The 108,469-nt window shown below is 46.8% G+C and overlaps 3 protein-coding genes and 1 non-coding gene across 6 annotated transcripts; 2 read left to right on the top strand and 2 right to left on the bottom strand.

Annotated features, from left to right (window-relative positions):
* Positions 1 to 3,052: 3,052 nt before the first annotated feature.
* PARS2 (prolyl-tRNA synthetase 2, mitochondrial) lies at positions 3,053 to 4,480 on the top strand. The gene has a single exon (XM_065898053.1). It carries the CDS (start codon positions 3,053 to 3,055, stop codon positions 4,478 to 4,480), a length of 1,428 nt encoding a protein of 475 aa, XP_065754125.1.
* Positions 4,481 to 13,647: 9,167 nt separating this feature from the next.
* Positions 13,648 to 51,963, bottom strand: TTC4 (tetratricopeptide repeat domain 4). Of its 2 annotated transcripts, XM_065886129.1 has the most exons (10): positions 51,853 to 51,963; positions 51,100 to 51,217; positions 49,518 to 49,679; positions 45,918 to 45,995; positions 44,355 to 44,479; positions 28,112 to 28,198; positions 26,162 to 26,379; positions 25,500 to 25,581; positions 15,811 to 15,893; positions 13,648 to 13,750 (listed from the first exon to the last, which is right to left on the bottom strand). In XM_065886129.1, the coding sequence occupies exons 1-10, from the start codon at positions 51,961 to 51,963 to the stop codon at positions 13,648 to 13,650; spliced, it is 1,167 nt and encodes a 388-aa protein (XP_065742201.1). The 2 variants fall into 2 exon arrangements, with proteins under 2 accessions (XP_065742201.1, XP_065742209.1); XM_065886137.1 differs by lacking the exons at positions 25,500 to 25,581; positions 26,162 to 26,379.
* Positions 21,665 to 21,737, top strand: TRNAE-CUC (transfer RNA glutamic acid (anticodon CUC)). The gene has a single exon. It is a non-coding gene; the product is annotated as a tRNA-Glu (tRNA).
* Positions 51,964 to 56,260: 4,297 nt separating the features above from the next.
* On the bottom strand, positions 56,261 to 99,906 carry MROH7 (maestro heat like repeat family member 7). 2 transcript variants are annotated; one of them, XM_065879047.1, is made up of 22 exons: positions 98,676 to 99,906; positions 89,525 to 89,598; positions 88,136 to 88,222; positions 87,135 to 87,214; positions 86,688 to 86,817; positions 84,382 to 84,477; positions 83,772 to 83,876; positions 83,424 to 83,559; positions 80,539 to 80,651; positions 79,955 to 80,131; positions 79,415 to 79,569; positions 77,121 to 77,259; positions 74,715 to 74,905; positions 72,588 to 72,725; positions 70,359 to 70,473; positions 65,091 to 65,231; positions 64,140 to 64,319; positions 63,393 to 63,548; positions 63,015 to 63,137; positions 59,170 to 59,272; positions 57,014 to 57,076; positions 56,261 to 56,484 (listed from the first exon to the last, which is right to left on the bottom strand). In XM_065879047.1, the coding sequence occupies exons 1-22, from the start codon at positions 99,904 to 99,906 to the stop codon at positions 56,261 to 56,263; spliced, it is 3,957 nt and encodes a 1,318-aa protein (XP_065735119.1). The 2 variants fall into 2 exon arrangements, with proteins under 2 accessions (XP_065735119.1, XP_065735128.1); XM_065879056.1 differs by lacking the exons at positions 89,525 to 89,598; positions 98,676 to 99,906 and having other exon boundaries at positions 87,135 to 87,211; positions 88,136 to 88,216.
* Positions 99,907 to 108,469: the final 8,563 nt, after the last annotated feature.

Raw genomic sequence — 108,469 nt, 5'->3', positions numbered from 1 at the left:
GTTCTGATGCTTGCTTAAATTTCAGAACCACTGGGCTACCGTAATGTAGCAAGCTGCACTGAGGGCCTTCTCAACCCAAGCTGAGAAAGTAAGAGAAAGAAAGGAGGGGGTGGACTTGAGCGAAATCTTGGAGACAGACTCAGTTGCTTGAGGAGGAGTCAGGGGTGAAAGAGTTTCTGGCTTGGGCCACGGGCCTGAGGTGGGACCTTAAGTGATGGCTCCAGGTGTCAGCCACGTGTGCCCTGCCTCCAGGCCTGCACTTTTCCGCGCAGTCACACTAGGGCTCTGTGGCCGTGCCTTCCAGCCGTTTTCAGGTCATAGGCCACATAGGAAATGATAATATTTGTACGGTGCCCAGGGGAAATGGATGAAGCTGCTTGAGGTTGGAGGAGACCGGCTGGAGGACTGAGGCTGCTGGAAGCTGGAGGGAACCACCTGGGGGGATTTGAGCTTCCCAGAGCTGAGGGAAATTAGTAACCTGTTCTCAGCATACTGCAGAAGAGCTTTGTCCCATGGGATTTGCTGAAGATTAGGGGTGCTCACTAAATTTGGCAACATAAATCAAGAACCTTGAAAGAGTTTATACCCTTTGACTCAATAATTCCGTTCCTGAAGATCTCTCCCAAATATATAACAAAAGAAAAGAAAGCCTTCTGTTGTAGATTACATACAACAGAGGAAATTAACAACTCTCTGGAGAATCATTTTTGATCTAGTCAGTCAATGAAGTGTTGTACTGCCCTTAGGAATGTGTGAATATTTTGTAAAATCATAAAGAAACCTACGTGCTCATTCATTAGACAATCGTCTAGTAAGCCCCTGCTCTGTGCTGAGTGGTGAGCCAGTCAGCTCCACAGAGCTGACTGCCTGGGGGAAGACCCAGCCGAAGGAGCAGTAACTCCAAAGAGTGATTGGTGTTTGATAGGGGATCAGGGGCTGCTGCAGGAGAAGCTGGTCTTTGGGGTATGGGGAGTGGGTCAGGAAAGGCATCCTAGAAGACAAGGTGGCACTCCTAAGGCCTGGAGGATGAGTAGATGTTGGTACGCAAAGGGGAGAGGAACATTCTACGCAAAGGGAACTGTGTTTTAATAATGAGTGTGCTGAAGCTGGAGCACAGAGAGGGCACTGGTGAGAGGAGGCCAGAGGGGACCGGCGGCTAGCTCACATGGGGCCATGTGCACTGTGAAGGTGAGAAGGTTAGACCTGATTCTAAGGGTAACAGGAAGCTGTTGGAGGATTTTAAGCAAGAAAAGCTGTTGCTGTATGTGTCTTGGAAGTATCCCCTGTGGCTACAGCGTGGAGAATGGATTGGAGGAAGGTGGGCCTGGAAGCTGGGAGCCCGAGTGAAGAGGCTGTTGCAATAGCCCAGGTGGCCTGGGCCTGGGTGGAGGCTGTGGAGGTGGAGAGAAGGAACAGAATCAAAAGCAAGTGAAGCAGTAGGAATCACAGGGCCAGAGGGGTTGGTGAAGGTGGGGCACAGAGGGAGCTCAGAGTGGATGAACCTGCGTTTCTGTTTTGGACAAAGGGTGGCTTGCACTACCATTCAGAGTGACAGGCAGCGCTGGACGGGGAGCAGGCTTAGGGGGAAGATGCCAAGCTCCCTGTGGGGTGCTGAGTGTGAAGTACTCATGCAGTGTGTTCTCTAGGAGGCAGTGGGATGGGTAGATGTGAAGCTTAAGAGGCACAATGTACAGGATGGGGATGTTGACTCAGAGCCATGACCATGTGGCCTGACCAGGGACTGTGTGCTGTGAGGGGGGAAGAGACATTAAGGACATTGAAGGCATGGGTGGGGTAGGGGCTCGTGGGCAAAGACGGCTCGCAAAATAGACAAGGGATTGTCAGTAGCGGTTGTCTCTGGGCTGAGAGATTATAGTTGATTTCCTTTCTTTTTTGTTTCTGTTTTTCTTAGCAAACTTAGATTCAGTTCATAGAATATACCAGATACTGTTCTAATAACTTCTTATAACTCTTCTCTAAATTCCCACAATAAACCTATATGGTGGGTCCCTTCATTTTACAGGTGAAGAAACTGAGCACAGAGGAGTTGAGTCACATGTCCCAAGCTACACAGGGTGCAGTTATTGGGAAGCTGGACTGGGATCCAAGCTGCCTGATTCCAGAGCCAGTGTAGACACCACGCATTGGTGTCTACACAGTATGCTGTTGTATTTTTATAAACGGGAAAAAAAAAATATATATATATATTTCTTTTTTTCGGTACACGGGCCTCTCACTGTTGTGGCCTCTCCCGTTGCGGAGCACAGGCTCCGGACGCGCAGGCTCAGCGGCCATGGCTCACGGGCCCAGCCACTCCGCGGCATGTGGGATCCTCCCGGACCGGGGCATGAACCCGTGTCCCCTGCATCGGCAGGCGGACTCTCAACCACTGCGCCACCAGGGAAGCCCCAATATATATTTTTTAAATTTAATTTATTTTTTTAATTTTTGGCTGCGTTGGGTCTTCGTTGCTGCACGCGGGCTTTCTCTAGTTGCGACGAGCGGGGGCTAGTATTTGTTGTGGTGCACTGGCTTCTCATTGTGGTGGCTTCTCTTGTTGTGGAGCACGGGCTCTAGGCGCACGGGCTTCAGTAGTTGCAACACGTGGGCTCAGTAGTTGCGGCACACAGGCCCTAGAGCGCATGGGCTTCAGTAGTTGTGGCTCATGGGCTCTAGAGCATGGGCTCAGTAGTTGTGGCACATGGGCTTAGTTGCTCTGTGGCATGTGGGGTCTTCCCAGACCTGGGCTCGAACCTGTGTCTCCTGTATTGGCAGGCGGATCCTTAACCACTGCGCCACGAGGGAAGTCCTGTAAACAGGAAAATATTGATTTTTTTTTAAACGGCAGTAAATGGCGAGAGAAGTACAATAGTACTTTGATCTGCAAGGGTATTAGAAAAGAAAGGATTTGCATCCACAAGATCGGTGATGGTTGCAGAAGTCTGTTGGAGAGCAGCCTGCGTTGACTGCTGCAGGGTGTTGGATCACAGTTAACACCTTCTGCTCGGCTCGTTTTTCTTCAGGCGCAGGTGCCCCCTTACGCTGGGCTGTGATGGAAGGGCTGCTGACAAGATGCAGAGCGCTGCCTGCCTTGGCCACCTGCAGTCACCAGCTCTCGGGGTACGTTCCTCACAGGTTTCACCACCGTGCCCCCGGGAGAGGGAAGCGCTTGGTGCTGTCCCGCATGTTCCAGCCCCAGAACCTTCGGGAAGACCAGGTGCTCTCTCTAGAGGGCAGAACTGGCGAGCTGACCTGTAAGAGCCAGCGGCTGATGCTGCAGGTGGGCCTGATTCACCCAGCAAGCTCCGGCTGTTACCACCTCCTGCCTTATACTGTCCGTGCCATGGAGAAGCTTGTGCGGGTGATAGACCAGGAGATGCAGGCCATCGGGGGACAGAAGGTCAACATGCCCAGCCTCAGCCCAGCAGAGCTCTGGCGAGCCACCAGCCGGTGGGACTCTATGGGCAAGGAGCTGCTAAAACTTAGAGACAGACACGGCAAGGAGTACTGCTTAGGACCAACTCACGAGGAAGCCATTACAGCCCTGATTGCCTCCCAGCAGACACTGTCCTACAAGCAGCTCCCGCTCCTGCTCTACCAGGTGACGAGGAAGTTTCGGGATGAGCCCAGGCCCCGCTTTGGTCTTCTCCGAGGCCGAGAGTTCTACATGAAGGACATGTACACCTTCGACTCCTCCCCTGAGGCTGCCCAGCAGACCTACAGCCTGGTGTGTGATGCCTACAGCAGCCTGTTTGACAGGCTGGGGCTGCAGTGCGTCAAGGTCCAGGCAGACGTGGGCAGCATCGGGGGCACGATGTCTCACGAGTTCCAGCTGCCGGTGGACGTCGGAGAGGACCGGCTTGCAGTCTGTTCCAGCTGCGGCTTTTCGGCCAACATGGAGACTCTGGACTTGTCACCAACAAACTGCCCTGCTTGCCAGGGGCCACTGACCAAAACCAAAGGCATCGAGGTCGGGCACACGTTTTACCTGGGCACCAAGTACTCCTCCATTTTCAGTGCCCAGTTCACCAATGTCCACGGCAAGCCATCCCTGGCTGAAATGGGGTGCTATGGCTTGGGTGTGACGCGGATCTTGGCCGCTGTCATTGAAGCTCTCGCTACAGAAGACTGCATCCGCTGGCCCGGCCTCCTGGCCCCTTACCAAGTCTGCCTCATTTCCCCCAAGAAGGGCAGTAAGGAGGAGGCGGCCTCAGAGCTCACGGGGCACCTGTATGACCACATCACAGAGGCAGTGCCGCAGCTCCGAGGGGAGGTCCTGCTGGATGACAGGACCCATCTGACCATTGGATACAGACTGAAAGACGCCAACAAGTTCGGCTACCCCTTTGTGATCATCGCGGGCAAGAGGGCCCTGGACGACCCTGCACATTTTGAGGTTTGGTGCCAGAACACCGGAGAGGTGGTCTTCCTCACCAGAGAGGGAGTCCTGGAATTACTGAGCCAAGTGCAGGTTGTCTAAACGCCCCCTGGACCCCTCCCACTGCATCTCACAGTCTCCGTGTTCATTCTAATGCTGCCTTTCTATACTGCTTTCCAGAGCTGGTCTCCCCAGAAAGAGGGCAGCTCATGGAAGGTGAGACCATGTTAGGAAAACCAGTTGTTATCCAGTCATCTGTTCGGACTATTTGTATTTAAAGTCATTATCTTGATCCCTTTGTCTGGCTGGCCCTGCTGCCACATATCATTCCTTTTATATTCTATTCGGAGGTAGTGGCTAGGAGGAGCCAAGTTGTCATCTTGGCCCTCAGGAGAGTCACTTCCCTTCTCTCAGTGGAGTTTCCCATGTGTAGGATGGGGCCTCCCCAGTGGCCGAGGTCCTTCCAGCTCCAGCAGTCCAACCACGGGCCTCTTGCTGCATTCGGTCCAGAGAGGCAGCCCGCCTGTCTTCCTCCATTGAGAAGTTGGCCTGATGGTCTGGGGAGAAGAATCAGGACACCTGACTGCCACTGACTCACTGGAGACTTGGACACGACCCCTCCCCTGCTGGTGCCTCAGTTTCCCCATCTGTGATGTGAGAAAATGGAACTAGATCTGTAAGGTCCTTACAGCTGTGACTGGCTGGTTCCCCAAGAGGCTCATGACAGGCAGATCAGATCTGATCTGTTCCTCTGATCCTCCATCGTCTAAGCTACCCAGAAGGTAAATACAATTAGCTAATTGCCCCCAAACCACCTCCAGAGACCTGGCCCTTCCTCTTGAGGCGGCTTAGCACTGAGGTCGTGTTACATTGATTGAATAAAGTCAAACTATTGGGAGGAGCCTTGCATGTTAATTGGAAACAGTGCTAACACCTGCCACGTTAACGGTGCAGCAGCTTCCTGCCTGGAAACGTTCCTTTTTCTACTCTTTCTCCACTCAAAAAAGAAAACTGGGTGGCTGGGAAGATGTGTGTTAAACCATTGCTTCCCACAAGTGTGAGGGGCAGCAGGCTTCGAGTGCCGCGGCGACTTCGTCCTGCGCGCAGAGTTGCATCCTAGTGCCACGCACGACAGCGGTGAATATCAAGGTCTCTGCCTGAGCCCTGGGGAGAACTGGCAGCTGGCTGGAGCTTTCATTGCTCCTGCTTCCAGGAGCAGAATCAGGTTCTCCATCCTCGGCCCCCAGGGTCATGGCTTGTCCAAACCTAACAAGAATCTCTCGGGGCCAAGCTCAAAGCCACCACCTCCTGAAACATGCTCGGCAGCTCCTGGCAGTGGTTCTGTCTTTGGCTCCCCCTATGCTCGCCTGCTCAGCACCGACGCCCTTCTTTTTCACTTGGCGGGCACAGCTCACTGTATGGCGGCCAGCCTCTTGTCGATGGTCAGCTCCCTGAGGCTGGAGTCCTAGGCTGATTCCTAGTGCACTGAAGTTCTTGTCTCGGCCTGTTGTTCTTCTTGCCAAACAGCTTCCCTGCAGCTTGTGGCCACTGTTCCTGCCAGAGTAACCTCACCCCCAGCACACACCATCAGGTTTCCTAATGACCCCCAGGCCTACCGCTGGGCTCTGCGCCAGCATTCAGGCCAGGAGACAGGGATTCTGAGAGCAAACCCAGAAAGGCTGGATTGTAAGGCGGGAATCTTCCCCTTGGCTGCACAGTGGAATCCCCTGCGTCCCACCCCGAGGTTCTGTTCTGGGGTGTGGCCTGGGCATTGGCGGTTTTAAAACTCCCCAGTCGGTGGAGTGCCTTCTGAGGCTACGTTGCAAGGTGGAGTATTTGAGTCATTTCGGTTGTGCGTTGTCAGATTGATGTGAGCTCTCTGCTTTCAGTGGTCTGCTCATTCATTTGTCGAGGGCCTGCACGTGCCACTGTGCTGTGAGGCCCTTTTATATGCCGTGTTCACAACTTAAAACTGTGCGAGGGGCTTCCCTGGTGGCGCAGTGGTTGGGAGTCCGCCTGCCGATGCAGGGGACACGGGTTCGCGTCCCGGTCCGGGAAGATCCCACGTGCCGCGGAGAGGCTGGGCCCGTGACCCATGGCCGCTGAGCCTGTGCGTCCGGAGCCTGTGCTCCGCAACGGGAGAGGCCACAGCAGTGAGAGGCCCGCGTATCGCAAAAAAAAAAAAAAAGAAAAAAAAAAAAAAAAAATTTAAAAAAAAAAAAAAAAAAAAAAACTGTGCAAGGTAGGTCCTGTGAAATCCTCATTTTACAGATGAGGAAACCTGAAACTCCATTTAAGCAACTTAATCAAGGATGCACAGCTATTACGTATCAGAGCTAGAATCTGAGTACTGACCAACACCTGTGCCTGTCCCACTATACCGCATGGCCTCTGCCTGGGCAAAATGATTCCAATAAGTAAAAGATTATTTATGTCTGTCTGATCAAGTTAGCCTGAAGTAGAGAAATTAGAATTCGTGCAAATGGGTGCTTTATTGTTCTGAATCTTTTTTTTTTTTTTTTTTTTGCGGTACGCGGGCCTCTCACTGTGGTGACCTCTCCCGTTGCGGAGCACAGGCTCCCGACGCGCAGGCTCAGCAGCCATGGCTCACAGGCCCAACCACTCCGCGGCATGTGGGATCTTCCCGGACTGGGGCACGAACCCGTGTCCCCTGCATCGGCAGGCGGGCCCCCAACCACTGCGCCACCAGGGAAGCCCAAGAATAAGCACTTTTAAAAATCAGATTCAGACTTCCCTGGTGGTCCAGTGGTTAAGACTCCACCCTTCCACTGCAGGGGGCACGGGTTCAGTCCCTCAGGGAACTAAGATCCCACATGCTGTGGGGTGCAACCAAAAATAAATAAATAAATATGCATTTGCCTCCTTATTAAAAAAAATCAGACTCGGAATAGAGAACCAATTAATTTAAAACGCTCATAAATGTGTATGACACAGAACGATTTGAGGGTGATGTAGAATCATGGACCTTTAGAATGGGAGAACTTGGAGCGTGCCTGTCCAGCCCTCGTTTCACAGATGGGAGACAGGCCTGCAGTGGGAATTAACTTGCCACAACCCATCTTACTGGCAAACCGCCTGATTGCAAGCCAGGTGCTACGTCTCCTAAGTTAGGCTACCTTGGGTCCATCTTGTTGCAGGGAGTGATGTCTGGCTGAGTCAGCCTTTGAGCTACAGAAGTGCTGTAGGTTTGAAACAGGTACCCATGCTCTGTTTTCCAAGGGAGACGCGTACAAGGAGCACAGTGATTTGCTCAAGGTCAAGCTGAACTGAAACCCAGGTCTCCTGATTACTTAGCCAGTGTCCTGTAGCCAGGGGCAGTATAATTTGGTGGAAAGATCAGAACCTTGAACAGACAGTCCTAAATCCACCACTTAGCAGGGATGTTATCTTAGACAAATAACTTGTCCTTTGTGCATCTGTGTATCTTAGATTCTTCATCTGTAAGATGTGCTCATGATAATGGTACCTACCTCCCTGGGTTGTCTAAGGGTTGGCTGAGCTGACATATGAAAAGCTTAACCCTTAGTGTGCTCTCAGGAAATGCTTCCTTTACATGGGATGACTTAGGAAATACCCCCATTGGGAGCTCAGGTTCTGCTGTTAACATTATCTCGAGACCTGGGTTTTGTTTTTTTGATATGTTGCTTCACAACCTTCCTGGGGGGTGCCACGAGCAAGAATTAAGTAACCTTAACCTTAAGATGGAACCTGCAGAATGGTTCCATCTCCTTAGAGGAAAGACAGACATTTTCAAACCGTGTACCTTCTTCTCTCCTTTCTGAACTTGCCAGTGTTACCTCTTGCCATAAATTGATGAAATGGGGTTGCTGGCAAAATAACAGGTACAGGCTGTATTATCATTGCTCATTCCTTGGGGAGATGGAGAAGGAACTGGCTGAGAAATGTTTAGCAGAAATAATACTTGAGGACAAAGGCTGGTGCATAACAAAACCGTCGTGTAAATCAAGTTTAGAATGTAAATCAAGCGCTCCATTAATATTCAGTGTTTTAATGGAAGAAACACCTGCTGGGCTATCAATAAAGGAGCTTTGCAGAAATCTCGAAATTGTCATTTCCTTAACTACTTGAGTGCCAGGCCTCTTCACAGAGTTCCCACTGTCCATTTCTACACCTAGACGCCAGAATGCATTTTAGAATTGTTACGCATCAAGGGCACACACGGCTTTGTTTTAGGGTTAGGAAGAGGATTTTTTTTTAAGTTTTCTATAATGTGGAAAATGGGAAAATAAAGATTTTTATGATGTTACTGTGAACTTTGGGGAAAAGAAGTCAAGGTACTTCACTTAATTTAAAATAATGACTTACATCGTAGTGACCCAGACTAGAGACTCTGGTGTCAGACTGCCTGGGCCATTTAGTAGCTATGTGGCCTGGTACAAGATACTTATACCCCTGTGCTTCCTCATAGGTAGAACGGGGACAGCAGTGCCTGTTCACAGCAGGTGCTTGGGAAGTGGCAGTTGCCCTTGTGGAAGGTCAGTTAGTCCTCTGTGCTCAGTAGGTGGGTGGGCAGTGCACATGGCCCACCACAATGGGGTGGCAACTTTAGGCTCCCACGTTCAGGCCCCTCCTCCGTGCAGGGATGGTGTCCACTCCTATTAAGCCAGCAGCTCTCAAGGCTGCTCATAAGCTTGTGGTTAAAACCGTGTAGGGCCGGGAGAGTGAGGTGGAGGCACTTACCGGTGAGGACACCCCATGTACAAGGAGAGAACCTGTTGCCCAGCTCACCCAGAAAGCGCGTGGTCTGACGGAAATGCCATGGGCAGGATGTTGGGTGCTGGCAGGGGTTTCTGCAGGCTGGATTCTTCTACGCAGGTAGACACGTCGGGGACGTTGCAGGTCACAGTGAGCACCAAGACTTTACCATGACCTTGGAGTGAGCAGGCAAGGGCCTCTGGGTTTGTCGCCAACTCCTGGAGGCAGAGGCCCAGTCTTGCTACTGTCAGTATCTCCTGAGGGGCTTAGGGGAGTCCTGAATTCAAGTTCTGGTCCACTCTTCACTAGCTGGCTCTGTAAGCTGCTTCTCCTCTCTGTGCCACTTTTCTTCTCAGCAAAATGTTGCTGAGCTCCTGGCCTCCCATAGGTGTTGCAAGGATTGAGCCCATCCACGTGAAGCACTCTAGGACGCTGTCTGGCATATCCTAAGTGCCCAATAGATGGCAGCCGTTACCACCAAGCCCAGCCAGCCCACACGCTACCCCTGGAATATGTCCTTTCAAGGCTCCTTGCCTTTGCTTGAAGACCCTCCCACCTCTCCCAACCCCACCAATCCCTTCTTCAACTGAACGGCCCACATCCGTCATGTGTGGTGGCTCCCCACACTCCATCTGTTCAGAAGTCATCACTCCTGCCTGTGTCATCAGTCAGTAATTATTTGTTGTGCACCTGCTGTGTGCTGAGCAGGTGCTGTGCTAGGTCCTGGGAGTACACGCACAGTTCAGGGTCCCTGACTCAGTTTCCAGAGAAGTGGGAGCAACTATCCAGTAATCAGACAATTACTGTGTAGTGTAAGTGTAGGGATGGTGCAGGTATCATGGGACATGTGATAAGCCAGGAGGGCTTCCTGGAAGAGGCACCTGGGCCTAATGGAAGACTAGGTGTTAAACAGTAAAGGGGGGAACAGTGGGAATGGAGGGAGGGGAAGAAGTGGAAGAAAGAGTCTTCCAGACAAAGGAAACTGTGCAAAGTCCAAAGCTAAGTGCATGGCAAGACTGGAGAATAAAGTTAAGTTCCATAGATTAAACAAATACTTGGTATGCGGCAAGCTGTGTTCCATGTGCTACACACAGATGAATTCATTTAATTCTCACAGCATCTGCATGAGGTAGATGCTGTTATCCTCATCTTGCAGACGAGGAAACTGAGGACCGGTACCCGAGGCCACTCAGCTAGTGGGTCATGGGGCTGGAATTAGAAGGCAGGCAGTGTGGTTCCAGAGCTGATACTCTAGCCAGTGCACCCTCCTGCCCTATAGCTGAACCGAGGCCAGGATGGCTGGGCTAAGGAGGCTGGAGACAGAGGGAGCTGCAGAGGTAAAGGGCCAGACCCTGAAGGGCCTTGAATGCCACACCAGGAGTGTTGATGGGGGAACAGGGAGCAGGGGCATGGACAGACTTGCTTGTAGTGGCTGCATTTCTCTTCACTGGGGCAGTTCTCAGCCCAGGGTTAGGTTTATGACACCCACTCAACAGCATGACCCTGAAGGCAGAGGCTGGCTGATGCCCTGCCCTTGGCTGGTGCCCATTAAATGTCTGTAAAGCAAATAGAATGAAAGGAACATGGCAAAGGAGGCAGGTGGGCTCTGGAGTGAGATGCTGGGGTTCAGATCCTGGCTCTGACACTCACTGGTGAGACTGCGTGCCCCCATCTCCTTATTCATGAAATTGGGATCACAGACCTGAGAGCATGGCTGTTAGGATGAGAGAATTCAGGTACATGGTTTGCAGTGCTTGCACTCCATATTGATGGCCATCATGTCTCTGCCTGCCCTTGGGCAACTGCCAGCAGTGTGTTTCATCAGGGTTGGCTTAAGAGGGCTTTGTTCCTCCACCCAGTGCTCCAGCTTCCACCCTAATTCCACAGAGGTAACCAGACAGGGTGTGGGGGGTCTCACCTCCATCCCTGACCCCTGGCCCTGGGAAGGGCCACACTCTAGTCTTGTGGGAAGGAGGGGCCCTGGGATGGTGGGAAAGGCTCTGCCTCAAGTCGGGGATGCCAAGGATGCTGGTTCCTTGTCCCTCCTCTGGGCCTAAGTTTCCTCATCTGTAAAATGAGTTGGCGAGGGGTTAAGAACTTGTGGGGAGCTCTGATTAGGCTCTGCTGGAATCCCAGGCATAGGCAGGTGGCCGGGGAGGCAGCAGGTGAAGGCCAGGCCCACAGGTCCCACTGCACGCATCCGCTTCACATGAGGGCCACCTGTCCCCCAACCCCCGCAGGCTCCGCCGCTGAGGAAGGGGAGTGCCTAGGGCCCTTCCCCCACACTCCTGGCTGTGCTCAGCTGGCCTGCGCTGCCCACCATCATAGCCACTGCAGTGGGGCAAGGCTGGGTGAGGCCTTGTGCTCTGGAAGGGGGTGTGGGCACACACGCCAGGCAGGTGGGGCTCAAGGGGCCCCCTGCTCCTCACGCCAGCCAGGTTCTCATCCTAACTTCTGTAGGTCACTCCTAAGTCCGAACTGGGTTCACTCACCTGGCGACCCTTAGAGGATGGCAGAAGTCAGAGGAGGCACAGCCATGGACTGGGAGGCCAGGAGCCTTCCTGGAAGAGGTGTAAGGTGGCCACATTGGGTGTGAGCTTGGGAATGCCTTTACTAGTGCTTGTGTGTATGCAAGTGGGGCCTTGGGACAGGACTCTGGCTAATTTCTTTTCATTCATTAGTTCCTTCATTCTTCCATCCACTCATCGGCACACACTCACTGAGTTCCCACTGTATGTCAGGCCTGGGCAGTCAGACCAGCCCCTCATCTGGCCCCTGCCCACTGAGAGCTTACCTTCTGGAAGGTTTAGTGCAGCATTTCTCTAAGTGCAGCCTTTCTCATTAAGCACTAGTGACAATTTGGGCCAGATATCTTTGCTGAGGGCTGTCCTGTGCACTGCAGGATGTTTAGCAGCGTCCCTGGCCTCCACCCACTAGCATTCCACCAAGTTGTGACAACCAAAAATGTCTCTAGATATTGGCAAATGTCCCCCCAGGATGCAAAGCTGCTCTGGTTGAGAATCACTGGTCTAAGTGCTACAGGTGTGCATGGATGTGCCCCTGCGTATAGTTTCACTGAGTTAAGAGTTGGTTATTAGTAATTATGTGCCAGGCACTGCACTGAGCACTTTGCACATGGTATCTGCACAGCAGGGCCTCAGACATGCCTGTGAGGGGGGAACAGGGACCATTCTCCACGTGGCCGTCCCTCACTCACAGTCACAGCAAGTCAGCAGCACCAGGATCCTACCTCTGGTCTCACAGCTCGCCATCCTAAGTCCCTTTTCTCCCCTTTCTGCCTGTGTCCCACCCCAGCTGGAGCTGCGGCAGGGACTGAAGAGAAGGTGGAGCAGAAACGACTGAGGACTTGACTGCCGGGAGTCTTACGAAAGGGCTGGGTGACGGGGACGATGGTCACATAGGCATCGTTCTCAAGGTGTGTATACTTGTGACCGTACAATAAACAAACATTTATTTCTCATTCATGTTACAGTCAATGGCTGCAGGCCAGCTGCTTCAGCTCTGCTCCATGTGTCTTAGCATCTGACACCCAGGCTAAAGGAACAGCCCCTCTCTGGGAACTATGTTCCCACAGCAGAGGGAAAAGAGCAAAAGCCTACCACGTGATGCTCTGTAAGCTCGGTCTGGACATGTCCACTCACATCCCTTTGCATCAGGAGCAGGGAAGTACACTCTTCGCTGGGGGACGGGGTGGGCAACGCAAGGTAAGGGCACATAAAATCCTCTAGGGAGGAGGAAGCGAAAAGCTACAGACAAAAATACAACGTATGACAGTGACTCAACATACAAAAAGATTTCCCAGTTTAAAAGGCATAAAATTCTGAAATGTAAAAACTGTGACATACTGTCCAAGTATGTCACAGTTCTCCATACTGCCAAGATCAGGAAAAGTGACAAACATTTTAGTGGTTCTGGAGGACCCCAGTTTGTAGGTCTTTATAGATACAGAAACAGGACCTGGCTTTCCTGGCCCCATCTCACCCCAAGGGATCTACAGCGTCTCCACAGAGCAGCCGTCTGTGCTCGTGAAGTCACGGGAGGCCCGAGTCTCTCAGCTCCGATACCTTACAATTACACGCATGGTTTGTGTATGTCTGCAGTGTGAGCCACAGCTTCTCTAAGGCCTGACTCCACAAAGGTTCAGAACCACGTCACTGGATTGTGAGTCAGCGTCCACAGACCAGTGAGTTCCTCAGGTCAGAGATGGAGGCTGGTGGGTAACACAGCTCACAGTGAGTCCAAGGATGTCATGACCAAGGCACGGAGTTTTGTACCAAGAGAGATGAGTGAAGACCAGCTGGAGCTCAGCACTCTGACCAGAGAGGCTGCAGTTCAGGAAGTCGGCAGCTCCTTCCCAACCACAATGCAGGGAATGCCTGTCCCCAGAGTGACAGAAATAAACCGCTGGATTCTAGGAGTAGGTCCTGCTGATTCAAGTGTGCTAGACCCCAGGCTGAGGAGCAGGAGGGAGGAGGAGGTCCAGGGGGCCTGGCTCTCACAGCATGGCCCAGTCACTTTACCTGGCGCACCTTTCTCCCCCGGAGATAATTCCTGCAAAAAGCAGAGGATCCTACACAGACCAAAAATGCTGGTGTCAGGGCTTTTACAAAGTACCTGCAGTGAACACAATAAAAGAGAGGGGTTAATTGAATTGCAATCTTAATCATCCATGGACCTTCCCAACAAGTCAAGGTGAACCTTTAGATATGAGTCAACATTAAAATGCAAGTTCAGCATATTTATTTGTCTGGTTGTTTATAAGTCTGCAAATTAGCATGACCCTCTCTCCCTTAGAACCTAGCGAGAACCTTTGGGCAAGTCCTATAGCATCATGTATGTCTATGGCTAAACGTGAAATAAAACAAGAACACGCTTTCAGTCCTTCATTCAACAGTGAGTGCCCAGGGTAAGCCAGGCCCCTTGCTGAAAACACACATTAAACAAAAAACAAAATTCACCGTCCCTCTCTGGGGGGAGGGAGATAAATAATGACAGCAAGGCACAACTGTCGAAGCATCTGTGAGGTATGGTGTTAGCCCAAGGGACGTGATTCCCTCTATGGGAAAGGGGAATCAGGAAAGGCTTCCGGGAAGCTGCCATGTCTCAGCTTGCGTTAACTGAAAAAGGGGTAGAGACGGGGCATGGGGAAGCAAAAGCCGGGAGGTGCGGGTCACTAGAGCGTTTGCAGCTGTTGGGCATAAAGCAATGGAGTGGGCAGGCTAGGCAAGGCCTTAGCCTCCCGGGTCCAGGGGTGTTAGCAGCACCCCATGGAGTTGGGTATGGGCACAGGAGCCTGTAGCTTGGCCCAGCACCCAGTTCAGGGTCTGAAGTTGCCAGTCACCCGTGCTAAGCCTCCTGCCTATGTTAGTCATTTAAAAAATAATCATTTCCAATGCATTTACACTTTCTGAGAAGCATGAAACTGGTTTTCCTCCACAAATCAGTCTGCTTTCTGTTTAGATTTCTCCCCCATTTTCTGGAAGACGGGGTAGAGTAGACCTTGGGCCTTTAAAGAATTCTGGGTAATCTAACAACTGAGAAAATGAACAGCTAAAAATTTGTCTCTAAACTAGAAGGGAGACTTAGGGCCAGAAAAAAGTGCTTCCAAGAGAAGTCATGGATCATATCTGAAGAAACCTTCACCGCCTGCCTGCCAGGCCGAAGCAGAAGCATCAAGGCCAGCTGGACACCCACACCAAGTCAGTCAGCACATCACCAACTCCCATCCCAACGTGCCTCCTACACTTCTCTCCAATGAACCCTCTATTCAGCCTTCACCACCGAAGAGTACACAAGCTCTGTACATTCCTTGGTAAATTTCACCTGAACACCCCCTGGGGCACCATACACCACCATCAGGACAGAGTTCGTGCTCCTCAGGGCATCCAAGGCTGTTGCACACGGCCCTAACCTGGTCCTCCAGCCTCATTTCCTACCACGCCCAACCACCCTCGTTGCCCTAGCTCTTTTAGCGTAGATGCAAGACATTTGCTTCGCTCACAGCTTAGGGAAAAGTAGCCCAAGAGTCACCTTACAAAGCTACTGAGGGCATTCCCTTATAGTCCAGGAACATCCCAAAGCTGAAGAGACAACTGCCAAATCCAGCTGGCTGCCGCTGCGACTAACAAAGGTGCCCTCGCACAGCAAGACTGCCCCTTAGTCCATCAGAGCTGTGACTCCTACTCTCTCAAATACCTGAGAAACATGTAGGCAACAGCTATTATCCCCATTTTAGAGATGAGGAAACAGCCCCAGGGAGGCAGTACGTGCTCAGAGCCAAAGAGCCACTAAATGACAGTGTCTGACTTCAAGAGCCAATGCTCTTTCCATGTGGCGATGTCAGGGGACACAGGCACAATCAGGAATAGGAGGGCCATCCCAGCTGTTTTTGGTACAAAAGCCAGGCAGCTGCTTCTTTCTCAAGCAGCCCCACTGACCTCTCCCTGAGGACGTCATGGCTGCAGTGCAATGGGTTGAGTCATCACACTGCAACCTGTTTGGCCGATGGTCCAGGACAGTCTCTGTGGTCGCTGTCTCACACAGTTTTGTATCCAGGGCAGAAGGGAGAGGAGCACAAGGCAAACACTCGGTGGTGGAACGAAAACCTGGCTGTATCCCGGGGATGGTACCTGAGCATCCTTCTGGGTCTGCGCAGCCCCGTGACGGTGACTCACCTGGGGTGCTGCAGCACCTGCAGCAGGGTGCTGTTGGGAGGCACCCGGTACAGTTCTGACCTGTCGCCATCCTCAAAGTAGACCTGCAGGATGAACGGGAGCAGGAGTCAGATACAAATAAAGGGCTTCAGCAGCACTAGGCATGCTGAGGCCAAGTCTGGGGAAACGTTAAAGACATGCAACTGTTATTAGCTGAATGCCTCCCTTAGAGAGTCGTGGAGTATAAAGCACTCAGTCCTCTCCCACGACACTAAGAAAGATATTACTGGCTCCATTTTCCAAAGACAGGACCAAGGCTCACAGAGGGGAAATAACTTACTGACTAAACCCAGCTAGTAAACAGAGGAGCCAAGACTGAAAGTCCAGGCCTATGAGCCTTCCCTTCCCTAACAATTCTGTGCAACAGCCATTAGGTGTGGGAAAAGAAAGCACTAGTGGCCCAGAGCAGGGGAAGAGAGATGTCCATGCAGGGGACAGCCCTGTGCAGGTGTCAAAGCCCAAGTAGGTTGAGGAAGACATCTGCATAGGAGGGATGCTGGGGGGTGAGGGGTATCAGAGACCGGCCAGTGGAGATAGGCATCCTCATTGCGGACTGGCCAGCTAAGCAGGGTGAGAAGGGCAGCCACTCATGGCAGGAGGTGGCCTGCTGAAGGGAGTGAGGACCCACGCAGGATGAGGAAGAGATTCATGCAGGCTGGTTAAGCAGCGTGGGGTGACAGAGTGCATGTAGGATGAGGAGGGCACTGGGCTGGGGCAGCAGCCTGATGGGGGGGAGTCAGGAATCCAAGTGAGGTGAGGAAGGTTCCCCAAGGGAGAGGGGACACTGGTGGTGACAGGAGGGGGATTAAATACAAATAAATAATATATTAAGAATAATAGAAGTTACTGTTAAAAATATAGAAAGAGATATAGAAAGAGATAGTGTTGGATTAGAACTGGAGATACCAGTGAGAGCTCATACACACACATACACAGCATTGAAGCAGTGAGCACCCTCCTTCCCCTCACCCCTGTACTTATGAATACACCTACTACTTGACTTCTAATATCATTTTCCACCAAAAAGAGCCAGGCCCTCCTTGGGAAAAATGGCTGATTCTAGAGCTAAGGCAAGGAAAGCACAATTTGAGCCTTGAACATCTTGTGACAGAAAGCAAGAAGTGCTCTAAAAATGGAGACAAGTCAAAAGGACACAGAAGCAAATTTGAAGGCATTCCCACTGACTAAATCTGAGAAAATTTGAGCATAACATAACCACAGTCATAGATTATAACTCAATGAATAAAGTAAGAAACCATAAATCCACTGATATAAATGATTATGTTGATGGTTTGATGAATAAGATATCTGTATCATTTCAAAGTACCTCCCTATAAAATACTAATTACAAAGGGGAAAAGAGTAACTTTACAGCAGAGAAGATTGGCAAACCCCTACCTCAATCAGGGGACTAAGGTGAACACCATCAGTAATGGGACATTTGAAATTATGTGCACCTGATGGGATGCAACAAGAATACAGCATTGCTTCTGTGATATTCCAGTCAAATATACATAATCCAGGTCATGGTCACAAGGAAACACACTGATGGACTTTCCACAAAATAACTAGTTTGTAATCTTCAAAAGTGGTAAGATCGGGCTTCCCTGGTGGCACAGTGGTTGAGAGTCTGCCTGCCGATGCAGGGGACATGGGTTCGTGCCCCGGTCCAGGAAGATCCCACATGCCGCGGAGCGGCTGGGCCCGTGAGCCATGGCCGCTGAGCCTGCGCGTCTGGAGTCTGTGCTCCGCGACGGGAGTGGCCACAGCAGTGAGAGGCCTGCGTACCGCAAAAAAAAAAAAAAAGTGGTAAGATCAAGGAAGCTGACGGAAGACTGAGAAAGTCTTCCATAGGGTGAAGGAGACTAAAGGGACATGAGCACTAGATACAATACAATGTGGGATTCCTTTTGCTATAAAGAACATAGCTGGGGATAGGCAGAGGGGGATCAAGACGGCGCAACAGGAGGACGTGGAGCTCACCTCCCCCCACAAACATCGAAAATACATCTACATGTGGAACAATTCTCACAGAAAACTAACTGGAAACTGGCAGAAGATTTCCTATACAACCAAAGCAGCAAGAAAGATCTCCATGTGATTAGATAGGACAGAGGAAAAAAAAGCATCAGGCTGGGACTGGCACCCCTGGGAGTGCTCTGTAAGGAAGAGAAGGTCCACATGGATGGATCCTCACCCTGGGAAGCCCCCTTGACTGCTGGGAAATCCGCTGACACAGATAGAGGGGCTGGAGAAGCCTAGACTCTACTCAAGAGGAATGCGCGTGTGCTGGCTTGCTAACAATCAGGGTGGAGAGAGACCTGCACTTGAGGCTGCTGCCTCGCTGCACTTCCCAATCCAAAGGGGCCAGTGCCTCAGCCACACTCACTCCACACCACAGCCTGGTGTGAGATCACGGCAAAGATTCGGTCTAGCTGCGCAGAGACAGACCAGGGTGCTTGGGGTGTAATCTGAGCACAACAATGGAGACCACTGTCTGTACGCACCAGGGTGGCGGGCCAAACCAAGCAGACACCGTCAGTGCACACACCAAGCGGCACCACAAGAACACACAGCGGCTAAGCACTGAATCTCAGGCAGGCAGATCCTGGGAGAGGACTCAATCTAGCTACAGAGACAGCCTGGAAGGCCTGAGATGTGATTTGGGGTAGCTGCAAAACCCAATGTCAGCATCCGAACAGCGGCAGCAAGTCTAGCTGCAGCAGACATTGTCAGTGCGCACACCGGGCAGTGCCACAAGAACACACAGTGGCTAGGCGCTGAATCTTGGGCACTCAGGCAGGCCCTGGGTGGGAGTATGCAGTGATGGTTTCCCGGTGGGAGCACCCTAGTTCTGCCCACTCCACACTGCACCTTAGCATCAGATCTGGAGTGGCCAGGTGCCGGGAGAGCTCTGCCACAGAGGCAACCCCAGGTCCCAGGTGGCAGCACGGCCACCTCAATTCCTGCAACCACAATGCCCTGACCCCCACTACAGCCTACTCCACACCACAGTCTTGCACTAGATCTGGGACGAACAAAGTGGAGAAAGGGACGTGACCTTGGGCTGCTTCTGAGTGAATCACGGATGCTTACACAGGTAGTGCACAAGTCCTCTGTGAGTACACGGGCCTCACCTGCTTCAGCAACCACCTCCCTTGGGGCAGGGCACACACTCAAGGGCAACAAAGCCTGAACCTGACCGTCATGGCTTCTACTCCAACAACGGAGGAGCAGACCCCGCCCCTGACAGGCCATGGAGCAAAGAGGAGGCCCCACCTCACATCCAACACAGGCTCTGGACACCGCAACACCAATCACACTCCCTATCAAGGGGATAACAGCCAGCACACTCTGATGAAAGACGTGGCCGGCATCCATACCAAAACCAGCCCTCACACCAAAAATATTGGACACACAGCCTATGCAGGGACACTCCTACATAAAAACGCCCTTTTAAGACCACAACAGATAACTGTTTTCCTAAATTCATAGAAACAGTGAAAGTTAAGTAAAATGAAAAACCAGAGGAACCACTCCCAATTAAAAGAACAGGAGAAATCCCCTGAAAGAACAAATAATGAAACAGACCTCACCAGTCTATAAGACCCCAAGTTCAAAAAGGAAGTAATAAAAATGCTGAAGGAGGGGCTTCCCTGGTGGCGCAGTGGTTTGAGAGTCCGCCTGCCGATGCAGGGGACACGGGTTCGTGGCCCGGTCCGGGAAGATCCCACATGCCACGGGGCAGCTGGGCCCATGAGCCATGGCTGCTGAGCCTGCGGGTCCGGAGCCTGTGCTCCGCAACGGGAGAGGCCACAACAGTGAGAAGCCTGCATACCGCAAAAAAAAAAAATGCTAAAGGAATTAAGAAAGATTATCGATAGAAATGCAGATCACTGTAAAAAGGAACTAGAAACTATAAAGACGAACCAATCAAAATTAGACAATTCAATTGCCGAGATAAAAACCGATCTAGAAGTAATGGATAACAGACTAAATGACACAGAAGAACAAATAAGTGATCTGGAAGAGAGAATAATGGAAACTACCCAATCAGAACAGCAGATAGAAAGACAAACAAGAAAAAAAAAAATGAAAGCAACATATGAGATCTATGGGCTAATATAAAGCGTGCCAACCTACACATAATAGAAGTTCCAGAAGGAGGAGAGAGAGAAAAGAGGATCAAAAATGTATTTGGGGGCTTCCCTGGTGGCACAGTGGTTGAGAGTCTGCCTGCCGATGCAGGGGACGCGGGTTTGTGCCCCGGTCCGGGAGGATCCCACATGCCGCGGAGCGGCTGGGCCGTGAGCCATGGCTGCTGAGCCTGCGCGTCTGCAGCCTGTGCTCCACAATGGGAGAGGCCACAACAGTGAGAGGCCCGCGTACCGTAAAAAAAAAAAAAAAAAAACAATAGAAAAGAGCAATAAAAGCAAGAGCTGGCTTTTGAAAAGATAAACAAAATCAGCATACTTCTAGCCAGGCTCAACAAGAAAAGAAAGGACCTAATTAAACAAAATGAGAAATGAAAGAGGAGAAATAACAACTGATACCACAGAACTAGAAAAAATCATAAGAGTTTACTATGAACAGTTATATGCCAACAAATCGGACAACCTAGATGAAATGAACAAGTTCCTAGAAACATACAGCCTGCCAAAACTGAGTCAAGAAGAAACATAATTTGAACAGACCAATCACTAGAAATGAAATAGAATGTTAATTAAAAAATCTCCCTGCAAACACAAGTCTAGGACCAGACAGCTTCATTAGCAAATTCTACCAAACAAACAAAGAACTTACACCTATCCTTCTCAAACTATTTCAAAAACTTTTAGAGGAGGGAAAACTCCCAAATTCATTCTATGAAGCCACCATCACCATGATACCAAAACCAGACAAAGACTGCAAGAAAATTACAGTCCAGTATCTTTGATGAATACAGATGCAAAAATCCTCTACAAAATATTAGCAAACCAAATCCAACAACATAAAAAGGATCATACACCATGATCAAGTTGGATTCATTCCAGGGCCACAAGGATGATTCAACGTATGCAAATCAATGTGATACAGCACACTAACAAAAGGAAGACAAAAACCATGTGATCATCTCAATAGACACCAGAAAAGCATTTAACAAAATTCAACATCCATTCATGATAATGTTCCCTCTATACCTACTCATCAAAGTAGGTACATATCTCAACATGATAAAAGCCATTTATGACAAACTCACAGCCAATGTAATACTCAATGGTGAAAAGCTGAAAGCCTTCCCACTAAATTTTGGAATAAGACAAGGATGCCCACTCTCACCACTTCTATTCAACATAGTATTGGAAGTCTTAGCCACAGCAATCAGATAAGAAAAAGAAAGAAAAGGTATCCAAATTGGAAGGGAAGAGGTAAAACTACTTGCAAATGACATGATACTCTATATAGAGAACCCTAAAGTCTCCACACAAAAACTATTAGAATTAATAAATGAATTCAGCAATGTAGCAGGATACAAGATTAATATACAAAAATCTGTTGCATTTCTTTACACTAACAATGAAATATAAGTTTAAAAAATCCCATTTAAAATCACATCAAAAAATAAAATAGAACACCTAGGAATAAACATAAGCAAGGAGGTGAAAGACCAATATGCTGAAAACTATAAAACACTGATAAAGGAAATTGAAGATTCAAAGAAATGGAAATATATTCCATGCTCTTGGATTGAAAGAATATTGTTAAAATGTCCATGCTACCAAAAGCAATCTACTCATTTAATGCAATCCCTATCAAAATACCCATGACTGGGACTTCCCTGGTGGCTCAGTGGTTAAGACTCTGCACTCTCAATGCAGGGAACCCAGGTTCAAACCCTGGTCAGGGAACTAGATCCCACATGCTTAGTGCAACTAACAGTTCGCGTGCCACAACTAAGAAGCCCGCAAGCTGCAACTAAGGAGCCAGTGAGCCACAACTAAGGAGCCTGCCTGCTGCAACTAAGACCTGGTGCAACCAAATATATATATATATATATATATATATATATATATATATATATATATATATACATATATATATATATACGTATATATATATATATATACACATATATATATATGTGTATATATATATATGTGTGTGTGTGTGTATATATATATATATATATATATATATGTAAAGTGCTAAAATAAGGACCCATGACATTTTTCACAGAACCAGAATAATCCTAAAATTTATATGGAATCACAAAAGACTAAGAATTACCAAAGCAATTCTGAGGAAAAAGAAGAAAGCTGGAGGAGTAACCCTTCCAGATTTCAGTCTATGCCACAGAGCCACAGTAATCAAAACAGCATGCTGGACTTCCCTGGTGGTGCAGTGGTTAAGAATCTGCCTGTTTGGGACTTCCCTGGTGGCACAGAGGTTAAGAATCCACCTGCCAATGCAAGGGACACAGGTTCGAGCCCTGGTCCAGGAAGATCCCACATGCCATGGAGCAACTAAGCCCATGTGCCACAACTACTGAGCCTGCGTGCCACAACTACTGAAGCCTGCATGCCTAGAGCCTGATCTCTGCAAGAAGAGAAGCCACTGCAATGAGAAGCCCATGTACTGCAACAAAGAATAGCCTCGCTCGCCACAACTAGAGAAACCCCACGTGCAGCAACAAAGACCCAATGCAGCCAAAAATAAATAAATAAATAATTTTAAAAATTAAAAAAAAAAAGAATCCGCCTGCCAATGCAGGGGACAAGGGTTCAAGCCCTGGTCCGGGAAGATCCCACATGCCGCAGAGCAACTAAGCCCGTGCACCACAACTACTGAGCCTGCGCTCTAGAGCCTGTGAGCCACACTACTGAGCCCGTGCCACAACTACTGAAGGCTGTGCACCTAGAGCCCATGTTCCGCAACAAGAGAAGCCACTGCAATGAGAAGCCCACGCACTGCAAGGAAGAGTAGCCCCCGCTCAACACACCTAGAGAATGCCTGTGCGCAGCAATGAAGACCCAACACAGCCAAAAATAAAACAAAACAACACAAAAAACAGCATTGTGGGCTTCCCTGGTGGCGCAGTGGTTGAGAGTCTCCCTGCCGATGCAGGGGACACGGGTTCGTGCCCCGGTCCGGGAGGATCCCACATGCCGCGGAGCGGCTGGGCCCGTGAGCCATGGCCGCTGAGCCTGCGCGTCCGGAGCCTGTGCTCCGCAATGGGAGAGGCCACAACAGTGAGAGGCCCGCGTACCGCAAAATAAATAAATAAATAAAAACAGCATTGTACTGGCACAAAAACAGACATAGAGCTTAATGGAACAGAACAGAGAGTCCAGAAATAAACCCACACACCTACAGTCAATTAATCTACAACAAAGGATGCAAGAATATACAATGGAGAAGATAGTTTCTTCAGCAAATAGTGTCGAGGAAAGCTACATGTAAACCAATGAAATTAGAACATTCCCTCACATCATATACAAAAATAAACCCAAAATGGTTTTCAGATCTAAATATAAAACATGACACCATAAAACTCCTAGAAGAGAACACAGGCAAAACATTATCTGACACAAATCGTAGCAATATTTTCTTAAGTCTCCCAAGGCCAAAATATAAAACCAAAAATAAACAAATGGGACCTAATCAAACTTAAAAGCTTTTTCACAGCAAAGGAAACCATCAACAAAATGAAAAGACAACCTATAGAATGGGAGAAAATATCTGCAAATGATACAACTGACAAGGGGTTAATATCCAAAATATACAAACAGCTCATACAGCTCAGTATCAAACCCAATCAAAAACAGGCAGAAGACCCAAATAGACATTTCTCCAAAGAAGACATACAGATGGTCAACAGGGACATGAAAAGATGCTCAACATCGTTAAGTATTAAAGAAATGCAAATCAAAAACCACAATGAGGTATCACCACACCTCAGTCAGAATGCCCATCATTAAAAAGTCTACAAATAGGGCTTCCCTGGTGGTGCGGTGGTTGAGAGTCTGCCTGCCGATGCAGGGGACGCAGGTTCGTGCCCCGGTCCAGGAAGATCTCACATGCAGCGGAGCGGCTGGGCCCGTGATCCATGGCCGCTGATCCTGTGCGTCTGGAGCCTGTGCTCCGCAGCGGGAGATGCCACAACAGTGGGAGGCCCGTGTACCACCAAAAAAAAAAAAAGTCTACAAATAATAAATGCTGGAAAGGGTGTGGAGAAAAGGGAACCCTTCTACACTGTTGGTGGGAATGTAAATTGGTGCAGCCACTATGGAAAACAGCATGGAGGTTCCTTAAAAAACTAAACATAGAGTTACCATATGGTCCAACAATCCCACTCCTGGGCGTATGTTCAGAGAAAACTCTAACTCGAAAAGATACATGCACACCAATGTTCACAGCAGCACTATTTATAATAGCCAAGACTGGAAACAACCCAAGTGCCCATTAACAGATGACTGGCTTAAGAAGATGTGGTATAGTTACACAATGGAGTATTACTCAGCCATTAAAAAGAATAAAATATTGCCTTTTGCAGTAACATGGATGGACCTAGAGAATACTATACTTAATGAAGTAAGTCAGACAAAGGCAAATAGTATATGATATCATTATGTGTATCTAAAATTAATACAAATAAATCTACATACAAAATAGAAAGAGACTCACAGACACAGAAAACAGTCTTATGGTTACCAAAGTGGGGGGTGGGGAGGATAAATTCGGAGTATGGGATTAACAGATACAAACTACTATACATAAAATAGATAAGTAACAAAGATTTACTGTACAGCACATGGAACTATATTCAATATCTTAAAATAACCTATAATGGAAAATAATCTGAAGAAATATAACTGAATCACTGCTGTACACCTGAAGCTAACACAATACTGTAAATCAACTATACTTCAATTAAAAGAGTTTTTTTTTAAATTAGTAGTGTGTGCCAAAAAAAAAACATTACTGGGGGAAAATCTGTGAAAACTGATGGAGTCTGAGGATTAGCTGGTAAGAGTGTGTTAAAGATAATTTCCTGATTTTGATGATTGACTGGAATCATGAAAGAAAATGTACTTTATGCAGGAAATAGACACTTAAGTATTCAGGAGTGATGGGGCATCAGTTGGCATCTTACTCTCAAATAGTTAGAAGATAAATTCTTTGTTCTGTAAAGTTGTGATTTTTTTTTTTAAGTTGCAACAACGGAATGTTATTCAGCCTTGAAAAAGAATAAGATCCTGACCCATGCTCAACATGATGAATCCTAAAGACATTACACCAAGTGAAATAAGCCAGATACAAAAGGATAAATACTGTCTGATTCCACTTATATGAGAGAGAAATTCAGAGACAGAAAGTAGCAGGGTAGATGCTATGGGCTGAGGGGAAGGGAAAATAGGGAGTTATTGATTAAGGGGCACGGAGTTTCAGTTTAAGATGATGAAAACGGAGACAGATGGTGGTGATGGTTGTACAACAATGTGAATGTACTTAGCGCTATTGAACTGTGCACTTAAAATGGTTAAAATGGTAAATTTTATGTTTTTTATATTTTACCACGATTTTTTTTAAAAAGGCAGTGAAACCTCACTGCACTCCCTGTTCCTCCCCACCCCAATTCCCATAGAGGAACAAAATAAAACTTCTCTTACCTCTAAATTATCAGGGCAGTATTTTTGCTCTAAATCCCAAGAGGGCGTTTCACCAAACATCACCATTAGATGATCAATAAATCTAAGGAGATATAACATGTATTTCTGGGTATCAATAACTCATAATATGTTTTCCTACATCCCATGCCCTGGACACCAATTCACAGAGATATCAAAAATGTATATAAATCATGAAATGCAGGCCTAATCCATTTTGACAGCAGTGCCCAAAATGTGTGTATCACTTGTCCTATTATGACATAGTAATTCTCTTTAAACTGACTCAGGATTAACAACATTCTTATATTCAGCCACATTCTAAGCATCAACCCTATGAAATCACATGTTAAAATCGCCAGACATACGTTTTCTAATAAATATACCCTTCAGTTCTATGCAGGTACTACCTCCAATGATTTCATCTCTCACGAGACAAGTACCAGCGCTTGACAAACACTGTACACAGTGCAGTCTGTCACTGCAAAGCTACTTAGTAAAAGGAGAAATCAGCTATGGAATAGAGAGGTTATACCAACCAGACTGTGTAAAACCCTCTAAAACTATTCTCTTTCCTCCACAACTAAAAATCCACCTGTCCATCCTGCGGAGACAGCAGGGAAGAGCGTGCAAGCATAGCAAAGGGCTCCTGGGGAAGGAAGTACCTGGAGTCCTCGTGAAAAGCAGAGATGAAGTCTGACTGGGCATACTCTGGGTACAGAAAGAGCACAGGCCAGCTCAGTCTTCCCCCATCATCTACACTCAGCCTGGCTCCGTAGAGATTCTCAGAAGTGAGCCCGTTCAGGATGAGCTCACCGAGACCTTCTGAGGCTGAATCTTCATCCTCTCCAGCAGCTTCAGACACTAGCCTGATGTTCCTAGCCTGGGTTAAAAAAAGAAAACACACACCTTATGTGTGGAAGGATGCAAACTCATTTCACTAAAACAAGGAAACCATAACACTGCGAGCTCCCTGAGAGCCAGCTCTACACATGATTCGTCTTTATTATTCCTGAGACTTGTTTAACTCACCTTGACTGGGCATCTACCACATGCTAGTCTCTGTCTAGCACGCTAGACATGAGCTAGACATGGTAATAAGTACAACATAAGGTAAGAAGTAAAACTGTGGAACTGCAGACCATGAATAATTAATTCAGCCTGGGGTCTGGAGGGGACTGGGGGATGCTAGGCCTTGAACAATGACTTTGAAAAGCAGAAAAGTCGGGGGGCAGGGGAGTGGGAAGGGCATTCTACCCCAAGTAACAGCCAAGGAACAGCATGTGCAAAGGTACAGAAAAGATGCAGAGAGGCATGTACGAACATGGCAAACGTTTCCATTTAGCTAGGACATGGGATAATAAAAATAATGCACACATTGACTTAATCTTGATTGTCTCATAGAAACAAGGATAAATCAAAGGTCTGAATAGTAGAGTCACCTCCTATGTACGTTGTGTGGAGTCTCCTAAGGCTAGCACACAAGAGGAAAATGATATGTAATCAAAATTACCTTGATGGTATCTCCTAAATCAGGGGTTGGCAAACTTTCCCTTAAAGGGGCGGATAAGAAATATTTTAGGTTTTGCGGGCCAAATGGTCTCTGTTGATATTACTCAACCCTGCCACTGTAGTGTGAAAACAGCCATTGGTAAGACATACACAAACAGGCAGGGCTGTAAGCCACTGGCTGCAGCTTGCTGACCTCTGCTTTAAACCACTAAAATGTAGTATATACGGCTTTGTTTATATTACTCTTGAGATTAATTCTTAAGTACACTGAAGTCTGAGATGCACAGTTAAAGGAGAGAACCAAAATAGGTCTGTATGCAAATGTCTGGGCATTGCAATATTCTACATTTTAGAAAATGACCAAATCCCTCTGGAGTATTCCCTTCTGTTTAATCTGTTAATGTGTTAACAGATTCTTTGTTGTGCGGAGGAACTAGTGGAGTGCATCTTAGAACTGTGATGTTCTCAAAGTCAACAAGTAATTTAAATAGGCACATAATTTAACTCGGCAAAGAATGAAACCAAGAACCTAACCAAGAACCTACCCTGCAATCTCATAGCCAGTATTACCTCCCCTGAGCAGCCAAGGCTCAAAGTGACTTGTGAAAGCAAGATTTGGATCAGACGACATTCATTTAAAATGCAGTAAAGAGAGGGAAGGGGAGATAGAATTTTGTGTTGTTGTTATAGTTAGAAGAGCTACATCCTAAAAATTCACTTTCTCAGGATGCAGTATAACACGGGCTGAGAGCAAGGACCTGGCTCTGATACATATCAGCTGTGTGAGGTTTCTTCCTATCCCTGAGACTATGTGCTCATCTAGCAAAAACAGGAGCAAGAAGACCTACCCCAGAAGGCTACTGTGAAGATTAGAAAATGCTTAACCAAAAGCTACTAAATTCAGTATATGTTACCTGAAACCAATACATGCATGCAAGTGAGAGAGCTGACTGAACTCAGGTCTGACTTGTCACACTGCTTCACCAAAAGCAGAAAGAAAATGTACAATTAATTCAGGTAAAGCATTCCCAGACACGTTCCCAACAGGCTTCAGGATTAGTGGATTTCACAAGACCAGAAGGGCCTAGAGTTTGAGAACTCACCATGATGGCCTGGAGTAAAGCCTCATTCTGATTCTGCTCCTTCTTTTCTTTCAACTTTGCTTTCCTTATATCCCTCTGTTCAGTTCGCTGAAAATGAAATTCAGATACATCAGCTCTAGAGAACTTGCCTCCACTTGTTACCCCAGCCTGATCCTAAATAGCTATCTCTGGTCTCTATTCAACCCAGGCTCCTGTATATCAAGGGATACCAGTGGCTGGATTCAGTTCAATAAACATTTAAGGAGCACATATCTGGATGCCAGGACCAGTGGCAGCAAAAATGTTAAAATCTACCCAAGGAGCTCATAGTCCAGAGGGGGACAGACATGTAAAAAGGTCTACGTGTTAGCCTGGTGGTATGAACTGAGTGCTATGATACACAGAGAAGGGAGTGACTGATTCTGCCCCATCGAGGAGGTGGGTTTAGACAGAAACCAGATGAAAGAGAGAGGGCATTCTTGGTAGAGGGACTGACATCAGGGCCAATGGGGCATTTAAACTTCTCTGTTATGGCTGGGGTTTAGGAAAACACAATGGAAAAACCCAGGCCAACAACTTATCAGAGGCTCTGCCTTTTGCACAATTACAGTCCATGAGAGAAAAATACCACCAGTCTACTTCATCTGGCAGAAATATAATTTAGATTTCCTTTTCCTGCTAATCTACCCAAAGCCAGGTGATCGTACTCCTACCTACCCTCAGGATTGTGATTAGTAGGGGCCAACTTTTTCTGTAAACGGCAGTAAATATTTTAGGCTTTGCAGACCATGTATGGTCTCTGTGGAACATTATCTAGCGTTGTTTGTTGCTTTGTTTGTTGTTCATAACCCTCTAAAAGTATGAAAAACATTCTTGGTTCATAGAATGTACAAAAACAGAACAAAGGCTGGATTTGGCCTGTGGGTCAGTTTGCTGAGCCCTGCTCTAAAATATAGCACCAACCATCCCTTATCCTCCCCACAAGGGCTAACACAGATCTTTTTCTTATGAACAAAGTCTACCCTTCCAGGAGACAACGGCTGATAATTCTTGGCCATCCTTCTCCAATCCAGTCTGCCAAGAGCTACAAAAATCCTTTCTGCTGTTAGGAAGTTTGATTGTACTACCAAGAGTAATCAAACCCATGGATACCACTACAACTATGTCCAATTCTGCCTTCACAGTTGAGCTACACTGGACCACAGTGTCTGGTCCACATTAGAGAATGATTAAGATGGATGATTAAGGATGACTTGTATTCTGTCCCATGTTGTTTTTCCTCTTGACTTACAAATGCAAGTGCGAGGATGTGGTTTCCCTGCTGTCTCACCTGAAGTTTGGGGTCTTGCAGCCCGCATAAAGCCCACATAACCCCTAGGTCAGAGGAGTCCTGAACTATGAAGTTTGCTGCCCCTTTATATACGTAAAAAAAGTCAACTCTGTTGAGAATTTAAGTGTATAGTTAGATGAGTTTTGACAAATGTATACCCTGAGTACCCAACACTCCAATCAAGATAGAGAACATTCTAGAAAGTTCCCTCATACCTCTTTGCAGTCCATCACCCTCCCATCCCATCACTGATAGGTCTGTTTCTTTTCATTACCAAGTCATATTCCATTGTTTGAATATACCACACTTTGCTTATCTATTCTCCTGTTGATGGACACAAGGGCTGTTTCTGGATTATTATGAATAAAATTGGCCACCAACATTCTTATACAAGTCTTGTTATGAACATGTTTTCATTTCTCTTAGCTAAATACCTAGGAGTAAAATTGCTGAGTCATAGGATAGGAATATAAAACTGACAAACTGATTTCCAAAGTGGTTTATATCCCACTGACAATTTATGAGAGTTCCAGCTCCCTCACATCTCTGCCAATATTGGGTATTGTCAGTCTTGTGAACTGGGATCGCACTGATGTTTAAGTTGCATTCTCCCCCCACATGACTAATGATACTATGTATATTTTTATGTGCTACTGTAAATCTTTTGAGAAGTGTCTGTTTCTTTGCAAAATTAAAAAATTTTTTCATATTGAATAGATTTCTTTATGTATTCTGGATACAAATCCTTTGTTAGATATACAGTTGACCCTTGAACAACACCAGGGTTAATCCATGTATAACTCATAGTCGGCCCTCTGTATCCTCTATTTCTCCACATCCTCAGGTTCAACCAACCATGAACCACCCACATAGTTCTGTGGTATTTACTATTGAAAAATATCCGCATATAAGTGGACGTGTGCAACTCAAACCCCTGTGGTTCAAGGATCTCCCATTCCATGGCTTGCCTTTTAATCTTCTTATTGATGTCTTTTATAGAATAGAAAATTTTCAGTTTTGACCAAGTCCAATTTATCAATAATTTTTTATTTCATGGTTAGTATATATTTAAAAAAATTTTTTTAATTGAGGTGAAATTCACATGACATAAAATTAACCATTTTGAAGTATACAATCCAGTGGCATTTAGTACATTCATTTTATTGTGCAACCATCACCTCTATCTAGTTCCAAGACTTTTCAACACCCTAAAAAGAAATCTCAAGCCCATTAAGCAGTCACTCAACATTTCCCCCTTCCCCCGAACCCTGGCAACCACTAATGTGCTTTCTCTATCTACAGATTTATGTATTTTGGATGTTTCATATACATGGAATCATACAATATGTGTTCTTTTGTATCTGCCTTCTTTCCCTCAGCATGGTATTTTTGAGGTTCGTCTACACTGTAGCATGTATTGGTACTTCATTCCTTTTTACAGTACTTTATTCCTTTTTTTCTACCATCTCTCTACCATGATGGACATTTAGATTGTTTCCATGTTTTGGCCATTATGAATATTGTTGCTATGTTCATTCACGTACAAGTATTTGTTTGAATATTTGGTTTCAATCCTTTTGGGTATATACCTAGGAGTGGAAGTGCTGGGTCATATGGTAATTTTATGGTTAATTTTTTTAGGAACTGTCAAACTGTTTTCCATAGTGGCTGTACCATTTTACATACCCACCAGCAACTTATGAGGGTTTCAATTTCTCCACATCTTCATCATTTGTTATCTTCCTTTAAAAACAAATTAGGGCCATCCTAGTGGGTATGAAATAGTATCTCACTGTGGTTTTGATTTACATTTCCTTAATGACTAATGATGTTGAGCATCTTTCATGTGTTTGTCGGCCATTTTTGTATTATATTTAGTGACATCTAGTCAGATCCTTTGCCCACTTAAATAATTGGGTTGTCTTTTTAATTATTGACATGTTAAGAGTCCGTTATATATTCTAGATAAAAGTCTCTTACAGATATATGATACAAATATTATCTCCCATTCTGTGGGTGGTCTTTTCACTTTCTCAATGGTGTCTTTTGAAGAACAAAAGTTTTTAACCTTTGATGAAGTCCAATTTACCTATTTTTCCTTTTGTTGCTTACGCGTTTTTGTGTCATATCTAAAACAACTGCCTAACCCAAGGTCATGAAGATTTACGCTGATGTTTTCCTCTGAGAGTTTTACAGTTTTAGTTCTTTGAACCATTTCGAGGTAATGTGTGTGTGTGTGTGTGTGTGTGTGTGTGTGAGGTAGGGTCCAAGTTCATCCTTTTGCACGTGGATATCCATTTGTCCCAGAATCATTTGTTGAAAAGACTATTCCTTCCCCATTAAATGGTCTAGGTACCCTTGTCACAAATCATCTATATATAAATGTGAATTTCTGAGCTCTCAATTCTATTATATTGACCTATATGTCTATCTTTACACCAGTACCACAATGTCTTTATTACTATAGCTTTATAGTAAGATTTGAAATTGGGAATTTTGAGTTCTCTAACTTTATTTTTGTTTTTCAGGATTGTTTTGGCTATTCTGGGTCCCTTGAATTTCCACGTGAATATTACAATCAGCTTGTCAATATTCTTCAAATAAACTAAATGAAATTTTGAGGAAGATTACATTGAATTTGTACACCAATTTAGGGAGTACTGTCATCTTAACAATATTAAGATCTGATCCATGAGGGACTTCCCTGGTGGTCCAGTGGTTAAGAATCCACCTTCCAATGCAGGGGATGTGGGTTTGATCCCTGGTCAGAGAACTAAGTTCCCACATGCTGTGGGGCAACTAAGCCCGCGTGCTGCAACTACTGAGCACAAGGGCCACCACTAGAGACCCCACACGCCACAACTAGAGAGAAGCCCACATGCCACAAGGAGCCCATGCACCGCAGCAGAGGATCCCGCATGCTGCAGTGACGATCCCAACAAAGATCCTGCATGCTGCAACTAAGACCTAACGCAGCCAAAAATAAAATAATAAATGTTTTTTTAAAAAGATCTGATCCAAGAATATGGGATGTCTTCCCATTTATTTAGGTTTAATTTCTTTCAACAATGTTTTGTATTTTCAAAGTATAAATTTTATGCTACTTTTGTTAAATTTATTCCTGAATATTTTATTCTTTTTGATGCTATTGTAAATGGAATTTTCTTAATTCCACATTTGGAATGTTCATTAAAAGTGTATAGAATACAGCTGATGGGTGTATTCTGACATATCCTACCAGCTTGGTGAACTAATTTACTAGTTCCAATAGTTTAGTGGATTCTTTAGGATTTTCTATATATAAGCTCATATCATTTACAAATAGAGTTTTACTTCTTCCTCTCCATCATTTCTGAAGGATAAGTTTGCTGGATATAGAATTCTTGGTTGACAGTCTTTTTCTTTCAGCACTTTTCATGTCATCCCACTGCCCTTTGGCTAACATGGTTTCTGATGAGCAATCAGCTATTAATTTTATTGAGGATCTCTTATATATGAAGAGTCACTTCTCTCTTGATGCTTTTAAGATTCTCTTGTCTTTGACTTTTAACAGTTTGATTATGATGTGTCTGGATACAGATTTCTTTAAGTATATCCTACTTGGTGTTTGTTAAGCTTCTTGGGAGAGTAGCTTACTATTTTCCATCAATCTGGGAAGTTTTCAGCTGTTACTTCTTCAAATATTCTTTTGCCCCTTTCTCTCTCTATCCTGGGACTCTCATTATGCCTATGATATGCTTGATGGCATCCCATAAGTCTCTCATCATCTTTCTTTGTTCTTTTTTCTTTCTATTCCTCAGACTGAGTAATCACAATTGACCTATCTTCAAAGTTCTATTCTTGAACCCCTTAGTGAATTTCTCATTTCAGTTGTTAATTTTTCTTTAATGATATTCCCTATTTGGTGAGTGTTGCCATGTATTTTTTAAAGTTCTTTAAACATTGTTTCCTTTCATTTTGTGGACAAAGAATGTCAACTGCCATTTCAGTAAACAAAAGATGTTGTAGTCATAAAGCCATCAGCCACTGTAGCCACCCCTGAGAGCACACCCTGAGGGAATTCAGGATGGAAAAAAGAGAATACTGGCCCTAGATATTTATGGTGCATAGCAAAGGAATAATTTCAATGAGCCCAGACTTTTACATCTTCCCATACATAGAAAAGTGCTAAATTCTTTAACTTGAAATGTGTGTTTCTTTAATTAGTAATCTTTTCATGTTCCACTACATGTGGAACAGTCCCTCAGAGCTATATGAGAGTCTGTATCCCAGGCTTAAGTCCTCAGTAACTCTGCTGAATAAAACATAATTCTCAACTTCTAGATTGTGCTTTTTTCTTTTCAGTTGACAGTTTTGGTGACCACAAAGGGACTCAGGGCAGACTTCTCTGCTTCACCTGATCTCTACAAGGAGCTGCAGTCTTGGTACCAGCAGAGGCCTCTTGTGCCCATCTGCCTCAGAGTCCAAACAAATTTGGGTGAGTCTCTCTTGGTTCTCAGATCTCCCAATTATTGGCTGTGAGTTTTATTCGGTTGTATATAACCAGTATCTGGCTCCCCAGCTGAAAGATACTGGGGGAGCCCAGTTGAAAGATAACAGGAAAAAGTACATCTTGGTTCGAAGACACTGCAAGTTGCTCAGTCAAGAGATACTGAGTGATCTGGACTGTGTGATTGGGTGAGAGGCTGGCCTAATATCTTTTCTAAATGAGGGGCATCAGAAAGCCAGCCTCCAACTTACACCCCAGCCAGGTTTTTGTACATACAAAACTTGTACTTACTTAATTGGTAATTAAAGGAAATCTCACCCTGAAAATGGCCAAGATGAGGTTCTTTTATTGTGTTTGCAGTTAAGTTAGAGAAAGACAGCTTGATAAAACATCTTTGCAGAATTCTGACCTTAAAGAAACAAAAGCCCTTCTAGAGGGAACTTGCATTTCTCTCCCTGTGCCTTTGAGATGAAAACGTTCTACCTGATCTTCTTCAATGTGGTGTGTGTGTGTGTGTGTGTGTGTGTGTGTGTGTGTGTGTGTTTTAATAGCCTGTTCTCTGACATCTGGAAGGTACACATATGGTGTACATTTCACAACCAATCGAACAGACTGGGATTCTGAGCAGTCTTTTGTCTGACTGTGCCAATTCTCAGGGGCTTTTGTCATCTGAACCTTATTTGCGTCAGCCTGTACAACAAAGGCCTTTACTTTCTTATGCTTTTTTGGGAGTACACTTTCTAGATCTTGTATAGGCAGCATCCTTCGCACTCTCCTGTGGGGACGCCTCTTGCATCTTATTGGCTTGAGTCACTATTAGGATATATCTAGTTAATGGCCAGACAATGGATCTTTTAAATTGGAGAAAATTCTAAATTGGTATATTTTTTAGAGAGCTCTCATTATAAACAGCTATTTTATTGGTACCTATGATAAAGCCAAATTAGAAGGTGGAAAATATATATATGTAAAATGGTTAACCTAAGAACTCCTTAGTTTGTTTATTTAATTTATTTAATTTTGGCCACATGGCTTGCAGGATCTTACTTCGCACCCGCGCCCTAGGCGGTGAAAGCGTGGAGTCCTAACCATTGGATCTCCAGGGAATTCCCAGAACTCCTTAGTTTAAAACAAACAAACAAAAAAAACAGTTTGGGAAGCCTTATTTGTGGTCTCTGCTTCCCCTCAGTGGGTCTTACAGATGCCAATAAAAACATTAGGATAATTAATGTTAATTAGGTTGATTAACAGGGAAGTAAGAAAAAAACTGAAAGAAAGTCTAGAGACTTCTTCCCAACAAGGTGGAAATTTTAAAGGGTCTCATCCCAAATGTATAAAGAAATCTTTAGACGGTTATTAAGAAATGGGATAAATAAAATGAACATTAATAGGATTAAAAAGGTTCTGATACAACACTACCTAAGGCTGGATGGGCCAAAGGGACCCTCTATTGGTCCCCAACATTAAAGGGCCCCAAACAAGTCTGTTCTATTTACCCCAGTTTAAAAACTATGTGTCGTGTGTGTGTATGTGTATGTGTATATATATATATATATATATATATATATATATATATTTATTTATTTATTTATTTAAAAGGCTAGAAAAAAAACTACACTGAGATACCTGACCAACTATTACTTGGGGCAACAATTAGGCCAATTAATCAAGTTAAAAGATTGACAAAAAGGCCTGAGTGCCTTGGCTCAATCTCTCACTGGGGACCCCAGAGCCTTTTATACAAAAATAGATTAAATGATTGAGGGATAAAAAGAAAAGAAAGCTTCTGGGACTGTTGTTAAGACCAAGGCTTGTCGATCAGATCCTGATGGAAACTAGTTAAAGGTATAAAAGATGACAGAATAGGGCTTCCCTGGTGGCGTAGTGCTTAAGAATCTGCCTGCCAATGCAGGGGACAAAGGCTCGAGCCCTGGTCCAGGAAGATCCCACATGCCGTGGAGCAACTAAGCCCGTGCGCCACAACTACTGAGCCTGTGCCCGAGAGCCTCAACTACTGAAGCCCGCATGCCTAGAGCCCGTGCTCTGCAACAGGAGAAGACACAGCAATGAGAAGCCAGCGCACCACAACGAAGAGTAGTCCCTGCTCGCTGCAACTAGAGAAAACCCACACGCAGCAACGAAGACCCAACGCAGCCAAAAATAATTAATTTTTTTAAAAAAGTTGACAGAATGGAGATGAAAGTTTATATAAATTGGTATATATTTAAATGGGTTTTATGTAAGATGGTTATATCCCTTTTGCCTAATTATATTGTAGGATAGACATTATGTCTCACTGGGGAATGCTTCCCCTGCCTATTTTAAGACAGTGTATATAAATCTGCCCCTCAGACAATATTAATTAAACATACTAAAAGAAACCAACAACGTTACCTGAGCCCACACTATATGAAATAAAACCTGGGAGTTAATATTCAGGGGCCAATAAAAATAATAATGGAGATTTTTGCTCTGCGTTTACCCTATACACTCAGAAAGAGAGCCTTGGTTGAATGCCTTGTGCAAACTTTTGAAGGCATGATAAATTGAACCCTAAAGTTCTAGAACACAGAACTCTTCATTTTCAGATAGTTGGAAATTTTCTCACTGATATAAAAATGCAAATTAAAGAAAACATAGTTGGGCCAATCAATCTTTTAATATCATTTAGGCAGCAGACTAGTTCTTTAGAGAATTTAAAGCAACTGTCTTTGTGTTGCAAACCTCTACAAATCAGAAATGTAAATACAGCCCACAAACACCTGAGACTGAGCCTAGTTAGCTCAATCAGGTAAAACCTGAAACCAAATGAGACAAAAAGGCTCTTTTAAACTCAATCTGCTGGAAAGGCTCCTTCACTCAAAATCTAACTTATAGCCTCCTTAAGGGATTTATCAAGGACAAATCCACATTTCCACACATAGTATAAGCCTTAATTAACTGAGCAAATAAATTTAACTTATTCCAACTGCTATTTATAAACTAGTAAGTTTATAATACCTGATTCATAACTACAAGTTAAAGCTATGAGATCTCTAGTTTTGTCTGTTCATGTCTGTGTGTACATTATATATACAGGATGTCTCTACCTCCGGAAAATATTATCAAAATTAAGTTTATAAAAGAGCTCATTTAATTGACTTAAAAGTAAGCACTTACAAATTAAATTTTTCTAAATATAATGGAAACTGGCCAGAATGAGTTTCAGGTTCACATGACCTAGGAAATATTCAATATTAAATTGTATCTGGTAATAGAGCTAGCTTAAGCTTGTTGGTTTAATCAATATAGACATAGACGTACCTTAATTTTATTGTACCTAGGTTAACTAAGTTCATGTTATTTCTGTTGCAGAGTTTATCAGCAAGAAAAAATAACTTGGTATTGTTGACTGAAAAAAATGCACAACCTAAAAGTTGAGAATTATGTTTTATTTGGAGGACTTGCTGAGGACTTAAGCCTGGGAGGCAGCCTCTTAAGTCCCGGCTGAGGACTTAAGCCTGGGAGGCAGACAGCTCTAGGAACCGCTCTGAAGAGGTAAGGGAGGAGCCAGGATATATAGTTTCTACATAAAACCAGGTAGTCGGAACATCGAAAGATTACTGTTAAATAAAAACAGACATCTCAAGTTAACGAATTTAACACTTTTCTATGTATGGGAAGAGGCAAGAGTCTGGGCTCACTGAAATCATTCCTTTGATATATATGCTATATCTTAACTATCTAGGGCCAGTATCCTGTTTTTTCCTCCATCCTGAATCCCCTCAGGGTACACAGTCAGGGGCAGCTGCAGTGGCTGATGGCTTGATGGCTGCAACTTCCTCTGTTTACTGATAATGGCAGGTGACATTCTTCACCCGCAGTATGATGATATCTTCATAAGTTATAAAGTAAAGGTAAATGAGACAAGAGTTTACAGGTGAACTCTTAAGAATAATTATGTTTTGGGTATGTCTATCTATAGTTTCTCCTGATTTTTGGTAACTTGAGTTTTGCTAAGTTAAATTAAATGATGAGAATTCACTGACTATCCAAGTCATTTCAAATAAAATACTGGAACATTAATTGCTAAACAGGTCTAAACTTACCTACTTTTGTCTCCTTACAAGAGGGAAACTAAAGATGTCTGGGTTTATTAGACACGTCTTGTACCACATTGAGGAAAGAAATTATGCTATAAGATATATGTTTCTAGAGGTTCTAGAATATTCCCAAATTTGCCAATCAGGAAATGCTAGTATAACAAACAGTTCACAATTACTTGCTGCTTGTCAGTTTTGCTAGAGATTAAGATTTTTAAAGGTTAAAACTGTAATATGTAATTAAAGGCACTAAAAACAACAAGGGAAATGTTTCAGTATGCAAGTAAAGTACGATGTGCGTTTTCAGCAAAAGAAGGTATGAGGAATGGAAATACATTTTAAGGGGAACAAGTGATTTTTTCCTAGAGCTGGCTGTTTCTAGATGGAAAAATAAGGAACAAACTAATATGGATACAGAAAGTTGTGGAAGGTTTGTAGAAAGGAAGCCCTGAAAAAGAAGTTTTGCACATGGTCAGGCTGGGATTAAATTAATGAGGTAAATGGATTTTGTTATTAAAAGTAGGTTGGGGGGCTTCCCTGGTGGCGCAGTGGTTGAGAGTCCGCCTGCCGATGCAGGGGACACGTGTTCGTGCCCCAGTCGGGAAGATCCCACATGCCACAGAGCGGCTGGACCTGTGAGCCATGGCCGCTGAGCCTGTGCATCCAGAGCGTGTGCTCCGCAACAGGAGAGGCCACCAACGGTGAGACGCTCGCGTACCGCAAAAAAAAAAAAAAGTAGGTTGGTGCAGGACTAGATTTGGTTCCTTTCTTTATTAAGAGAAAAAAATTTTCTTGGAATACTGTTTTTAATAACAGATTATACGGGTTTCTTTGCCTTTAGGTGATGTGTATTTCCTTTTGAAATCTTTTTTTTTTTGTCTGCACTGGGTCTTCGTTGCTGCACGCAGGCTTTCTCTAGTTGCGGCGAGCGGGGCTACTCTTGGTTGCGGTGTGCGGGCTTCTCACTGTGGTGGCTTCTCTTGTTGTGGAGCACGGGCTCTAGGTGCACGGGCTTCATTAGTTGCAACACATGGGCTCAGCGGTTGTGGCAAGTGGGCCCTAGAGCACGCGGGCTTCAGTAGTTGTGGCATGTGGGCTCTAGAGCACGCAGGCTTCAGTAGTTGTGGCACTCAGCCTCAGTAGTTGTGTCTTGCAGGCTCAGTAGTTGTGGCACATGGGCTTAGTTGCTCCACAGTATGTGGGATCTTCCTGGACCAGGGATCGAACCCATGTCCCGTACACTGGCAGGCGGATTCTTAACCACTGCACCACCAGGGAAGTCCCTGTTTTTGAAATCTTTTGTCACTTTGGTTAAGTGAATAAGTATTATTTCACAATGACCTATGATCTTATTTGACCAAGTCAGACCTTTTAAAATCTTTTTGATATTCTTTTTTTTTTTTTTTTTTTCTTTTTGATATTCTTGACACACTTCCCAAATATCTAATTCTAACTGAAGTTCTTTTGACCTCCAGCTAACTCTGGGAAGCTTCAAAGGAACCCTGAGGCATCTCAGAGGAATATTAAACTAATTAGGTTTATTTGGTATGTTAAATTACTTGAAAAATATTGTCAAGTGATTGGAAATAAACCTTAGATTATGCTGTGTGGGTAAATGTTAATATAGATATTCCAAATTTTATATGGAATTCCTAAAAATCTTATTGTCCTGGTATGTTATCAGTCATAATTCTAATTATTATCTTAGAATGTTGTATGTCACAGAAATAACCAAGTTTCTTGTCAATTACATTGTAATCAGATCTTTAACCATGCCATTTTAAGTCTTTTGTCATTTACAGACAATCACTATTTTACTTTGATGCTTTTATAAAATGAAAATCTTCAAGAAGATTCACAAGGACTTTGAAAAATATTAATTTCTGATAACTTTTAGATCATACCACTGAAATGGGTAAGAAATTACAAAAGGGGCTTCCCTAGTGGCGCAGTGGTTTAGAATCTGCCTGCCAACGCAGCGGACACGGGTTCGAGCCCTGGTCTGGGAAGATCCCACATGCTGTGGAGCAACTAAGCCCATGCTCCACAGCTACTGAGCCTGCGCTCTAGGGCCCGTGAGCCACAACTACTGAAGCCCACGCACCTAAAGCCCGTGCTCTACAACAAGAGAAGCCAACACAATGAGAAGCCCTCTCACCACAGCGAAGAGTAGCCCGCGCACCACAGCAAAGAGCAGCCCCCGCTCACCGCAGCTAGAGAAAGCCTGTGCACAGCAAAAATAAATAAAATAAATAAAATAAATACATTTATTTAAAAAAAAAAAGAAATTACAAAACTCTAATGGAAAACCCAATGCCTCCACCTAGATCAACAGGACATATTACATGGGACTGAATGAACTGATAAATATGATTTATAATTTTATGACTTTTTCTGAAATATACCAGCTTTTAATCTTGGCTTTCCAGAAAAGCTTTCCTCTTATGGCAACCATGACCTACAACAAATTGAGAAAGTATACCTTTGTAAACAAAGATGAAACATTAATTTTTTTCTCTCTACCTGATCCCTCCTGCATTTGGCTTCTCCAGCTGGCTCCCCTGTGGACCTGATGGCTTACTGTGACAACATTACAACTAGCTATACTAACCATTATTTTAACTTGCTCTCTTGTTGTTTTCAAATTATTTACACCTTGTGCCTCTCTTTGCTGCACTACAACTTTATTAATTTACTAGCTATATTACTTATATCCTGTCTGTTTTATAAGATTGTTGTCTCTTGCATTACCCAATGTGTAACCAGGCCTCCAACAAAATTAATGATGGTTAAACATCTTGAGGCAGTTGATCATATATACAACTCCACACAGAATAATTGTAATAGTGCAACTCTAGATATGGGAAGAAGCAACAAGGGAAAACATTTCCTAAATAACAGACTAGTAAGACAGGCGATCCAAAGAATTTAAGATTATCAGTAGGACCTGATCCAAAATTAGCACATTGAGTAGCCTACCAACAGGCTCTTTGCCTGATCTAGGAATGAGCCTTCCCAGCTCAGTGGGAAAAAATTGGTCATGAAATGCCTCCCAAACATTGGTCGAATTTATGATCAAGAGGAGGCACTGTGGACAAAGAATGTAACCTGCCATTTCAGTAAACAAAGAATTTTGTGGCCATCAAGCCATCAGCCACTGCAGCCACCCTGATGGTGCATCCTAAGGGATGCTCAGCTCAGCACGGAAAAAAACAGAATACTGGTCCTATAGTTAACGTGCATATCAAAGGAATAATTTCAATAAGCCCATCTCCCCACAGAGAAAAGCACTAAATTCATTAACTTGAAATGTCTGTTTCTTTAACTAGCAGTAGTCTTTTGATGTTCGACCACATGTTGTTGTTTTTTTTCCTGTATCTTTGCTTCTCCCCTACCTGCTCAGAACAGTCCTTCAAAGCTGTCTGAGAGGCTGTATCCCAGGCTTAAGTCCTCAGCAAGTCTGCTGAATAAAACTTAATTCTCAACTTCTAGATGGTGCATTGTTTTTCAGGCAGCAGTTCTTAGAACATATTTTAAATAGCTGGTTGAAAGTTTTTTACCTTTTAAGTCTCATGTCTGGGCTTCCTCAGGGACCGTTTCTGTTGATTTCTCTTCCTGGATGTGGACCACACTTTGATCCTTTGCATGTCTTGTAATTTTTTGTTGAAAACTGGACATTTAAAATAATATAATGTGGCAACTCTGGAAAGCATATGCTCTCTCTCCCCTCCCCAGTGTTTGTTGTTGCTGTCGCTATTGTTTGTTTAGTGACTTTTCTGAACTAATTCTGTAAAGCCTGTATTCTCTGTTATATGTGACTACCGAAGTCTCCAGTTAGCTTAATGGTGAGATAATGACTGGACAGATTTCCCTAAACGCCTGGAGCCAAAAAGTCTCCCAGTCTTTGCCAAGGGGCTCTGCAGGCATGTTTGGACAAGGCTTCAACAATCACCCCAGTAGTTAACAATTCAGCCTTAGCCTTCATTTCCTGCTGGCACAAAGGTTCCAAATCAGCCAGAGGTTAGAGCTTAGGACATTCTTAGATCTCTCCTGAGCACATGCATAGCAAGAGCACATATGTGACCTTCTAGATTTCCAGGAATATGTTGGAGCTTTTCAAAGCCCCTACAGAATCTCATTCCCCAGCTTCCCCTTTTAAGTTTTCTGGTAAGCCTATTATTTGCCTCAGGGGTTTTCCACTGCCTCAGGCAGGTGCAATCTTAAATAACTGCCTTAAATTGTTTTTAACAAATGCCTCCTACATCAACACTGTGAAAAAGCTTTTCCTACTGGGATAGCTTCAAGATGTGTCAAATAAAAACCACTTGTAAGTGGGATCTTCTAGATGGTCAAATAATGACAATCCTCTGGGAATGGGGCTTTGAAGGAGCTCTAATCCTGTTCTGCTTCTGGTGGCCGCCAGGCTGCTCATTTTCACCATGATTGTGGGCTGTTTGCTTTCAAGGCTACTATGCAACTAGCGAGGGAGGAGATGGGGATAGGGCAAGTTAAAAATGCCACAAAGCTTGCTGTTCTTACGGAGGTTCAGCCATTTTTCTTGAACCAACACTACCCAGATTGCTGCAAGCCTTCCATTCATTTCAGAGTTATGAAAAAGTTGATTGAGCATTTTTGTCCATTTTCCATGGACTTTATGGAGAAAAATTTTCCGGGTCTTTAGCTGGCTATTTTTGCTGACATCACTTCTCTTTACTGATTTCTTTATCTACTTAAGTCTATCAGTTACTCTGAAAGAGGGATGTTGACATTTCTACCTATTTATACATTTGTCTCTTCCTTCTGTGAGTTGTCAATTTTTGCTTCATACATTTTGAAGTTCTATTATTAGGTACATACACATTTAGAATTGTTAAATATGCTTGATAAGCTGACCCTTTCATCATTAAAAAAAAAATGCCTTGCTTTATCTCTGGTAACAGTCATTGCCTTGAAGTCTATTTTGTCTGATCTTAACATAACCATATGGGTCTATTGCTCACATATACCAAGCACATGGGAATCCAAAATCAATTTATACTCAGATAAAAGGGTATACTCCTGATACTCTGCAAGCAATGTCACCTATACCTAATGTCAGGCTTTTGGGCCCTGAAATCTCCCTTTAATTATGCTGCAGGACCTAAAAGCTTTCATTTAGGTCGAACAAGGGTTTTTCTGCAGATAAGCTCGGCGATGGCCTTCCACAGTAGCCCTCTAGATCTTCTCTCCTGTGTATACCACTTCTAGAAATTCTGGCCCTCCCCTAGTTGCCTAGGCTCAGAATTCTGTTATTGAGCCACGTGGGTCCACACATATCTACTTTTGTAGATACGACCAAAATGACCTCTGACTAAAAACTTATCCCTGTTCAGGGCCAGCTCTAGGCTCCCTTGGCACTGAAAATTCCCATTCCATAGTATAAGCAGTGAACCTATACCAGGAATCAAGAGAACTCAAGTCTGGATTTGTACTGAACAGACTTGTGAGGCAATAATGCACAGGACTAAGAATGTGGACTCTGGAGCCAAACAGCCTGACTTTGAAGCCCAGCTTCACCAGTTGTGTGACTTGGGCAACTTTCTCTGCTTTAGCTACCTCACTAGTGGAAGGTAAATTACAATAGTGCCTCTCTTATAGGACTGTGTGTGGTTCAGATGGATTCATATAAGTAAAAATTTTTAAATAGCACTTGGAACATACATACAGTAAGTGCTATCTAAATGTTGGATTTTTTTTTTTGGTAGTGTTGGCAGTCTGTTATTACAGACTACAGAGTTAATTTTATCATCACTGTTGCTGTTATGTGCCAGAAATGTAGCATTTCATGAGCAAGTTATAGGTGTCTTAATGCTGGGAGTTACACAGTATTATAGAAGCTTAAGATTTTGCTTAAATGTTTAACTGTCCTTTCCCCTCCTCTCTTTCAATAGCTATCAGTGTGCAGACTAGACTATGGCACTAATCTATTTATTCAAATCGTAATAGTTATAAATTTATCAAGTACTATGTATTCTTCCTTGCCTCTATCATATTATAATATTTATGCACTTGCTTGTTTATTTATCTGTATCCTCCAGAGTGCCAAGGGTAGGGACTCATTTTGGGTTTTGTTTGTTGTTGTTGTTTGGCTGGCTGTTGTTGTTTTGGCTGATCCCACACATGGCCTGTGGGATCTTAGCTCCTGACCAGGGATTGAACCGTGGCCCTCGGCGCCGAGTCCTAACCGCTGGATCGCCAGGGAATTCCCTGGGTTTTGTTTTAAAGAAGAAAAAGTTTACAATGACCCAAGATACAATCTGGGAAATGCTAATTAATTAATTAATGCTAATTAGCAAATGCCAATTGGCTGATTTTGCCACCAACCTTCAACTTGTCTGCTTTAGCCCTCATTTCCAGAAGCTTCTTCTCTGTGGCATCTATCTGCAGCCCCTCATCGCACCAGTTCACAGCCTCGACATAGTTTTTCAGTTCCAGATGGCATAAGGCACCTGTAGAACCCAGCACCCTTAGTATCTGTGGACAACAGGCATGGGAAGAGCCATCCTTGAAAGGGACCCCCAACCTTAACCAGCTACCAGCCAGTACCCTGAAGGGAAAATGGATGATAAAGACCCTTGTAGTACATTCCCCAGACAAGGAAGACTATTTCTTGTATCTTAGATCAGAAAGATTTCTAGGGCCCATTCAGCTCAAAACTCCTGTAAGCCTTGCTGGTATCAAGGACTCTTAAAGTAGGGAAGGCTACAGCTTAGTGGCAAAGAACACAGTCTTTGGAATCAGACAGATCTGGACTGGAAATCTGGCTGTCATTTACCAACTAAACATTAGACAAAGGACTGAGCATCCCTGAGCTTCAGGTTCCTCATCTATAAATGAGAAAAATAAAGTTCATCTGAGATGATTTTCTTTAAATGGAGAGAGAAGCAGAATTTGTCTCAGTCATTCACAAAAGCAATGGCAAGACCAAAGACATTAGGTCTCTCCTAAAATTGTTCTTGATGGCTACCAGTTTAAGCTGCCTCTCCTTTAATCATGTTTTGTCTCCAGTTAGCCTCTTTGGGCTTTCCACAGAATTTAAAAATATTGGAACTGTAAGGGCTTAAATGTCAATAGAATCCAACCTGATCTTCCAGAGATGGGCATACTGATACTCAGAGTGGGTGTCTCGCCATGGTCACATGGTAAGGTAAAAGTGACAATTCAATCAAAGTACAGACTTCCAGCCTGTGGCAAATTCCACAGGACTATACTCAATTTACTTGCCCATCTTTGTTTAGTACCTCCTTTCCCTACAGCTGAAAGACCTAGATCTACTTAAACCCCCTAACCATGATTAATTAAGCAATAACTTTGATAAAGCATTTTAAGTTGGTCATGAGGATACAGAGATTAATATGTAATGAATAAATTAAAGTTTACAAATCACCTTTGAGCTTCTCAAAGAAAAGGTGAAGTATAAAAGTAATAAAAGCACTATTATTACACACAAAGGTCAGACTACAAGAGAAAAAATAATCTGGGAACATCTCAGCATTAGAGTTAGCAGCCAAAGTCCCATAACTTATCTTTTAATTAACATTAACATGGCATTTGAAGATCTTGCCTTTCAATCAGCTAGTTTGGAAAAAAAATTAGAATGTGGCTTTTAAAACTGCTTTATTTTAATTCATTTTATCTTTATTAATTTAAAATGAGAAGTTTCAATTTCTCTACAAATTCTTAAAACACAGAGGGTTGGATTATTCTCTGGGGAATTCTTTTAAAAATGGCATGTTGCTGTTGACAAGGACTTAATATCAAGATGGCAAAAATAAGATGACTTCATTAGTATCTTAGCACCTTCATATCAAAGCTTAAAATACTTCTGGTGCAGTGCATGCCAGCTTTTCCGCGATGACAATCATACTACAGCTCTACAAGACTTACCTCTTACTATGGCTTTCAGGTGGCAGGGTTTTAGCTTTCTGGCAGCTGTCACATCATTGAGAGCAGAACGAAAATTGCCTAACAAAACACCATTCAGTAAAAGAGAAAACACGTTTTGAGATCAGATTACTTCCAAAATTTTGTGTGTAGAAACAAAAACACTCTTGGACAATCTTGGAGAGATAAAAATCAGAGCAACTGTTTATATTGGGTTGGCCAAAAGGTTCGTTCGGGTTTTTCATAACATCTTACAGAAAAAGCCGAACGAACTTTTTGGCCAACCCAATAGAAAAAAATATAGTTGTGCTCATCAAGCACCTTAGAAATGTTTACAGCATCAGGCAACCCACCGAACAACTATAAATGGCTAGTAAGCATATGGAGAGATACTCAACATCACTAATGATCAGAGAAATTAAAATTAACATGAAATTGGTAAAAACTAAAAACAGATAATATCCAGTATTGGTGAAGATATGGAAAAAGGACACTCTAAGAGTAAATTAGAAAGCAAATTGGCATGCACTTTGTACACACACTTTGACCCAACAATACTCTTCTAAGAACTGATCCTTAAAAATGCTTGCAAAACAATAAAGATGTTAAAAAAAAAAAAATGCTCGCAAAAAAACAAAACAAAAAAAATGCTTGCAAAAATGTAAAAGGATAAATCTAAAAGCATGTTAACTGCTGCATTACTTTTAATTATGAAAAGCTGGAGATAACCTAAATACCCTCCATTTAGTAATGATGAAATAAATTATGGTAAATCCATACTACTAAATACTATACAGCTATTTAAAAGAGTGAGACAGTTCTGCATGTAGAAGCATGATAGGATGTCTGTGCTATATTATTTTAAGTGGTGGGTCAATGTGTATAGAAGCCCATCTTTATAAAACACACCAATCTAAATATACAGACACAGGTACACACACATACATATTTGTAAGTGCATTTAAAAAAGGTGTGCAATCATACACACTGGTTATCCAAACTAGGAGGCATGAGATAGACTTTCACTTTCTAGTTTATACTGTAAGTATTACTTAACACCTTGGTATTTACCTATTAATTTCACTGGGGGTCTAGCCTGGGGGTCTGCAAAATTTTTCTCTAAAGGGCCATATAGTAAATATTTCAGACTTTCCAGGCTACATATGGTCTGTTATACATTCTTCTTTGTTTTACAATCCTTTAAAAATGTAAAAAACACGTTTAGCTCACAAGAGGTCAGGGATCCAGATGTGGCCTGTGAGTCATAGCTTTTTGCCAAATCCTAAAGAAAAACCAGAATTACTGGAAAAACTTTATCGCTAACTTTGTTCATTTTTGCATTACTTAAAAAAACCTAGGGCTTCCCTGGTGGCGCAGTGGTTGAGAATCTGCCTGCCGATGCAGGGGACAAGGGTTCGTGCCCCGGTCCGGGAAGATCTCACATGCCGCGGAGCGGCTGGGCCCGTGAACCATGGCCGCTGAGCCTGCGCATCCGGAGCCTGTGCTCCGCAACAGGAGAGGCCACAACAGTGAGAGGCCCGCGTACCGCAAAAAACAAAACAAAACAAAACAAACCTAAAAGCAGCTATATACTCAACAACAGCAGAATAGTAAAGCAAATAGTGTAAACCCTGGTATGTCCATATGATGCAACTTTATGTAGCTATTAAAATAGTATTCACAAATAATTTAATGACAGGTGAAATTGTTTATGTTATAAAATTAAGTGAAAAGAACTGAATACAAAATTGGAAGAACAGCATGATCCTAACTATGGAAAAAATACATATAAGAGAAATCCAAAAACTTCTGGTAAAAGGCAGTAGACTGAACACATGCAGTTCAACCCCTACCACTTCCCCTCTGCCACAAAAAAGCCATAAATCCACAGAGACAACAAGAATGAGAACAACAGAGAACACATTTTAAAGCTGGAGAACAAAGAGACACAGGCTAAATGCCTAATTCGGCTTGAGAAAACTGACTTCTAAGCCAGCAGGGGGAAAACTCAAAGCTACCAAGCTATACTGTAGAACCTACAAAGTACTCAGGACTGAAGAATCAACAGCACCAGGTACCTCCGGAAGCGTGGGTAAAGGGGTCTTCCATTTAGTGTATTCTGAATCAAACTCAATTCCACATCCTAACGCTAGCACTGTGTACCCTTCAACAATTCATTTTACTACATTTATTACTACAGTTTCTTACTCTGCTAACTAGGGATAAAGCTGTTAACCTCATTTATCTTACATAGCTGCTATGAGGTCAAGAGGGATTAAAAAAAAATGTGAAAGTGCTCTGTAAGCCATACCAGTGACATCGTTTAAGGAATGTCTCTGAATATTACACATTTGCTCCTCTGGTTATCACATTACATGCGGTTTTTTTCTTTCAAGGTGTTTTTGGTCTTATTAGCCCTATACATGACATTCTTTAGTTCCCCAAGGAAAGGAACTATGTAGCTCTTATTCACAGTGCAGTGCCTACACACAGTAAATGCTTTCTATTTACTGACTGAATAGGTAAATGAATTAAGCTCCTTTAGGGAAAGGTCAGGTCTTAACTCACTTCTATGATGCCAGTGCCTAGCACGGAACAAGAACTCAGTTTGCTCAATGAAGAAAATGTATTCCTCCAGAAGTTAGAAGAGTGGGTTTCTAGTCAAGGTTCTGGCACTAACCAAAGGGGTCGCTCTCTGGGCCTATGTAAAATGACGGGGCTGGTTGGCTCAAATAATCTCTAAAGTTCTAAAGGAGAAGACAGCTGGAGTGGCCTATGATTAGAAAGAAACTCTGCTCCAATGGTGACGAGTCCCAACAGACTTATCCCAGCTAGACTGCAAGGCTTATTGTCTACCAGCCCCTCAGAAAAGGCTGAGGTCGTTCCCAGGTCCTCTCTAAAACTCTGTGATAAGTAACATGGGTCTAATACGACCAAGACTATAGTCACCAACAATAATGCCACCCAAACAATTAATCAGTGTTTCCCAAAGTCATGTCTGCAGAACAGTCCTGCATGTTAATAAATGTTACTTGAAAAGGAGGCTTATAAAACCTGAGAATCACAGGGTAAGGTTCTTTGCTGTAGGTTTTCTCAGCATTAACATACTAATGTGCACTGCGGATCTCCCGTGAAGCAGGAGCACTGTCCAAATTTACTTGTTCAAAGAATGTTTTACTTCAAAGGTCCCAAAGAATACTCTGAGAAATTCTCCCTTGTATTAATACAGTTTCTCTCACACAAAGAACTCTATTGCCTTAACCCTTCTAGCATCCTTGAGAAGAGGCCAGAAAAAAACTTTCTTTTGTGAGAGAGAGAGTAGAAGCATTTGGGCTCAAAAATTCCAGATCATACCAACTCATGTATTAAGGTATTTGATGTTACTCATTTGGTTCAGACAGTAAGAATTATACAACGTACCTGGTTTCCCTTTTCACCAAGTCTATCTAGAAAAGCAGAGCTCAGTTAGAGTAAGCTATCCTAGGCTTCTGGGATGAGCAGCTCCTCTTCCGCCGACATTCTCAAACCCTCCACTAGCCATCACACAGTTGTCTTTATCATAAGTTAATTTTTTAGAAAGTACTAAATAATGGAATAAATTACCCAGATAGTACTGTGCTGCTGCCCGGTTGGAGTAAAGAACAGCATTCAAATCAGGGTCTGCACATTTCTTCTTTAATCCTTCAGTGTACGAAATCACAGCTTTCTTATAGTCTTTTTCTTTAAAGTAATCATTGCCCTCGTCTTTAAAGGTCCTGGCCTGTTCTGCAAAAAAGAGAAAAAATGATCACCATTTCCTATTTTTTAAAGGGCTCATTAAAAATAATTCTAAATCATGCAATAATGTAACATATGACAAACAAAAACAAGAAACCAATAGGGAAAGAAAACTCAAAAACAAATGCTATAAAACTGGGTATCACCACGGAGAAATAAAGTCACACATACTTAACTACAATCAATTCCAAATATTTTACAAGGTAGATTATTAAGTGTTTACCAAAAAAAAAAAAAAAAAAAGCATAAAGGAAAAAAGTATACTTATCCTGGGCTTCCCTGGTGGCGCAGTGGTTGAGAGTCCGCCTGCTGATGCAGGGGACACGGATTCGTGCCCCTGTCCGGGAAGATCCCACATGCCGCAGAGCGGCTGGGCCCGTGAGCCATGGCCACTGAGCCTGCGCGTCCGGAGCCTGTGCTCCGCAACGGGAGAGGCCACAACAGTGAGAGGCCCGCGTACCGCAAAAAAAAAAAAAAAAAAAAATATATATATATATATATATATATATATATATATATATATACTTATCCTAGCTCTTGAAAAGAGGACTCTTTTTTTCAAATATTATTTTGCTTTCTTCTTATTTATTTATTTATTTATTTATTTATTTTTGGCTGAGTTGGGTGTTCGTTGCTGCACGCAGGCTTTCTCTAGTTGCAGTTAGCGGAGGCTACTCTTCATTACGGTGCGCGGGCTTCTCATTGCGGTGGCTTCTCTTGTTGAGGAGCACGGGCTCTAGGAGCGCAGGCTTCAGTACTTGTGGCACATGGGCTCAGTAGTTGTGGCTCACGGGCTCTAGAGCGCAGGCTCAGTAGTTGTGGCACATGGGCTTAGCTGTTCCGTGGCATGTGGGATCTTCCCCGATCAGGGCTCAAACCCATGTCCCCTGCATTGGCAGGCAGATTCTTAACCGCTATACCACCAGGGAAGTCTGAGAGGACTTTTTTTTAAGTACAGAAGAAACGGGGGGAAATTACACTTCTGTTTTTGCGCCTGTTGTTTGAGTACCTGGAATGCAAATTACCCTCCTCAACTTGGCAAAAGCCTACAAAATTGTTATAATTCAGTTCAAATTTCCCACCCAGTGAAAGCCCACTCCTACCTCCCCCACCTTTAGTATTCCAACAGCACCTATAGTTACACGTTGGCACTTATCACACAGGTTTGTCCTGATTCTTTAGGGCAGTTTGGCTATCCACTGGAATGTAACTTTTGAGGGCAGTCTCATTCATTCCTGTATCCCCAATGCCTAGCATTTAGTAGGTATCCAAAGAAGTATATTTGGAATAAATAGTGACAAGTTAGCTTGGGCTAACTACTTCTTGTTATCCATCAGAAGCTTTCTGACTCACACTTTATCTCAATTCAATGGAGAAGCAAAACAAATGTTAGAGTCATTGAAGATACCTTCTGGAGATCGCTCTTCATCAAAAATAATTGACTGGAGGCAAGCCAAGTCAGGATTCTCCTGGGGATCAATTTCTGATGGCGCTTTCTTCATAAATAAGGGGATCTTTTCAAATTCCTGGAGATTGTTAAGAGAAGAATGAACTACATAAATAGGATTTTCCACTGAGTACATCCAATTCCATGTCTCTACATCAAAGTTTTCTTACTCATCATAATTTGCAAATCTTCATGATTGCCTTTCTCTCTCCCTATCCAGGCCCCAGTTTCCCATCTGTAAAACAGAGTGTAGAATAATCCCTAAAGATCTTTCTCACATTCTTATAAGAGTGGTAGTAATCACCATCAATTGAGCGCTCGTATGTTCCTGGCACTTTACCCACCCTCTCACTTCAGCTTTGCCACAATCCCACGAGATTGGTGTTACAGTTCGAGGAATCTTACAAATGAGGGGACGGGCTCAGATAGATGAAATAACTGACCCAGTATTACAGCCAGTATGTGGTGGAGTCACAGGTTTCTGACTCCAAAACCTGTACACCTAAACGTACTGGCAGCTTAAGAGGACCCTCAAAACTTCGGGGCCGATTTTTAACACTCAAGTAGAAACCACGTTTCCGCTGGCAGCGGCAGGGCTCGGAGGTGAGGGAGGCGCCTCGGCGCCCTGGAGGCCCCAGGAGTTCGGACGACGCGCGCGCGCACACACACACACACACACACACACACACTTGCGGAGACCCCGGGCCCGCTCACCTCCTCCCACTGGTCCTCGTGGAACCCGCCGCGATAAGGCTGGCTCTGGAACTTTTCCAGGAACGAGTCCATGGCGTCGTCAGAGCCCGCGTCCTGCTCCTGCCGCTCCATGTCAGCTCCCTAGCTCTCCTGCCACGGTCCAGATGCTGAGAATCACTCGACAACTTCCGGCGGCGTGGGTGCCCTTCCTTCAATCTTCCGGGCTGCGCCGGCCCTTGTGCCTCTGGTTCCGCCTTTCTGGGGGCGTGGCCGACCCGACTCCACCCCTACCCCGGGAAGCACCGGCCCCGCCGCCCCCTCCCGAGTACTTTTGGGGTCGTGGGTTCAGTCAACCCATAGTTCCTAAGCTCCTTCCGTGTTCCAGGCCTGTTCTAATCGCTGGGTATACAGCGCTAGGCAAAGCAGGTAAAATCCCTGCCCTCTAGGAGTTGATTAGGTAGAGGAGAGAGACAGACAAACAAATAAGATGTGAGAGCTTGTCAGGTGGTGGAAGAAAAGTTTTAAACAGGGTGGGCAGGCATTCAAGCAAAGGAAGAGGCTGGGGGTTGTCTGCGCAAGAGGATTACCCATGGAGGGAACAGGGAGGGCCGGGCTCGGGCGGTGCAGCAAGGAGTGTGAGTAGAAGGTAGGTGGGAGGGATAATGGGCTGTGAGTCTGAGCGTTTGGGTTTTCCTCAGCGTGCAGTGGGACCTTCTGGAGAGTTCTGAGGAAAGGAGTGATGTACTCACACTCTGTTTCTGAGGTTAACCATCTCTACCCTCAGTCCCCACAGCTCAGATGGGAACAAGGCCTCCGGGCCAGGTAAGCCTTCCTGCAACCCCGGGGTTACCCAGCAACTGGCTGCTGGGCCCTGCATCGGGTGCTACAGTCTTGGCAGCTCACAGCCTAGTCTAGAAGGAAAGACAGGCAGGTGGCAGACCAATCTAAACCCCAGCTGGTCACAAGCCTGTGCAGTGGAGGCGCAGAGGAGTGGGTGTTCCCTCAGGGGTTCAGGGAGGTTTCACAGAGGAGGTGACACAGACCTGGGAGCAGAGATGAGGACTATCTCTGCAGATGGATGGGGGCTGAAGGGAAGTTGGGCATTTTAGGCAGTGGGAGCCCATGTGCAGAGACACGCGTGTGGGCAACAGCCTGCATGCTGGCTACCGCAAGAGTTAAGAGGAAGGCCAGCAAGGTGGGTGGGGGCCAGAGGGCCTGACTGCCCTGTAGCCCTTTATCCTGCAGAGGACAGTGAGCCACTGACAGACCTATGGGCAAATTTGTCTTAGGAAGGCCTGGGTTGCCAGGTGAAGGATTGATGGGGGAGTCTGGATTAAGAGATTGACAAGGAGAATGCTGGTGAGAGGCCAAGGGAGAAAAGAGATCTGAAGCCCAGAAGCAGAGCTGGCAGGCTTGCTCATTATTTGACACGAGGATGAGACAGACAGCAGGGCTAAGGATGACACGTGGAGCTTTCCAGGGCCAGGACTGTGTGTCTTTTCCTTTCTATCTCACCCACACCCAGCAGAACACCTGGTCCAAATGCTCCCTTTCCTCTAAATCCAAACCTCCTTTTCCACACTTCCTCCTCTAGCCCGCTCCCTAAGGATTCCCTTTTATTCTCTTTATTTATTTTCCCTTCCTGAATACAGAGCCTACAAAGTCTTTTTCTTCCTTTTTTAAATGTGATTCCTATAAAATCCTGTAAGATTTTAGGTGATGGTAGGGAAGGTTCAGAGAAGGGATGTGCTCTTTGACCCTTCCAACTCGAGACTACTTGGGGGCCTTGGCCAATAATTGAGCCTATCAGACTCCTTTGTGCTTCAAGACCACCCAGACCCAGAATAGGTGGCTGTTATTTGTCAAGGCCACCAAGACCAGGATGCGGGCCAATGAAAACGGCAGTGTCTCTAGGTGGAAAGGGCTCAAGCATGGGAGTTGGGAGGCCTTTGGGATCCACACTTCTGTTGCTTCCTGGCATGACGTTGGACAACACCCACCGTCTTTGAGCCCTGTCCTCATTTGGAGAATGTGGGCAATGAAGCCAACCTGCCTTCCCCTTAAGTCCATATGGCTACTGTGAGATTCAAATGAGGCAATGCTCGTGAACATTCTTGGCAATGGACAAGGTTATGCAAAATGACTACCCCATTTCCTACTCTCTCAGGCCCAGAATCCTGATGGCCTTGGCCTACATTTATTGGAAGATGACTGTGTGGTCAACTTCGTGGGTTCCTCATCCCCAGCAGGAGCTTAAATGTAGGTGCCCCTCAGGCTTACGTCTCTTCCTGCTCTGCACACTCACCCAGGGAATCTCAGCTCACACCTGTGCACAGATGAATCCCAAATCTGTTTCCATCTCAGATCCCTCCCGCATGCAGCCAGCACCTGGGGGCGGTCTCCACTAGCATGGCAGACAAGCCCCTCAAGTTCACCATGTCCAGACTGAACTCACCCCTCCCCCAACCTGCTCCTGGTCCTGAGGGACGCTCAGTGGGGGACACCATTGGCCTAGTCATCCACCCAGAAACCTGGGCACCATCCTGACGTCTTGCTCTCCCTCCTGTCATCCACCAGATTCTGAAAATTGTCCTTCCTCAATCTCCCCACAGGTCCAGTCACCCTCTCGATCCTGCACTGCAGCTCAGGCCCCTGCCAGGCCCCGAAAGCCTCTAGCCGGGTCTCCCTGTCTGTGCTCTTGTCCACTCCCCCGACCCAGCACTTTCCCTCCATTCCTGCATGAGCTTTCTTCCTCTCTGTTTTCTGATTTATTCCCTTTTATGCTCCAGAACCCTCCTCCTTTCCCACTCCTATCACTCTAATGTGTTTTAATGGACATTTTCAGTTTGTAAGTGTCCTTGCAAGATGCAACTTCTTTTGTGCATATGTTTTATATAGTTTTTTTTCCCTCGGCACTAGGTTTTAGGTCCCATCCATGGTGCTACATGTACCCCTACTGCCCCTAACTGCTGCGTGGGACTCCAGAGTGCCCATTCACTTCCCGAAGATGGGTCCTCAGGCTGCCTCCTCTGCCTTGAACCACAGATAACACTAAGACTTCCTCATACGTCTCCCCTTATGGACCTATGGGAATATTTCCCTGACACGTGTGCCCACGAGTGGAATTGCTGAGTTACGGGCATGCATAAACCTAATATGACTGAAGAGTGACAGATTCCTGTCCAGAATGGTTACCATCTGCCCTCCTATCAGCAGTGCCTGTATGCACACGAGGAGGGAGCTTTCCAAAGCAGACACCTGCCCACATCTCCTCACTGCTTGCCTCTCCCCTTCCCACCATGCCTTCCCAGACTCTGAAGTCTTCCTCCTTAACACAGCCTCCAAGGCCATACTGACCCAGCTCTTGTCCTCCTCTTCCTTCCCGCTCTGGGCTCCAGGGCACCTGTGTATCTGTAGTTGGTTGGTTCTTGGTCCCATGTGCCCTGCTCTTCTCCATACACGCCTGTCGTATGGTCATCTTTCCGACCCCCCTGGAGGGGACGTCTCTTCTCTGGGAAGCCTTCCCTGACACTCTGACCCCCAGCTGGCTGATGTACGTCCTCTGGACTTCACAGCCCCTATGCTGCCGCTCAGCACAGCATTGACCTGCTGGGCTGTTCGTGTCTTTATATGTCTCTGATACTTCCACTAGGCCAAAGTTTCTCAACCTGAGCACTTCTGACAATTTGAGATGGACGAGTCTTTGCTGTAGGGCTGCCCTGTTCACTGTAGGATGTTTCGCAGCATCCCTGGCCTCTACCCGCTAATGACAATAATGTTCCCACCCCAAGTTGTAACAACCAAAAATGTCGTCAGACCTGGCCAAAATCACCCCCAGTTGAGAACCACTGCATCAGACTATGAACTGCCCAGGGCCTGGGGCTGGGACTCATTCACATCTGTATCTCTGGCACCCAGAGCAGGCCTGGCCCAGGTTAGGTGCTCAGTAAATATTGCCCGAATTGCAATATTTACTGAGTGGTGGCTAATTGCTGGGCAAAGACTTTGCTGGGCAAAGACTGAGGGTGAGACTCAGAGATCAGGATTCTGGGATATGCATGATATCATGGGGTGGAGGGGGTTCTCTTTCCTCCTCCAAAGGCTACCCAAATCATCATCTCCTTTTGTTCTTATTCTCTCCCTGCGAGGGAGGGGAACCTGAGACATCTAGCAGACTTACTGTGTGGCCTTGAGCAAGCCATACCACCTCTCTGAGCCTCAGCCTCCCCACTTATAATATGTGGACAGGACAGACTATGTCCATCTGTAAATGTTGACTGACTCAATGATTAAGGCCATGCTCATCTCATAGGAAACATTCGTGAGGGAGAGGCAAAACACGTGGCATTTATAGTGAGCATGGCTGGGGCCAATGGCCACCTCCGAGGAGGGCTGGGGGCTCAGGGACATCACTGCTTCAAGGACATCTTCAAGGAACCAGCGCCTGCATGATCCAGGAGCGCCGCTGGTGGGAAGTGGGCAGGTTCTCACAGCTAGGGCCCCAGCGGTGCATGGTAGCCAGGTCACACGCCCGAGAGTCCCCATGTAGCAGTGGCCAAGAGTCCCGCCAGCAGCTGGCCAGGATGCTGTCCTGGGCCTGAGCCGCGTAGATGCACACTGATGCTTCTGGGTCGTGTCTCAAGTTTTCCAGAGCTGAGTTATGGGGAGGAGAGAAGTCGCTTGTTAAGACCAGGTCCATCCATGAGACTCACACCTCAGCCTTCTCCCTTCATGCCTTGGCTTTAGCACTCTGCTCAGCATACCCTCATCTCCCAGCTCTGCAAATTGTTCATGCCTTTTGAAGCCTGAATCAAAACGTGCGTTCTCGGGAAGCCTTCTTGGACGACCCCAGCCTACCTTCATGCTCCCATCAGCTTCCCCAGTTACAAAATTTACGTGCTCCCTTAGAGTCTGAAACTACTTGCTCTACACTAAATGGTTTTTGGTCTTATTTTCTGAGCCTCGTTTCCTGGACCATAGGCTCCCCTAGGGTGGGGTTGTGTGTCTGTGTCTTGGTGACTCCACAGTACTTAACATGTACTTGCCTGGGTCAATACCAGCACAGTTGGACTGAGCTAAAACCCTGGCCTTGGACACAACCCTTCCCTTTCCCTTACCCACTGTGAGCCTACTCGTTCCCTCACTGGCCCCTGAAATCTCAGCAACGCAGGGCAGGACTTACCAGCTTTAACTTCATTCAGATGATCTTCCGTCATGATGCTTTCCATGCAGGGGACCAGGGACCCTTGAGCATAATCTGAGAGGTGAGTGCCTCCACCTCCTGACTCCGACCCCCACCTTTTGGACCAGACCCCCTCAGAAAAGCTCTCCCCTACCCTCTTCCAGCCCCACAAGTAAGGACACAAAAAGAGAACTTTGTCTTGACCTGGGACAGATTCCCTACGACACAGGTTCCTAGGAGAGGTGGCAGGTCCAGCAGGCAGGGGTGGCACCAGGACAGGAGCAGGAGCTGGGCGGCAGCTGAACTCTGAGAGGTGGCCCTAGGTGGTCTCTTCCCCAGGCTGGTCCTTAGTGTCCTTAGACTCAGGGAGGTGCTGCCTCAGCACCCCGTCCTCCAGGGAGTTTGAGCCACAGTAAGGAAGAGAGTACCAAGTGCCTCGCATACCTTCCGGGCAGGTGGTTGGTGGGGCCCCGGGAGGGGCTGAGACTCAGCTCCTCGGCCACACTGCTCAGCCCTACCCTGCTCCCAGCCTGCATGCCCAGCTCCTAAAGTACCTGTGGATCCGTGAATGAGCCGGACCTCTCAAGAGGCCCTTCCCACATTTCTGTGCCTGGCTAATTCCTATTTGTCCTTGAATATTCAGTTTAACACAGTCGCTCCTCCAGGAAATTTTTCCTGACCCTGCCCCCAAGCTAGTTAAACGCCTCTCTGGGTTCCTAGACTCTCTGAGTTTCTCTCTACTTGTATAACTGTGTTGTATTTTACTTGTGATTCGTGAACATCTCCCACCACACAGGGGTTTCTTCAGCTTAGATCCACTGGGGACGGGGGAGTAGAAAGGATGGTCTCTGAGTGTATGCTTATATGCATTTTTCCTTGGGAAAGTGCTCATAACTTTCTTCAGGGTCTCACAAAAGATCCATGAACCCGCAAGAGGTTAGGAATCAAAACACCACGCTAGGAGCTGTTTGCGGGCAGATGCAGGTGCTACCCAGCTTTCTTTTCCCAGCACAGGCCCTGACACAGAGAAGACTCCCAGGGTGTTAAACACCAACATTTTTAGAAGTGATTAATTTGGAGTGAGATTTTAGAGAAGTCAAAATTTAAGAAATAATGTCACTCTGTGTGAGAAGATGTCCCTGAGCCGGTCCCCACAGCCTGAGGGATTGCCCGCCCTGCCCCCTGTCCTGGGCATCACTCATATGTCCCGGAGCTGATCACGTTAAGAGCCACCCCTACACCTCCCCACCCCCAAACATCAGCATCACCTCCTGAAAAGTTCTGTGTTTCTCTAGGCTAAGCGCAGTGCCTGAGACAGAGAAGAGGATCAATCAATGTTTGCGGCATAAGTCAATGAATGCATGCATGGACGACAGGATGGATGAAAAACTGCAAGTGAATTGGGCGAAGGTACTAAAAGAAACATCGCTTTACAAGGTGGAGGGCTGGGAACATCATCCTCTCCAAGCCTCTCTGCAGTAGGGTCTCCTGATCCTTGAAGGGTGTGTGGATATTTCAGGGAGCGGAGGGGAGGGGGGTAGCTGAGAGAAGAAAGCATGCCATCAGAAGGGTCTTATGGGGGGACCCTGAGTGAGGGGAATCTATGGTTTTTCCCCCAGAAAGGCAGAGGTCGGGACTGTGGAAAGAAGACTGTGGATGAAGGTGACTAACACTGAGGGAGCACCTTTATCTGCCAGTGTTCACACACGCAGAAAATATTCTCATCCGGTCCGTGAAGTAGGAGTTGATCCCCATCTTACCGATGATCTTACAGATCTTACAGAGGAGCCTCAGTGGGAGTAAATGACTCAGTTGGGGTCACACAGAAAGGGGATCATGGAGATGAGATCCTAGCTCACTTTTCCACTGTGCAGCTTGGCGCCTCCTGCCGAGGTCAACAGCAAGCTCCTGCTGGGCCTGGACCCCACCGTACTCAGGGGGGACGCAGCACTTCTGCGTACAGATGCCAAGGTTCTGACCTTGGCTCACTTCCCAAGCAGTGATCTCAGAGGAGGGGACACCTTTCTAATTTATACCAAGGCCGTCTGCTGGCCAAGGCTTGCACCCAAGGGGAGGCATCCACCCAGTGCCAGAAGGGCCGCAGCTTCCTTCCAAGGGGAGGAAGCAGTAGGACTAGTTCTGCTAGGGCAGGTTACCTATGAACATGACCGAGGACTTCCGGAGGGAGGCCCTGGAACTCTTGGTGTACTCCAGGCTCTGGCTGAGGAACGTGAAGGCACTGTCTCGATGAGTGTCCACCTGGGACAAAGAGAGACCTGAGAGTGCTGGGCCCTCAGAGGGACTACCCATCCACCCCTCCCAAAGCTAGGAACGGGGACCATGTCAGGCAGTCGGGTCCTGGCTCCTTGCCTCCTAAACATCTCTGCTACCCATTCTGGACTCTCCCAGAGGCCAGGCCTCATGTTCTCTTAGCTGATTGCAACAGTCATATCACTGGTCCTCCTGCCTTGGTTGTCTCTTCTTCCAATCCACCCACCTGCTACAGCCGGAAGGTAAGTTCTAAAATGCAAGTCCAGGGACTTCCCTGGTGGCACAGTGGTTAAGAATCTGCCTGCCAATGCAGGGGACATGGGTTCAAGCCCTGGTCTGGGAAGATCCCACATGCTGCAGAGCAACTAAGCCCATGCACCACAACTACTGAGCCTGTGCTCTAGAGCCCTCGAGCCACAACTACTGAGCCCACGTGCCACAACTACTAAAGCCCGTGTGCCTAGAGCCCATGCTCCGCAGCAAGAGAAGCCACCACAAAGAGAAGCCCGCACACCGCAATGAAGAGTAGCCCCCGCTCGCCGCAACTAGAGAAAGCCCGCACACAGCAATGAAGACCCAACACAGCCAAAAATAAATTCAAAATAAATAAATATATATATTTTAAAAAATAAAATAAATGCAAGTCCAGCCAGAGCTGAGAATGGACATGGCATGCGAGGGACATGACTAAGGAGACAGGTTTGACCAAGGTAAAGGATTCAAGTTACAGAGCAGTGGGGAATAAACTAGAGACTTAGGAGGGTCTTAAAAGTCCTTAAAATCCAGATAGGAATAGGGCTTCCTTATGCATTAGAAAATACGAAGCCAGCACTCATTCTTAATAGGGCAGTGACAAAACAATGTTTTGGGCAAAATAGTCTGACAGTGATGTTCAGGTTGGGTGTGATCAAGTAGAAACTAGGGGGCAGGCAATCTGCTAAGAGACTGTTGAGGGAGATGAAGAGAAATCTTATCTGATCACCCTCCTGTTGACAATCTGCATGTCAGGGAGTAAACTCCTGGGCCTGGTGGGCAAATCAGTGTCGACTTCCATCACCACCTCCATGCACACCATGCTCCGGTCCCAGTCATGGCCCAGCTCTCCCCAGATCTGTACCTGGTACAAGCCATTGCTCCTGACTGGAGTGCCTTTCCCTCTTTCCTTCCTGATGAGTTCCCTCTCATTCTTTGGTGCTCAGCTCCTCCCCAAAGCTTTCCACAAGCCTCAGGCAAAGCTGATCCCACCACTCTTGACATTTCCATAGCATGTTGCACAGCCTTTGTCATGGCATCTATGACATTGGCCTATAATTATTTATACCTATCTCCCCCACTGAATCTGGTGTTCCCCCAAAAGAAGGGGCCAGCTCACTCAGCTCAGAGTCCTCAGTACCCTGGACAGAGCTTGGCATGGCACAGGTGCCCAGAAAGTGTTGGATGAATGAATGACTAGGTTACGGACCCCTTCTTAAAGCTAAGGCTAGAGGTTGACCTTCATATGAGCAGAGCTGCTGATGCCTGGAGAGCAAAGAAGAGACTGAGAATCCGGAAGGGTTTAATGCAGAGGTCACAAGCTGGCAGCCCACAGGCCACAAGTGCCTGGCAGGGCAGCGGCCAGCACAGTGTTTTAAATAAGCTAAATTGATTGTTAATTAATATCTTATAAAAATCTAGATTTTCTTGTGAAACTGAAGGCCCTGGTGAGAGTGGGCTGCATGGTGAACTGGAGCTCTCCACTTGTGCTTTCAACAGAGCCTGGGGGGACTTCCCTGGTGGTCCAGTGGGTAAGACTCTGCACTCCCAATGCAGGGGGCCCTGGTTCGATCCCTGGTTGGGGAACTAGATTCCGCATGCATGCCACAACTAAGAGTTTGCATGCCGCAACTAAGAAGCCCGCATACCACAACTATGAGCCCGCATGCCGCAACTAAAAGATCCTGCATACCACAACGAAGATTTCGCATGCTGCAACTAACACTTTGCGTGCCGCAACTAAGACCTGGCACAGTCTAAATAAATAAATATTTTTTTAAAAAAGGAAAAAAAATAAAACCAATGCTTAAAAAAAACCCAAAAAACAGAGCCTGGGCGCTCCAGGTTGTCACAGCCCTGCCACCTCCACATCACTTATAATCATAATCTGCGCAGTCACAGATCATGGTAAGTATTTGAATTAGCGACCCTGGTCAAACACTTCCTCCAGGCCTTTTTCCCGCTGTAAAATGAGGTAAAATATTAGGCACTGGATTGCAGAGGTTTTGAGCATTGTTGATAACGGTTATGGTTGCAAAGTAACAATCTGTTACTTTGTATATTTTTGTTAGGTTGGTGGGAGAATGGGGATGCTGTAGGCCCCAGCCAGATCTCCCTTAGGGTGTAAAGGATTTATTCCCCCAGGTACAGATTGCTTTGGCGGAAGAGAACTGCTGGCCCAAAGTCATGTCTCTTCCCAAGTGGGCTGGCATCCAATGACAAGGCAATCCACAACCTCAAGACCTTCTTCAAGGGACAGAACCGGAAACTGACAGACGGCTCAGTCTATGTGGAAACCTGACCCCTAGTTCCAGTGTGAGGAATCTCAGCATAGTGTTGGCTGAGACTTCCCCTGAAACTACACTGCAGCTTGACTCTTCCCTCTGCCACTCCTGCTCTCTGCCCTTCCTTCCACAGGGACTGATCCCAAGGGCACTCCCTAATAAACCTCCTGCATGCCAATCTCTGCCTCAGAGTCTGCATCCTGGGGGACGCGGCCCATAACAACAGGGAAGGTAGATGGGACTAGATGGCAAAGCTTCCCAAATTGTATGTGGAGGAACCGGGCTGCATCCTGCAGTGCAGGAGTTCACTGTATATATGGCTCTCTCCTACTGCAGGATGTTCTCAGGTGTTATCTCGAAAGGGAGTTCTGTGGTTAAATAACTTTGGGAAACCATGAATTAACCATGAAACATTTCCTCAGCACAGAACATCTCAGAGCTTTAATGTACCGATGGCACTGCAAATCCCCAAGAGGAAGATGACGATGCAGTATTTCCCAAACTTATTTGTCTTGGAACTTCTTTTCTCCCCTGTGGGGCATATCTTGTAGGACTGGTGTTGCAAAGAATACACACTGGGAATTACTGTTGTAGAAAAGGGAGCCAATGGAGCCCTTCAAGCAGGGATATAATATAGACAGACTGTGTTTTAACCACACCATTTTGGTGGCCTGAATGGGGAGTGGACTGGAGGGAATGAGATTCAAGGCTTGGGGACCCACTGGATGGCTGGACCAATGGCCCTGCTGAGAGACATCCATGACCTGAGCTAAGGGTAATGATAGTGGGGAGGGGGGAGGGAAAGATAGACTCAGAGGTATTAAGGATATTTAAGATTGATCAAAGGTGAAGGTGAGGGAGAGGAATAAGCCTCAGTTAGTTTTAGGTTTCAGCTTTTGGGGATCTAGAGGAACAGAGCAGAACTGACATGGGATAGGCATAAGTTCAGAAGAGATGCTGAGCTTAAGGTGTGTGCGGTTCATTGGGGGAGATGTCGGTAAGCCATGGAGAGGGAACACCAGAAGTGGAGAGAGGAGTGAGAGACAAAGATGAACTTCCAGGAGCCAACGACTTGTAGGTGGTCATGGAATTGTCAGTAAGGATGCTCAGGTAAAAAGAAAAAAGAGGCAAGGAAAGAACCTGCCACCTCCAACACACTCATAGGGACCCACTGTAGTCTTGGAAGCACTCACAAGGTACTTGCAAATTTTGGCCACCATCTGCTGCTGGTTGTCCCAGGGCTTCCGACTGTAAGCTCTTTTTGGCAATTCCCAAGCCATGAAGCAAGAACAGTGGAACAGGGTCTTCACACATTTCTGGGGGCCAACAGGAAGAGAACACCAGAGCTGTGGAATTCCAGGACAGCCGGAACGTGTTCCCCCCAAAAAACTGTATGAAACTGGATTTTGGAAAAGCAATTCCTATTTGAAACATGCAAGTGAAGTTGGCTGTTTTGAAGAGAAATACTGACATGGGTACCTTTGGTAAACAGATTCGGCCAGACATAAATAAACTGTCCGGTGATGGACCACCTGTGATTCTAGGTTGGGTTCAGGGCCATGCACACTCACCTGGCTCACCCTGGCATTGCTCTCTTGCATGGTCAGCAGCAGGGGCACCAAGGTGCTGATCATCTGCTCCTCCATGGCTGGGGTGCGGGGCGACCGCAGCTTCTGGACCACCTTGCCGTACAGGTTGATGCAGGAGGAGCGCACGTCCTCTCGTGACTGGGGCAGATCCAGAGGCTCAGGCATGCTCCGTCTTCCAGGAGGCTGCCTGGGCCTCTGTGCCCCACATGGAGGCACATGGCCTTCCTTCCACTCATTCTGAGGGCCCCTCCAGGCGCAAGTCACACAGAGACAGAAAACAGTGAAGGCCACCTGGTGGGCCGATCTGGGGCTGGCGTCTCCCTCAGCAAAGCCTAGGTCTGGAGCTCTGCCCACTCTTCCCAGCCAGGGCCCCCACTAGCCTAAAATGTGCCTTCGTGCCAAGTGGGAAAACGCCCCCCTCTGCTGCGACCAATCATAAAACACTGACCCCTCTAGGTGGACCAATCACACTGAGGCAAGTCTCTGGGGAAACTTGATGACGCAAAAAGACCTCCCTCTGTGAGAACTAATTAGAAAAGGAACGTTCTCTGTGCAAACCAGTTACAAAGAGACCAGGACCAGTCGGGACTAGTGCCCCTTCCCCTGGGCTGACTCGGCCTCGCACAGGTCCCAACAGGCTGTGGGAGCTACTGCAACTCCCAGAGCAGTAAAGAACTGCCCTCCGGGTGCCACCCCACCCCATCCTCCCACCCCCATGGGATTCCTTACGTCACTGAAGTGTGGCAGCAGGATCTGCAGCATCTCCACATAGACCGAGCTGTCCATCAGCTTCCGGTCCTGCCCCTTGAATATGATCTTGATGTTGTGGACCGCCTCCACCACCAGCAGCCCATCCACACTCTTCAGACCCTTCACCATGGAGGGCAGGAGGGCCTGCACCTTGGTGGTCTGTGGAGAAGGAGCATTTGGGATGGGGGCTCCTATCTGTGCTAACAGGTGGGAGACCCAGCCTCTGATTCACTGAGATGAACTTGGTCAAGCAAGTCCCACCTCCAGGCCTTTGCTTACATTGTCCCACCTGCCTGGCATGCCCTCACTCAAGCTCCTGCTGTCCCCAAAGCCTTCTTTGGCCTCACTGACTCCTTCCTCGCCTGGATACCTGAGGCCCTTTGTTGTCTCCCCGCTTCTTGGCACTATATAGATGATACCATGCATTGTTAGCTAGCTTTCTGAGTCTATATCCTGTCCCTTTGTCCCTCTAAATCCTAAGATGCAAGAACAGTGCCTGGTAGAGAAAAACACAGCACTTTTAATAACACTAATGGGGCTTCCCTGGTGGCGCAGTGGTTGACAGTCCGCCTGCCGATGCAGGGGACACGGGTTCGTGCCCCGGTCCAGGAGGGTCCCACATGCCACGGAGTGGCTGGGCCCGTGAGCCATGGCCACTGAGCCTGCACGTCCGGAGCCTTTGCTCCACAACAGGAGAGGTTACAACGGTGAGAAGCCCGTGTACCACAAAAAAAAAAAAAAAAAAAAAAAAGAATAAAGTATATAGGGAATTATTAAGTGATACCCATTTTACAGATGGGATAACTGAGGCAGAGACAGAAATGAGCTCTGATTCCAGCCACCGGTATTGGAGAGTCAAGGATGGCCAAGCTCCATCCTTCCTCCTGTCAGGGGTCTAGCTGGGTGGGCTCTCCCCTACCCTCCATTTACCTTTTCAGTCCTTCGGGCCAGGATGACCAGGCCTCGGATGGACAGCACCTTCATGATTGGGTCCTGGTGGCTCAGGCCTTCTGCCATCCGCCCCAGAGAGTATTCCTCAGGGATCCGTCGCACCTCCTCCATCTGGAGGAGCTGAGGAAGTAAGGGTAATTACTCCCTGGCTCAAGGGGTACCTCAGGCCCTGTTTGCCTCTGGGGCCTCATTCACACCTGCCTACCCTCTAGCCCACATTCTTACCACCAGCCAGCTTCTAACCAAGCTGCCCATCATTCACGGAATGACTCAGGCTGTTTTGTCCCCTCTGTGCGGGCAGAATTCCCTTCTGCCGGGGCTCTCACCTCCACTCTAGCCCCAGCTCACCACGCACAGCTCCATCCAAAACTCAGCCCCCCCTGAAGGCATGTTTGACAGTGTCCCCAGGCCTCGTCTAGGCTGACTGCCCCCTTCTCTGGGGCCCTGGGAGCCCTGAACATGGAAACCTTAGTGCCCCCATGTGCTTATGCATCTGCCTCCCGTATCCTATCCCACTGGCAGCTTCCTTAAGGACACAAACTGAGCCTTTCTCCTTGGGCGCCTGTTACCTGATACAAGCTCTGGGGTGAAGTGTGTACTCAGGTAACACTTGTTGCCTGAGTTCACATCCAACAAGAAATGGTTCCTTTCCTCCTTAGAATTGCCCTCCAGGACTTCCCTGGTGGTCCAGTGGTAAAGAATCCGCCTTACAATGCAGGGGACGTGGGTTCGATCCCTGGTCAGGGAACTAAGATCCCACATGCCACGGGGCAACTAAGCCCGTGCGCCACAAATACTGAGCTTGCACACCTCAACTAGAGAGCCCGTGTGCCACAAACTACAGAGCCCACGCGCCCTGGAGCCTGCGCACCACAAAAGAACGGCCCTCCTCCAGTGCCCCCAATTGCGGGATTAGCACAACCAGCTCCCCATTGTCCCAGCCCCAAACCAGGCATCACTCTCATCTCCTTCCTCTCCCTTGCCCCCCACCTCCAGCACCCAACCCGTCTTCAGTTCCTGCCTAGTCATCCTCATAAGCACTTCTCCCATCTGTTCCCTTGTCCTCCATCCACTGTGACTATTGAGACCCTGCGTCTTTGAAGAGAAGAGAGAGCTGGAGAGAGCGGGCAGGACAGTTGATGGGGTGGGGAGTGGGGGAGGCAGGAAAAGTGGGGCTCCACCTACCACCCACCCTCCACCCATCATACAGCACTGCTGCTCTGCACCAGTGTGCTGGCACTGTTCTAAGTGCTTTATGTGAACTCACCTAATCCCCATCAAAACCCTATGAGAGGTCAGAATGGGCATCATCAGAAAATCTGCAAACAATAAATGCTGGAGAGGGTATGGAGGAAAGGGAACCCTCCTGCACTGTTGGTGGGAATGTAAATTGATACAGCCACTATGGAGAAGCTGGGACAAAGTGAGAGAGTGGCATGGACATATATACACTACCAAATGTAAAATAGATAGCTAGTGGGAAGCAGCCACATGGCACAGGGAGATCAGCTCGGTGCTTTGTGACCACCTAGAGGGGTGGGATAGGGAGGGTGGGAGGGAGGCTCAAGAGGGAGGGGATATGGGGATATATGTATACGTATAGCTGATTCACTTTGTTATGAAGCAGAAACTAACACACCATTGTAAAGCAATTATACTCCAATACAGATGTTAAAAATAAATAAATAAAGGGTTTCCCTGGTGGCGCAGTGGTTGAGAGTCCGCCTGCCGATGCAGGGGACACGGGTTCGTGCCCCAGTCCGGGAAGATCCCACATGCCTCGGAGTGGCTGGGCCCGTGGGCCATGGCCGCTGGGCCTGTGCGCCCAGAGCCCGTGCTCCGCAACGGGAGAGGCCACGGCGGTGAGAGGCCCGCGTAGCGCAAAAAAAAAAAAAAAAAAAAAGGATAGTATTGGATTATAACCCAAAGAATCAAGTAAATATCCACGAGTCTTGTATTGCTATAAAAAAAATGACCAAATGAATACGTGAAAGTAGAAGGAACAACTCGTACAGAAGAATTCCAACTAATAATTGTAGGCTGAATGAAGGAAGTAGAAAAATCACCATTAGAAAACCACAGGAATAATGGCTCAAGGTAGGATCCATTGATGAATGCTAAAATTAGGGGGTAAAAGTTTAAGTTGCCTAGTTTCAAATATATTTCACATATATTTCTTACTTACAAAAGGATAGTGTTACCCTCACAGTCCCAACCGCCTTCACCAACTGATGAAAGTTAACATCATCAATAATAAGAAGTTAAAATAGAGGTCATGGGGCCCCTGACATGATGCCCTGAGAGGTCACATCACCTATACACGTTCTTCTCCTAAATGCGTAACCTCAGTCTAATCATGGGAACACATGAGACAAAGCCAAATGGAAGGACATTCTACAAAATACCTAGAGTTAGTCTTTCAGTGTGGCCAAGGCCATGACAGACAAGATTAGAGGAGATGAAGGAGGTCCCATTAAGTCAACTAATGTGCAAGGTGGGATCTGGAATGGATCCTGGAACAGAGAAAGGACATCAGTGGAAAACTGTGAAATCTGAGCAGTCTGTAGTTTATAATATTGTACCCATGTCTTAGTTTTGATTATTGTACTATTTTTATGTAAGTTGTTATCGTCGGGGGTAGCTGGCTGTGGGATATATAGGAACTTTCTCATTATTTTTACAGCTCCTCTGTTACATCTAAAATTATTTCAAAATAAGAGTGAAACAATAAAAGATTTAAAATTTTTGCTTAAAAAAAAAAACACCTATGAGATGGGCAATTCATTATCCCTGTATTATAAGAAAGCAAGGCACAGACAGGTTCAGCAACTTGCCGAAGGTCACAGCTCCCTTGAGGACTTTACCCGCCATTGGAAGAAGCAAGCACACACACAGTCACAGCATGGGGGGCTGGGGGAGCCGGGGAGGGACATCTGAGCGCCATCAAAGCACCACTGTGAACATGGTGGGCCTGGCTCTGGCCAGGAGTGGGCCACCTCTTCTGGGGACCAGGAGAAGGACTGAAGCTGGGTGAGGACCCCTGCCACAGGGAGGGAGGGCCACTGCTCAGGGCTCCAGGGGAATGCTGGGAAAGGTTAAGCCTACTGTCCCTGACCTTGTGGACACGGGAGGTCCAACCTCCACCCCCCTCCCCAAGAGCACCTGTGGCAGCCACTAACAGACAGAGAGAGGACCGCCTCTCCCACGAGGCTGACCAGGATAGAGGAGCCAGGCGGGCAGACCTGGTCTGAATCTCTCTGGACAACTTGAGCTGTGTGACCTTGAAAACTGCCTGTTACCTCGCCGACACATGAGCTTCACAATTCCTGGTTTTCAGGGCTGCTGTGCTGATGAGTGGGGTAGCAGATAAAAGAGGTCAGCGTGGTGTTTGGCATGTGGCAGCCCCTCAAGAAATGGCACTTTCCCTTTCCTCACCAGGGTCATGGGGGAAATTAGAAGTAGACCCAGCAGAGCTAAGGCTGTAACCCCGACTCCTGGCTCCAAGACACATTCTTGTCCTCCTGGAGGTGACATATTCTGCTGGTGCCTGCAGAGCCAGGCAAAGTGTTCACTTGGGTGCTCACTCATCCATCCTATCCCCACTTCTTGGGGGCCCTCTTGGGGCTGGGTTTAGGGATGCAACATAAACACAATGTAGTCCCTACTCCCTAAACTCACAGTCCACTGGAGAGGCAGAAAGGTGCAAGAAGTGCCGGGATTGCCATGCTGCCTTGTGTCCACCTGGTAATCTTTACTCAAGGCCCAGCTCAAATGGCACCTCTTCCAGGAAGCCTTCCTTAACCTTCCACTGTCTGAGCAGACAGTGAGCCTCTGAGCCCCACTGTACAGACCCTGGTGATAGCCCAGACCCACTGTGTGGCAGCCAGCAGGTCACAAGAGGAAGATGGGATGGCGGTTAAGAGAATGGGTTTTCCAAATGTCCATCGACCAATGAATGGAGAAACAACATGTGGTATGTACATACAATGGAATATTATTCAGACTTAAAAAAGAATGAAATTCTGACCTCCTTTACAACATGGATGAGCCTTGAAGACATTATATTAAGTGAAATAAGCAAAACAGACAAATATTGATGAATCCACTTATATGAAACCTAGAATAGGCAAATTCATAGAGACAGAAAGTAGAATGGTGGTTACAGGGGCTGAGGAAACGAGGGAGGGAGAGTTAGTGCTTAATGGGTACAGAGTTTCAGTTCGGGAAGGAAAATGAAAATCTTCTGAAGATGGATGTTGGTGATGGTTGCACAAAAGTGTGAATGCACTTAATGCCACTGAGCTGTACACTTAAAAATGGTTAAAATGGTAACTTTCATGAAATATATATTTTTTTACCACATACACAACCACAAGCACACACACAAAATGAAAGAGAGAGTGTACTTTAGAGCCCAGGTGTCTGGCTTTGAATCTTGGATCAGCCACTTGACGAGCTGTGTGGCCTTGGGAAAGTTACTTAAATCTGTGCCTTGGTTTCCTCCTCTAAACTAGGGGATGGAATAGTATATGCATCATGGGATTATTGTGAGGATTAAATGGATCGATATGTGTAAAGCTCTTAGAATGTGCCTAGAAGGTAGTAAGTGCTCAATGAACATTGGCTATTGTTATTGGCAAGTCTTCCCTTCTGGGGTCAACCCTACCAACCTTCTCCTGACTCATCTCTCCCCAGTACCCACTCTAGTACCCCCATACACTCACTCAGCTTAGTTGTCACTTCCTCCAGGAAGGCCTCCCTGATGTTCCCCCACCCAACACATCCAAGACTTTTGTTCTCCCACCACAGCCTGAATTGCCCCCATCAGCACAGTACTACAGCACAAGTCACTCTGTAGTACCCTGTGTTATAATTGGGATGTACTCTGTCTCCACTCCCATACCAAGAACTCCTTGAGAGCAAGGCAGAGTCAAATTCATATTTGTGTCTCCAATCTGGTACCTGGCACACAGAGGTGCCCAGCAAATGTTGGTGGTTGCCTGGGGCAAGGGGGAGTCTGGGAAGAATGGAATGGGGTGGAGGGGGTAGAAAGAAGAGGAGAGATGGGAGGGAAAAGGGAGAGAGAGCTACAAAGCCTTTGTACTCAAAAGAAATCATGTTCAGGAAAGACTCTAAAGTGTTAAGTACTTATTGCACAGAAGAAATGACCAGCAATGGGAACTGAGGCCTATGCTTAGGGGAAGGCCCGGGGGGACCCCTGCCCCACGCCCAGTGCCCAGTCTCTACCTCCACGAAGAAGGCAGTGGCGGTGATCTTGTGCTTCTCGTCGCCTCGCTCCAGGAGCGGGATGAGCAGATAGAGGATGCGGCACAGCTCCTGGCAGGAGTACTGCACCATGGCCCTGGGGGTGGGGGAACAGTGCCCTTAGGCTCTCCAGCCCCAGGGGCATGTGCTGGGTGGGGGCCTAGTCCCAACACTCAAAACTCTGGGAAAGCCCAAGTCACCTGTGTTCCTGCATCCCCAGGGTTTCCCGCCTGGACAGGATCTCAGAGACCATTTGATCTAACTGCTTCATTTTACAGATGGGAAAACTGAAGCCCAGAGTGGGAAAGTGACTTGCCTGAGAGCACAGAGCAAATCAGTAAGAAAGACAGGCTTAAGACCCCTGAGTGCACAGGACCACTCCAGCAGGAAGAGACAGGAAGGAAAGGGTGTGAGGACCCACTCACTAAGCACCAGGCAGCAGCCAGACACTTTCAAGTAGTTATTGCATTTGATCCTCACCATTACCCTTTGAGGTAGGTTACTGTTGTTAACCTGCTTCATAGATGAGGAAACAGAGGCTTTGAGTGTGAAATGCCCAAGGTCATAGAGCTGGAAAATGGCAGAGCTGGAGCCCCAACCCAGGGCTCCCCAGTCCAGCTGCCTCGTTCATCCTACTAAGCCAGTGGTTTTCAAAGTGCAGCCCCTGGGCTGCCCTGGTGGCGCAGTGGTTGAGAGTCCACCTGCCAATGCAGGGGACGTGGGTTCGTGCCCCGGTCCGGGAAGATCCCACATGCTGTGGAGCGGCTGGGCCCGTGAGCCATGGCCACTGAGCCTGCGCGTCTGGAGCCTCTGCTCTGCAACGGGAGAGGCCGCAACAGTGAGAGACCCACGTACCGCAAAAAAAAAAAAACAAAACAAACAAACAAAAAAAACCCGCAAAGTGTGGCCCCTGGACTAGCAGTATCAGCATCACCTGGGAACTTGTTAGAAATGCACATCCTCAGGCTCCCATCCCAGGCTAACTGAATCAGAAACTTTAGAGGTGGGGCCCAGCAATCAGTGTTCTAACGAGTCCCATAGATGATTCTGATGCACCCTCAAGTCTGCACTATGCTTCATTAATCAATGAGTCCAGGAAAGTGTGTCGGCCTAGAGTAGAGTCTGGAGTAAGACAGCCTGGGTTCAAATTCTGGCCCTACCACTAGCTGTGTGACTTTGGGCAAGTCACTTAACTTCTCTGGGTCTCAGCTTCCTCATGGGTAACACTGGGAAAATAATAGTGCTATTTCAACGGTCATGGTGAGGGTTAAATCGAAGTCCATGAATGTATGGCTGTTTGCATGGTGCCTAGAGCATAGTAAGTGCTCAATAAATGCGGTTGTATCCTGAGACCCCGGGGGAGAGCACCATCCTGGACACTCAGCGTGCAGCGCTAAGAAGCAGACTCTTCCTGCAGGAGCCACATTAGTGAAATCAAGGTGCCGCCCCACCCTTCTCCTGACCCCATGGGAGGCTGTGTGTGGTTGGGGGGAAAAGCCCTGATCTGGGTCAGCAGGTCAATTCCAAGCCTTGCCACTTCCTGGTTGTGTGACCTTTGGTATATAACTGTCCCTCTCTGAACCTTGGCACCCTCCTCTGCAAAATGTGCATTAATAATCCCTGCCACCACCACCCCCAAAAAAATCCCTGCCCCACCAGTCAGCATGACGATAATAAAAGCTAACCTGTGTTGGACTCTTACTATAGTCAGGGGCTGTTCAAAGTACTTTAATCCTCACCCTAAATCTTGGAGGTGGGCCCTGTTATTATTTCCATACTACTGATGGGAAAACTGGGACACAGAGAAGGAAACGAACTTGCCCTGGGTCACACAGCTGGGAAGTGGTAAGCTGGGATTCAGACGCAGGTAGACCTGCTCCAAGGCCACACTATAAACTGCTCGGCTAGACCATAATTTCTGTATTAGCGTGGGAACTAAATTCATAATGTGGTGAGAAATGTGCTTTATAAATAACCTAAGTGCTCTGCAATGCCAGGTACTGCTATAACGACAGTTTGTAGAGTGTGTGCTATCTTTCACATCTGAATTGTCTACCCACTGAAGTAGATGATACTCTGCCAGTCTCAGAGGAGAGACGATGGAGTGAGGGAAGGGTCTTGTCCAGAGAGAAATGCAAACCCAGGCCTTTCCAAAGACCCTGAGGTCTCTCCCCTCCCTCCAACCCCTACCCTGGGGGTCGCCGGCCTCACCTGGCCAGCAGGGACACTCCACGGTGGTGGTTCTCCGCCTGCCCCATGAGCTCCCAGCCGCCCTGGTCCTCCAGAAAGGTAGCCTCATATGAGCAGCCCATCTTCAGCAGAAGGATTTTCACCACTTTGACCACCCAGCTGCCAAAACAAGGGGGCTGAGACCTCATATCACCCTGCCCTCAACAGGCCAGACCTCCCTCCACCCAAGTCTCTCCCACCGTCAGTTCCATCTGCCAGACAAATTTCCCTCCACAGCCTCAGCACATGGTATCGTCCTGTGACGAGATCCTATCTTGTCCTTACAACACACCTGTCAGGGTAGGAACTGCTTACCTCATTTCATTGGCAAGGAACCAAGTTGCCAGGAGGTTAAATTGGTTTAACCCAAAGTGCAAAGCACTGTTACAGGCCAGGACTCAAACCCAAAGTGTCCTGACTTCAAGCCCAGCTACACAACTGCTTGCCCTCTATCCCTCAAAGCACACTTTTCTGAGCATAACACGCAATAGAAACCAAAAAGGAAAAGACTGAGGAACTGGACTGCATAAAAATTTTAAAGTTCTGAATAGCAAACGACCATCAAATTGTTGCAGGTTAAGTGATAAACTGGAATACAAATGACAAAGAGTTAATGTCCTTAATATATAAAGAGCTCTTACAAACCAATAAGAAAAATTCCCAACAGTTCTATATAAAATTAGGCAAAGAACAAGAACAGGTTGCTGACAGAAAAGGAAACAGAAATGGCATTTAAACCTCAACCACATTCATAATAAGAGAAATACAAACTAAAATTACAGCAAAATACCATTTTTTTCAACTTTCAGATTGGCAAAGATGAGAATGTGCTGGCAAGCCTGTGGAGAAATAAATAGTGTCATATACTACTGGCGGTGGTGTCCTCTGTGGGAGGCAATTTGGCAAACTGGGTGCTTTAGGAGGTCCTTCATTTTCCCTTCACTCACTGGTCAAGAACTTTTTCCACCACATATTCCTATTCCACCATAATATTTAAATACAGAAACCTTCTGATGCACCCATTCTACTTTCAGGAACTCATCCTACATATACAATCACATGTAAGTATTAAGACATAAACAGCCTCACTTACTGCAGCATTGTTTCTAATTGCAAAATGCTGTGAAGCACCTAAATCGAGAGGATCCTTGTTAAGTAAATGATGGTATATTGGAATCTACACAGAGGGATATTATGCGGCTGTTAAAAATAATGAGGCAGCTCTATATGTAATGATCTCAGAGATATGGTATACAATAAAAGCAAAAATATATAACTGTGTAAGGTCCACTACCATTGGTATAAAAGTAGAGAATGAAAACACGTGGGCTTAGCCCTACATCAACCCCCTCTGAAGGGCAAGAAAGAACCTGGGGTTCTTAGTCATCTTAGGGCAGATGACTGGGGTAAAGAGAGGAACAGAGACTCCCTTTTAATGCCTTTTGAGATTTTTACCCGTGTGCCTATATTACCTGTTCCAATTAATAAATAAAAATCAAAATGGTTCGGCCTTGGGTACAAATCTAATACAAATAATATCTCTAGGGAGGGAGGAGGAAAACCGAAATGGCGAGCTCCTTGGGGGAAGCTGATTCTTCCCTGCCATTCAGCACTAAGCAGAGGACATGCCCTGCAGGTGCTCACAAACAGTTGTTTAACACATGCTTGGCTCTCTCATAAAAATGTGCACCTGAGGACTTCCCTGGTGGTGCAGTGGTTAAGAATCCGCCTGCCAATGCAGGGGACATGGGATCAAGCCCTGATCCAGGAAGATCCCACATGCCACGGAGCAACTAAGCCCAGAGGCCACAACTACTGAGCCCGCGCTCTAGAGCCCGCAAGCCAGGACTACTGAAGCCCATGCACCTACAGCCCGTGCACCACAACAAAGAGTAGCCCCCGGTCACCACAACTAGAGAAAGCCCACACACAGCAACAAAGACCCATCGCAGCCAAAAATAAATAATAAATTAAAAAAGAAAAAAAAGTGCACGTCTGTTTTCTCTTCTAGTCCCAAAGCTAATTTCTACTGATCAATTGCCCTAAAGACTTTCGGAAAGGCCCTTGCTGGTGGCCCTCCCCCTACTGCCGGGGACAGTAGGAACATACCATACAGGCATGAAACCAGAGGGCTGTCCGTCTTTCTTGGCGTCCTTGCAGGAAACCACGTGGCCAGGCAGGTTGAGGCCGATGTGGTAATGGACTTGAATGAGCAGGGCCAGGAGCAGCTGGGGGTAGATGCGCCTCACGTGGCCCATGCAGCTGTTGACGGACAGGAGCTCACAGAGGCCGCTGGCTGCCTGGTGGGGCAGGGGGCGGGGTCTGTTAGATGTCCCAGCACTCCTGGCAGGGCCTGGACTGCTTCTCTAGGAGGCTGGCTCTGGATCTTTGCTCTTCTCTGGCCCAACTTGGGCAAGCCCAGATTCCCCCCCAACTACCACACCCCGACTCCTAGCTCTCTGGGTGAGCCCTGCCCCAGGAAAATCACAGTGACCCTTTGCCTTTGACACACCCCTGGAAGAATCATGGTGGGAGGATCTCTTCCCACATTTGTGAGGTAGAGTCTTCATCCCACTGTGCAGGGGAGGAGACAAGCTCAGAGGGGTGAAGAGACTTGCCCAAGGTCACCCAGCCTCCCGGGGGCAGAGCTGGGACTTGAAGCCAGGTTTTCAGATTATGCGCTGTAGCGAGCCCCGCCTCTTTCTGGTTCATAACACAGGCACACAGACGGTGAGGGGGACACCAGTTGCCTCTTGGTTGAGGGCCGTTAAACTAGGCTGCCCTCACTGCCTCCTCTGAATGACATGAGAATACACCAACACACAGTGTTCAGAGGAGGAGTGCATGAATGCCCAAACCATGGAAGGAATGGGTGCTGGTGCCCTAGTCATGGAACTCAGTGCTGGGGGAGAGAGGCAGAGAGATCCAGTGGTAAGGCACGGGATTCCGGGGCAGGAGATCTGAGTCCTGGCACCACCACTCACTAGCTGTGTGACCTTACATGAGACGTGGAATGTCTCTGAGCATCAGTGTCTTCCTCCGTAAAGGGATAACACCACTCGCTCCTCTTTATTTGCTTCCCTCCACCAGCTTGTCTTGCTCTCTGCTGAATCCCCAGAACTTATGAGTATGCCTGGCACATAGTAGGTGCTCAAAACCTGTTAAATAAATTGATCAATCCAACAAAAAATTTTTGAGTCTATTGTGTGCCAGGTATGTGTTGGACTTGGAGGATATCAGGCTCAGGCACTGAGTTCATGCATCTCACTGATTACCCAAATGACACCCCCCCACACACACACACACAGTATTGTTAAATCACAGCTGGGGTAAACTCTCCCAAGATAAAGTATGTGAAGCAAAGTATAATATGCACCAATTTGATCTGGTCAGAGAAATCAGGGAGGGCTTCCCTGAGGAGGTGATAAGAGCTAAGGGTTGAGCAGAAGTTAACTTGGTGGATAGCAGTCTAGGCAGAGGAAACAGCATGTGCAAAGGCCCTGTGACAGAAGATAGCAGTGTTTAAGAAGATCTGACAGGGAACTTCCCTGGTGGCACAGTGAATAAGACTCCACGCTCCCAATGCAGGGGGTCCAGCTTACATCCCTGGTCAGGGAACTAGATCCCACATGTATGCCACACTAAGATGCCCGCCTGCTGCAACTAAGACCCGGCGCAACCAAATAAATAAATATTTAAAAAAGAAGAAGACGAAGATCTGACAAAGAACAACGAGGTTGGACCCATGCAAGCAAGAGGATCACGGTGAGGGGTGAGGGCACGAGGCCGGTGAGGGGTGCAGGGCCTTGTAGCACACAGGTAGGAGCGCTGTGTTACTCTCAAGGGCAATGGGAAGCCATTGAGAGGGTTGAGAAGAGCAGATGTGCATTTCTCAAAGATTTTTTTAGCTGTAGTACAGATTGGAGGGGCTGGAGTGGAAGCAAGGAGATGAGTGGGGGTATTATCCAGCTGGCTAGGACCAGGGGGTTGGTGACAGAAGCAGAGAGAAATCTGTCTCTCCACTCAGCCCTGTTCCTGCAGTCAGAGCCCTTTCCCTCCGTGTTCCCAGGGCCGACCTCTGAGACTGGCAGCAGAAGCACTTAAACATTTTATGTTGCTAAATGAGTGAACGAGTTACCTCGTTTAATTTTCCCAACTGCCATACGAGGTGGATACTATTATTTCCATTTACAGAGGCAGAGAGTGAGCCTCAGGGAGGTGAAGTGACTTGCTCAGGTTACAAAACCTGAGCAAAGCCAGGCCTCAGACTAAGGTCTGCGAGTCCCAGGTCATTCTGTGTCCACTATTCCAGGCTGCTGCCGTCACTGTAAGTAACAGTACTATTGTCGTCCAGTGGATCACAAACAAGAGCCCAGAGACAGACTTGCTGTTAGTTCCTGGAAGGCCACACAGTTAGTTCCTAGAAGAGCAGGGAACTAGAAGATGGGTGTGCAGAACTCAGGGGGAGGGGAGGAGGGGATGGGGCAGTGATGGAGCGGGGTGGGGTGTCCTCACTGCTAGGGGCACAATGGAGGCCCGGCCCTTCTTGGTAACAGGCTTTTCCTTCAGGCTGGTCAGGAGCAGATCCAGGAGATCTCGGACGTCACAGCTGGGCTTGCGGAGTATCAGCTGCCTCCACATCTCTGCTCCATTGCTGGGGGGTCAAGGGTGGGGATGGTTAGTGGGGACCAGGGCAGTGGGGCACACCCTGCCACCCAATTGTTTGGGGAGGGTGAAGGGAAGGTGCCTTTGAAATGGCATCCATGGATGTACCAGAAAATTTCTGGAATGGACAAGAAAACGCTCCCTAAGAGGCGGGGGGCTAACAATTATCGAAAACCCTATGACTCAGGTACTTACTTTACCAGGTACTTTGCATACAATTTATTACTTCAGCAAATCTTGAGCATCTGCTGTCTGCCAGCAGACGTGAGCAAGATAGTCAAGGTACTCAAGGTCACTGGATTCTTACACTGACCCTCAAGGTGGGCTATTATTCTAATTTTACAGATATGGAGTTAAGGCTCAGAGAGGTGAAATCACCGGTCCAAGACTACACGGCTAATGAGCTACGGAGACCAGAAGTGACCAGGCCTGATAACTCCAAAGCCTGTGTCTGTTCTTCTATGCCAAGGAGCCCTTTGGGGCCTAGATCTTGCATTTGTCACATAATGTCAAGGAGGGCCCACTCCTGTCCCTTAGAAGGCAGTATACCAAGCAGGGGATAGCATCTGGGCCAGCAGGCACCAGCCTGTAGGCACTCCTATCATGGGGAGGTGAAAATGCTGACAGGGCCAGTGCACTAAAGGGTTAACAAAACCCTTTCCCCCTTCTGCTTAAGATTTGAACCTTCCATTAACTTTCCAGCTCCGTTCCCCTGGAAACCTGATAAAGATAGTATGTCAACTATGTTGCTAGGCAACATTGCTTACGGTAAAAATGACCCAATTGGTAAATTGCGTCTGGGCTGGAGGAAATATAAATTAACTAGAAGGACCATTGGGGACGCTGTGGCATTGGGCTTCTCAGGGTGCAGTGACTCTTGTGACTGGGCTTGTCCCTGTGGGGATCCTGGAAGCAAAGTCTAGACAGTTATTGTAAGAGACACTAGTTCTTTTGAAGCCTGAGCCACTTAAGCCAGTGCAGCACCTACACCTTTCACCTGGGAGGACCAGGGCCAATACTAGATTGAGGAAAGTGAGGCATCCAGGGCACAACATTTAAGGAGGTCCTCCAATCAGGCAAGCACAGGAGTGGCAATTGAGAGCGAGGCCTCCTTAAATTTTGTCTCAGCTCTGTCTGGCCTGCTACACAGGCTGCTGTAAGGACTCTGCCCTGTCCTATGTCCTGAGTAACTGAGGTCAGGTATGGCCCTGGCAGTCTCGAGTCTGAATGTTTAGTGGCTCCAAGAAGAAAACTCCCTGGTTTCCAGTGAAGCCAGAAAGGGTTAAATTCTTCCAGGTGGGAGATGGGCGTGTGTCACCCCTGCACTGATCTTGGTTTCTATGAATGACACCAGCTCTCCTGGTTAGAAGCGCACCTCACTTGCACAGTTCTGCATCATTCTTTTCCATTCACTCTCAACCAACTCCCTTAAGATGTGGATCACACGCTTCTGCCTTGTTTTCATTCAAAGGTGTGGGAGCGTTTCCTGAGCTGGGGGACTGGAGCAGCCAGATTTGTCTCCCCTGCTCACGAGCTCGTCACCGTCTGGCCACTGGCCCCTCTGCCCATCAGACCAGAGGTCCCTGAAGGCTGACAGCATGGAGCACAGGGCAGGCACTCAGCACGACCGGCTGCATTACTTGTCACGACCACCCATTTGGGGTGAGAATGGGGGGATTATTTCTTCCTTTTGCATTTGGGGGAAAACTCAAGCCCAGAGAGGGCAAGCAGGCTACTCAAGACCACAGAGCAACTGGAGGCAGAATCAGGACCAACACTCAGTCCTACTTTCATGGCATCATTGAAGCGCTCTGGGCTTGGAGTTGGTCAGATACGAGTTTAGGTCCTCATTCTGTTGCCTGTTCAGTAGGTGCCTAGGGCTAGAAAGCTTCCCATGAGCCTCAGTTTCCTTATCTATAGAATTGGGTTGTTACACTTGTGAGAAAACATACAAGTGTACAGCACAGACACCTGGCAGTGCTCAGGAAGGACTTAACGGTTGTCACAAGCATCATAGATCACAGAAGAGGGACCACCTGGGAGGGCGAGGGGCTCCTCTGGTAGAAGAAGGGATTCCTAGCCCAGGAACAGGGCTATATCAACCCTCTGAAGTCTAGTGGCTGGAAGCCCCCCTCACTTGGTACCTGTCCAGTGGAAGGGGACACATGAGCAGGGCCACGACGACCTCGGTCATGAAGGAGCTGGCCAGGAGAGGGACGGGCAGCAGGGCCACCTCTCGGGCCCGTGGCTTCTGAATGTGGCTCAGGTGCACATAGATACCCTGCATGATTTCTGGAATCTGGGGTACAGCCAGGGTGGCCAGGAGCAGGCAGAGGGCCAAGTGGAGAAGCCAAGGGGGTGATGGGGGAGCAGGGAGACAGGAGGAGGAAGGAAGGGGGTGACAGGGTGTGGGGAGAGAGAGGGGAGAGGAGGGCGCAGAGGGAAGAAAAGGGGAGACGGGCAGACAGAGCAGCCGCCCCTTCCCTGGGAGACAGCTTGTCTTTGCTGCCCTCCCCCACCCCACACTTGATAGTTGAGCTGTCTTTGGGGCCGATAAGCGAGTTCTTTCTCACCTGCCAGTTGGGAGCATCTGGAACTCAGCCACCACCAGCCCTGCCCTGCCTGAGGGATGAGTGGGCCCTGTGGGGTTTCCCAGCCCAGCCCCTGCCCCCAGAGGGCCTTACCACCTCCAGTGCCCTGTGTCGGTACCGCTCCAGCACCGAGCTGAGTGTGACCTCCGAGGCCAGCTGCATCATTTCCCCCGAGTCCTTGCCCCAAGCCTCTGAGCCACCTTTCAGCCCTTCCAGGGCCGCTAGCAGCAGGTCCTTTACCTGTTGGGGCCCCAGGAAGTCTCCAAATTCCTGAAACAAAGGCATGGAGATCCTGACACACATGGGCAGACCCAGAGTGAGCCGTACATGGACGCCCTAACACCACCAGACATATGCAGAGGACAGCAGGGGGCCATATACTCAGTGAATCCGTGAGTGTCAAACACTTTGAGGAGGAGCTCCAAAAGAAGGGGTGACATGGCCCCTGCCCCCAGAGCTGGTGACACGGCCCACGCACTGTGGCGCAGACCAGAGGGGTTGGGAGCCCACAGGATGGGCCTGTGTGGTCAAGGAAAGCATGTAAAGGAACATAAAGGGAATTGAGCCTGGAAGGATGGAAAGGGAGGAGGAAGCACTGGGGCAGGCTGGTACTGCCCCTCCTCCCTTGTCCCCGTCGCCCCAGGAAGGCCCAGGGCTGTTGGGGAGTAGGTGGTCACCGTGATAACATGCAGAATGTTCTGGCACGGGCTGACAGGGTTGTAGGGGCCCAGGAAATGCTTGTTGTTCTCATACAGCTCCTTCTTATCGGTCTCTTCCTTATCTCTGGCTCCTGCAAGCAAAGAACCTTTTCAGTGAGGCCTGACCACCTATTTTGTCTTTTAACTTTTTGTTAAACGTAGATGTAGCATGTGCCTAAATCATAGGTGACCAGCGGGGTCATTTTTCACGGTGAGCATGTCCTTGTAGTGGACACCCAGGTCAAGAAACAGAACACGGTCAGCACCCCAGAAGACCCTCCGGTGCCCCCATTTCAGTCCACTATCCTCCTCCCCTACTCAGGGTAACCACTATTCTGACTCCTAAACCCGCAGATTCAATCTCCTTGCTGTTGGACTTTATATAAATGGACTCATACTGTATGTTATCCTTCATGTCTGGCTTTCACTCAACCTTATGTGGGTGAGATTCATCCACACCGCTGCAAGTTGCATGGGTTCACTCACTCCCAGTGCTGTATAATTTTCCACGGTATGAATATACTACAATTTATTGATCTGTCCTACTTCTGATGGATATTTGGGTTGTTTCCAGCTATTATGCCTAGTGCTGATCTGAATGTTCTAACACGTCTAGTCCATGCCTTTTGGTGACTATAGGTACACATTTGTAGGCACATAGCTGGGATTGGAATTGTGTCCTAAGGTGGGTACGGGTTCAGCTTCAGGGGATATTGCCAAACAGTTTTCCACAGTGGGGACCAATTATGCCCCCACCAGCAGCGTGTGAGAGTTCCGTGGCTTCACATCTCACCAGTGAATTTTTCTGTTCCAGTTTTGCCTTCCTGGTGTGTGTGTGGCAACACCTCTATTAAGTTGCAATTCCCTTACCCCCGGTGTTCCCAATCCCCCTTTTCTGTTTTCTTCTTTTTTCTGTGATACTAATCATCGCTTGACTTACTATAGGTGTTACTCGTTTTTTTGTTCATTGTCTCCTGACAACAAGATAAGCTCAACTGGAGGATTATTGAATTCATCTTTTTTCTTCCGTGTCCCGAGTGCCTAGAATAGTACCTACATGTGTGGGCTCCTTATTTTCTGCTGAAGGAAACACGTTTCAGGAACATTTCCTGAGCCTAACTGTGGCCTGGAGTGGGTCCTACCTGGATGCCCCAGGGTGTGCGAGACACAGGCATAAGAAAGAGCCATTGAGGCGGAATAACATATGGACTAAGTATGCAGGTTGTTTGTAAAAGGAAGGAGATTGAGACCTGGAATCAGGCAGACCCAGATTCAAATCCTAGCTTTGCCGCTTCCTACAGTCAGGGGCCCTGGATAAACCATTCCACTCCTTGAGAATCTAACAGGGTGGGTTTGTCTTAGGGTCACCAGACAAAATACAAGATACCCAGTAAATGTGAATTTCAGATAAACAATTTTTAGTGAAAGTATGTCTCAAATATACCAAAAGGTATTTACCTTTTATCTGAAATTCAGATTTAACTGGGTGTCCTATATTTTTATTTGCTAAATCTGGCAATACTAATTTGGTGTATACTATTCCTGTCCCTAAGATTGATCATTAACATGGCTTATATCACCTTCATCTATCACTCAGGAGGTCTGAGTGGTTCCTGGGCAGCAGGGGAAATCTCCTAGGGGCTAAATCTTTGCCCCAAATGCTAAAGAACAAGAGCAGGGACACCAGCCATATCCCCAAAGGTTGAAACTAATAAGATGATCCTTGTAGGGATGGGGAGAAAGGAAACTCTATTTGGCAAGTACCTATAATATGTGGAATGAGCTGGTCTTTTTACATATATGATCTCATTTAATCTTCCAAAAAGCTTGTGAGTTATATCCTATTGTGTCCTTTTTTACAAATGAGGAAATCTAGGCCTTGACAAGAAAAATACTTGCCTAAGATCACACAGCTAGGAAGGGCCAGAGCTAGGTCTTGTACCCAGGTCACTCTGCCTCCAGAGCCAGGGAAGTTTGAACAATGTGCCAAGGTTCTTTGGTTTGGAGCAGAGTTGGGACTCTGGAGAAAGGAAGGAGGCAAGTAACAGTTGATACTGCACACCTCTAGGTGCAGTCCCAGCTGGGTTTCTGTGGCAGCCCATACCATATCGCGAGCTCCCTGCAGCTGAATCCGGAGATGTACTCCCACCTACAGGTTTTAGCCACTCCAGATTCCAAGATAGGATCTGCTCTTTGTTCATTCATCCAATAAATATTCACTGAGCGGGCTTCCCTGGTGGCGCAGTGGTTGAGAGTCCGCCTGCCGATGCAGGGGACACGGGTTCGTGCCCCGGTCTGGGAGGATCCCACGTGCCGCGGAGCGGCTGGGCCCGTGAGCCATGGCCGCTGAGCCTGCGCGTCCGGAGCCTGTCCTCCGCAACGGGAGAGGCCACGACAGTGAGAGGCCCGCGTAACGCATAAAAAAAAAAAAAAAAAATATTCACTGAGCACCCACCATGTGCCAGGCCCAGGGCTAGATCTTGGGAATACAGTGGTGAACAAGACACAGACTCAAATGAACTTATAGTCTAGTGGGGGAAGACAGAGCAAAACCCAGGACACTGGGGCTATTATGCGTGGGTGTACATGGTGGCATGGGAATGTGAAAACGAGTCACAAATTAAACTTGGAAGAATGAGGAGAAGCATACATAGAAGCATTGCTTAAGTCAAAACGGCTTTGTTTGTCACCTCTGTCTCCTAGTTCTGTGGGGACTAAGTCTTCACACTGATTTCCAGACCCCATTGGACTCTGTGTGGGTCTCTTCCATATCCCCCCAGTGCCTTGTTGCCATGGCTCCATTCAATTCCTAGGCTGAGTACCTGCTCAAAAGCCTTGTATTAGAGGCACTCCAAAGGGCTTACGTTTTTGAAGCTCCAAGATGGTGTAGAGGATGGTGATGCCGTCCAGAGCTTCCCGGCCAATCTCCTCATCAGGATCCCCGACGCGAATGATGAGCCTCCCCAGCAGAAGCCCCAGTGCCGGGAACCCCGAGGACATCTGTTTGTGTCATAATCTTAGGGATTGAGACTTATAGGTTTAATAAGGCTATACCATAAATGGTGAACTGAGCTAGATGATCTGGCCCTGAGAGCTGAGGCCTCTGAGGATAGTGGGAACCACCTGGGAATCTCTGGATGGATGCACAGGCTCCCTCAGAGCTGGGAAGATTCTCCCTAGGAGTGCCCCTCCCCCCTCCCAGGGCCACTCACAAAGAAAGGCAGGGTCAGAAGCGTGTGGTTCAACACAGAGACATTGCTTTTCACAGCCCGTGCTCTCTCATGGGCCTTCCCAGAGTTCATCCAGGGCCCCAGAGGCTGTGGGGAAAAGGGCAAGACTCAGAGCTACAAGCTAGATGCCAGCGTCTACTGCCTGGACGGGCAGGCCAGCCTTCACCAATCATCAGGAAGCTTCTAGGGAGACAGCATAAAGACAACCCGCTGTAGCCCTCCTCCTTTTCTTAGAGCATGGGGAGACATGGGGTCCAGAAGCTGAGGACAGGACTGGGAGACCAGAGGAAGGACAAAGGTCAGTGAGGAGAGAGATGAAAGGTGGAGAGTCTCGAGGGTAGGAGAGAGACAGGAACAAGAATTTGGAAAGCAAGGATATGGGGACAGCTGTAGCAGGAGTATGGGGGATAGGGAGAGAGTGAAGGGGCAGGAGTTTGGGACGTAGCCTGTGAGAGGGGCAGGGAAGCAGAGACCTGGCACAAGATGACGTCCTGAAGTAAAATCACTCTTTCTGGGTCCAGCCCCCACCCCCAGATCTCCCGAGTCAATTCTCCATTGTCCTCCGCCTTTGCTCTCCTCCCGGCCTCTGTACCTCCAAGATGCTCTTCAGCCCAGCAGGAGTGGGGTCCTCAACAAAGAGGGCATTGAGAAGTGTCTGCAGGGCATCGAAGGTCTGACGGTAAAGTGTCTGTGGACAGGAGGAGGACCAAGCCACTAGGGAACCTCTGGAGCAGACCCCAGCCCTAGGCGACCCCTGGTGTGGGTCAGGGGAAGAAGGGGTACTCGGACCCAGGAGAGCTGCTTTCTTGTCCCGCCTCTGAGACTAACCTTGGTGTGTGATATTGGACAGATTACTTTCCCTCCATGGGTTACAGTTTCCTTATCGACAAATTGGTAATTATTATCTCTGCCCTTCTTGGCTTACAAGGGGAGGAATCAGACGCCCCGCATTTACTGAAAATCTACCACGGGCCAGGTGCGTGCCTCGTGATTTGCACAACCATATCATTTTGTCCTCAAAGTGTTTTTCTCATTCTACCAATAAGGAGACACCTGTCCAAGGTCACAGAACAAGGAAGTTTCGGTTTGTGAGGGGCATGAGAAGATGGGTAGGAAAAAGCTCTGGAACCGTGAGAGCTAGGTCAACGGACGACCAGCGTGACTTATATTACTGTCTCTGGGGAAGTGTTCTGATTCTTTTTTCAATTACTACTCCTAGATCCAAATAGATTTTCTAAGTTGCCCCTTCCAGGAGCCATCTCTCTTCTGCCCGGTTGTTTCTTCCTTCCTCAGCCACACCACAGTCCTGAAATTATCTCAGGAGTGTGCCAGCATTACACACACACAAGGCTGAGCAGTGCTCTGAGACCCGCCCTCCCCTGCCTCCCCTCTTCCCACTGCTCTCCACATCTACCTTCCAGGTTGTCTCTGTCCAGGCTTCCTGAGTCTGTGCACACCAGGCTTACACCACCACCACCAAGCAAGCCTCGTTCACCGACCACCTCCTCCTTCCCTCCCGTCTGGGGCCCATCACTGTGAAGCACTGCTCGCTTCACACCCAGCAGGGGGTCCCCCCTCTCCTTTGGGTCTTCTCTCAAGTGCACCACCTCCGGGACTCAGAACCTTCACCCTGGGGCTGGTCCGGCCCCCAGGGCTCTCTCACCTCACCCTCTGGGCTCCAGCCACACTGCCTCCTTATTGTCCTTGGTCACCATGTTCTCTCCGTCCTCGGGCTGCTCCCTCTGCCTGGCACACCCTTCCTTCTGCCATCCCCTTCAACTAGTTAGCTCTTCTGTAACCTCTCACCTCCAGCACCACGAGCCCTGACCCCCAACACACTCAGGCTCCGCCAATTCCAGGCTCTTCATAGTTTTCATAGCATCAAGTACTTCTCGCTTGCAACACGTACCACTGTTGTAATTTTGCATTTATTTGTGTGATACTTTGATAATCTGCCCTCAGCCCTACTGTATCCTTCCCTTGTACTTCTGGATTAGGCATCAGTTAATATTTGCTGAATGAAAGGATGCGTACAAGTGCCTCACCCAGAGCTGAAATCCCTCTCCCTAACCTCCCCCACTGACCCCATCCTACATGAAGGGTCGCCTCTGATCACTCCTCCTGGGACTATCTTGCAGGGGTTTGAAGATGCTCACGGGAGCCCCTTGAGGTTCCACTTCCAGGCCTCAGCCCCAACTCGCCCTGTCCTCAGGCCTTTTCCTCTCACTTCTGGCCATCTCCTGAGGCCATGCCAACGTCTCCCACATCCTCCTCATGGGGCAGAGCCCAAAGTGGACAGTGCTTCAGATGAGGGATTCTTTATTCTGCAGATTCATACATTCACCAAATGTTTATCGAGTGCCTACTCAGGCCAGGAGAGGGGAGGTGAACTGCCCAAGCTACTTGAGGAACAGTGTGAACATCAAATCTACCTCCCAGGGGACTTCCCTGGTGGCACAGTGGTTAAGAATCCGCCTGCCAATGCAGGGGACACGGGTTCGAGCACTGGTCCGGGAAGATCCCACATGCCGCGGATCAGCTCAGTCGGTGCACCACAACTACCGAGCCTGAGCTCTAGAGCCTGTGAGCCACAACTACTGAGCCCACGTGCCACAACTACGGAAGCCCGCACACCTACAGCCCGTGCTCTGCAACAAGAGAAGCCACTGCAATGAGAAGCCCACGCACTGCTACGAAGAGTAGCCCCTGCTCGCTGCCTCTAGAGAAAGCCCGCGCGCAGCAACGAAGACCCAATGCAACCCAAAATAAATAAATAAAAAAATTTTTTAAATCTACCTCCCAGAACACCTTCCTTTCCCTGCTGGGAGTCCAGGAACGTGCCTCGTTCTGAGGACACCAGGCAGCCCCGAGACCCCACTGGGGAGGGCCCTGCCTCACCTGTATGGCCTCAGCCCTGTCTTCGTCTCTCTCCTGCATGGCCTGCACGGAGGGCAGGGAGAACACACTCTTCATGCACGTGTTCACCAGCTCCGACCGTTCCTGCACGCCCAGGACAAGCTGGGAATGACTGAGGAAGAGACAGAAAGCAAGGGCATGGAGCGAGGCGGGGTGCGGGGGGGTGGGCCTGGGGCTGGAGGCAGGAAGCGAAGGATTCAGGGCTGGCGTGAGGGCTGAGATTCAGATCCACAAAAGCGCGAGATTAGGAGGGTAGGAGGAGGGAAATGGGGTGCAGGGCAGACAGCCCCAGCAGGCGCTGGGCAAAGAGAAGAGAAAAGGCTCGGGATTGGGCTGGGGCCCCACACAGCAGAGTGGCCCCAGAAGATACAGGTGGAGCCTGTGGGTAGAGGAAATGGGGAGGGGGTTCGGGGAAGGGGCCGTGGTCACCTCAGCTGGGTCAGGGTCTCCATGACTTGCTGGCGGACAGAGCTCAAGAGAGAATCCAGCGGCTCCTCCTGGATCTGCTTCTGGACAGGGGACCACGGAGGTGTCAATGAGGGCACAGGCCACCACAGACCACCAGGGCTGAGGCCATTCCTCCTCACGGAGCAGGCCGTGGCAGCCCCTCGGCGTGGGCAGCCTCCACAGCCTGCCTGGCCTCTAGTGGGGGGAGCCAGCTGACTGCTCAAGCCCTGTCCAGAGCCCTCAGGTCAAGGCCACCAAAAACGTGACAAGCCCTACCCTGCTGCACGCCCCCCATGTAGGGCTCCGGAAGAACTGTTTCAACAGCCCCACGGTGGGGAAGTATACCTAAACCGTGGACCGACCCAATGCAGAAAACACCACGCATGGCCCTCGAAAGTGGTCCGGTTGAATTCCTTTAAAATGTCCTTCTAATTCCTCACTTTTGATCTAGCACCAACGACGTGTAGGTGCTCAATTAACATTAATTAAATGGAAGTATCAAAGGCAAGGATTTTTTCTCTCGTTATAGCTAAATATAATTCTGGAAACTTCAGTGGTTATCCCAGCACAAACATTCTGGTGGTTAACTGAGAAGTGACTGTATTTAGCAAAGAGAAGAGGAACGTTCCTTCAGAGGTTCCCCATCAGAAGGAATTTTGGGGGAAATAATGTATAAAATAATAACGACTGCTCCCAGGTGCCTAAGGCTTTACAGTGAACTAACCTTTGGGTTCTGTCCTCCCAACAAACCAAGGACACAGGTTTTATCACAGTCATTTGTGAGGTATTAAGAGCGAGGCTCCGAGAGGGGAAGTGACTTGGCTGAGCTCCTCCAGGGTAGGTGGGGGGCAATTAGAGGTGGAGCCGAGACTCAAGCCCAAGTGTCTGTGCCTCGACTGTGCTCTGCCCATCGCACCCCACTCCAGCCTCATCAGTGGGTGGACTCAGGACGTCCGCCCCCTCCCCACCCGGATGTCACAGACCTCAAGTTGCTCACACACCGTCATCTTCTTCTCTTCTTCCACGTCCAGCACATCCTGGCTCTTCTGGAGGCTGAGGGCATTCTCGACCTCGGGGGCAGCAGAGGGCAAAGCCGCAGGGTGAGAGCCACACTGAACCCAGCCCTCAGGGGCTGTCCCTACACCCCCCCCTTAGCCACCTGCCACCTGCAGGCAAGCCGGCCTGCTACTCCCCAGCTGCCAGCCCCCAGTGTCAGCTCAACACAAGTGAGAAACCACAGGGGAACTTGAGGGGGCTGAAGACTTGAGAAGATCGTGGTGGCAGCGGGGAGGTTGGGGATAATCCCTGTAGGCTAGCATTTGGGGGAGGACCAGATAACAGGGACTGCAAAGCATTCTCTCCTCTCCAAGCAAGGGAGAAGAGGCAGGAGCCAATGGGACAGAAAGGGTCCCAGCACCTCAAGCTGAAATGCCATCGTAAGTGATAAGAGCCTTCTAATATCTACCCTTCTTAAGGGCACACACTAGACGGATTAAGGTATTCTGCAACCTGAGAGAGGGAAAACATTAACCAACATCTAATTAACCTATTAGTTCTCATTATCGTAAGGCAGAAGAAGAAAGAAACATGAAACAGATAAAATATATAGTAAAGGAAGCAAAACAAGAAAATCTAATGGACAGTGTGGTGGGTCAAAGATGCCACAAGCTCTTTCCCACCCCTCCCATCAAGAGAACAGGTTGCACGGCCTGGCCTGGGTGGGCCCCCTGCCTCCAGACTCTGTCCACCAACCAGGCTCACCCACACTCCGTGTGTCACACTCACAACCACCAGCCTGTCCAGTCTGCCCCCACTGGCCCTCACCAAGATCTGTAGATGCTGGCTTTCTCTGGCCTCCCGAGGCCTGTTGCATGGCTAAGACCTGGGTTGGGCTTGTGTCCTGAAAAAGGTCATATCTAGCTTTTCTCCCCACCCCACCCCCTTTTTTTTAATTTGGCCATGCCACACAGCTTGCAGGATCTTACTCCTCCGACCAGGGATCGAACCCTAGTCCTAACCACTGGACCACCAGGGAATTCCCTTTTCTTCCGCTTTTAGAAACCCTCTCACAATTCATTCCATGGTTTAAAAAACTGTTATCGAGCACCTAGGATATGCCAGGCACTGCTCTAGGTGCTAGGAACGCAGCTGGGAATAAGACAAACAAAAATCCCTGATTTATGGAGGATGCATCCCAGTGCGAGAGAATAACAAGAAACAAGATAAACTTATAAAGCCTGTTGTGTTCCAGATGATGAGTACCAAGGAGGAGAGAAGAGCCAGGCAGAGAAACAAGGAATGCTGGGGGTGGGGTGGGCGCGGGGGGAGAGGGCATCCCAGAAAAGTCAGGTGGGTGTTAGCAGGAAGCATACCAGAGCCACTTTGTTGCCATCCTCTCTCTGCCCTGGCACCTTCACCAGACATGAGGCTACTTCATCGAAGGCTCCTGCGGGTCATAGTTCCATTGAGGAGAGGAGAGGGAGGGTAAAGATATGGTGTAGCAGAGTCCCTTCCCACCTCCCCCACTGGGCCCCTCCAATCCTTACTCCGCCAGCAGCCAGACTGAGCTCCCATCCCTAAAAGCCTTCAGGGGCCCCATTTCACCCAGCATAAAGCAAGCATCCTCGTTAGTGCCTTCAAGGCCCTGCCAGGTCAGTCTCCCCTGCCCACCTCCCCAGCCTCACCTCCCCCTGCTCTCCCCTCGCTCACCATGCGCCCACCACACTGGCCTCCTTCCAGGCCCAGCAAGCTTCCCCCTCAGGGCCTTTGCACAGGTAGTTTCTTCTACCTGGGCCGCTCCACTGCCACACCCCCTTGCCCAGGTAGAGCCCCATCCTTCAGGTCTTTGCTTGCCTGCCACTCCTCAAAGAGGCCTCCCCTGACCTTCAGGCTAATGAAAGGCCCACTGTGACCCTCTTGTGCATCATCCTATTCTCTTCTTTCAGTTGTTATCACAATTTCTAGTTAAACTCTTATTTGTTATAGTAGATACATGTTATTTTGTCAGCCCCAAAGTTCCTCATCTTTCTTCTGGTGAAAAAGCCTCTGTCTTCTATGTAGGCTACTCATTCCATACAGCTAGGTGAAGCTGCAAATCACACCCATCATCCCTCTTCAAATAAGGGTGGGCTTTACACCTGAAACCAATATAATATTGTCAATAAACAAACAAATGAATAAAGGTGGACCTGGAACCCACGCTTGGCCAGTAAGAGAGTCCTGTGCCCCCAGACACAGTGATTGGTCCAGCTATGGGCTCTATTGGCTGAGCAGGGTCAATAGAGCCCTTGACTTAAGGGGGGCTGAGGGGAAGCCCAAGGAGAGAGACCCTGGAACTTCAGGGGTAACTTGGCCACCAGAGGCTACCAGAGGATGGAGTCAATAGTGAGAAGCAGAGACACCTCAATAGTAGTGAATAGAGCTAGCACCAAATCTTGGCTTCTAAGTACTAAAGGAACAAGTCTCCTTGGAGAAATGGCTGATTCTAGGACTTGGGCAGAGAAAGTGCAGGATGAGCCTGAGACATCTCGTATCAGAAAACAAGGAAGAGAGCCCAAGGAAGTATGGAAACACGTCAAAGAGATACAAAGCTTGCTCAAAACGGATTCCTTGGTTAAACTCGGGAAAGTTTGAGTATCACAATAAATGATGGTAGCAACAGATTATGGTCCATCGAGTAAACTAGGAAAACGTAAGTCCATACTAATATAAATAAGTAAATAACTAAATTGAAAGTTTGATGAGGAATGGTATATTTACATAGTTTCAAAGTACCTCCTTAACATTTTTACATAATATTTATACATAATATTTACTAAAAAGGGGTAAATAATGACTTTACAGTGGAAAACCTTGGCAGCAACCGTTGTACTCAAGTGATCAAAGTGAACATCGCCAGTAATGGAGCAAATCAGAATCATACACCACCAGATAGGATGCAGTGAGGAAAACCAAGCATCACGTCTGTGCTATTCCTGCCAAAGATGTATGACATGAATCTGATCATGAAGACACATCAGATAAACCCAAAATGAGGCACGTCTTATAAAATAGCGGGCCTGTAATCTTCCAGTGTATCAGGCACATGACAGCCAAGAAAAGTCTGAGGGCTGGGGGAAACAAAACAGATGAGACAAAAAAGAGCAATGAATGATTCTGACCTGTATCGTTTTTTAATAAAGAACATTACTGGGACAATTGGTGACATTTGAATGGGGCGTGATGATTAGATGGTAGCAGTGTATCAGTATTAATTTCCTGATTCTGATGGTTAACTTTTATCTTTTATTGTAAGAAACACATATTAAAATTCAAGATGGGTAGGATATCATTTGGCAACTTATTATCAAATTATTCAGAAAAAATTTTTATACTGTAAGTTCAACTTTTCTGCAAGTTTTTATTGTTTTAATTTTTTTTAAAGAATGAGGGATAAATAGAGGCATTTTCAGACAAAAATGGAAAGAGTCGGCCATCAGCAGAATTCACTAAAGCAAATTCTAAAGGATGCATTTTAGGCAAAAGGGAATTAATCCCAGATGGAAGGTCTGAGATGCAACAAGCAAGTAAGAAAAAGAGGTTAATATTTTGGTAAATATAAGAACATTAACTACATAAAATAATAATAATGTTTACAGGGTTAAGAAAAAGACAGAATTAATATACATTACCAAGAGAGCATATAAATTGGTGGTGAGGGGGAGATTAAGTGGGGTTAACATGTTTCTAAGTCTTAAACTGTCTGGGAGGAAGATAAATGCATTGATTAGTTGGACTTTGTCATAAATTAAATACGCACATTGTAACTTCTAGAGAATCACTAAAAGACTTAAAACAGTAACTTCCCCACAAGTAACAGAGAAAAGAGGGAGGAAGAAACACCCCCAAAACCAAAAAAGGAGTAAAAAAGAAATATAGAGCAAGCAGAACAAAGAATACAAACATAAGATGATAGCTATCAAGCTACCCATAATTGTAAATCAACTACACTTCAGTTTAAAATTAAAAAAAAATTTTTTAACTCTCCATAATTACATTAAATATAAATGGACTATGGGTTGGAAAACACAGTTTATAAAGAAGACAATGCTACATAAATTGATTTACAAATTCAATGAAATTCCAATGAAAATCTAACAGATTTTTATTATATTTTATGGAAATAGACAAGCTGTTTTTAGAATCTGTATGGAAAAGTAAATCACCTAGAATAGACAATCTTGAGAAAGGACAAAGTCGGAGGACTTACAGTAATAAATATCAAGACTTACTCTAAAACACAGTAACTACGGCAATGGTTAAGGATAGACAAACAAAGGGACAGAAAGAGTCCAGAAATAAACCTACGCATATACAGTCACTTGACTTACCTCAAAGGTGACACTGCAGTTCAGTGGAGAAAGTAGGTCTTTTCAATAAATGGTCTGGAGCAATTAGATATCCACATGGGGGGAAAATGAGCCTTAAGTCCCTCTCTCACACTGTTTTCCAAAATTAATACATGATGCATTATAAATTTCATGTGAACAAAAAAACAATAAGACTTCTTGCGGAAAATATGAGACTATTTTCACAACCTTTGGGTACACATATCTGGATTAGATCAATATAAAGAACTTCCACAAATCTATAAGAAAAAGACAACCCAAATTTTTTAAATGAGCAAAAGACTTGAACAGGCACTTCATAAAAAAGGATATACAGAGACTTCCCTGGTGGTCCAGGGGTTAAGAATCTGCCTTCCAATGCAACAGACGCAGGTTCGATCCCTGGTCAGGGAACAAAGATCCCACATGCTGCAGGGCAACTAAGCCTGAACACCATAACTACTGAGGCTGCAGGCCATAGCTAGAGAGCCTGTGCACCACAACTAGAGAGCCCGTATGCCACAACTAGAGAGCCTGCGCACTCAGGAGCCCACGTGCTACAGCTAGAGAGAAGCCTGCACGCTGCAACAAACAGCCTGTACGCAGCAACTAAGACCCAACACAGCCAAAAATAAATAAATATATTCTTAAAAAGGATATACAAATTGACAATAATCATATTAAAAGATGCTTAACATCAGTAGTCATCAAAAAATGCAAATTAAAATCACACCAAAATATCATTAGACACCAAACAGAATGGCTAAAATTTTGAAAACTAACAATACCAAACGTTTGTGAGGATACGGAGTAGTTGGAACTCTCACAGGTGAGACGGTAAATTAATTCAACCACTTCTGAAAAATTGGCAATATCTACTAAAGCTAAACATATGCTTATGCTATGACCCAGAAATTCCTCTTCTAGATAAATAAATGTATCTGTGTACCAAAAGACATGCACGAAAATGTTCAAAGTAACTTTATTTATAATATCCAAAATGTAGAAAAAATCCTAATCTCCATCAGCAAAGAATGGATAAACAAATTGTGGTATGTTCATAAGATGGAATACTGCAAAACAATCAAAAGAATCGACTATGATACACGCAACAATGTGGATGAATCTAAATGACCTCATGGTGGGCTAAAGAAGCCAGAGTCAAAACAGTATATACTGTAGTATCCTATTGATAAGAAGTTCAGAAACAGGCAAAACTAGTCTATGGTGATACAAATCAGAATTGTTCCCTCTATGGCTGTTGTTAGCTGAGGGCAACTTGTGAGGGGGGATGTTACTAATAGCATCTACTGGGCAGAGACCAGGGGTGCATCTTACAATGCATAGAACAGCTCCCCACGCACCCACACTCACACAACAAAGATCTATCTAACACAAAATGTCAATAGTGCCAAGACTGAGAAACCCTGCCCCAGAAGAAGGGGTATTGATTGGAAAGGATCACAAGGGAAGGTTCTGGGATGCTGGAAAAGATCTGTGTCTTGATCTGGGTGGTAGTTACCAGTGTGTATAGGTATGTAAATATTCATCAAGCTGTACACTTAAGGTTAGTAGTGCACTTTACGTATTTTACTGATATATGTTATATACCTTGAAAAAGTTTTTAAAAGACAAATACAGTTTGAAAATACATTGTTTTTAAAAATCCAAATGGACAAAATGCTCCTATTAAAAAAGAAAAATTGACCCTAAATAGCCAAAACAATCTTGAAAAAGAACAAAGTTGGTAGACTCATATTTTCTGATTCCAAACTTACTACAAATCTATAGAAATCAAAACAGTGTGGTACTGGCATAGGACAGACATAAAGACCAATGGAATAAAATAGACATAAAGCCTCATATATATGGTCAATTGATTTTTGACAAAGGTCTCAAGACCATTCAGTGGAAAAAGGATGCTCTTTTCAACACATGATGCTAGAAAAACTGGATATCCACATGCAAAAGAATGAAGTTGGACCCCTACCTCATACTACATACAAAAATTAACTTAAAGACTAAATTTAAAAGCTAAAACTATGAAACTCTTAGAAGAGAACATAGGGGGAAATCTTCATGACATTGGATATGGCAACAATTCCTTGAACATAACACCAAAATAACAGATAATAAACAAGTAGACAAATTGGTTCTCATCAAAATTAAACACTTTTATGCATCAAAGGACAATGTCAAAAGAATGAAAAGACAACTCACAGAATGGGTGCCAATATTTACAAATTGTACATCTGATAAGGAATTAATATCCAGAATGTGTAAAGAGCTCCTAAAACTCAACAACAAAAAACAACCAAATTTGAAAATGGGTAAAGGATTGAATAATTATTTCTCCATAAAAAGATATACAAATGGCAAATAAGCATGTTAAAATGCTCAACATCATCAGTCATTAGGGAAATGCAAATTAAAATCACAATAAAATACTACTTCACACTCTTTAAGATGGCTATTATAAAAATGTTCTCTAAAAAATGGAAAATAACAAGTGTTGGCAAGGAGAGATTAGTAGTGCAGAAATTGGAACCCTTGTACTTTAGAATCCTTGTACATTTCTGGAGGGAATGCAAAATTGTACAGCTGATATGGGAAATAATTTGGCTGTTCCTCAAAAAGCTAAACATAGAATTACCATATGATCCAGCAATTCCACTCCTAGGTATATACCTAAAGGAATTGAAAGCAAGTGTTCAAACAGATACTTGTGTGCTGATGTGTATAGCGGCATTATTCATAAGAGCCAAAAAGTGGAAACAACCCAAATATTTGTCCATGGACAAATAAAATGTGGTACATACATTGGAATATTATCCAACCATAAAAAGGAATGAAGTACTGATGCATGTTACAACATGGATGAACATTATGCTAAGTGAAATAAACCAGGTACAAAAGGACAAATGTATGATTCCATTTCATGAGTTACCTAGAGTAGGCAAATTCATAGAGACAGAAAGTAGATTAGAGCTTACGAGGGACTGGGGAGAGAGGAATGGGGAGTTATTGCCTATGGTGAGACCTTCTATTTGGGATGATGAAAAAGTTTTGGAAATAGATAGTGGTAATGGTTACACAATATTGTGAGTGCGACTAATGCCACTGAATGTTTAAGGGCTTCCCTGGTGGCACGGTGGTTAAGAATCTGCCTGCCAATGCAGGGGACACAGGTTCAAGCCCTGGTCCGGGAAGATCTCACATGCCACGGAGCAAAAAAGCCCATGCGCCACAACTACTGAGCCTGTGCTCTAGAGCCCACATGCCACAACTATTGAAGCCCACGCTCCTAGAGCCCGTGCTCCACAACAAGAGAAGCCACCGCAATGAGACGCCCACACACCGCAACGAAGAGTAGCTCCCGCTCGCCACGACTAGAGAAAAGCCCACGCTCGGCAACAAACACCCAGCACAGTCAAAAATAAAATAAACAAATTTATTTTAAAAAATGTTTAAAATGGCATATGTATGTTATATATATTTTACTACAATTTTTAAAAGATTAATAATATACCAAAAGCCACTGAATTGTTCACTTTAAATGGGTAAATTGTATAATATGTGAATTGTATCACAATAGTAACTGGACTCCACATGCAAAGGAATGAAGTTGGACCCTAATTTCACACCATATACAAAAGTTAACTCAAAATGGATCAAAGACCTGAATTTCAGAAATAAAATTATAAAACTCTTAGAAGAAAACATAGGCATAAATTTTCATGATCTTGGATTAGGTAATAATTTCTTACATATGACACCAAAAGCACAAACAATGAAAGAAAAAATAAACTGGACATGATTGAAATTTAAAACTTTTGTGTTTCAAAGGACACCACGAAAAAAATAAAAAGACAACCCATAGTTTAAAAAATATTGGCAAATTATATATCTGATAAGGTATGTATCTTATCTGGGGATAAGGGATATAACTTATATTTAGAATATATAAAGATCACTTACAACTCAATAATAAAAAGACATGCCCAATTTTTTAAGTGGGCAAAGGATTTGAATTGACATTTATCCAAATAAGATATAGAAGTGGCTGAGAGCATATGAAAAGTCGTTCAATATTACTACCCTTCAGGGAAATGCAAATCAAAACCACAATGAGATACTTCACACCCACTAAGATGGTTATAATCAAAAAGACAGACAAGTGGGAGGTATAAACTATTGGGTGTAAAATAGGCTACAAGGATGTATTGTGCAACATGGGGAATATAGCCAATAGTTTGTAATAACTGTAAATGGAGTGTAACATTTAAAATTGTATAAAAATAAAAGATAAAAATGATTTTAAGAAATTCAAAAGGATTCCTAGCTTTTTGTTAAAAAAAAAAAAAGACAGACAAGCAATAACAAGTGTCATATACTGCTGGTGGGAATGTAAAATAGTTCAGCCACTTTGGAAAATGTTCTAAAATTGATTGTGGTGGTGATGGTTGCATAATTCTATGTATATTTTAAAACCATTAAATTGTACACTTTGAGTGACTTTTATGATATGTAAGTTTTATCTCAATAAAGCTGTTTAAACAAAAAGACCAACTTGTGTAAACAAAGTTCCTCTACATCATCAGCATCATCAGTACAAAATAAGAATTGTATTAGAAAATAAGGCATGATTCATGGTAGCAATAAGAACTGTAAAGTACCTAAGAATTAACCTATCCAAAAATGCACTAGTCTTTTATGGAGAATTTTTAAAATTCTAGTAAAGGATATATCCCATATAAAGTAAAACTTGGGACTTCCCTGGTAGCGCAGTGGTTAAGAATCCACCTGCCAATGCAGGGGACACGGGTTCGAGCCCTGGTCCGGGAAGATCCCACATGCCGCAGAGCAACTAAGCCCATGCGCCACAACTACTGAGCCTGTGCTCTAGAGCCCGCGAGCCACAACTACTGCGCCTGTGCACCTAGAGCCCGTGCTCCGCAACAAGAGAAGCCACCGCAATGAGAAGCCCACAGACCGCAATGAAGAGTAGCCCCCACTCGCCACAACTAGAGAAAGCCCACGTGCAGCAACGGAAACCCAGCGCCGTCAAAAATTAATTTAAAAAATTTTTGCTTAAAAAATAAAAAAGTAAAGTAAAACTCCAATAGATGGATAGATTAATAACATTCCAATAAAAATGCCAGAAAGATTTTTTGAGGACCTAGACAAATGCATTTTAAAATGTATATAGAAGAATGGGGGTGTTCAAATAGCCTCCAGGGCATGGTGTGGATGCTGTTGTCCTCAGAATAGTTTTGAGAACTTTAAAGAGGGGTTTTCACCCTATCAGATATGAATGCATACTTGCAAAGCCATGGTAAATTTTTTTTTTTTTTTTGCAGTACACGGGCCTCTCACTGCTGTGGCCTCTCCCGTTGTGGAGCACAGGCTCCAGACACACAGACTCAGCGGCCATGGCTCACAGGCCCAGCCACTCCGCGGCACGTGGGATCTTCCCAGACCGGGGCACAAACCTGTGTCCCCTGCATCAGCAGGCAGACTCTCAACCACTGCGCCACCAGGGAAACCCATGGTAAATTTTTTTTAATTGCAATACGGTATTGGTGCATGAACAAACAAAAATATTTGGAGATATAAATAATAGGGAGAAGATCTTCACAACATCAAAAACTGGTGGGGGATTCCTTTACAGAGCTCTTGCACATCAGAAGTGAGTCACAGGTTCCAGATTGGACCCCAAGGCTTCACTTAGGTGGGGACCTCAAAAACTCAAGCCTGCCTGCTCCACTGTTCAAACTGTGACTTGAGAAGACAGACCTGAAATTTCTCAATAAGGAAAGGAAGGTATAGTTAGTTAGTTGACTTGTAATTTGGACAGAATGAAAGTATGATTATATGGAGATATTATATTACAGTTAAGAAAATTGAAACTCAGAGAGATTAAGTAACTTGTCCCAAATCACACAGCAAGCACTAGATCTCTCATGTATAATTAATATATTGCATGTCATTCATTGCATGCTGTCCCCTTCTCACATATAGTTAATATATTACATGTTATCCGTTGCATACTCTTCCCTTCCTTTCCCCTCTCCTCTCCCCTCCCTGCCCTACAAGTCTGAATAGGGTTCTTCCAGGTCAGTGTCCTCTCTGGGGCTGGCGCTCTGGCCTTACTCACCCTGAGGGATGCTCTGGAAGGCTGTGGAGTCCTTGTTCATGGTGTCACTGGTGGGGAACCCCAGTGGGAACTGGCCCACCTCGACACTAGTCATCTTGCTCCAGCTCCCCGGATTCCCCTCTATGGGCGCTGTGTGGATGCCCTTGTCCTCGGAACAGTCCTGCTGGCTGCTCAGTGTCAGGTTGGAGGTGTCACTGGAGATGAGGCTGGAGACCAGGCTCAGAGTCTCATTGGAGCCCAGGATCGGGGTCATGCATGAGGGTGGAGAAGGGGTGGAGTTGGGTCCCCGGGTGCTGGAGTGCAGGCTGATAGCCCCGCTGGGACCAGGAAACCGGGTCAAGCATGAGGCCCGAGTGATGGTCATGTTCAAATCAGACTTGGGATTGTCATTTGAAGCCATGTTGATGGTTCCCTTGGAACTCGTGTTCCAGGCTGCACCAAAGGTTCTTTTTGAAACAGATCCAGAGATGTTATGTGAAACCAAAGTGATGGTCTCGTTCATGTCTGGCATTAGGGACCCAGGAGAACTTGGAGCTGCATTCAGGTCCAGCTTGGAGATGTTTCCTGAGCCCACACTGAGCAGCTTATTGGAATCAGGATCCAGAGAAGAGTTTGGGGCTGGAATAAGGAGAGTTTTTGAGCCTGGCCTGGAGGTGCTTTGGCCCAGAACAAGGGTTTCTTTTGAATAAGGCCTTTTAAATGGGTTTGATTCAGGCCTGGAAGGATTGGAGTTACTCTGACCCAAAACAAAACTCTTGCTTGGGAGGGAGCTGAAGGCCTCCTCAGAATCTGGCCCAGAGTGGTTCCCCAAACTCAGACCCTGGGCTTCCGTAGAGCCAGGGCTCAGAACGAGGTTTGAGGCTGGACTTAGGGCCCTCTGTGAGTCAGCTGTCGAGATGTGATTGGAATCCAAACCCAAAGCTTCACCAGAGTGGGCAGTGGTGATCTGGAGGGAGGCTGGAGCTGCGGCCCTGCTGTCATCAGGTCTGGGGGTGTTATCAGATGCCAGGCCAGGGGCCTCCTCTGAGACAGGACTCAGAGTTGGATTAAGGTCTGGAACAAGAACCAAGCCAGGACCCAGGGGTGGATTCAAGACAGGAACAAGGTCTGTATCTAGGTTGGGCCCAGAGATGGTGTCAGAGCCTAAACCAGGGGCCTCAGTGGAGTTGAGAGTGGGTATCATCTTTGTGTCTTCACGGAGGACCAGACTAGCCCCTGGATTCATGGCCATGCCTGGTCTGGAGTTCTCTCAATGCCACTGCTCCCTTCTGTCCAATAGCCTACTGTTGAGCTCCTGAGAGAGAGAAAGGCAAATTGAGCCTCACCTGTTGAAACCCTTCCATGGCTCCCCACCATCCTTAGCATGAAGTCCCTGGGGTGACTTACGAGGTTCTTCATGACCACGTCCAGCCCACCTGTCCAGTCCTGTCCTGCACGGCTCTCCCCTGGCTCTCTCAGCTCCAGCCCCATCCCCTGTGTTCCCTTCTTTGACCACACCCTGCTCCCTTGCAGCTCACGGCCCTTACATGCAATTGCCTTGTCCTGGAACCTCCTCCTACTATCCTTGCCGATCCCACTCTTCTGAGCAAATGATTCATGGCACTTTATTCCAATGACTTGTTTAGTGGTCCAGCCCCTGCTAGAGATGAGCTCCCCACTGGAGAGAACTATGCACATCTTAGTGCCAGGGGCATCCCCAGCACCTAACACAATGCCAGGTCCACAGTAAGAAGTCCACAAATACTAGACCAATGAGGATCCCCCTTAAGGCAGAAAAAGGGAAGGGGGAGCCTCCTTACTTACCCTACTTCCAGCCAACCCCTAAGTTTCTAGAACTATTCTGTGAATGACTGTGGTTCTAGATTCCCAAAGCAGCCTTGACAGAGCTGCCCACGGCCCTTAGCAGTTTGCTCTGGGTGTGGCAGGCACCTGAGCAATCAACCAAAACAGAGCCTGTCTCAGCCCAGCAATCTGACTGCTGGGTGAACTCCCCAATCCTCCCACTCTATCCTACCCCCATACCTGGGCCACCCTTCCTACGGGAATTGTAGGGACAGCTCACCTGCGTGCATGGTGTTCTTAAGCAGGAGTTGGTCCCTGGGAGGAGATGCAGAAGGAGAGCAAGTCAGGCAAGAGTGGCTTTTCCAACATGTACTGAGCAAAGTTTAAAGGCCAGGCATGCACATCTGCTAACAAAATCTCCCTGCACACACACACAGTCCCAGAAGTTAGGTATGACTACTGCATTATATACTTAAGGAAGTGGAGGTCAAAGGGAGGAAGATGACCCACCCCACTGGCCCTCAGGGCAGCCAAGACCGCCTCTTTATGCCACCTGACTTCCTACCCTCAGTGGCTTCCCGTTGTCTTCAGGACAGCATCCCCAATCCTTAGCAGGACCTAAAAGGCCCTTCTGTGTCTGGCCCCAACTCCCTTTTCTCCTTTCTTGCCCCTCCATACTCCCTCTATACCCCACCCCTTCATTCCAACATCCCTCAACTCCTTTGAGTTTCTCCAAAGAGCCAAGCTCCCAGGTTAATTCTGGCCCTCCATAGGTTGGGCACCCCCTTCTCCAGCTGCATTCCCTGACTAACACCCACAGTTTCACCCCTTCAGATTTCAGCTTATATGTTATGAGCCTTCCAGGTCCCCCAGACAGGTGAGGTTCACTTATAAGTTCCCAGGGCATCTTATCCACTTCCCCTTTCTTGGCACACAATATCTGGTTTCCTCACTAGACAAGAAGATCCCTAAGAATCTAGCACAGCACCTGGCACACAGTAAATTTTCAATAAGTGAGCTTGTTATTTCATCTTTTTATCTCTTCATTCATTCATCCATTCTGTCACTAGTTCATTTCAACACGTATTCATTTATTATTCATTTATGCACTAACTCATTCACTAAGTCATTTACTCATCCCATAAATTTTGCTGTGCATGTTTATGGCTTGGCTTTGGAAACACATAGATCTGGAGTCATGTAGTCCTGGGTTCAAATCTCAGCTCATCCTCTCAGTAGTGTTAGTAAATCTGGGAAAGAGACACTCCTGCTCTGGCTCTCACCCTGCTCATCTCTAATATGGGGAGCATAAAACCTGCCACCCAAGAGTAGTTGAAGTCTCAGTGTCTGGCATGCAGCCCACGTGGCCCACTGAAGGTCTTCTCTAAATGTTAGTACTTGTTCTGCTACTCTCTGCGAGGCACGGTGGGCAGAGAACAGTAAGGTGCTCAGAGCCCAGCAGGACCTGCCGTCACCCCCAAGCACGCAGTTCAAGCAGAGCCTTGCAATCTGCCTCAGAGGAAGGAAGCGTTCACCTACCATCAGCACCAGAGGTGATTTTAACCTGAAGCTAATGAAATTGAAAATATCAAGGCTCCTTTCTCGTATAGTTCTTTTCCAAAGGGACTGTCCTTAAGTTTGTGTTCACATTTTGTCTTCTTCTACTTAAAGAGGAGCCTCCAAATTATAAAAAGCCTCAGGCTCCAAAAGACCCTGGATCACTCCACCCGAATTCTCCTCTTGTGAAACACACACACACACACACACACACACAGGCTATAGTTAACAAAGGGAGGCATTTTCAACCTGGAAAAAAATATGAGTCAGGTACAGCCTATGAGGCAGTCAGCAGGGTTTTGTAAGGCCTCACCGGTTTAGCCTGTGAAAGAGAATAATTTCTACCCCTCTGACCCAGCAGATGCATGATACTGGTCACTGGGCAGGAAGGCACATGTCCCAGCTCTGGCTGACCCTCCTTCATCCATGAGAAAAGAGCGATCTCCCCCACTTTCTCCTGTTCCCTCAGTCTTCCTCCTCCACCCTGCAGCAGACAGGCAAGGCTTCAGAGCTGCCTGACAGTGGGGGGTAGCCCACATCTTACCCTCCACCAAAGGGAAGTTGTACACTGGGAAGAGTGATGGTTGCTGAGGGGCTTGGGTGGGACCCAAGAGAGCTAAAGGAGGTCACTGCCCAGCTACCTATTGGCCTTTGCCCCCAGGCTCTGGGGCCCCAAATAAGGAGAGTAGAGGGAGACCATAAAACACCTAGTCCAGTCAGAGACCGACAGAACCATGGACCGATTCCCATCCTCTCTCCTCCACTTCTGTGAACCTTTCCAGGCCTTTAACAGGGGTTTCTGGAGCTCTCCGGAGGAGGAACTATCAGTGGGTCTTCCAGTTCCTCTTTGAGAACATGTTTATCAGTCGTATAGGCCGGGAATGTGTTAGGCGCTCATGTGAGTATCTGTGCACACACACGTGACACTGAGGTCCCTCAGACCTAGAGAATCCGAAACAAACATGCCAGCTTTCCTCCATATCAGACCCTCTTATTCTCCTACGTTGCAAGAAACTGGCACCATTACCCAAGCCAGAAAAAATATCCTTGACTACTCTCTTCTTCACTTGCTGAATCCAAATTGGGCCAAGTTCTGCTAATTCTGGCTCCAGAAAATCTCCCAAATATCTCCCCATATCTCCATCACCACCACTAAACCCAAGTACAGCTCCCATTGCTTTGGGGCTCTGTCTTCGAATTGCCCTCTCAACAAGGGTCTCTGTGTGTAAGGGCAGCTCCCAATAAACCATTTTCCAAATTGAGCCACAAAGATCTTCCTTTAAAATTACATTCAATAGTGTGGTACTGGCAAAAGGATAGACATATAGGCCAATGGAATAGAACCGAGAGTCCAGAAATAAATCCATGCATCTATGGTCAATTGATTTTTGACAAGGATGCCAACTCCCTTCAGTGGGGAAAGAATAGTCTCTTCAACAAATGGTGGTGGGACAACTGGAAATCAATATCTAAAAGAATAAATTGGACCCTTTTCACACTAGATACAAAAGTTAACTCAAAATGGGGCTTCCCTGGTGGCGCAGTGGTAGAGAGTCCGCCTGCCGATGCAGAGGACACGGGTTCGTGCCCCGGTTCGGGAAGATCCCACATGCCGCAGAGCGGCTGGGCCCGTGAGCCGTGGCTGCTGAGCCTGCGCATCCGGAGCCTGTGCTCCGCAACAAGAGAGGCCACAACAGTGAGAGGCCCGCGTACCGCAAAAAAAAAAAAAAAAAAAAAAAAGTTAACTCAAAATGGATTAAAGACCTAAATATAAGAGGCATAAATACATAGGCAAAAACATAGGCATAAATCTTCATGACCTTGAATTTGGCAATGATTTCTTAGATATGACACCAATAGCATAAGAAACAGAAGAAAAAATAGGTAAACAGAACATCAGCAAAATTAATAACTTGTGCATCAAAAGATACTATTAGGGGGCTTCCCTGGTGGCGCAGTGGTTGAGAGTTCGCCTGCCGATGCAGGGGACATGGGTTCGTGCCCCGGTCTGGGGGGATCCCACGTGCCGCGGAGCGGCTGGGCCTGTGATCCATGGCCGCTGGGCCTGCGCGTCCGGAGCCTGTGCTCCGCAACTGGAGAGGCCACAACAGTGAGAGGCCCGCGTACCGAAAAAAAAAAAAAAAAAAAAAAGATACTATTAGGAAGTGAAAACACAACTTACAGGATGTGAGAAAATACTTGTAAATCATGTATCTGATAAGAGTCAAATATCTAGAACATATAAAGAACTCTTACAAATTAACAACAAAAAGACAAACAACCCAATTTAAAAATGGGCAAACAGGCCTTCACTGGTGGTGCAGCGGTTAAGAATCCACCTGCCAATGCAGGGGACACGGGTTCGAGCCCTGGTCCAGGAAGATCCCACATGCCACGGAGCAACTAAGGCCACGAGCCACAACTACTGAGCCCGTGTGCCACAACTACTGAAGCCCACACACCTAGAGCCCATGCTCTGCAACAAAAGAAGCCACGACAATGAGAAGCCCACGCACCGCAACGAAGCATAGCCCGCACTCACCACAACTAAAGAAAGACCGTGTGTAGCAACAAAGACCCAACACAGCCATAAATAAAATTAATTAATTAATTAATTAAATTAAAAGAAAAAAAAGAAATCCATACCAAAATACATCATGAGTAAACTTCTGAAAACTAAAGGCAATGAAAAAAAAATCTTAAAAGCAACCAGAGAGAATTACCTATGGAGAACACCAATTCAAATCACAGCAATTTTCTCATCTGAAGCCATGGAGGCCAGAAAGAAGTGGTACACATTTTTTAAGTGCCAAAAAAAAAGAACTGTCAACCACAAATTCTATAACTGGCAAAGTTATTCTTCAGGGATGAAGGAGAAATAAAAAAACTCTTAGAAGGGACTTCCCTGGTGGTCCAGTGTTTAGGACTCCATGCTTCCACTGCAGGGGGCATGGGTTCAATCCCTGGTCAGGGAACTAAGATCTCACATATGCCGCACAGTGTGGTGCCCCCTACCAAAAAAAGAAAAAAAAAAAGATACTCTTAGATGAAGGAAAAATGCATGCAAATTCAACCATGCCAATCCCCTCTTAGAACCTCTCTGTGACTTCTTATGGCTTTTTAGACTGTGGCATGTGGGTTATATTATATGTCCTAAAAGACAGATTTCCAGGCCTCACTCTTAGAAATTCCACTTTGCAGCCCTGAGGAGGCTCTGAGGGGGCCTTTTATCAAGCTCTCCCCCTCCAACCCTCCCCAAAGTGATCATCACATAGCTGGTGGACAGGCCACAAGGGGAGACCCTCTAATCTTCAGTCTGATGTCTGTTTCTTTTGCCAGGACCCTCAGCCCACAGGCCTTGCCCCTGCATCTCTCCAGCTACATCCATCCCCTTCCCCAGCCCTATGCTTGAGCCACTTCCAACTTCTCCTAGTGCTTCAAATGGGGCCTTTGCAAATACTCTTTCCTCTTCTTGTAAACTTCCCCAAGACTACTCACCTAAACCTCCATCACTTCCCCTGGTTAACATCTAGTCACTTTCCAGATGCCAGCTTAGGTGTTTTTCCTCCTGGAAGTCTTCCTGGGACCCTCAAATGTGGGTAAGGTGCCCATGTCATGTGATCACCCTGTACCAGAGGATTGCTCTGTTTACTTGTATGTCTCCACTTTAGAAAATGAGCTTGGTGAGTGTCTATTACCCCTGTTTCCCCAGGACATGGCATAGTGCCTAGCACACAGAGAAGGTTCAGAACACTTTAACGGAATAAAGGGATAAATGGATGATTGACAACTCTTCAAGACAGGTATCATTAACCTCATTTACTGGCATGTTAATTCAGACTGATCAGGGACATAAATAGATTTTTGCAAAGTCTCCAGAAAGTGGCAGAGGAAGGATTCAAACCCAGGTATTCTTAGCTCACTGTTTTCCCTACAAGATCCCAGAGATTCCCAAGGTACGAATCACTCAGTGAAGCCGCGTCTTCCCGTTTCCCCCATTCCCTCTGCCACTCTTAGGCCTCTACCCTAGAGGAAAAGTCCAGTGAAAACAACGCGTCTCTCCTGATGCCCAGTTATAATGCACAAATCCAGGGCTTTGGAGTCAGCTGGACTTGAATTTGAAACCTGCTCTGTCTCTCACCAACGGTATGAACCTGGGAAGGTTAGCCTCACCACACTGCATGTCTATATTAATACTCAATCCACAAGGTAAGGTAGGGAATAAAATGCGATAATGCACATAGGGATGATTGTAGCGTCTGGCCCCCAGCAGTTCCCCACATAAACGTCCATCCTCACCGTCCCTTCCTCCCCCTGGGTGATGGCTGGGTGGGGGCCGTGAGAAAAGGCTCAAGTCTGGCTTTTAGCTTCTCAGCCTCCTCTTCCCCCCAGGCTGTGGTAGTCCCTCCTGAGTCTTCTGACTCTCCCTCTCCTCCCCCAGACTCCCATCCACCGCATTCTCAGAACTTGATAGCCTAAACTCTTTGTCCACGAGCCTTAAGTGCTGATGTAAAAGTTCAATGTGTTACCTCCACCTGGGGCATCCACATGGTAACCGAAATTCAGCCGTTAGTCAAAGATATGAAGTTCTAACTGTGGAATTACAGCCAGAGCGGGAAGACTTTTACCCAGGGAGGGGGTGTCAAGGTGGTAACTGCCTTGTGGAGGCTGCCTCCACCCCTGGGACTTTCCCAGGGCCACACTGAAGCTTACCTAGGCTCCCCCCAACTCCAGGCAGTGTCGTGGTCTTTGTGAGGTCACCATGACTCAGAGTTTCCAGCCAATGAGGCCCCTTCTCATGCCTACACAGTGAGAAGAAGCAGGAAGATGTCCTTTCAGAGAAGGAGCTATCGGGCTTCCCTGGTGGCGCAGTGGTTGAGAGTCTGCCTGCTGATGCGGGGGGTGCGGGTTCGTGCCCCGGTCCGGGAAGATCCCACATGCCGTGGAGTGGCTGGGCTGGTGAGCCATGGCCGCTGAGCCTGCATGTCTGGATCCTGTGCCCCACAACGGGAGAGGCCACAACAGTGAGAGGCCCGCTTACCACAAAAAAAAAAAAAAAAAGGAGCTATCTTCTGACCCTCTACCACTGCCTGGAAATAACCTACCTCAGGGACTTCCCTGGTGGCACAGTGGTTAAGAATCTGCCTGCCAATGCAGGGGGCACGGGTTCTAGCCCTGGTCTGGGAAGATCTCACATGCCGTGGAGCAACTAAAGCCCGTATGCCACAACTACTGAGCCCACGTGCCACAACTACTGAAGCCCACACGCCTAGAGCCCGTGCTCTGCAACAAGAGAAGCCACTGCAATGAGAAGCCCGCGCACTGCAACGATGAGTAGCCCCCGCTCGCTGCAACTAGTAAAAGCCCGCGCACAGCAAAGAAGACCCAACGCAGCCAAAAATAAATAAAATAAAATAAATGAATTTTTTTAAAAAATGAAATGAGCTAGCTCAAACGAAGTCTGACTTCCTTGCCTGGCGTTCAAGCCTCCCCATAAAAGCCCCTCACACTGTGACCTTATGCCTCCATTTATTTTCGGTGACAGACTGGTTCCAAGGAACAGGGCAGGTTTGGGGCACAGCAGACCTGAGATGGAATCTCATGGGTAGTGCTGTGTGTGCAAAGCGCTTGTAATCAGACAACCTGTAACGAGGAAACCGAGACCCACAGAGGGAAAAGATTAGCCCAAGGTCATGAGCTAGGACGCTGCATGTGTCCTTTGTCTCTCTCGGGCTCCACCCTGTTTCCGCAGGCACAGATAACAGTGTGGAGCTGGGGCAGGCCAGGAGACCCAGAATGTGAAACCTGGATCCTGTGATAAGGAAATGAAGGCAATGCTATTATCTTCCTAAAGACAAGCTGCTTAATGATGAGCAATAACTAAGCTAACTAAGACAACTAGTGACTGCAAACTTCAAAACAGTAGTGGTTCCCACTTACCCAGATCATTAGACCCTAGGAGAGTCTGTGTATGTCATGTGATGTTCTGAGTTCTACGGCCCGGAAACCTGCCTCCTCACACGTAGTCCCCACCCCCAGGTGTGGCAGCTCTGGAGAGTGGGTTCCCTTCTGTCTACCTAGGATCTCGCCTTTGCGGCCCCCTCCCCCACCCTCTGCTTCCCGACTCCTGGCCCTGCACCTCCCACCCCCCGCCCCTGCTTAGCTGCTCCTCCACCTGTTTGTTTCCGTGGCCTCCCAACATGGCCTCTCAGAAAAAATCCTCCAGCAAACTTGCTTCTTTCCCCGCAGCCCCTCACTCGCTCTTTGCCTGCAGTGACAAGAACCCTTTCTGACTCCTCCGTCTCCTCCCCTGGCCTCAAGCACCCAATTAATCACCAAGTCCTTCTGCTTCCAAATCTGTCCTGTCCCTCCAACTCCATACCCTCCGTCCTGGCTGAGGTCCTCATCATCATCGGAAACCCAGATTCTGGCCAGTCTTCTCAATAAAATCCAGC

Source organism: Phocoena phocoena, chromosome 1, assembly GCF_963924675.1.
Source record: "Phocoena phocoena chromosome 1, mPhoPho1.1, whole genome shotgun sequence".
NCBI lineage: Eukaryota > Metazoa > Chordata > Mammalia > Artiodactyla > Phocoenidae > Phocoena > Phocoena phocoena.
The sequence above is the reverse complement of the archived record's forward strand: the minus strand, read 5'-3'. Positions and strand labels throughout refer to the sequence as shown.

Coding starts and splice junctions, on each gene's coding strand:
- TTC4 (XM_065886129.1), bottom strand. CDS start 51,963: ATGGAGCGGCAGGAGCAGGACGCGGGCTCTGACGACGCCATGGACTCG. Junction 44,480..45,917: donor CCTGAAAGCCATAGTAAGAG/GTAAGTCTTGTA, acceptor TGGGTTCTACAG/GTGCCTTATGCCATCTGGAA. Junction 28,199..44,354: donor CTAAAGCAGACAAGTTGAAG/GTTGGTGGCAAA, acceptor TTTCATTTTCAG/CGAACTGAACAGAGGGATAT.
- PARS2 (XM_065898053.1), top strand. CDS start 3,053: ATGGAAGGGCTGCTGACAAGATGCAGAGCGCTGCCTGCCTTGGCCACC.
- MROH7 (XM_065879047.1), bottom strand. CDS start 99,906: ATGGCCATGAATCCAGGGGCTAGTCTGGTCCTCCGTGAAGACACAAAG. Junction 83,560..83,771: donor TTCTGACCCTGCCTTTCTTT/GTGAGTGGCCCT, acceptor TGACACAAACAG/ATGTCCTCGGGGTTCCCGGC. Junction 59,273..63,014: donor CCAAAATTTGCAAGTACCTT/GTGAGTGCTTCC, acceptor TCTTTGTCCCAG/GTGGACACTCATCGAGACAG.